Source organism: Lycium barbarum, chromosome 12 (assembly GCF_019175385.1).
Source record: "Lycium barbarum isolate Lr01 chromosome 12, ASM1917538v2, whole genome shotgun sequence".
NCBI lineage: Eukaryota > Viridiplantae > Streptophyta > Magnoliopsida > Solanales > Solanaceae > Lycium > Lycium barbarum.
Genome location: NC_083348.1, coordinates 103456401 through 103571458, shown reverse-complemented (window position 1 = coordinate 103571458; position 115058 = coordinate 103456401). Strand labels below are relative to the sequence as shown.

Below are 115058 nucleotides of genomic sequence, written 5' to 3'. Positions count from 1 at the left end.
CCTTATCCGGCATAGTTCTGTATAAATTAAGTTTATTTAGTATAACTTCATTTCTACGAAACTTATGTTAGACAAGACAGTTTCTATAAACTGATGCCAAACGAATTAAACTACGCAACTTATGCTGGATAACTTAATTTCTACTGAACTACGTCAGACAAGGCATAGTTTCTATGTTGAAATTTTTGTTTTTTCCGACTCTTTTGGGGATCGAACCTAGAATCTTTGATTTCGTAGACCAGCGAATAAGGATACTTTATCCCATAAATTTTCATTAAATGAGAAGCATGGGTAAAAATCAAAGACCACTCCGTATGAAGGAAGGGTAATCCGTGCAAAAAAAAAGACCTTTTGTGGGCTGAAATGGGTTGGACTGAAATGAGCACACACATTTTTTTTCCGCGGATTGCCCTTCATTTGGGGTGGTCTTTAATTTTTGCCCTTCAAATTTGTGGTTTTAAGTTTTGGCCTTCACCTAATACCCCAACGTTGTGGGTTCGAATCTCAGCTCAATAAAAAAAAATCGCAAGGCTGATATTTGGATTCTCAAGGCAGAATTTTGCTTCAAAATTTTGTAAAATTCTGTCCATACAAATTCTGCCTTGAGGCAGAATTTTGCAAATTTTGCTCATGTAAATTCTGTCTTAAGGACTCTACCTTACAAGTTTTTTAAATTTTTTAATTAAGCGGAGATTCGAATCCAAAATCAAGAAATTTTTAGCGAATGACAAAAATTAAAGACCACCAATTTGAAGGGGACAAAATTAAACACCATCCCCAACGAAGGGAAATCCTGCAAATTGCCCAGCTAATAAATGAACGGGTTAATAATCGGGTCATTGGCAGAAATGTCCCTAATTTGAGGTGGTCTTTAATTTTTGCCCTGCATATGCTTGTCTTTAATTTTTATCCTTCAACCTTTTAAGTCAAAAATAGTTGGACGAAAATACCCTGGGGTAAAAACACTATGGATCCAATGGCGGATCTACATATTAAATTTAGGTGCTTGAGCACCCATTGACCTGGACATGGATACGTAGAATATAGGTAGAAAATTTAGGAAAATGTATATAAAGAGTGAGCAAGCACCCAATAAATGAAATGTCTATCGGGTGCTTTGGTAAAGGAAGGATGCTGAAGGGTTTATGAATTTACGGAGACGAGGGTTGACTTCTCTCCCCAAGCAACGTAGAGTTTAATCAGTCAAACTAATCCTTCTTCCTTATATTATTATTATTATTATTATTATTATTATTATTATTATTATCAAGGTAAGGTACGCATGTTCTCTTTTGCCCAATTAGATCCTTCTCTTTTAATTCTTTCTGGTACAATTTTTTTCAGATTTTTGTCCCAATACTACTCCTAATTCTTTTCGGATTATTTTTTCGTTAGCTACTGTTTTACCTTCTTTATTTCTTTACTTTCCTTTTTACTTCATCTAATTCTTTATAGCAAAGAAAGAAATAAAAAATCTACTTAAAAAATGAAGGACTCCGAAGCAGGGGCGGAGGGAGAGTATTAATTACTAACTTTTGTTTAGATCCTGTACATGTATTAATTTTTTTAATTAAATATGTATAAATATTTAATTGTGAACCCATTAACTATGACGATTATGAGTTTGGCAGCAAGTTTAGACTCATAAACTCCAAATTCTAAACGATTATGAGTTTGACAGCATGTTCAGACTCATAAACTCTAAATTCTAGCTCCGCCTTCGCTCCGAAGTTTGACTACTTCTAAAGACGAACAGTTCTTTCAGAATCGTAAAACTTACCCAAAAAACATTTCTCGTGTGTTTTTCATCATAAATTCCCGTTATTCATAACATTAATAGTATGAGTTTTCACATTATCTTTTTTCACCTTTGTGTTCATGAAATAGTTGTACACTTATACTATAATCACTTTACGTCATAGAAAAGTTAAGCACCCACGAACCCAGAATCCCGGGTCCGCCACTGGATGGATCATGAAGCTTGAGCAACTATAGAAGGAGTAGGAATCCCGGGGAAGCGGAGAAAACTATAGAAGGTGGAAAATATGGGATGTGGGGTCCATGTTTGGTGACACGTGGAGATTCTTGGGAGCTTCGTGATAATCTTTGTGATTGATTCTCAGCCGTTAGATCGTATCGGTGGGGTCAATTATGATTATTTGACGGTGCCGGATGGGTTCTTAATTTAACTACTATGGAGGACTGGCAAGAGGGGAGCACGTACTAAATTGAAACTGAATGCGATACATTATTAGTGCTAGTATTTATTTTAATATTATTTCCTTTATTAGTATTAATTACTGTTGTTTACCCCGAATTTATGTAATCAATTGAATTTGTAAGTGAGGTATATGATATGTGGATAAACTTTAATCTATTTTTAGTTTTTTGTGGAATATATATATATATATATATATATATATATATATATATATATATATATATATATATATATATATATATATATATGAATTTGTGTGCAATGGTATGTCTATATGAATATATGCGTTAATAACTTGAATAAATACGTTGCTATGGATGATTAAGTTAATGGTAGTAGAAGAGTAAGCTAAAGACAACAATATTCCACTGGGCCAAGGATAGAAATGATATATATTTGTTGTTACAATGCTCTTAGATCTTAAAAGCTAACTATTAAAAGTAGGGAAATGTCCCTTATTTATAGTTTTGCCTTATGATCCTTGCATACAACACAAAACCCTTTTAGAATAAAGAAAACCCTAAAATGATAAGGTTGGGCCGTATGGTCTGACACCCGTACGGTTGTCGGTACAATGTGACAGAGCGATGTTGATGTGTGGCGATTTTGTAACTGATTACGCGTGCTCGATGATTAACTACGTTGCAAACTTGATAATGCAGGGCAATTTAGCAAGGGATACTTCACATTCTAGGCTTTAATATCTATTGCATGCGGTACAGTAAGATCAGCAATGATTTTTGCATTACCATTGATGGAAAGCTGGCCAACAATCCAAAGTGTGCTACATGGCATGTTGGCAGATGACAAAGTGATGGAAAAATTAGAAGACTTAAACTCCAAACTGGAGGCATTTATTATAGCAATGCCTGAAGTAGAGAGGGTGTATTTCCTTGAGAAAGAAAGGAGCAAGGAAGGCATCAGAATCCGATCAGTTTATTGCTTCACCAAGTCATTTGATTACCAGAGAAAACAAGTGTATCAGAGGGTATTTTCAGTCTAAAAGTTCACAAAAAGGTGCTTTATTCCTGCAGTAGAATATACCTATACGTACCAGAGACATATCTGACATATCCATGATTTTAACTCAATGAGTTTCCATCTGCTAAGTTCTTAACATTGAACTCGCTGTATTCTTTAAAATTATGGTTTCATAATCAATTGAACTGTTGAAATTTTGTTAATTTTTAATTTATATATATATATATATATATATATATATATATATATATTCCATGTAGAAGTACTAAATTCTATTGATCCCGCAGCACTAAGGCTACATCTGCCACTGATACATATTGTCTGTCTCTTTCTGCGAAATAATGTGGACCACGTTGATTGTATAGGAGTACTATGATTTTGCTTCGTGACCAGAAAATAGTGTGATTTTGTTTTCGGAAGTACATTAATGTCTTGTTTTAATTTGTTTTGGATCGTTTGTTTAAACATTGGAAGGACTCTCAGACTAAATATGTAGTCTCTACTGAAATAAATTGAGACGACAGAATGACTTATTCAAGTGACATCTAGCTGATAACAATTTGATATATGTCAAAAGGAAGTCAAAAAAGGTGTGAGAGCTGTGTCATCACGCTTCAGAGTTAAAACATTTTAATAGAAACATTAAACTTCCCATAGGGGTTTCTGGAAAAGTGTGATCAGCACGTTGGTTTCATCAAAACCAAAAGACAAACGTTACTTGTAAATGACAAGGATTTTCAGGTCGTTCCTAAAATTCTTTTGTATGTTCTCAATGGTACTAGTGAAACAGATGTGTGGGTGAAGCATAGAATTGAGCTACCATTGGAGTTAACAAAAACATCTTTATTTACCACCAATTCTAAGGGAGAGATTGTATCGATTTCAGATACTGAGACTTCACACGTTTTCTTATATGACATTGGAATCAAGAAATGGAGAAAAGTTGAGATACATAGAAACTATAAGCAAGAATGGCGCACGGATACGATTAGTGTTTTGCTAAATCTTGTGGAAAGTATTTGGCCCTTGAGATAACTTCGCGTAGGCCTCTTCATGGTTTAGAATGTATTGATTTCTAAACATAAAGCAGATGTATGATTTAATGTTATGTCTCATGTGTTTAAAACAATTTATTACTAAGCTTTTTACTCTACCAAGGAAATTATATAGCACAATCATACATACCTTCTTGGCAAACATATAAATAGCCTTCTTAGTAAACGTCAAATACCGTCAGAATTTATAACAATGATCCTCTGTATGCATGTTATATTATATGTTCTCTATAATAACATTTCATTATAGCAACCAAAAAACAACATTATGACTTTTGCAAGTGTATAAGTCGTATGACACTCTGTGTGTATATATATCGAGAGCAAGAGCGCAGACCACAAGAGATAAAATGCAATTTCAAATAATGGAATTATATATACAGCCTAAAACTGATACAAAGTCTAAAAGTACTATTTATGGGAAAAAATGCCACTTATGTAACTAATAACTCTATAAATATCCTAGATGTCTTAAAATCCCAAAGAAATTAGCTTGGTACACAGAATGAATTTTTTTTCCGGTTATTCATTTTTGGGATAGTTGTTTAGTAAATAACTCTTGCTTTTATTTTTCTTTTTTAGATCATTGTTTGAAAATTTCCTTTGAGCAAACAGAAAATCTTATGAAAAAATTAGACATCTAAAATTTGTAAGTTAAAATGTCAGATAACAGTCTATTATTCTGTATGTAAGGTTGAGTAAATTTGAATCTAACCTTATCTGGAAGGATAATTTTTCAAGGATTATACAACTTTTAAAATAGGAACAAACTCTAAATGATGGGCCTAAAAAGAGGTTAGTTGGTTAAATCCTTAAATCAGCCGGGGCAATTCGCAGAATTGCCCTTCTTTTGGGGTGGTCTTTAAATTTTGCCCTTCATATTTGAAATCTTTAAATTTTGCCATTCGCTAAATCCCATGGGTTTCAGGTTCGAACCCCACACAGTCAAAATTTTTTTAAAAAAATCGCAATACAAAGTTTAAATTTCGCTATGCCCCCATCGGCATACACTTGTGAAGGAATTAGCAAAGTTATGCCGGATCCGGCATACTTATGCCGGATCCGGCATACTTATGCCTTATGGCAGACTTGGCATAAGTATGCCGGTTCCGGCATAACTTTAATAATTCCTTCACAAGTGTATGCCGGATCCGGCATAAAAGTTTGCCCATTAAAAGTATGCCCCATCGGCATAAACTTGTTAAGGATTTACCAAACTTATGCCGATGGGGGCATACTTATGCCTTATGGGCAAACTTTGCCTTGAAGCATATATATGTATTTTTTCAAGCATATATACCAAAGTTACATGGAAAATTATTATGCTGCAACCAAATGTCCATCCCTTATACAAATTCACACTTTGGCTGGCAATACAAGGTAGATTAGCAACTGTTAATAGACTTCACAAATTTGGCATTCAAGTGCCACCTAATTGCATCTTCTGTGGGCAGACCCAAGAAACATTTTCCCATCTTTATTTTGAATGCTCCATCACAAAAGGGCTGTGGTACAGATTGTTGGTATGGCTGGGGTACACTAGAAGAATAGGGGGCTGGCAAGATGAAATCAAATGGATCTCACACATTGCTAGACACAAATCAGGCCACTGCTCCATTACTTGCTGCATTTTTGGTATGCTAGTGGCATTGGTTTGGAGAGAAAGGAACCTACTCAGATTTCAAAACACTCAGTTTCTTCCTGATAGACTCTGCAGAGAGATTGCACAACATATTCACATCCAAGGCAGGAACAACTTCAAATGGGAGCTCTTGCTGCTATGAATTGCTATCCCTAGCTAAGTGTAGTTGATTGAAACTGGCTGTTGTTTTTTTAATGTAATAGTTGCTCCTAGTTTGACTTATACAAGTTAGTGAGTAGGAATTTTACCATGTACAGTTGAAGGTCAGCTTCAACTTTGTGTTGTACAAGTTTTTTGGATGGAATAAAATAGACTTTCAACCAAAAAAAAAAAAAAAGTTTGCCTTATAAGGCAAAGTTTAAATTTTGTATGCCCCCTCCGGCAGACTTTTAGTTATGTTTAACTAAAAGTCTGCCGGAGGGGGCAGACTTTGCCTTGAGGGGCAGACTTTTAGTTATACCGGATCCGGCATAACTTTAACTTTCTCTTAAAGATTGTATGCTGGATCCGGCATACACTTCCCCAGTCCTGCCTTGCGAAATTATTTTTTTATTTTATGCCTGAGCGGGGGTTCGAACCCAGAACTTCATGTATTCGCTCATCTTTCCAAGCAAAGGGCAAAATTTAAAGACCACAACTATGAAGGGCAAAATTTAAAGACCACAAATTTGAGGGGCAAAATTTAAAGACCACCCCAAACGAAGGGCAATCCGTGCAAAAAAATGAATCAGCCGTTGTCACTAAGGCCCATTATGACACTTGCTAAAATGAAGGCCCATCATGATATTTGCTACCCATCAAGGCCCACTACGTGGACCGTCATGATTCACAAATCACAACAGCTTCATTCTCTTTTTTTCTCGTGTTGTTAAGAAAGACAATATAGCTTCAATCTCACCCTAATCTGCTCTAAAATCAGCTCTATTTCATCACATTTCTGCTTCAACATTCATGGTGCGTCCCTCTCTTCGATCTATATTTTTCTATATATATATATATTTTTTTGCCACCAAAATGGAAATGAAAATATATTGTGAAAAATGCATTTTAATGCGTTCTTGGTTTGTTATTTTTTTTTTTTGGTTCTCTTGAGGAGGAATTTTTATTGCGAATTTCAAAGATGGGATTTTTAAGGTTAGTGTTTAACTGATTTGGAATGGTAATTGTATTCATATAAAGAAGAATGAGGAGAACCCCTAATTGCCTTTGATCTTATTTGATGCTTGGATAAGTTATCAAGGAGAGCTGTTGCTTCATTGATCTGCTTTAAAAAAAAAAAAAAAAAACTGGGTTATTTTTATAGATTTGAGTATGCTATAGCTTATGAAAGTTCGTATTTTGAACCTAAATTCCTTATCAGAACTCTTAAATTCATGTACCTAGTGTCTTCTTTTCTTTGTTTGTCTCTGTGTGTGTGTTTTACTTTGTAGTTTAGAATGAGTTATTACATGTATATTGGTTAACAAGGAATTTATGGAGTCTGCCCCTATACTTGGAATTAAGCCCTTTCGAGAGATAAGCAACAATTTTCAGGGGAAAGAAAATAGTTTTACTCTATTACTTTGGTGGAAGGCTTGAAGCAACGGTAAAGTTGTCTCTCCGTGTGACCTATAGGTCACGGGTTCGAGCCGTGGAAGCAGCCACCAATGCTTGCATTAAGGTAGGCTGTCTGCATCACACCCCTTGGGGTGCGGCCCTGCCCTAGACCCTGCTAACCCGGGATGCTTTGTGCACCGGGCTGCCCTGCCCCTTTTTTTTTAGAGACGACTTTACGTTGCTCCAAGCCTCATGTAATTTTTTAGAGAGGTAGATGTAAATTAAATTAGTACCTAAACTATTAAAACAGTGTAGTGGAAGATGTCTTGCATCTGAGCCCCCCCCCCCCCCCCCCCCCCCCCCAATGGACACATACACATCAAAAGGGGAAAGTTCTTTTTGTTTCTTCCCTTTTTTAGCCGATTCCCTTAGCATCAGGTATTAACAATATACTTTCTGTATAATTTTGAGGTGTTACTCTCTTGATCTTATGTTTGCAATCTATTAACTCTGCTTCCGTGAGTTTAGCAAAGTGTACCCCCATACGAAGCCCGGGAAAAAAGGTGGGTTGTGGATGATCTCCTAGAATCATGATGTATATACCCATCACTTAGTGCAGTACGATTATTTCTTGGTAATTATGCTTGCTCAATCTCGCCTCTTATGAGAGTAAAATTACTGATGTAGTGACGTGTCTCATGTTCTTCTCACAGGCACCTATAAAGGGCCTTCTTTCTCTGCAAAGGACTGCATTAGCTCAGCGTTCTGGTGAAAGATGGGGCCTACATGGTAGGTTATTTAGCACTCAGGCTGCATCAACTGCTGGCACTCCCCAACCTACACCACCACCACCACCTCCTGAGAAGACACACTTTGGCGGCCTTAAAGATGAGGATCGTATTTTCACAAATCTCTACGGATTGCATGACCCTTACCTCAAAGGTGCCATGAAGCGAGGAGATTGGTACAGAACAAAAGATCTTGTCATCAAGGGTTCTGACTGGATTGTGAATGAAATGAAGAAATCTGGTCTTCGAGGACGTGGTGGTGCTGGTTTTCCATCTGGTCTCAAATGGTCCTTCATGCCAAAGACAACAGATGGCCGTCCTTCATATCTTGTTGTCAATGCTGATGAAAGTGAACCTGGAACCTGTAAAGACAGGGAAATCATGAGACATGACCCACACAAGTTGTTGGAAGGCTGTCTGATTGCTGGAGTGGGGATGAGGGCTAGAGCTGCTTATATTTATATCAGGGGAGAGTATGTGAATGAAAGGTTGAGCCTCGCGAAGGCTAGGAAAGAAGCCTACGAAGCTGGATTGTTGGGGAAAAATGCTTGTGGATCTGGTTATGATTTCGACGTATATATTCATTTTGGTGCTGGAGCCTATATTTGTGGTGAAGAGACAGCTCTTCTGGAGAGCCTTGAGGGCAAACAAGGCAAACCAAGACTGAAGCCTCCATTTCCAGCTAATGCGGGACTATATGGATGTCCAACAACTGTCACTAATGTTGAAACTGTAGCTGTTTCACCAACCATCTTAAGGCGTGGGCCGGAGTGGTTTTCTAGTTTTGGCCGGAAGAATAATGCAGGGACAAAGCTGTTTTGCATCTCAGGCCATGTAAACAGGCCCTGCACAGTCGAAGAGGAAATGAGCATTCCATTGAAGGAGCTGTTAGAGAGGCACTGTGGCGGCGTTCGTGGAGGATGGGACAATTTGCTTGCTGTAATACCAGGAGGTTCATCTGTTCCATTGCTTCCCAAGAACGTATGTGAGGATGTACTAATGGATTTTGATGCACTCAAAGCTGTGCAGTCAGGGTTGGGAACTGCTGCCGTAATTGTCATGGACAAGTCAACTGATATTGTAGATGCAATTGCAAGGCTCTCGTACTTCTATAAGCACGAGAGCTGTGGTCAATGCACACCATGTAGGGAAGGCACAGGGTGGCTTTGGATGATCATGGAAAGAATGAAGGTTGGCAATGCAAAGTTGGAAGAGATTGACATGCTCCAAGAGGTGACGAAACAGATTGAAGGGCATACCATTTGTGCCTTGGGTGACGCTGCTGCGTGGCCAGTGCAGGGTCTTATTAGGCACTTTAGACCAGAGCTAGAAAGGAGGATCAGGGAGCACGCAGATAGGGAGCTACAACAGGCTGCTGCTGCTTGAGTTTTTTAAAAGGTTGGTTCTTAAACCAGTGTTACATTTACATTATAGTGTTGATAATAACTATGGATTCTACACGTGATAAACATTCATCTAAAAAGATTTATTCTTTGCATGCTGTGAACTTTAATAAAGTGAGATTGAATTCCAAATTCAGTAAAATACTCTCCCTTTTTATCTAGGTCCCTTTTCTTGTTGGATTATCAAAAAACATAGTAAGATATACAACGTTCTCCAAGGTATTCCGCTCAGGAACTTTATCTCCTTTGCCCTTTTGTAGTACTTCTGACCTCTCCTTGACCATTGCAACTTCAATTATTTCTGTCATGACAATGAATTTCCAAAATTCCTACCCAACCTAGAGAGAGCAACTCTTCTTGGGACCAATATAAGAGAAACAAGCCAACAAAAAAAGGCAGGAACAGACAACAGTCATAACACTGGCGGCTTTAGTGGATTTTGCATGACAACCCTGTGCAAGCATGCATGGGGATGTGTTCTTTGATCACTGAAATTGAGAGACATATCTCTCCAAAAAATTAGAAACTAATGAAAAAGCGCCTGAAGGGTGTGACTAGTTATAAGCTGTTTGAATACATCAAAATGATCTAAACAGCACAACGATCTTCAACATTTCGCATGTTCCATCTTCGTGTATGAAGTTAGAGATATCTCGTCAATAGTCATCCTATTGTGTTGCTATACAGTTCCTGTAACCAGCTCCGCGTTTTGACAAATTTAAGCACTGATGTCTACTTTTGAAGCATTCACACTCTGATCATTGTTGAAAGAATACTATAATAGATTGGTTCGCCCCCACCTCCATCCCTCACCCCCACTGCCACACCCCTGCCTTTCCCATTTGTTATGTCTTTCAAATATTAATTTTCATACATCAGCGTCTGCAATAACTAAATTACTTGTACTTGTCGTGGCTATTGATAATCTTTTCATGTCTCTGTTTTTCAGCTTGCTGTTTGATACCATGGAATAAATTTTGATTAAGTACCAGAAGTATGAATGTGGGAGGGGAAAGCAGGACGCAAAGCTTCCCTATATCCAGCTGCTTTTTATTGTCAAGCTTGTGTAAACTATTGTTACATTGTTTGTACAATGGATAATATTTGTTTCGGACTGGTACATCTAATGTCATGATGTTTCCATACATTATAATTGCCATGACTTTGATAGGTGAAAGATGCGCAGTATTTGTTATGTTGCGTTGAATAAAAGCTACACTTTGGTAATTCCATGACCTCAAAGTTCCTTTGTTGCTCAAGGATATCATCTGCTCAGACGTTACACTATTATTCACACTTGGATGTCACATCTTTGAGAAATTTGATAGATCAAATACTGCAGGTGTTAGATCCGTTCCCTCGTTGTATATGAAGCCGACAGCTCTATTTTCTGTCATTCTGCGTGTGAGATTCAACTAAGAGAATTTGATCAACATTTTAAATATTTTATTTTTTGGATTTGATATGAAAGAGAATTCACGTTCTGTATTACTTTCTATTTGATTTTTTAATACGTAATGTTTACTAAAAAAGTAAATTACTCTAATTTTAACTTCAAAAGCAGATCACTGATAAATGATGCAACAATAGCATATCCAATGTAATTCCACAAGTGGGGTCTGGGGAGGGTAAGATGTCTACAGATGTTATCTCTATCTTTATAGGGTAGAGAGGTTATTTCCCATAGACTCTCGGCTCAAAAGAAATAGAGTCAAAGCAGGTGATACGAAAATAATAGTACTACGAAAAGGGGAGAGAAGATGGAAAGGCTAGCCCCTACGTCTTTCACACGCAGCGCAGGGGTAGAGGTTGTTTCCCGTAGACCCTCGGCTCAAAAGAAATAGAGTCAAAGCAGGTGATACCAAAATAATAGTACTATGAAAAGGGGAGGAGGATGGAAAGGCTAGCCCCTACCTCTCTCACACGTAGCGCAACGTAACTCAACTACCTACTAGCCTTCTATCCTAATCATCGACCTCCAAAGCTTTCTATCTAAGATCATGTCCTCTGTCAGCTGAAGTTGCGCCATGTCCTATCTAATCACCCCCCTCTTCCCCCCACCAAGTTCTTCTTCGGCTTACCTCTACCTTTCCTAATTCTTGCGACCGCCAATCTTTCACATCTTCACACCTCTTCTTCACATGCCTGAACCATCTTAGCCTCGCTTTCCTCATCTTGTCCGTCATGGAGGCCACTCCGACCTTGTCCCGTATATTTTTATTTCTAACCATATCTCTCCTAGTATGATCACACATCCATCTGAGCATCTGTAACTCCTCTACCTTCACCTTTTGAATGTGAACGTTCTTGACTAGCCAACATTTTGCCCCATACAACAATGCTGGTCTAACCACCACTTTGTAAAACTTACCTTTCAACCTAGGCGACACCTTCTTATCGCAAAGTACCTTAGAGGCGAGCCTCCCTTTCATCCACCCTGCTTGAATACGGTGTGCGACATCATCGTCAATCTCCCCGTCCCCCTTGTATAATGGACCCAAGGCACTCGAAACTTCCTCTTTTGTGCCTCGATCTTCACTTCCACATCTGTCTCTGGCATCATGTCACTGAACTAGTCATGTCTTTTGCGTCATGTCAAAAATGGATCACTGAAAAATGCAATGTCATAAATTTATACCAAGGGATATAAGTATAGGTTTCTTTTTAGGATGTATGCGTTTCAGTCAGTGTAAACTTATCTGCGAATAGTTTTGTTAATTCAGGTTAAACTTTATAAACTTGAACACGGAAGTATGAACCATGTTATAGAAGAAAGGACTATTCAATTTTAAAACCTCAAATTCAGGACCGAGAAAAAGAAAAACAAAAATCACTTGCCTGTCTCACTATCTGTATCCATTTTGCAGATCAACGTATAAAATACCCAAAAAAAAAAAATTACTCTGGCCTATACTTTAATCCGGAGATATTAAACAACTTAAGCAATCTATTTAGAGATTAAGTTTTTGGTGCATTTGAGTTGTTTACATACTCGTTTTGTTATGAAAATAACTAACCTAAAACCAGTATGTAATCAAAAGGAGCATGTGCAATGTGTGACATCTATGTCCTTAAATTACTAGGGATGAGACTACTATTTACATAAAATGTAGGTCAGCAACTAGAGATAATTGAGAACTGACAACACATCCGAAACCAAAAATGGAGCTTGTTCGGAAACAAGACAGCAGCCCCCACTTAACTAACATACGGCTACAGGTTTCCTCCCAGAATCTCTCCAGTTGAAGCACAATGACCGCTGCCACGAGACAAATACCACGTGGAACTTTTTCCAGTTACTGAAAGTCTGCAAGGAGAGAGGCTCGGTGGCAGTTGATTCCCTATCATTCGTATTGGAGAGTCGATGCACAATTTGGATTCCAACTCCACATTGGGAAAGCAATTGTCAAATGCATGCAGAGACAACCCATAGACCATCATTGGGGGAAAAAAAAGAGTTGCTAAAACGAGAACTCAAACAGTGTCGACTTCACTTGTACAAAGGTTGTAGCCTATGAAGTGACCTCCATTTCATGGTCGGATTGCAAACCACATTCAAGCCTGATTGCTGATATTAGCTCAGGAGATATTGCCAGCAGTTCCTTGTGCTCTCTGCTGTTTCTCGAATCTCTGGTGTTATTTCCATTAGAAGAAGCACGCTCTCCACCTGGACCCCAACCTCTATACAATATGACTTTGCTTGGTTCTTGAGAAACAAGTACACCACCTGTAGCTTGCTGCAGATGTAAGTGTCAAGATATAGAGTTTCAGTAAATGCGGTTGGTAATGAAACTAGCAACTAAAATAACCTAATACACAAACCTCCAGCTTAAAAACCACCTCCCTAACTGAAGTCCCTTTTGCCCTTCCTTTGACATTCACAATCGCAAGAGGATGCTTCTTGAAGTGTTCTTTGATATTTTTTGCAAGTCCAGTAACAATATTGCTCCTCCCTGATATACAGATGCATAGGAAGACAATGTTTAAGGTCAGGAGTCACCAAGACTGCTTATGCAAAAGTTTACTTTTTGTTTTCAAACTTGGCAACTATATACAACTGACTTAGAAGTGGCAAATAGGCGGGTCGGGTCAAATATGGGCGGGAGGTTGAAAACTGGTTAAATAAAAACGGATTCGCCCATATTTAACACAGATAAAGTATGAGTTAACTGACGGATAATATAGATATCCATATTATCCATGATTTCAGGAATACTCAGGTGAGAACACAAGCAAAAAGCCAAAACAGGTTTTTTTTCTTTTTTCTTTTTGACAAGGTAAAAGTAAAAGCCAAAATAGGCTTAGACTCCCAGAAAGCAAGAACTCCATCTGGATATCCATCTTTTTTTTTTTGAGGATCTGGATATCCATTTTTTAGTGGCTAATATCCATATTTGATCCATTTTTAAATGGTTAGTTATCCAACCCATATTTAATGAGTCGGATTGGATGGTTACTTGCTTTTTTAACCATTTTTCCAGCCCTAAACTGATTAACCACAGGAGGAGTACAGAGACAATTAAAGTAGTTCTCATTACCAACAGCAAGCACTGGTTGCTTCTTCATCTTGAGGGCTTGCTTTCTGAGGAGCAGCCTCTCCCTGTTGGAAAGATGTATTTTTCTGGAAGGCATCCCTTCGGACCTACTCTGGGTCGATCTAAGTTCTTGTTGAGGTTTCACAGAACCAACTTGAGACACCTCCTTTTTACTGTCAACTTCCCGAGGTTTGTTGAAACTTCTGGTCTCAGAAAAGTGGCTCTTAACTTCTCCCTATAGAATCCATGAGAAAAGCAGCCGAAAAAAATTACCATTAACCCCATGACGGAAAATTAATAAAGCACAATAGTTGTGAAGAGAAAACAACGTTTACCTTGGAAGACTTGGAAACAGATTCACCCACTGCACGAAATGTTTTTTTGTCCACATTCACATTGAACATACTTTTTGACTCTTTGGTTGATGAAATAGATTGATGCTGAGGTTGAATTGTATCACACATAGCCTCAGCCTCTCCCTCATATTGGAGAAAGGAATCACTTGGAATTTCTTGCTGAGAACTGTGGTCAGTGTCTAAGGAATCACTCGGTAATTCTTTCTGAGAACCGTGGTCGGTGTCGAAGGAATCCCTCGCTAATTCTTTCTGAGAACTGTGGTCGGTGTCCGAGGAGTCACTTGGTATTTCTTTTTGAGAATTGTGGTCAGTGTCTTCTGCAGCATCCCCAGATTCCTGAATATAAAAGCTAAATAAGCTTCTCTCTCTTTCAATATTCACTGCAAAAGAATAAAAGGTGCAAAAAAGGATACTATGGAGTACGGAGAATGCGAGAACCGCATGCAGATCAAACATTTAACACCTTGATTGGTATAAAGTATATTTGACATATTCCATAACCATCATAGCTCTTCTTTTCCACCTTGCTTAGTACTCTATGATATAGAAATCCATCCAAACAGTTTGACTCTAGAAGGAATGTTGTTTTATAACGATATTCAGTGTGTGGCTAGGTAGCAGGAACAACTAAAACAGATAAAAAGGTTTAGAACAGCAAATTTCTTAAAACTCAAATTTGGGTCATGTGGGCAGCTATTTTAACTATCATCGGTTATGACTAAAGAAGACAAGGACGCAGAGGATTCTACAACCAAGTTTTCATACATGGAGATAAGGATGCGGGCGGTTATATGTCCGCAAGCCGTCTTAACTACAGATTCCTCCATCTCTTAAACATAGGTATGAATAGCCTGTTTAGCCAAGCTTCAAAAATTAGCTTATTTGAGAAGTGCCTTTCAAAAATGTACTTGGTGAGAAGCAGTTTGTGTTTGGCTAATCAATTTAAAAAGCACTTTTGAGCAGCAATTAGTGTTTGGTCAAGCTTTTAAATGTACTTCTAAGTGTATTTTCTTAAAAGTGCTTTTCAAGAAAGTACTTTAGAGGAGAAACCTTCTTAAAAGCAACTTCTGCTTCTACTCAAAAGCACTTTTTCTTCCCCCACAAGCTTGGCCAAACACCTCAACTTTGAAATAGGGCACTTTTTGTTGGAAAAAAAGACACCTGTAGCCTTGGAGAAGCTTGGCCAAACAGGCTATAACTACAGATGTGGTCCTAAAAGATTTAGTGAAGCAGAAAGAAGATGCCTACAACTTGAACGCAAGTTGTTTGTAACTATGGGGTATCTGAAAGACTTTTGAAGGTGACACTTCTTGTGTCATGTGACCATTTACTGATTATTGTACCTTGTATTTGACTGATAAAGAATCTCACATGCAACAAGCATCAAAGATATGAGAAGCAAGTGGAAACGTTCCTTCAATAGTAGGTACAAAATATAGTAAATACTGTATCACAATGCATTAATTTTCACCTCAGAAGTGCAAGGACTGGCTAAACTAGACTGGTAATTATTTCTGGCTGCTGCATCAGATATTCCCGTCACTGGTACCTGCATATCAACTATATCCAGAGATCGACTCTGAATCATCTCCTCATTTTTGGCCTGAAATGAGGTAAATCATGCGGCATTTAGATATAATTTAGAAATGAGCTGGTAACTGGAACATAAAAATCAACGCAACTCTGATAAGGTAAGATAACACACCAACCGTGACTTCAAAGCCTCTATATTTTGTGTAAGCTTTAAGACATGTAATTTCAACGACTGCATCAGAAAACAAAGTAAAAGAAAGATAAGCAGTGGAAGAGTTTTGGCAGAAGCATTAGAGAGAAAGACAACTGAAAAGAAGAGGAGAAATGGAAATCTATAGAAATAAGAAACCTCACAAGGGTAGAGAAGCTTACAGTTACAAAATGGTTTACCAGCACCTCAACTCAAATGTGTTGCAGAAATACATTGATACTTTCTCGTTATTTCCCTTTTTAATTTTTCCATTGGTAGAAGTACAGTGATAATAATAAACTGAAAACATTTCTAGAAACAAGTGCCAACAAATTTAACTATTTGAGAGAACCAGAATCAGAAACTGACACATAAAACACACGACAGTTGCCTTTATAAAATAAAACCACGTCAAAGTACCAACACATATGTTTAATCCTTATGTTAAGTTACGTAGTCAATTGTCTGGATTGGTTAAGGGCTTCCAAAGTGATTTATAAGGGTCTTGGAATACTCCAAACCATGGCCATGAGATTTTGGGCTGAAAGCTCAAATTCTTTCTCATCGTACTAGAGCTAACCTTCGTAAGTCTATCATCGCACCCGAATCAGGTTACACGTGCAAGACGGTGTTGAGTTATATGGTTGTCGCGCTTGGGTGATGCAAGAATTTCCAATGGAGTTCATAAAAATCCTGGCTAGTCCACTCATAACAGTAAGGTTCTTTATTAGATATTGGATTATTTCACAGCTAAACTTACCATGAACCCCATGTTTATGCCTAGACGTCAAAAGACTCGACATACTTCCACGAATAAAAGTGGATCACATAAAATAACATGGTTGTTGATACCGAGTGACGAAATTGGCTATCCTTCAGACCACATGAGGAAGGGTCCTTTTGGAGATTTTTCTTTTTTGATAAAGTTGGTTTCTTTCCAAGCATTTTAATTTTGAAGGTGCGCGCAAGCTGGCCTGGACACCACGGTTATCAAAAAAAAATTGAAATTAGCTGGAATACTTTCATTCCAATTCTGCAACTTTTCTTAGTTTTAGTAGAAACTGAGACGTATAGCTGCAATAATATTTAAGAGGGTAAATCGGAACGTTAAATTTTGAATGGAAGGATAAAAAACTATAGTTGATAAAGGGTTAAAATCTACTTCAAATTTCGAAACCATGCCAAAGTCAATAACTAAAATAAACAGGGAGTATTATGTCTGGAATTTTCTAGATGGATTTACTGGCACCTTAACTACTAGAACATTACCTGACGTCGCTGAGCCTCTATAGAGCGCTTCATTGCTTCTCTTTTACTTAGAAGAGTCTGAGGCCTCAAAGAGGCAGGCCTTTCATAATTCTTTCCCCGGTACACGATGATCGCATAACCCTTATTAACTCGCTCAACAGCAACTAGTATTCCCCCACTCTCTGCCTCCAACATCCTAGCTATTTGGTGAACCTCTTCAATGTTTTTCCTCCCAGTTATCACCTTCACTAATTCCCTATACTTCCAATGAAGGTGCATGTTCTCGACCGTTCCATCAAAGACTCCCCGCCTACCTGAGCATGAGCAGAGAAATACATGAGTCAAAACTTCCATAGATACGTTGGCAAAAGAAATAGGCTTGCACTCACCAAGAAGTAAGAAAGGCTTCATTCTCAAGCCAATCTTCCGCAACATGTATCTTTCTTCTTCGGTGATTCCCTCTTTATCCATATCAGATTGCTGTGGCACCTCATCCTCCTCAAGCTCCACAAGGAGCTTCTCTGCCTCGGCTTTCTTTTCCAATGCCTGGCATGAAAATATAAAACATTCAAAAATAATATGCAAGAGAGTGGACAGATGCAACCATTATGAACACATACAGTGGTTAATTTATCTGCAGTTCTCTTGATAGCAGTTTCCATGAAAGTAAGTTTCTTTTTTTCTTGGACACCTTTCTGGTTATTTCTGTTTGCATGTCCATCATCAGAAACACTTCTTGGTGTGGATTGTTTCCCTTCCTTAGCATTTGCTACTGATGAATTAAAAGCACTCCTCTTTTCCTCTTCTACAACCTGCTTCCTCCGTTCTTCTATTGCTGAAGAGACTGCAGAGGGCAAGAAGTCCTTTCCTCGGTAGAAGACAATAAATTCTCTATCCCTAGAGAGCAAGGTTCCTCCGGTCAGCCACTGCAAAGTTTACTTTTATGTGAAACACAATAGGATAAGTTCTAAAAGAGCCCAGTGTTGCATAAAACAAAAGTATCTCATCAAAGGACTAAACTAATTTCACAAACCTCAAGCTCTTCCGCCATCAGTTCACTGTTAGTGTTCTGAACTCCTCTTTTAACGGCAACTTTTGCAATTTCACATTTCTCCCAAAGCTTCACAATTGCAGCAGCCAATCCTTGGAGTTTTCTGTTTCTGCCTGATAAACATACACAGGCAAGTATAAACAAATGTTTTCTAGTAAAATAACAGTTTTGCAATCAGATTGAACTTACCTAATGCAAAATGGCAAGGCAAAGGTCGACCAAGTCTCCTCAGTGTTGTCATTTCATCATTTGTCAATTTAGGTTTTACTCCATATGGAAGTAGACGGAAAGGTCTCTTGTACCCAGGGACTATAGCTGGCAGAAGATCTGCATCGATAGGCAATGGCTCACAACCCCACCAATCAATAAAGCGAGGGCCAAGTCCTTCCAGTAACTTGTCAGCCTCTTCAGTATGTTCTGCCTCTCCAGGCAATTCAAATCGGACTCTGTCTGGAGACCCTACACCTTGGATTACACGTGGAGGAGATTTTCTATCCGATGCATCAGATTTTATGGCATCCATGTCAGATGAGTTAGTCATATCCCCTTCCGTACCCATGAACAAGTCGGGACTAGCATCTTGCGCACTATTATCCTCAAAGCTATTTTCAGAGAAATAAGGATACTTGTAATCAGCTCCTCTATACAAAATTATATTACTTCCAGATCTCCAGATAACCAGACCTCCAGTTTTCTTCTGTGAATATTTAAAACAAGCCAAAAAACGATAAGAATTATGGCAGAGGTGTAATGCATATTAAAACAAACTTACAAGTTACAAATTATACGTATGAAAAGAAATTACGGTTAAACACCAAACCTTTTAAATTCTCAATAAGTAAACCCATGCCATAGATAACTTATTTGAGGCATCTAAAGGAAAAATAAATTTATATCCTCAGAAGTCAGAGTTAGTGATAGAAAAAAGTGCAAAGCTCAAGTCATTTTCTTTTTTTGATAAGGTAAATGTTTATATATAAAGGCACCGAGAAGGTACAAATACAGCAGACTAAGCTACTGCCAAAGCAGAAAAACAACTACATCTGTCCTATCTCTTCTAAGAGATCTAAATACTGATCCACGTTTTCCATAACACTCCTTTTACATTAAAAAAATAAATATAAAATCACAAGACATCTATTTTTTATCCTGGATGCATGCTGTTTTGTCCGTTCAAAGCAAATCCTGTTTCTCTCCAGCCATATTGTCCATAAATCACATAAAGCTCAAGTCTTTAATATAATAGTTAAAATGGTTTAATTTCCCCAATTTTTGACTAACATAAAAATTTCAAAATGGAGAAAATATGTCTCGAGTAAGCAATTATGGAGAACAGTCTTCTAGTATTCATTTTCTCTTGTTCACATTAACTCAATTATGGAGAACACTCTTCTAGCATTCATGTTCTCTTGTTCACATTAACTCAATTATGGAGAACATTCTTCTATTATTCATAGTTTTATTTTCTTACATCAATTCAAATCTAAACAGCAAAGTCTTGAAAAGTCTTAAATGAGTTCCAAGCTTTTTCCAATTAGTTTCAATTTGTGAAAACTTAAAACTATGACATTTGAGCAATTGGGGAGTAAGTATTATTAACCTCTAACAACTCATGAGTCCTCTTCATATTCAACCTACATATATCCTCACAAGTAATCTTAACGAGCTCGATTCGCCTCCATCTCTCATGAATTCCATTCACAATCCCCTCAGTAATCCCAGCTTTTCCAATCTTCAACTTTTTCCTTAACCCAATCCCAATTGTCCTCAATCTCCTCAATTCCTCACTTGACAAAGTCAGTTCAGCCAAACAAGGCGCTCTTTCTTTCTTCTTATCAACCTTATTCTTCAACCTCTCTTTCAAGAACTCATTTCTCAGTTCATGAAACTTCTGTATAGAGTTCCCTAAACCGGGTTGTGGTACCGGGTTTTCGGGTGTGCTCCAACTGGTGTCAAGGGTATGCCCGACCCGGTATTTGGGTAAATGGGTCGGTAAAGGAACAAAAATTTGACCCGGTGAGTTATAATTGGGATTGGGATTAAGGGTTTCTTGATTTTTGGGGTTTTCTTCAACAAAGCCAAGACTACGGAGTTTATCAGCAATTCTTTTAATGGCGGATTCAGGTAAAGCTTCAGTACTATTAGGTGACGTGGCGAAAATGGGTATTGAGGTACGGTGGAAAAAGGGCTTTGGTGAGGGGTTTATAAAGAGGGTTTTAGAAGGTTTTAAGGGATGGAAGTTGCAGAAAGGAAGCAACATTGGTGTTAGGGAAGATGATGATGGCAAAGTGATGCTATCCTTACATTGAGAATTTGAGATGATCAAATGAGTGGGAAGATTTTTTGACTGTTATCTTTTTAGCCCCTACTGGTTTAAAGATAAAAAAAGTTTACCCCCGAGTTGCAGAGAAGAGCGGTAGAGGAATAAAAAGGAAGCACCTAAACTTTAAAAGAAGGGAAAAGGACCCCTCTACTTTCATAAATTGGCTACTTTTATCTTCCGTTGCAAGTTGGGGCCAAATCTACCCCTCCCGTTATAAGTTGGAGCCAAATATACCCCTACCATTAGCAAAGTTTCAAAAATACCCTTTATTTCTAACATATTCCCACATAAGCAAGCCTATTCATTGGAATTAGGTGACATGACAGTCATATGCCATTTAACTTATCATATGCGATGCCTACGTGGCAAGCTTTTTAAAAACAATTTGGAAAATTAATTTTTCTAAAAACAAATCTGGAAAAAATGTTTTTTTTTTATTTTATAAAACCCGCTTCTTAAAAAAAATCTAGAAAATTGAATTTTTTTCCAGTTCTTTATTTAAAATTAATCCATATTTAAAAAAAAAAATTGAACACTTTTTAAAAAAAAAAAAATACTTTACAGTTTTCCAGATTTAAAAAAATCATTTTTCAGATTTTTTAATTAAGAAATTCAATTTTCGAGAATATATTTTTTAAAAACGGGTTTTGTAAAATCAAAAAAGTTTCAGATTTTTAATAAAAGCCTTTCAAGATTTGTTTTAAAAAAAAATAATTCTCAAAAATTGTTTTATAAAAAATAGCCACGTAGGGACCACATAGAATAAGTTAAATGTCATGTGGCGTCCATGTCATCCAATTTCAATGGCTAGGCTTGCTTATGTGGGAATATGTTAGAAATGAGGGGTATTTTTGAAACTTTGCTAACGGTAGGGGTATATTTGGCCTCAACTTGTAACGGGAGGGGTAGAGTTGTGGCCCCAACTTGTAACGAATGGTAAAAGTAGCCAATTTATGAAAGTAGAGGGGTATTTTTGACCCTTTTCCCTTAAAAGAATCATTAAAAGGATCATATTTGATGTGTTCGTAGGTAAATATTTATTGATGCCAACAAATTTCATTTATACACTCAAATTATGTTTTGTTCAAATTGAGAACATGAAGAGATGATAAAGTGTTTTTATTAAACACTTTTAATTCAAATTTGAAAACACTTTTACACGAGTATTCAAGTGTCCACTACCTAGATACGTTAACCACTTACAATATGTCACATTCTTTAGTTATACGAATTAGCCTGAACAAGCTGTAAAATCTCAAGTGTTCCAATTGAGAACAATGTATATTATTAAAGGAAATAACATATTTTATGTGGTTAACTTAACTACCTAATAGACGCTCGAGAATACGCATGAAAGTTTTTCAAAATTAGAATCGAAAATATCTAATAGGAAAACTTTATAAGTGTTTATGTGCTCAATTTCACCAACCCCTAATTTGAGTATCTAGATGAAATTTGCTAGCAAATTTATGGAGTTGTCTATGTATTAATCCTAGTATTAACAATCATAAGGTTCAACACAATTATATCATCCAAAAACTAACTGTAATCGACTAAACTAGACGTAAAAATACCTGAAGAATGAGTAGGCAATTTATTGCGACAAACCAAACTATAGGATAAATTATCCCGAAACGCGTGGTGCAACTAATGAACTAAACCACTTTCTCATATTAGGGGTGGCTTAGGCTAGTCACTTCATTACTTGTTAATGTGTTTGAACAATGATTTCGTCCACGCAACAATAAATTAAAGATTTAATTACCGTTAGAAATCAACTTTCTGTCTTCATCCATAGCTCTTTTATTGACCTCAAACAAAAATTATGCTTGGCAATTTCATAATCCAAATTTCAATGTCAAAATGATCTTTGGAGGCAAGTCACTACTAAGATTTCGTGGCCATCTGCTGCACTTCACAAGCTTACTGGCATATGCAAAAAATAAATATCTTTATTACCTTTCGTTTAAAGTAAATCTTTTTCATTAGCATAGTAACTTATTGGCCAAACCCATTGGGAGACACCTAAAGTTAACACGATCTTTCACGTACATACCTCAACTTAGGGTGTTCCTATTAAGCACTTAGACTACCAGAATTTTATTCCAATTACACACTTTTTGTACATTCAGTTAAATATGTAAGGTATGTGTAACACACTCGCTGATGACGTGTCAAAGTGACGAACTAAATGAAAACATGTGGCATATATACTCAAATAATTATTAAAAAAATTATTGTGAATAAAAAACCTATTTTTTTAATTTTAAAAAAGGGTAACATTTCAACAAAATAGAAAAGGAAAAAATTTGCAGCTATCCAATCGACTCCCGACCACCTCTTTCTTTTTCTTCTCCGACCATCTCCCCCATCTCCTCCTCAGTAATAATCTTATACACAAGATTATTTTGGATAACCCATGTCTTGCATCAAAATTAATTTAAAGAAATGCCCTGAAAAGGTTTGAACAGAAACAAAATAAGACATAGACCTACCAATTCCTTTCCTCTATGGAGAACAAGAAGCAATCGACAAAAATCCCCCCACCCTCATCGCGGCTTGCGTGTTCTATCGGCGCTGGCACAAACACGGCAGCTTTCTCGACCCCCGTATCGACATCTAAAAGATTCTCAAAATCTGGAAAGCCCCTAATTTCTTTTGCTTTGTGGTCTTTTCCACTCAGCTTACTCCAAATTCTTTGGACAGTCTCGATCCTTCCATTGGCCGGTGAAACTGTCCCATGTCCTTGCTTTACCTCTTTTGCTGATAGATTATTGATTTAATTTGCCACGCTAAAGAATGAGAGGAGAGGAAAAGATTGGATATACGGTGCTGTAGTTGCGGTGGCAGGGTGGTGATGTACGGTGGAGCAAGTTTGGAAGGAAAGAGGAGGAAAAAGAAGCAGTAAAACAAATCATTTGCAAAATTAGTCTTTCACGCGCCTGTCTTAGGTGATTCACTGTTCAATAGGAGCATCCCTAAATTAAGGAGTCTAAGTGAAAAATCGTGACCTTAGTTATCTCCCAATGAATTTGGCCTAACTTATTTGTCTTACTAGTACTAGTTATTACCCAGAGAAAGGCTCACACCATTTTCAGCCCTTGCATGTGGCTACATGCCCAGCATGCGAAAGTAAGCCAAAAATACAAAGTGTACCCATATTTCAGAAATACACGAGACAACAAACATCTCACCAAATTGAATCTAAACGGGCTCTCCTTCATAAGCAAAGTTGCACCAACTGTCATTTGTTTGCCTCAAGTTAAACACAAAGCATAACATACAAAACTCGAAAAGCATACTCCCAATTAGGATTAGAAATTGTTCACCTAACAATCCCCAAGCCGGATCAGGTCCCAGCTTTCCTACGGCCAACACGAGCAACAAAACCAGCCTTGATGGGAGCAACTGATCTTCCAGACCCGCACTGCAAGAAAATAAACAAGAACAATTTTGCATCATTCAAAATTTTCCTTTTACTCTTCTCAAATTAGAGAGGGGGGGGGGGGGGGGGGGAGCAAATATTCAAGCAATTTTGCAGAGTGAAAATAAGAAAATGGTCATTTTCCTCTTTTTTGAGGTAAAAAAAACAGGCATGCCATTCTTCACCTCTATTTTTTTTTTTTTTGAAAGAAGTAAAATCAACCATTCTTCACCTCTATTTCAGCTTAAAGAGATAGGAATACTGAAGCATTCTTCTCTTTTTGATTGGTTAAAGAGATGGGAATACTAAAGCATTCTTGAGGGTAAATTCTCAAAAGAATAAACAACTCATTCAAGAAAAGCAACCCAATATAAATTAAGATAAATGGAAGGCCTGAGATGTCATATTACTTGGGCATGATCTGACAATGTGAAACTTCACGCTGTCCCGGATGCCTAACCAGTAGTAGCCTATATTCTAGAGGCACCAGCACTTGTTCTACAAAAGCACAAAGAGGAAGCATGTATACACCCCCACCACATCCTGTATCCCATGGTTCCCAAAAGAAAAGAAAACCTCAAAATACCTAGACAATCATCTGTCACATAGTCTACTCTCTATTTGTCTGATGGAAGAAAAATTGGAGCACAAATTACAAAGATATGTTTCACAAATGTCAAGGTTGAATGCAGATAATAAATGGATATCACGTCTATTTTAGAAAATACCTTCTCGCATCTGAGGAAGAAGAGACGGTTCTCCTTTGAAAGGATAGTATCTGGACTTTTACAGCCATTGCAAATGACATACTCATCTGAAAGCAAAAGAAAGTTGCCGAGAGAAGGATGTTATATTGTAGGATGCAAATGCACATAACAAAGCCCTATTAATAAGAAAAAATAGGGACGAAAGTCATTTCTGAAATAACAGCAGCCTGCATACGGATCAGGAATTGGCACAGGGACTTACTGACATATCGCCGGAGGATTCCTTCAAAATTCTTAGGAGCAAATCTTCCCTTGATGACCAATCTTTGCTGCCCATCAAGTGATCCACTAGTCCCCATTTCAGCCAGCAAGAAAGTCATAACATGCTCTGGCTGCCGATGCATCCTAAATAGGAAACAATTACTCAAGCAGTGCAATGAGGGAGAACATACAGAAAGATAAACTGACCGGAACTCACAAGTTTCGGGACCAACTTCAATCAACAATCAGATTTTAAACCTTGATCAAGTTTGTAAAATAAAACTCCGCACCTAAACTCGATCAATTATAATAAACTAAGGACCCGTTTGTCCATGAGAATTATTCACTTTTTGGGAATAATTCTTCACTTTATTTCAAAATTAGTGTTTGGCCATGCCCACTTGTGGGATTACACTGCGTATGTTGTTGTAGTTGTTTGGCCATGAAAATTCAAATCCAACTTATTTCAATTTTGAAAAGCAACTTATAACCTGTTATCCAACTCCATCTTCATGATTCTAAATAAAGTGCTTTCGTTTCTCCTTTGCAAGAAGTATAACCAAACACAACTCCAACTTGATAACTTCCAAATAAAGTGAAAAATATTTGGACTCAATGGCCAAACGCCTACTAACTATATTCTTCAAACTCACTCCTCGATCTTCACACCAAATACAATTGCATCAAACAAATTGCAGATAGAGAGAGCTAGTTACTAGAGGTAGCCTACCCAAGGGCTATTTCAGCATAGCAAGATTTCCATCATGTAAAGTGTTTGATGTTTGAGCTAACTTGGCTATTTATGATACATGGAGTGGTTTTCCACAAAAACTGATAATTCCAGCGTGCACAAGATTCTATATGTGTTTGATGTTTGAGCCAACTTGCGTTATTAACTTATTATGATGCATGGAGTGGTTTTCCGCAAAAATTGATAACTTCAGACTGGAATTATTAGCTAGAAAGCCAAACAAATCTTGGGCATATTTCTATAGCGTCTCAAAGTGGTGTTCCAAGTTTTCAGGTTCCATTTTCTACAGATGAGAAGAAACTACACTACTACAGTACCACAACAACAACAACAAGAAGCCCAGTAGAATCCCACCATGTGGGGTCTGGGGAGGGTAGAGTGTACGCAGACCTAACCCCCACCTTAAAAGGTAGGGCGGCTGTTTCCGAAAGACCCTCGGCTCAAGAGAGGAAAACTACACTACTACAGTACTGGTCCAAAAACTAATCCACACTCTTAATTTATTCCCTATCTCAAGAACACAGCAGGCAGCAGGGTGTCAGAAATAGTGAAATCATTGTGGAAAATAAAGATGCAGGTTTCTACGCAAATTACATATTCTTAACTAGTTAAAACAATTAATGACAATTCTTAGCCATGTAAGGCAGCAATCCAATACAAGACTATTTATATGGTGAATATGATGGTCATTACTGATCAATATCAAAGTCTGTGATGAAATTGGCATGGTGCAAGGATTGTCTATAAGTTGTTGCTTACTAAAGCATGACGCATGTCGCCGAAACAAATAAAAAATGCACATCCATGATGCTAAACATAAACATTCAATCAAAAAGGACAAGTGGGCGACAGTAAATGATGCAATGGTTACAACGAAAGAGAACCAAGTGAAAACACAAAACTTACGTCTTGCAAAGATCCATGAAATTCACAAACACAGTTTTCTTTGTGCCTTCACGAAGAACCTGAGGCGGCCTCATAACTGTCCTTCGCCTATCTCCAGCAAGCTCAGGATTGTTCTCACGGAGAATGTTGAATACTCTGCCCAGAAGCTGCAGAATTGAAAGTGAATCAATTGCTATTAACAAAAAGCCTATAAGCAAACCATAGCGTGCATAAGGAAACAACAATCAGATCCATGCCGCTAGTTCCGTATAGCAAATCAAGCAGGCAATCTTTGCACAAAGAACTACAAACAACCCCTCTTTGGCAATATACTCCTAGTCTTAGCACAGATTCCTTGTATTAGAACTGTATACAAATGATACTGCCCTTAAACTTAGCTTGTCTTAGGATTATTGAGCTATCCATCAAAGTTTGCCAACTTTTTGAAACTTAGGGTTTACACTGTATACAAGGTTTATAATCGTAGGCCTGTACTAGTTCTGTGAGGTTGGCAGATATGCATTATTACTCAGTTCAAGTTCATGCCTGGAGTAACTACCAATTATCTGGGGCAATCTAGCGCATTGTGAAAGTCTCTGAGCAGGTATATGCAGAAAATACGAGCAATTAAGTTGATACCTCCTCATATTCATAATCTCGATCAGTTCCCTCCCAAGGAAAATGTTGTAGGACAATTTCTCCAGCTTCTTCATCATTTCCAGGGTGATCTAGAAGAAGAGAGCGGGTTATATCTCAAATATTACAACAATTAAACTCAACAAAGCTAAAAATCGAAGATCTCACCATCCACATCCTCGCCAATGCTTTCCTTTTCATCACTTAGGAGATCAGTGTGTGCCTGCACAATTTTAAAATATTTTGTGATAGGTCATGACAACGGATTTCAAGAAAATGCTCCTAATTTCTTCTATCACTGAATAATTTTTTTTTTGATTAAGCACCGGGTGTCCGGGTCTCTTTGAGCCCCGACTAATCCCGGGGGTGCACAGGCCCTCGGCAAGGAGTTTCCCGCAAGTGCACCACGGGTAATTCAGGGTTTTACCCCAGTCCGATGGCCCTCAGAAATTGTTTGCACCCAGTGGGTTTCGAACTTGAGACCTTGAAAGGGAGCACCCCAAGGCTCAAGCCAATTACCACCAGGCCAACCCCTGAGGGTTTCACTGAATAATTTCACAGGAACATTTTGAGGTCATAAGAATAAGCCGTTGACCATTTTTGTGGCACTTTAACCCCTTTGTGAAATCTAATAATAAAAAAAAAACTGGCCATGTTTTGGTGCTCGCAGAGTATCAAATATGGGTCTCTTGAGGTACATAAGGAATCAAAAATTGTATTTCCTTTCCTGCCTCTTCAAGCGTCCCTTAGTCATCTCTCCACTCCCACCCTCTCTTTTGTTCCCTCTCTGTGTAAACATATATGTTCTTATCATAAACTTCAGTCCTCCGGTTTCCTCTTCCAGGAGGGTTTGGTGCCAGAAAATAGATGAGGGTGCGGGTATTCACTAATACAACAACAACAACAACATACCCAGTGAATCCCACAACGTGGGGCTGGGGAGGGTAGAGTGTACGCAGACCTTACCCCCACCTTAGATAGGGACGGGTATTCACTAATAATTCAATCAAATTTTTTTCCATGTGGGATTGAACAAAACTTACCGGCTTCTTCTTCTTCTTTTTACCAGAAAACGTAGCCTCAAGGCCCTCAGAAACTGCAACGCAAAACAAGTGAGAGAGATCACATTCAAGGTTCAAATTTTCTTCAGTAGTTTTATCTTCGGAGGGTAAGTGCAGTGCAAGAGTATCTCTTTTTGGGGTTTTGGGAAGGGGGCAGCAGGTTGATTAGGCGACTATACACTACCACCTCTCTTGAGATTATGGAAAAAATTAGGTGAAACCAGGATATAAAATTAACTTACCAGATAAATTCTCAGTTTTTTCAGCCAAACTATCAACAGAATCATCTGCAGGATCTTGAATTACAACCTTCTTCTTCTTCTTCTTTTTTGTAGGATCAAAAGGTGCTATCTGCAAATGTGTAGAAAGAGAGGGAAAAGATAATGAAACCAATGTAGCAATCACACGCAAAATAGGCTCAGTATGATCTCAACAACATATAACTTTGAAAATGGATGCAAAACACTAGTGTTTCGTGTTGTATATTTGGATGTAACTGAAGAGGTAAACGAAGCTTTACTTCTGTATTTTAGTTTTTTAAACTGCTTTAATATACGTTATTTACGCCGAGGGTATTTCGGAAACAGCCTCGGTAGGGGTAAGGTCTGTGTACACTCTACCCTCCCCAGACCCCATCTGTGGGAATACACTTGGGTATGTTGTTGTTGAAGAGGTAAACGACCAAAATCTATCTATCAACAGTTTGATGACAACTCTGGCTAAAACCTAACGGGGAACCAAATGCTCCCTCTCCTGCCTATACATCCCTAGCAAAAGCATAACAGATTTGAAAATTCAACTCCTTGCTAATGGGGCCACAAGAGGAGCTCTGTAGAAGCACAATCTCTTGTGTTTTAGTTTTTTATATATTTTAGCAATTAGATCAACCAACACAACTTAGGTTACAATTGAATCCTATGGTGTTACTTGTTGTCCTGCATGACATGCACTGTTAACACTAAATTGTGTATTTAGTGATGCTATTAACGAAAATCCAAGCTATCCGAATTTCAAAAAGGAAGAAAGATCTATTTCTAAATGAATCAAGTATCCGTCATTGTTCTGATGCCAGTGAACTGCTAGTATTAAATTGCCTATCCGGTGTTTGATATTCACTCTGAACCCATCATCAAGAACCATTAGAACCTAATGACCAAGATTCCCTGTGCAGATCACATGATATGCTATTGTTCTCTGATACTGGATGAGCTCACTTGCACCTTTCATTTCCACCATTGCCCTCCAGCCTTTCTACCGCCTCTAAAACGAACTATGAATACAAAAGCTTTCTGCTACTTGTTACGTTCCACCGGCAAAGAGAGGAAAGAAGCCCCTCTCAGGAAGTATGCTTCTTTTTCTACTTTTATTTATATTCTCTTCAAGGTAATTGCAGTCAGTTTGCTCTGGATTGATATGCAAAGAGAACATGAGCTCCTATTTTAAAAAAAATAAAATTATTGATGTTATTGTAACTTCTCCTTACGCACATAGATTGTACTTTATCCTGACAACGAAAATTGCACATATAAAATTCTCAAGGATTTAAGTTACAAAATGCTGAGATTGTCAATATGCTTTAATCATCTGTAAAAGATCGCTTATCATCTTTTTCAGGTTACTAATCTGTGTCTATTCTAAACAGTTACTTATTGCTTGGCATTTAAAATTGTGTGAACAATCTTTGGATAAAATTAAACTCAATACTCAATTAGGGCTTCTTATTTAATGTGCCTTTTTGTTGGTTAAAAGGTATTCAAAGAGCCTTACATAGTTAACAATTCTACATAGTAGGAACCTAAACACAGGAATTACTATTCTCATAGTCGGACCACTTACAAACAAAGAGGAATTATCAAGAGATGATGCAACGAGATATAGCAAATACAGGAACTTGAAACTGAAATTACTCTAAAGAGGAAAAGCTGAACTTACATCAGAAACCAACTCATTTTGATTCTCTTCTTCAGCCATGACTGCACTAAGATCTAAACCAAATACGAATCAACAAATTAGTGAACATACATATATATATATATATAATTAGGAGTAATATCAGGCAGCTAAAACCTAAACCGAGTAAGGCAGGTGAAGCCCTTTAGGCTCCAAAAATATGAAGTCCTACTATATCATTACATAATGTTATATTTATATAAGTATTAATAAAAGATTTCAAGTTTTAACATCTTTTTAAAATTTATTAGAGGTAGGATTGAGTGAGTTAATACGACAAAAATATTTCTCTCATTACAACAACAACATACCAAGTGTAATCCCGCCAGGTGGGGTCTGGAGTGGGTAGAGTGTATAGATGAAGGTAAAAGTAGAATTGATGAGACAATAAATATATTATTTAATTTAATGAGAAATATATTTTTCATGTTTCTCGTGATTTTACTTTTTAATTTCAACTCAAATTCTTTAAAATAGCTATTCCTTTTTGTCACATTTGATTGATCCATACATTTGTTTCTCATCTTTTTTTAACTAAGAAACCCCTGAAGCAAGTGTTGACTATGGGTTCACTCCTTTACCATTTTCAGTTGTTCAATCATCTCTAGATGCTCAAAAATACATAAATACCTAATTTAAACTATCGCAATCCTCAAAAAATGGAGAAAATCATAACAATCGCTCCAGAAAATAGTAATGCGTATTAATTACTCACACATAAACCCTAAATCCTTCTAACTAGCTTTTGTAGATGCTTAAGAATACATAAAAACTAATTCAAACTATTGCAATCCTCGAAAAAATTGTAAAAACAACCCTTGTAAGTATAGGTCCAGAAATTTGCCTTGTTTCAGATAAATCCACACAACCTGAGAAAACGGAACATGAATTGGTGTGTATTACAAGTACATAAACACTTATTCAAAGAAAATAAGATCAGAAGCTAACCCTTCAATAGGATGATTCGTTTATCTTCGCCGATGAGAATATGCAATGTTTTTCTCTGTTGGCGAGAGTAACGTTTCTATTGCCCTTATAACTATTTTGGTTTTGGGCTACTTGCTTGGGCCGAAAGGCTGTTTGAGAGTTTGATGGAAGTTGGCCTTGATTTTTTGGCCCGATTAACAAATTTTGTAAAGTGAAATTTTCACAAATAGCTACCTTTTAGCTGCTTTTAACAAGTTATAACTACAAAACTATAACTACAAGTTTATTATTTACAATTCGTAGCTGGATTTTCCTATATTTAGGTCCTGGACGCGTCGCATAAATATAGCCAAAATACAGACTAAATACACGGAACTGTTGAGCAAATAATGCCTTTATTTAAGGAAAAAATCTTTTTCAAACTAAACAGAAATCTGTTTTTAATGTTCCATAAATCACGCAAATCTCATTCTCTTCCATATCTATTCACATATCTCATTCAACATCTAATCATTCACATAAATTTGAATTCAAAAACTCTCTTCATATTTTTCCCCAAAATATAACTAAAAAAAAATCTCTTTTTAATGTTCCATAAATCACGCAAAGCTTGATTTGTTCATCAACTGAATTGCATAGTGACAAGTTGAGATTGTCTCCTGATGCTATGACCATCGGTTTTGTGTTCATTATTAAAAATATTCAATGAAATTACTTTATTAAAAATCAAAATGTTCGTTACAAAAAATATTAGTTATTGAGTGAAATAAGCTGATATTAAATATTATTTAGTAACTTTAATAAGATGGGAAAACTTGAATCCATAAAAAAACTTTAATCCCTAAGGGTGGCTTTTGATTCACTGTATTATGATTGTATTTTTTAGTGTATTCTAATTGATCCGTAAGATTTTAATCGTAATGAATATATTTACAATATATTTCACTTGTATTTTGTATGTATTTTTAGAAGTATTAAAATTGTTCTTTAATTTTTGAAGTATATTGTACAGAAAAATGGATTCTATGGTTCAATAATGAATTCAAGTGTACCATGAATATATAGAGAAAATGCATAGAACTCTTCCTGGTTCATCAATAAAATATAGTGAAAACATGTAGGAAATACAAACTTGATATTGAAATGCACTTTGTAATTTTTTAGCAGTAACTATACAAGAAAAATATAAATGTAATAAAAACAGAATTCAAATCTACGATTATACTATACAACAAGCGGGATCATTACCAAAATACATAAAATTTCTTCTAAAATTTTCATAAAAATAATGTCGCAACAGTGATGTTATACATCAAAAAAAAGTTGGAGAAAAAAAAAAACAACTTAAAACATAAACTGTTCTGTCTACAAATCTACTCCTGAACATCTACTAAAATCACTGCATCATAATCAACGGTAGCCTTGACAGGTATTGGTGGTTGCTCGTTATCAATAACTGCATTCAGGGTTGCCTTGTCGATTTGCGTCGTATCTCATACGGAGAAACTTTACATCAATTTTAGCTGGAATGCGTCAAGATATACTGAAACTTTACATTAACAAAACATGAAAAAATAACAAATTAACCACTGTCACACCCCATTTTAACCCGAAAGTTTTTAGGGAGTATGACATATTGGGGATTCCTATTTATTTTGTCTTAAGGAATCGCCACCTAATTAATTTAACGGTGAATTAGGACACCTAGATGTTAACTAAGGTAAAGTTAAAACAAAACCTCCGTTAATAGTCTGCTCAACCAATGTGATTCCAGGTAAGAGCTCTATATTATCCTAAAGGGAAGGTGTTAGGCATCCTTTAGAATCCGTTAACTTACGGTTATCCGACCAAACTTAGGTTAATTAATTAGGGCTAAAGATGCAAATATAATATTTAAAATTAAATAAAATAGCTTATAAATATTGCTAAAGTTTTTTAAAGAAAATATAAATATTGCTTAAGATGAGATTTAGAGAAAATATAACGATTTGCATAAAGGAAGATTTTAAATGCCATTTCGAATAAAACTTATAAAAATTGCTAAAGCTTTAAATAATGGTGCTTTTTAAAATAAGATTTGCATAGAATATATAAATAGAAGAAAACGCGAGTTTGTGCAGTGTTTTAATAAATATTTGAAAATAACTCAAATAGTGAGATATTAATGATTCTTTTTTGCGATTTAAGAGTATAAAAAAAAATACCAAATAGCTAATGTGAATTTTAAATAAAAACTTATATTGTATCAATATGGTGATGTATAAATGCTTTATTTTCTTTAAATATGATGGAAAAGGGACATAAATTTCCTTCCTTTTCATTAGCTTTATTAATTATGCTTAGCTAAAATGATGTGTGACCGATTCCAAATTTGAAGAATTATTTATAAGAATAATACTTGAATTTATATTTACATATTAATGACGTTTTGAAATTTCTAGGATAGTAAGAATAAAATATGATTCTTTTAACTCGAAATATAAAATCATGCCATTTTGCAAATCAAAGAAATGAAACCAGAAAAGAAGAGAATAATCTTATGGGATTAATTGTTAGTCTTCCTTAAACTAACTACCCATTACTAGAACTAAATCCACTAATTTATTAAGATTCATCTAAGTTAATAAAATAAGATAAGGTTAGTTATACAAAGCAAATAAAAATATACATCAATAAATAAGATAGAGGGGAAGAGAATTGGATGGATCTAGCCCATTTTAGGGCCCAACTGCTGCGGACTGTTTTGCCATTGGGCTTTAGCCCAGAATTCTTTTCTTTTTGTGTATAGGCTGCGGATGGGGCTGGACACGAGAGGATTTCGTTGGGCTTTAGCCCAACACCGAATGCGGAAAGAGATGAATCCGAGGGACTCATATGCGATGGTCATGCAAAGAAAAAAAATGAAAGAAAGATTAGTATACGATCAATAAGTCTAAACGTAAAAATACAAATTCAAACAATTCCGTAGATTATATATATATTATGTATACTTAAGCATAATCCATGCCTACACAGATTAGCCACCACACATATATGAACAGGCGATACTCAAACATGGGTAGAATCAAATGATGTAGCATTCGTTGTTCTTGGGCGTGTATAGAATTTGGACATATGCAAAGGCTGGTATACACATAATATTCAGAACATACTTGGTATACTTGAAAGGTATAAACCAATGAATCCAAGAGAACCAAAAGATATTCCTAAATGAACAGTTTCAGGCTTACGTATACAGATTATCAGAAGGCCAAAGCATTTGTTATTCCCAAATGAAAACATGTTCAAGTCACTACCAAATTTCGTTCATTTAGGACTTCCAGCAAAATATTCAACCGCCTCAGTTGCATTCTTATCAGAGGGAAGACAAAGGAACTGAGAGTAGGTATGTGCATTATAATCACACAGAAGCATGAGTATTTAGTGTAGTCATATGAAACTACCTATGAACACAAATCTGCTAGTAAGATTAAATATCATCTGAAACTGAATTAAGGCACGAATAGGCAGATTCTGTTAACTACCAGCCTGGAAATTGAGCTATATTAAACATGAATGTCTAAGTATTTTAACTACTAAAATGAAATTAAGCCAACTGAAATAGGGATATGCCCAAAGGCTACTGAGCTAAGCTAAACTGAACATAAAACAAACTGAGCATTTAGATCATAACTATAAACCAAACAGGGACAGCGAGATCAAACAACAAAACAAAGCGAAGAGAACATCAGTACAACTAAGTACACTGATACCAGCCAAGCTTATATTCAGACTTAAGAAAATGTTCAGTTATGCACCATCTATGATGATAAAGAACAGCAGCAAATTTCAAACCTGTTGGCATATTTAAGCCATCATTTTAAGATACTGCAACAAACACTCAAAAGGGAATATGCCTCAGACAAACAAACAGATTTGCGTACTGGATTCCTATCTAACAGGGGTAAGATGATGACAGAAGCAAACAGGATTTTATCCATTCCCTCTGCTTTTCCAGAACAGGTTTTGGTATTTGAAACATGTTTCAACAGGACAGTCCATTTTAACAAACATTTCACTTAAGCCAGATCGAGATGACTTGTTAGGTAAACTTTAAACAACCTTTAGAGAAGATGCTATGCTTTAGTAATTTCATGCAATGTATTTGAGATAACCAGGCAAGTAATCACGCTGAACTTAGAGATACAGACAGCAACATGACATGATTTTAGTGAACACATTACAACGACCTAATGATTTCATGAAAACAACAAACTGCTCTAGTGAATATATTAACAGCTTCCTCAACAAAGCAGTAACAAAAAGGAACTGAAATGAATGCGACAGCCTGACCCCAACTCACTTGTTCACGACAAGTTAACATAGCAAGCAGCATATGAGGACATAAGATACAATGACAAATAAGGGAAATGTGAGTGTACATTTATCAGCAGACATAACAACAGATTTAAAGACTAATCCTGGACCATTTTTACCATAAGAACCAACCTCAACGAGCATTACCAGTATTAAAGAGGAAGCATATCACATATCACAGGCTTGTAGACACTCATACCAACATATTATCCCTTATAGAATTAAATCAGACATGTATTCCATATTAGACTCAAATCAGTTGAAAGCAAAACAGGAAACGTTCATTAAACGACCTTAGTAGAGACATATCAAACTCAATATAATACCATTAGACAGTCTTCTTATCAAATATAAATGAAAATCAAAGCAGATTTCTATTGCGAAAACTAATAACATGCTGAAACGATAATTAATTTACAAATTAATTTCACACAAATACATGTAGATCCGCGAACACCCTTAAAACTACTAAAAACTGAACAATAAGGAAGAGGTTTCACCTTCTTCGGGTGCAGCGAAGTGAGGCGAATCTTCGATCTACACTCGAACACTACTAAATCCGAGTTTGCAATGCTCGGATTCGCAGCAACACCAAGGTAAACGAAAACAAAATTGATGTAGTATTTTTTGATTCGACAATAAAACAAGATTGTAACTGCTAATAAAACTCGTATTTAAAGGGATTATAGGCGACTAAAAGACTCATATTTTAGAGATTTTCGGGATTTCAAAGCTTGTTTCAGAACTTTAATTTTTCGGGCATTTTTGCGACTCAAAAACCTGTCCTTATAGTGGATTTTCGGGGTTCAAGAACTCGTTTTTGTAAGGGGATTCTTGCGATTTCAGCCTCTCGTTTTTGCAAGGCAATTTTTGGGGGGTTCTCCAACCTCCCCTTAAACGATTCAACACGCGACCATTTATAGGGTTTTGGCTCTTTTGAGTTCAAGAAAAAAAAGGAGAATGGAGCGGGGGGACAAGATTAAATGGGGAACAGAGGGAAGTCGGAGTGGGGGTAGGCGGGACCGAAGATGACGATGAAAAGAAGCGGCGGTGGTGGGGACGATGATGAGAAAAGGAGCGGCGGTGGTGGGGGGGGTGAGAAAGATGATGATGAAGAAAAGCGGCGGTGGTGGGGGTAACGATGAGGAGATGAAGGAGAAAGAGAGAGGGAAAAGAGGATGAAGGAGAAAGAGAGAGAAGGGAGCGGGGAGGGGGTGAGTGGGGAAAGAAAACGAAAAGGGGGGGGGGGGGGTTTAGGTTTAGGAAGGGAATGGGCCGGATCGGGTCGGGTAAATAGTGGGCTGGACCGGGTATTGTGGTGTGGGCTGGTTGTGTAATTATTTGGGCTGGGGTAAATTAAAATGTGGGCTGGAATAAAAATGTGGAATGGTCTGAAAATTGTATTAATTGATTGGGCTACTACATTTAAATAAAAGACCTATTTAGATAACTTGTGTTAAAATATTACTTAATATACAATTATTAGTGCTCAGATAAAAAATGGCGTTGCAATGGCCGTGAAATAATTTTTTTTGAAAATCCACAGTAAAATAAATACTATTATTTAATTATGCAAAGAAAAATGCGATGCGTGTGCGTAAGCTGGTACAATGTCGAAAAAATGTAAAAAATTGTGAATTATAATAATAGTAATAAATAATAATTGTTGACACCTAATTTTGGCTCGACGTGCTTAAAATTAACGTTTTAGGGGGCCCTGATTCGTTAAAGAGCACGAAATGCATTTTTTACACATTTTACATTTTTTCAACAATTTATTGATGATTATCCTTATTTTAGAAATTTTCTCAATTTATTGTCATTTTTTTCAAGAATCATTATTTTTGCACAGGTATAGCGTAATATTACCATTTTCGTGAAATTAATAATTGTTTCTTAACTTTATAGCAATACATTTTTTATCCTATACATTACTATTTATATTTTATACTTACATTATCATTTATATATGTATTAATCAACTATATTTTAGTACAGCCCGACAATGCAGAGAAAATCAGAGTAATTAATTTTTAAACGCAGAGTAAAATTTGGTCAAGTCAAGATCTCATCACTTCTTTTATTTTTTTTATTTTAAAAAAATAGTTAATTGAGATGATGGGTTGGGGACAAAGGGGTATGGCTTCATTATTTTTGGGCATAAAAAAAGGGTGTTTGTTTATATTATAAGAAAAAGGGGGGGTTAATTTAATGATGGGATCCAACACATTGGACACACACACCACACTTAATTTTCAGATTTTTGGCTCTCTCTTCCAACAAAAGAAACCCTAAACATTTTCCCTCCTCTCATTTTTTTTTCCACAGCCGCTGCCGCCGCCTCCACGCCGGAGCTCCGAGCTCCGGCGACGCACCCCAAACAACCCCCGCATCTCCTTCTTCGTCTCTCTCTACTCCCTCCGCCACACCTCTCTCTTTCCACCGCCCAGCTCCAGCGAACCACCCCAGCGCCACCCACGAATTAAACTCCCAAGCGTCAACAACAACGACCAACCAACCTATGCACCATAAAACCATCTCGTCTCTTTCTCCTCCCTCCTCTTTACCCACAAAACACCACATCTCCACCAAACAACCACAACCACCGCACAGCCTCTTCACCTTCTTCTCCGGCGAGCTCTTCGTCGGAGCTATAGGAAAACGACGAAGCCACGCCGCCGCCACTGCGAATTGATCTTCCTCTGCCTTCCTTTGTTTGTCACGCGAGATCTGACCGGAGATTGATTTCTCCGATAACTCATTTTTTGTTCTTGGCTCTTGACATCTTCTTCTCTTATTTTTAGGAGTTAAACCCAGATCTGAAAAAAAAAAAAAAAAAAAAGGGAGCCGACTTGTTCCCATCGGCGGCTGACCATAGGACTTCGCCCCCCATTCTAGTGCCTTTGTCGCTACCTGGTTCCTCCATTTTAATACTACTATTGCTGCTTTGTTTCTCTATTTTATGTTACTGGACGTTTTCTTTGTTTAAGGCTAATGGATTTTTTTTTTCTTTTGCATCTTTTGTTGACTTCTCCTGCTAACTCCATCTTATCTAGTGAACTATCTTGTGTGATTTGATTTTCATGTCTTTGTTTTATTTTAATGCCATCTCCAGGAGGTTTGTATGCAATTTATTATTTTTAACCCAATCGGAGTTCATCACCGTGGGTAATGCCGCTACCATTTTATGCTCCGTCCTTCTCGTTGAATTGTGACTACGTTTTGTTACTAATTGCTATTGTTTGACTCTGTTCCTCACTGTTTTGGGCTGACTTATTACGGACTATTTATTTTTGCATTCTTTCACACAATAAATGTCGACTTTGTGCCCGGAAAATATTACTCCAAAGGCCAATGGTACTGTGATTAAACCTTTCTTGTTATGATTGCGCTTCCCGAAACGGATGACACTGTTACCCTTTATATCATTTTATTTAAAGTCATTTGGGAAAATACTACATCCGATGGCCGATGAAGAAATTTCCGTCGATTTCCAAGGCCTTCCATGTACAAAGACGGATTTTTATTTTAAGTTTATTCATTATTTTTTAATTCATCCGATAATTATTTATTCTCTTACTAATATTTTTTATTAAGTCTCATGCAGGTATCTGAAGTTATTTTTGGAAGATGACACTCAAAAGAAGTTCAAATAGCTTCTTAAATTCTTTGTTTATATTTTTTTTTTTACATTCTTAAATTATGCAAGCATAAAATATAGTGAAACTTTACCTTTTAGGGTGTAGGCTAGTGGTATTTATTTATGATCTGCTTAGGTGATTTAAATTTTATGTGTTTTAGATAAATTAATATTAGACAGTTATTATTTTTGTAGTTAATATTCTTATAGTTATCATGTTTCACTAGAGTTTTAATTTAGTAGCTTAGCACACTTAAGTAAATAAATAAGGTGATTTGCTTCAATATTTAGGTTTTAAAATGTACTCTCATAAGTTGCAGATAACCTTTTTAAATAATTGTTTATATCACATATGTTTAAATCTGTTTTATTTTTCATTCAAAAGCAAATCGTTCATTGTTAAGTAAATACCTTTATAATATATTCATTTAAAGCTAAAATTTTTAGTCACTGTAATTGCGCACTTTATTTACTTGTAAATTATCACGTAATACGTATTTTTATACATATGTAAATACTCATACCTTTTACTACATAAACATTCATGTTAGTTATTCTTAGTCTAAATTCTATTAATTTTTGTAAATAATAATCAAGCCTTTTACACATCCCTCGTATAGTTAAATTGGTCCAGTCGGGAACCACATTTGTGGATTCTGAAGGATGCCTAACACCTTCCCTTCGGAATAATTTGAACCCTTACCTAGAATTTCACTTATTTTCGTAGACCATGTTAAGCTGCATATATTAATAATTTATAGGTACCCTAGTATACCTTAAATGCTAGGTGGCGACTCTGTACATAATTAATTATTTCAGAGCTCCATAAGTTGTGCTTTGTTTAGCCTTTGGTAAAAATAGGGTGCAACAACAACAATAATAATAATAATAATAATAATAATAATAATAATAATCATAATCATAATAATAATAATAATAATAATAATAATAATAATTGATAGAATAATGCAATGGCGGCATAATATTTTTTTTTTAATTTTTTTCAAAAATATCAGAAGCGCAAATAGATATTTCGGAGGAGAGACGAGACAAAATTGGGTGTCAACAACCACAATAAATAACAACACATTCAAGATATACTAAAAATATACTATAAATATAATGCAAATATATCAATGTCAAATGTACAACAGTGTGTGACTGTGCTGTAAAAATACACTTCAAATACACTGAATATATACTACAAAATATACTTTGATAAAAAGTAAACACAAATTCAAAATCGCATAAATTTACAAGGAACAAATTAGGTAGAAAAAATATATAACACACAATTAAAAACACAAACTAATTGAAATAATAAAAAATACGACAAAAATATACTTAAAATGTACGCAAAATACAGATCTGGTGAATTGAAAAAACAGGAATAAACTGAAGTTCAAAACACAAACTGATTGAAATAATAAAAAATACGATAAAAATATACTTAAAATGTATGCAAAATATAGATCTGGTGAATTGAAAAAACGGGAATTAACTAAAGTTCATCGAAAAATACGATAAAAATATACTTAACCTTTTTCACTACCTGACCTGAAAACTGGAATCTCCAAAACAAACAAAGTTGGAAAAGCCCTGCAATTAAACTCCAATGCTTCTGATTTTTACCAATTAAACTCAATTTAAACAGTAACTCATCATCAAATTCAGTTATGGACTACAAATCTTATTGTGTATTTGAGTAAATACCAATTAGACCCAAATTAAGCAGCAACCCATAATACTCTAATATGCAATCAATCGATTTTGTAAGAAGAAATTTTCCAAATTAATAGCAATATAATCCTTCACATCATAGAGCCAATAGTACCCTAATATTTCAATATGAAATAGGATATGTAAGTAAATAATGAAGAAGAGAAAAAACGCCATACCAGAAAAGAATCGACAACACCAAAATTGGAAGGTCCGCAATGAGGGAGGCGAGTAGGGTTTATGCTGAGCAGAAGTAGATTAGGAGAGGGAGCGAAAAATTTTAGATTAAAAAGGAAAAGGGAGAAATTAATGAGCAGTTAATACAGAGTAAAAAAAAGGAAGTGAAAGAAATCAGAAACTGATTTGAAAAGCACAAAATTAGGGGAGATGGGAGTTAGAAACGTATATTTAGGAAAAGGGGAGAGAGAGAAAGTGTGCAGCTAAAAAATAGGGGAGTGGTAAGTTAATTGGTTGAAAAGTGGATAGCTATAAGTCGTAAAAATATAATATTATAGCTACTAAACTTAATTATTAAAAAGTATAGTTATGTTCCATAAATATGTAACATAGTAAGCTATGCCAAGTAAAATATAGTCTCCCTTTCAAAAAATTCGCTAGGCAAAGCTTTTGTTACCAATCGGACATTAGTTATGGACAACAGTTAATTTTGCTTATAAGGTAAAAGTTCAGGATATTTTAAGACAGTGAACCGGCTCAATTTTGACAACAAGTTATGCTTTATAAGCAAAATATAACTCATGCTTGAATGATAATAAAGATAAAGCTTTTGTTGTCCATCTTACATAAGTTTTGGACATAAATTAGTATTCAGGATATTTCAAGACATGAAACTTGCTTAATTGACCACAGGTTCTGCCTTATAGGCAAGAGTTAGAACTTATATGCCTGGTGGGCAACAAAAGTTCTTCGCATCAAATATTTTATAGTTAATGTCATCCTTAAAGATTTTATTAAGCGAAGACAAAAATTCAAAATTGGACACTTTTATTAGCTTTAGTACGAGTATGTTTTTTATAAGTTAAACTTAAATTTAGTATTGGAATAATAACATATTCTATGTTTCACATTTCTTAAATATTGAAATATTTTTGTAAAAACTAAGTTAATCAATGTGTTGGGCTCGTATATCTAGTTGGTGAGTATAAAAGAACGTTTACATGTTTATTTGCAGATTATCTTGTACCATTGTAACTAATTTTAGCTTAAACCTATAAATAATTTCTTTCCTGTATGGACATATACTGTATTGATAAAAAGACTTTGACAAAGAGAAGAAATAATCTAATGTTTTTTTTTTTTTGCCTCCGTTAAGAATTGACATGAGAGCTTAAGTAATAATGTCACATCACATATATGGACAAAGATGCTACAGTGGCAAGTTATTAGTAGGGCTCTAGGAGGCTGGGATTTTGAAGTTCAATGGGCTACTACTTTTGCAAAAGGGAAAGGTGCTACGGCTGAGATATATAGGATGGTCTTTGCAGCAAATGTTTATCAAATATGGATGGAAAGGAACAAAAGAGTATTCCAGGGGAGTAAAAACTCAGTAGGTTGCATAGTGAAGGACATAGTCAGAGAGGTGCATTTCAGAGGCTGCAGGAAGGTGAAGACTGCAAATTGGTTAACTAGGCATGATTTTTGCCCAGTATAGTTTCTTAAATTTGTCATGATAGGGATGCTACTTTGCTACATTTTTTGGTTTTGTTTGGCTGGTAGAGATTGTGGTTGTCTGAAGCACTGGGGCTCATTGTCCAGTGCTCAGATGTTTTTTTTTTTCTGTACTTCAAAGCTTACTTTGGTAATGAAAATCTTATTTACCCAAAAAGAAAAAAAATAACACCACATCTATATATCATGAAGCTGTCAAGATCTAATAATTCATATCAGGCAACTATGTAATAAAAGGACAATCAGTGGCCAAAAAGAAACATAAAAAGGTGATAAGTATGGTGATGCATGATGACATAAGGAAAGGGTAATTTCTTCCTTTGCAAATCCTATAATATTGCAACTCTGTCTCCAAAAGAACAAGGAGGTATTAGATGTTATAAAACAATACTTTAATAAATTGTGCAAATTTAACGAACACCGTTCTTCTAAAACAATATTTATAAAAGTTCTCTTCCCAGCCAATATCCGGAGACTTGTGGAATAGTTAAAAGGATGTTGCATCCCATTATTTGCAATCAACCTTCATTATTTTACAAATCAGAATCACAATTGAGTATTGAAGAAGCCACAAAATATGCCATCAAGCGCATGTGTGAATGAATGTTAATGAGCTTCACAAGTATCTCCTATTTACAGTTGAATTTCATTGATCACTGAAAGCAACGCGACACCATAAAACCCTTTTCACATCCCCTAAACCAGTCGTGTCTGCAGATTGTATACGTACAGGGCATTCATGCAATAGCCATGCGACTATCCCTGCTTATGGATTAAATAAGGAATGAAATCAACATTGAGACGAACGGTAATTTTTTTTTTCTTCATTTTATTCAATCCATTGAGAATCAAGAACATTTGACATTTTCTTTAGCAACTTTCCTACTGCTCTAATTCTCTAAAGTCTAAACTCACATTTTAGCCTGCAGATACAGATCCACAGTGAGAGGTTTGGGACCACCAAACCAATTGATCATAAATATATCTTCAATCTCTAATTTGAAGATCTGGAAATTGTGACCCTTGGGCCAACCTGCCATTGGTTCAAAATAGTAAGCATAGGACGAGGGTAATACTTTTAGAATGGCAGCTCAAGAAGATGACATTTACCTTTCATCTCAGGGTGTTTTGTGAATAAAGCAGTTTGAGCAAAGCTAATTTCCTTTGGATCTCCATTAAGCACTTTCAACTAAAACAGCACAAAGACAATGTCTGATAATGTTACCAAGAATGTGGATGATATTTCTACAGTTTAGGACAAAGAAACTACAAAAGAAAGAAGCAACTATTAGTTGTTTAGACAACAAAGCCATAAGTTTGCATATCAGCAGCTTGTTCATATGCTTACCAAGTGAATCCATCCACATCGTAATTGTTTCAATTAGCAGAACATAGAACGATAGCAACCATAGTGAAACACAGATTTTCCAATTATACATATTATGACATTTACAAGCATTGATTAGCAATTAGATCACATATTATAGTTTTTTAGTTCCCTTTTAGCAGTCTGTTTCAGAATTAAATGTGTGCAACAACGTGCAAATATTTTAAAAATCCCCAGCAAAGCATAATATTGAGTTTTCAGGAAGAGTCAAAATTAAACAAAAATGTCAAAAACATGGTAAAAGTTGCCACCGCATATTCAACCTAGCATAAGGTTCAGAGAAGAGCATCAATATGTTGTACCATCCACAAATGCACAAATTAATTTTTACTGCGAAAGGGCATAGCAACTAAGCGTGTGTTCGTTATGGAGAAAAACATTTTCCAGAATATGTTTCCAATTTTCCAAATTCAGTTGGCCAAAATTTCTGGAAAAAATTTTCTCTAGGAAAACAAGTTCTTAAAAATGAGGAAAATGACCTTCCTGGTGGAAATAGGAAAATCAAGTTCCACAAGTGGCACTCCACATTGATCGTGTCCACCCCACCCTCCAACAAACCTCATCTTCACCCCAATCACGTAACCAACATCCCCCCCACCCCCACCCCCCAAGTATTTGTCTAAATTATATACAACGCTTTTCGATAATATTTTTGCTTACGTAATGAACATAAGAAGTAAGTAAGAAACCCACTTATTTTCCCTGAAAGCACTTTCCGAGAAAAAAAAAATCATGGAAAACATTTTCCTTCATACCAAACACACCCTAAGTGCCCGTTTGGATGGGCTTATGACTTTTGACTTATAAGCTAAAAGCCATAAGTTAGGAATTCTGGCTTATGACTTTTGGCTTATTTTTGTTGTTTTGACTTAAAAACAGGTGCTTAAAAGCACTTTTTTATTTTACTCAAACACTACAAAAGTGCTTAAAAGCTATTTTGGCTTAAAAGCACTTAAAATAAGCCAATCCAAATAGGCTCTAAATGTAGAAAAAAAAGGGAACACGAAGGGGAAGCACTGAACTTTGGTGTGAAGAAAAATGGCCAGGAAGAGTGGAATTCAGAATACTCAACGAGCCGCTAAGAACTCTTGTTTAAAAGACAACTTCATCAAAAAAACAAAAAAACAAAAAAACTCTTGTTTAAAGGAGAAGAGTTATTAGTGCAACCACCTTTCCTGTTAGGGTAATTTTGGCACAAGATGGGTTCTCAGGATCTTTCTTGCCACAAGTTCCAATCGCGTACTCACTGATTGTAAATGATGATCTCTCATCTTTTAATGCATTTCTAGCAGTGGGATCAAGCGTTGTTAAGTAGAAGTACGGTATGCCACGGCCTTTGTCTGGTAACCCATCACTAAATGAGACAACATTCCTGCACAATAGAATATACTTCAAGAGACTCAAGACTACTAAAACAAGTTATGACTGGTGGAAGAACAGGATTGAATAGCATCAAATCCATAAAAGATCACATTTGACAAATCCTCCATCTCTAGTTCTAGTTTCTCAGGGTTCAAGAAACATAAAGTTCTATGCCGAGAGCTTCTTAAGATTTCAAAGCCTAAATCCCTTCAAAAATTGAAGAAAGAACTAATCCTCAATTAACATTATCACCATTCAACTTTTTTTATGTAGACATTTACTTTTCCCAGAGTGATTCTTGACTTGCGATCATGCAACTTTAGAACGCGATAAAAGAAATACTGTAAATTGTATGCTAAGAGTAATCATGAAACAAATACATTCCCAATACCAAATAACATGATGACAATCCTCTTGACCCCTCTCCCTATGAAGTAACATGGGGCATTGAATTAAAAGAGCCTTTTGAGGCTTTTATTTAAGAGTCAAAACTCGAATTTTTAAAATTGGGTAGGAGGGATTCTTTTCTTAAAGACATCTCCAATCCTACTTTTTTCCTTTTTTGTAGTGGTGTGGGAATTCTGAACATCAGGAAATACATGACTGCAGAAAAGCTTTTCAAAATAGTGTGTTTTTAGAATTTAAGACTATGAGATGAAATCGATATATCCATAAGCAGAACCTAGATGTGCAAATGCAAAAGAAATAGCTTCTGAAACAATGTCCAGAGATGTGGACTAACATACCCGAATGGAGCTCCTCCCATATCACTTGATATAGTACTGCAAAAGAAAGTTTACTATATCAGTTTCAGTTAAAATTACTTGGACTTTTACCAATCTGTTAGTATCATTTATTTTTTTCCATACACAACACCAGACTTTAAGCCAGTACTGTTAATCTGTTATAGCCAATAAGTTGACTTTAGCTGCCACAAATGACAGCGTAGACAACAATCCAGCTGTCATGCAGATTTAACATGTTAATCGACAAAGGGGTGTCGAAGTTCTAGCCCCTCAAAAGGAAACAAACTTCCCAAGAAAAATGTGGCTTTACACTTAAATACTCCCCCCATCCCAAAAACAGTTGTCATGTTCCGAGAGTCAATTTGACTAATTTCGAAGCTAAATTGAATTAGATTAACTCAACATTTAAAAGTTAAAAATTAGGCTCAAAAACTATATGAAAAGCTATACCTTATAAGTTGCAATTCTTCTCATATCAATATGGTGAAGTTAGTCAAAGTTTATTTAGTCTGAGTGTCGAGAAGTGAAATGCGACTAAGGATTTTAGGACAGAGGGAGTATCATTCAGTAATGACAAGATCTATCTAGGGTATGAACATTAATGAAGCTACATCTAACCAAAGCATAAACAAAATCAAGCAAATCAATCAACCAACAACACCTCGATCCCAAACTAGTTGGGGTTGACTAAAAATAACAAACCACAGTAAAAGATTCAATCTTTCAGACAGAATGATACCAATTCAAGAATCACACGCAAATAAATAGAAATACAAAAACTAGAGAAAAGAAGGCAAATTCATACTTGAGGACACCCCAAGAGTTCTGAGAAACAAGCCATCGAGCAAATACAGCAACATCATCCGGCTTGGGTCTGGACATCGACAGTGAAAGAGGGCGCCCCTGAACTGATTCTTGGAAAAAAACCAAGAAGAACACTAAAGGAAGTAAAATCGAAGCTGCCCTGTTGATATTCATTTTGTTTACTGTATTCTAAGTAAAGACTCTAAAGAAAATGTATTGCTGTTAATGGATGAGAGAGTGTGTCTGGTATTTATACTTGCCTTATGCCAAGTACAGATAAGGATTACACTAGATTATAAGGATTTTGCAATAATGACTGCTTACTGAAAAAGCCAAACGGAAAGTGCGGTTTTTTTCACAACTTTGAATCAGAACAGAGCAAGAAGTTCCCAAGAGGAACAACATAAACGTTGGGTACACGAGAAAAAGTACATATTAGAACAGGCTGCCGGCGTCATCGGCACGTAACTGTGAAGAATAACGTGAGTTTAAAAAGTATTCGTGGATTTAAAGTCCACTGAACTTTGTATTTTGAATCAAAATATAATAAAAGAGAAATTAAATTTATTTTTCAATTTTTTCCCATTTACTCAAGATAATAAATAGGCAAGAGTCTTATTAATTAGAGATAATTTAGTTAAAATACTTTTTTTTCAGAATCTAATATTGTTTTTATAGGAATAGTATTTTCTTAATGAGTGTGAAAAATACTAAGTCGCACTTATTTTGAACCGGAGAGGGTACTTATTTTATTTGATCATCCGTTTTAGTACAAATATCATTTTAAAAGATATTTTATTTGGTCATTTGCTATTATATTAGGTTTGATTAATTTAGATATACGCTAAAAAGTTCACTTTAAAGCATCTCATACCAAGTGTTATTTTTGAGAATATTTTATTTGACCATCTGTTACTTTGGTTGTTTCTCATGTGCTCTGAAGTTTTATTAATTTAGAAGATATACACTAAGAAACCCATTTTACAATTAAAGCATTTCACACCAAGTGCTATTTTTTTTAGAGTGTTATTTGATCATGTTAGTTTATTTATTTCGCATGTGCACTGAGGCTCGATTAATTTTTGAAACACGTTAAAAATTCATTTTGTACCATGTTGACACCCAATTTTGTCCCTCTCCTATTTCATTTACCCGGGTTTCTAAATTTACTGACGAACTAAATACTTTATTTTCACTACTATTATTTTCACTACTCTTATTTTTAAACATTACGAGCATTACTTTATCACAAATTTTAAATGTTCGTCATCGTTTCATTTTCGGGTTTGGAATCATTAAATTAATTACAAGACAACACTTTGCGAAATATTTACTTTTCTACATATTAATTATTTATTGTCTTTACATAATATATATTATACCAATTATTAAATTAGAAGCCCAAAAATAATTAAAATAGCGGACGAAGGACCAACATTTTTTAGCCAAATTAATGGCCCAAAATACAAATACAATATCATTTTCATACCCAAATAATTAGGCCACATCTTTAATACTCAGCCCACATTTTCAACCCACATTTAAATTAATAGGCCAGCCCAAACGGACCAGCCCAATCCTATTTTTTACCCGACTCGGCAGCCCACTACAATTAAAATCCCTAATCCTTCACTCCCTCTTTCTCCATTTTACCCTAACCCTTCAGCCGCCCCCTTCTTTCTCCTCCTTCTCTCTCTCTCACACACCCCCTCCACGCTCTCCATCTCCCCCCACGTTCCTCATCGCCATCTCTGCTCCCCACTCACCACTGTCCCCTACATTCTCCCTGCCATCTCCATCTATCTTTGTTCCCCACGCCGATAGCCTCTCTCATACGCTCCTCTTCATTCCCAACTCTATAAATAATGGAATTACTCAATTGAAAGGGGAAGATCGTTTTAGAAAAAAAGGAGGGATTTGACGAGCAAGAAAGAGGAGAAAACAGAAAAAACGAAGGATTTGAAACTCAAAATCCCCCCACAAAAAACATCAATTTTAACCAACAAAAAACAGTCAACAATTACTCTATTTTGCTTTCCTTGTTTTTGTTTTAAAACTCTAGTTATTTTTCTTATCAAGTTCGAGTTCGTCGCGTTCGAGTATAGATTCGAGACATCGATACCCGCTTCACTGCGCACAAAACAGGGCATCAGAATATTTTGGAAGATTACCCTTCCATGTTTAGCTGAATCTCCTGGAATGATTTTGGTGTATCTGTTTGACATTTATCGGTTCCTTGTATGATTGCCTATATGTAAACATGTCTTTAAAACATAATCAGCTTATCAAATTGTCCAATTTCAGTCTGTTTTTGTGGGATTATAGGTTGACTAGACTTTAATGAATGCTGTAATGACCTTTTTGTTGCCAAGACTTAAGCATTGATAGGGTGCCCTGGTCTTGAGCTTATCATAGCTGCAATTTCTGAGTTTGCCTCTTGTTTGTCACTTGTTTTTTTTAGCTCCACTGTGGCCTGTTAAGTGTCTAAGTCCAAGCATGACATTCATGTCCTATTTCTATAGATAATACTACTTGCTGCTTGCTGTTAATCTTGAGCTTGTTTGCTTCTTGAAACTGCCTACACTCTATGCAAAGTTTAAATGATTATCATACATGTCTCCCAAATCGCATGGAATCTGGTCTTATCACCTCCAAACTGTCTACTTTTGAGTAATGAAAAATCTGTGTGAGTTTGTGTCTTTTCTTGTTGTCTGTTTGGCCTAGCATGGCTCTGTATAAACATGTACCATCTGGTTCTCTTTCTGTTGGTTTAAACTGATTCTGAGTTTTTTTTTTTTTTTTTTTTTTTCAAAACCCACCTTATCTGTTTGCCTATAATAGATGTTATTATAGCATGGTGATATTGCTTACTTGTTGTGATCTTTAGAAATTTTGTTGGGTATTTATTGGAGTATGGGACTCTGGATTAATATAGTTGCGAAAACATGTTTTCTAAATGTGTGCTATACTAGTTGCTTCTATAGTTATTTATTTGAATCCAATATAAGTCTTACCTTGTCCATTCTCTTATGATTCTGTATGTTAAAGTGTTTTTACTCACTGTATAGCAGCAGTGTTTGATAGTATTGTGCAAAATGGAGAAAGATGTACACAATAGATAAGTGCAATAGGGTCTCATTGGTATAGGTTTAAACCTTCCCTGGTGTTAATCTTCTATACATCCTTATGAATGTGTATACATGAGATATACTCAAATATACACAGAATATTCACAATCTACTGATCCTCTTTTAGTTTATGTTCTACATGTTTAACTTTATTCGTTGAATAGATACTAATTCTTTTTTTTTCCATTTTTTTATGCATGACATCTCACATACGAGTTTGAAACGACTTGTTTTCTTCCGCATTTGGCGTTGGGCTAAAAGCCCAACATGAAATCTTCCTCCGGTGTCAGCTCTGTCCACTGCCCAAGTAGAAAACAAAATCTGGGCCAAAGCCTAATAAACCAAGACAGCCCACAGCAGCAAATATGAAGGAATTTACTGGGCATAAGCCCAGTAATGGAAACAGTTCATCACATTTGGGCCTTAATAAGTGGGCCAGATTCATTTTACTCTTTCCTCTCTTCCTTATTTTTATTGGTGTTGTGTATTTTTATTTGCTTTGTAGGACTAACATCTTATTTTATTTTATTAATGTAGATAATGGCTAGTATATTAATGAAGTTTAGTTTAATAGTGGGTAGTTAATTCAAAAAAAGAGAAAACTAATAATTAGCTTCACTAGTTTATGTCGAAATTATTTATTATCCCTAATATTTATCTTTTGGAATAATTGCTCTTCAAAGTACCATGACTATATATCTTGACTAAGAGAATCAAATTGCGCTTACTATTTTAGAAGTTTTAAAACACTCCAAATTTTATACTAACTTATCCTAAGAAAAATAAAAGGAAATAGGTTTCAGTGGATAACTTTTTACTTTAGTTCCTTCCAACACTTAATACACGATTGTTCGAAATAACCTTAGCACCATATATATATATTAAGTTGCTAGTCTTTATATGAAGCCTTTAATATTTATTCAACATTGATTTTACAATAACTCTTTGAAATTGCGAGTCGACATAGCTCACTTTTCTTCAAATACGTACAAACATTATCTTTTAGATCATTTTAACTAAACTCTTTTATGCACTTACTATTTTCTATAAGTGTTATTTTAAATAATGCTATTATACTTTTCGTCTTAAAACCTTAATCATATTTATAAGTTGTATTTCAAAACAGCATTAAAAGTACTCTTTTATACGAATTATTATTATTTTTTACAAGTTCCATTTTAAATAGCACTCTTACATATTTATTTATAACTTTAGTCATACTTATAAGACTACTTTATTTTTTCTATAATACTATATTTACACTTAGCCTAATTAAATTTTAGTCCGGTCGGTTAACCATTGTTAATGGGTCTTTAAGGGTGCTTAATACCTTCCCTTTAGACTAATTGAACCCTTACCTAGAATCTCAAGTTTCGCAGACCTTAAACAGAGTTAACTCTAAACATAACTTTAATAAACTTTAGGTGTCCTAATTCACCATAAATAATTAGGTGGCGACTCCTTAAAAACAACAAAAACAGGAATCTCCAATACGTCATACTTCTAACTTTAACTCTCCGCGGTTAAAAAAAGGGGTGTGACAGCTTGGCGACTCTGCTGGGGACTACTTAGGTTCTAACCATAACGGACTTAGTTTAAATAGGCTTTGTGTGTTTATTTGGAATCACTTTATTTATTTGTTAACTATTTTTACATGCTATTAATTGTTTGTTTGATATAAACTGTTTGTTTTGATATAAACTGTTTATGTGTTACTGCTTCGATAAATTGTCATTCCGTTCATATTTCCTCCACTTTTGGAAATCTCACACTATCACACGTACACGCGAGGTGTGCTTAGCGCACCCGCAAATTTCTTCGTAGAATCCAAATCTTAGGAGAGTTGGCGCGTGCGCGGGGGTGTCCGAATAACGGTGACCGCGTAGCCTTCTCACTCGAGTAGTCCACTCGGGAACCTTGCGTCTAGTAAACCCACTCCTAGTCAACCTAGGATAGGGCTAAACCAACACCTTTTATTAAGAGCATACATTTCATATCCTAGGAGGTTTAATATCCTTGGTGTATTAAGCCCATTAGATGACTTTGTCCAAACGTCCAAGCGGGTTCACGACCCCAAGTGACACCAATCATACTTTATATGCATGTTTGAAGGATAACTGTGCCTAAATATTGACTATTTGCTCTAATTAATTAAACTTTAAAAAGGAGGGGGTGACTGACATTTCTATGACAGGTATGCATCGGAATATAACAAATGACGAAGATCAAGGGTATCACAAATGGAGCTAGAAGTTAGACATAGAAATTTTATTTACTTTATTTAGATTAGGAAACACTTTATGTTGTATTCATTTGACATGTAATAAATATTACATTATCTTGTACTTTATTTTGGGAAATAGAATTCGTTTAATCAAAGCAACGGGATGACGTATTATGACACACTTTACCCTTCAAACAAACGTTAGGCCTACCTCTGGCACAAAGAGGTCACATGCATGTTAGGACACGTTGTTGCTTGATATGCTTGTTTGACAACTTGTTTGACTCTATTTGATGAATTATTTGCTACATGACTTACTTGACTTTACGTGATAATGACTTTACCTAGATATGTTCATGAGATTAACATCGTTTATACTGTATGTCTATTTTATTCCCAAAACAGAGAGTTGATTCGTGTTGACACTCGATGGCCGACCATCCTTACATCACGAGGTCAAAGACGTCATCATTACCTGAACGTAATTGGGTTGTCCAAGGAAATGAAATTACTATGTCTGATCCGGCCGCATCTGTTCCAACTGGTGTAGAAAACATCGTGATCGCTAGCGATCCGCCCGAGACTTCCGAACACGGAACTGCTATTCAACGGGATGAACATATCGCCCGCCTGACTCAAGAAATTGAGAATCTACGTGGAGAACTAAATCGGGTTAGGGACTTGACTAATTTATCCATCACACTCCAAAATTCACCTTCTGAACCTAGCAATACTGCACCAGAACCACCTCGTTTCCCATCACTCGAATCCCCAGTTCCTGAGCATTTTCCTCCCCAAAACAATGCACCTACTAACAACAACTTGCCTCCGATCACCCCCGCAAATCCACCAAATCCATCATCCGCCTATACTCCCCTGCAAAGTCAACCACCCACCTACACTAACTATACTCCTCCACAAAATCAACCACCCACCTACACTACCTACACTACTCCTAATCCACCACCCGTCAACCCACCAAGTCAATCGCTAGTACACACTCCCTATGTTCCTTTGCCCACCAACACTAATCCTCCACCTATAACTACTCCTCTAAACCCACCGAACCAACCACCTATAAACACCAATTACAACACACCGCCTCTTGTCCAAAACACCCCCATCATCCAAACTTATCCAACCCAGCATATGCACGGGGCACACTTTGTCACCCCAAATGCACAATGTGTTCCTCCGGTATATGCCACAGAAACACAAACCTTCACCAACCCAGTAACGGTCAGGTTCCAACCCGAGGTAGATCAATACGAAGAAATGGAAAGGGATGCAAAGGCAGGGGCAGATAACATACTACTAAAAGAGATCCACAGTCTCAAAGAAGCAATGAGGAACCTTCAAGTTGCTAGAGGAACTAAGAGTGTAGAATATGAGGATCTCTGTGTCCAACCTGACGTCGATTTACCCGTAGGCTACAAACCGCCAAAATTTGATACATTCAATGGAACAGGCGACCCTCATACACACTTAAGGGCTTATTGTGACAAACTGGTTGGAGTGGGCAGAGACCAGAGCATAAGGATGAAGCTCTTCATAAGAAGCTTATCTGGCGAAGCACTTACTTGGTATACACAACAGGATGTCCGTAAATGGCGTGGTTGGAGTGACATGGCGCAAGACTTTATGGACAGGTTCAGTTTTAACACCGATATCACACCAGATAGAGTTTACATGACTAAGTTAACCAGGAAGTCAACTGAGACGTTCCGCGAATATGCGTTACGTTGGAGGTCAGAAGCAGCCAGGGTTCAACCTCCGATGAATGATAGGGAAATGACTGCTACCTTCATTGAATGCCAGGCTGGCATATTTTACGAGAAAATGATAGGTATGATGGGACAAAAATTCACAGAAGTTGTTCGAATGGGAGAAGCCTTGGAAGAAGGAATCAAATCGGGGAAAATTCAGGATCTTATTGCTTTACAAGCAATGAACAAAGCTATACAATCTGGTTCTATCAACGGGATTAAAAAGAAGAAGGAAGATGTCGCTGCAGTCATGAACGCTCAAGGACATGAGCCGAGCCAAGCCATTCCATACTTTAACCACCCACAACAAACTTTCTACCCTTACCACTACCCTGAACCCTACCAAGCTCCACTACCTCCTTACCCCGTTTATAACACCCAAGCTAACTACTACCAACCCCGAGCACCTCCGCATCAAAACCCACGCCCGTATCAACCCAACCAAGCTCCAACTTACCAAAATCGACCACATACTATACCTAGAGCCCGTCCAAACCCTGACACCAAAAACACCCGTAATTACACTCAGATCGCTGAACCCTTGGCTCAACTATTCGAAAGAATGAAAGCAGCAGGCATAATACAACCGATTGAAGGGAAAATTCCCGAACCTATCCCAAAATGGTTTGATAGTTCCAAACGCTGTGCATACCACTCTGGAGTTGTTGGGCACGCCACTGAAGATTGCTATGGACTTAAAAACAAAATCGAAGACCTGATTAAGGAAGGAGTAATCCAGCTCGCTGAAGCTAAGCCCAATGTGGTCAACAATCCTTTGCCTGCTCACGGAGGTGCCAAGATTTGAAGGAGTCCAGTGCGGAAAGGGACATGTCATCAACTTTTGTCGTTCCCGTGAACAATCCCAAGACAAACACACATGAAGATTACTGCTACAACGACTCACAACATCGAGACACCTATCACACGAAGTGCCGAACCAGGGGAGACTCTGAAGAATTGGACTTGTACTCCGTCCCCGATCCATCGGGAGCCATGGTAGCATGAACATGTAGTGAACTTGTTTTCTTTTATTGATGCTTGAACCGTACCCAAGATTTTGTTTGTTTTGCTTCATCTCGTGGAAGCTTGAATTGCAAAAACTATGAATGCATTTCTGATTTTCCTTAATCATCTATTTTCTACTTTATTTATCAAAACTGTCAACTCTACGATTGCGACATAAAATGTACGAATAGACAACATACATCCCGAGAGAGTGACAAACAAACTAGGGGACAAGACAAGATTCCACTCAAAGGAATTGAAATAGCCGATAGGTGATAACATAAGCCTAAAAGCTAGCAATTCAAGAAGAAATCAAAGTACGACATTAGGTTAGACAACCTAGTTTGCAACCTTTCCTTTAGGTGCGAACTACGCTTGACCTGATTCCTCGGTGGATACGTAGGCAGCCCACATAGGGACTCGGTCATACTAGGTTAGAATTTTTCCCATTGGCATGCATACGAACTACGCTGACCTGATTCCTTTGGTGGGATACGTAGGCAGCCCACAAAGGGTTCGGTTGCTTTACAACAAAAAAAAAAAAAAAAAAAAAAAAAAAAAAAAAAAAAAACCAAAAATCTTATCCGTACGAACTACGCTGACCTGATTCCCATGGGGGATACGTAGGCAGCCCACATAAGGTTCGGTTACGCTATAACAGAAAATCCAAAGTCCTTACACAAAGAAAACCACACAGAGCTTGATTCCCTCAGCGGGATTCATAGACTATTAACATACAGATCCGTCACACCTAGATAAAATCCAACAAAACCTTTTACCACTTATATAGCAGAACTACGCCGACCTGATTCCCTTGGTGGGATACGTAGGCAATCCACATCGGGTTCGGTCCCTTTATTAGAAAACTCAGACCACTTTATGTATTTTACGAACTACGTTCTGACCTGATTCCTTGGCGGATACGTAGGCAACCTATATATGGTTCGGTCACACCACAACATAAATTTAGCACACCCTTCTGAACCCAAAACTGGGGCATATTTTGGAAAAGATATAGACGAAAGAACGGTTGGACATCGACAAGATTAAGGCTATCAGACAGGAAGTATTATAGACCAATTACTTTAGAAGCGTCACAATCTAAAGTTGGCAGAATATTTTACAACTTACATATGTATACGTTTACATATATATCTTTCCTTACATACATACATTTACATATTTCACAACCTATATACATATAGTCACATTTCCTTATACATATACCTACATATCTACCTTTCCAATCAAATACTTTCTTGCAATTGATTCACTACTGTTCACCTACCGAGGCTTGAACGGAGATCACAAGATCCAAACAAACAAGACGAATGGAGCGCCAACCACGTCAAGCTTCGAGTCAACACGAATCAACTTCCCCCCTCCCAAACTAAGAATTTTTCTTTGAGTGCAGGAATTAAAAGACCGCGAGATCAACAGTCAAATCTATCACGACCGAAAAGCATCATCTGGCCCAATATGGCCTCGCCTCAAAAGCCAAACAGTTAAAGACGAATCAAATCAGGATTACGCGTCATTGATTCAGCCTGTTGCGATAGCATCGACTTCATCAGCCAAACGGCTATGCTATCACTTTACTACATACTCTATTACCTTCTTTATCTGTTTTAACCATTTTGCCTGAACTTTACAGGAATCAACATTAAGTCTCCGAAGACAACCGGAGGGATTTATTATCAAATCTCCGAAGACAACCGGAGACATCACATGGCTATACGGCCTCATACGCACAAGCCGGACGGCTACACTATGACTTTACCCTCTATTTTATCATTTGTTCTACCAACTTTAACAACTTTACCCTGAACTTTACAGGAATTATCATTGAGTCCCCGAAGACAACCGGAGACACAACATCAAGTCCCCGAAGACAACCGGAGACATAGCATCAAGTCCCCGAAGACAACCGGGAGCATCATTCGGCTATACGGCCTCACATGCATAAGCCATACGGCTACATCTTGACTTTACTCTCTACTTTATCAACTTTAACAACTTTACCCTGAACTTTACAGGAATTATCATTGAGCCTCCGAAGACAACCGGAGACATCATCCACGTTACAACTTTATCCTGGACTTTACGGGAATCAGCATCAAATCTCTGAAGACAACCGGAGAGATATCATCAAGTCTTCGAAGACAACCGGAGACATCGCATGGCCACACGGCCTCATACGCATAAGCCAGACGGCTACACTTTGACTTTACTCTCTACTTTATCATTTACTTTACCAACTTTAACAACTTTACCCTGAACTTTACAGGAATTATCATTGAGCCTCCGAAGACAACCGGAGACATCGTTTGGCTATACAGCCTCATCAGCATATCATTGAGTCCCGACAACCATTGGAGACATCACCCGGCTGCACGGCCTCACGCGCATAAGCCAAACGGCTATACACCTATTTTACTCCTTACTTCGTTCCTTTATTTCATCATCTACCTTACCACTTTAATGAATTTACCTTAAAATTCGCAGATATCATTTATCATCAAGTCCCGGAAGACAGCCGGAGACCTTATCACTATCATCTGCAAATGCAACTAGAAATATTATCACATCCTCAGCATACGCATCACGCATTCATTCAAGTCGCTGAAGACAATCAGAGACAACATTAGCCACACGGATTCACTTTCATTCCCACACTCATATTTACTATCATTTTACACTCTTTACAATTTTACACTTTCAACTCTATTACTAATTTTGGACATGAATTTCAGTTTTGGCAGAAAACACAACCTGCAGGGACGCAACACAACGTGGAACTTTATCTTACGCAGTGAACTGGGGCAAACATGCTGAAGAGGAATACCAAACTCACAAGCAAAGGTCACGGATCTATTCTCGAACTCGATTCCGCCTATGTCCACAAACACGTGATACATAGGTTAATTTCTTTTTCACATCCTCCGCTAAAACTCTACTGAATCTACTCTTTTTACAATCTCATATTCCTTTCTACATCCCCAGTGTCTCCATAACTCAACACTGGGGCATCTTTGAAGAATTTACATAGTGCCTAGTAGAGTCCTACTTATGAGAATGTTGTGCACCACATTTATAATTAGGAGGCTATAAGCATATGTTCCATTCTCGTCACCTGTCTACAACCCCCGCAAGATTATGAACTCACAAAAACTTTCGAACTACACATGGCCTGATTCTCGTGCAGCCCGAGATATGTAGGCAACTCGAAACTGAGATTCGGCCATAATTTCCCATAATTCCTTCGGTCCTCATAATATTTCCCATCAATTTTCCTAAACCGTACTTTCTTACAAACCCATATTCGTCGGTCCAAACAAAATTGGCTACTACGTCAACTTCTTCGCCCGAAGATTCTTACATCATCTCCGGTCGAAGAGGGGCATCTGTTGACACCCAATTTTGTCCCTCTCCTATTTCATTTACCCGGGTTTCTAAATTTACTGACGAACTAAATACTTTATTTTCACTACTATTATTTTCACTACTCTTATTTTTAAACATTACGAGCATTACTTTATCACAAATTTTAAATGTTCGTCATCGTTTCATTTTCGGGTTTGGAATCATTAAATTAATTACAAGACAACACTTTGCGAAATATTTACTTTTCTACATATTAATTATTTATTGTCTTTACATAATATATATTATACCAATTATTAAATTAGAAGCCCAAAAATAATTAAAATAGCGGACGAAGGACCAACATTTTTTAGCCAAATTAATGGCCCAAAATACAAATACAATATCATTTTCATACCCAAATAATTAGGCCACATCTTTAATACTCAGCCCACATTTTCAACCCACATTTAAATTAATAGGCCAGCCCAAACGGACCAGCCCAATCCTATTTTTTACCCGACTCGGCAGCCCACTACAATTAAAATCCCTAATCCTTCACTCCCTCTTTCTCCATTTTACCCTAACCCTTCAGCCGCCCCCTTCTTTCTCCTCCTTCTCTCTCTCTCACACACCCCCTCCACGCTCTCCATCTCCCCCCACGTTCCTCATCGCCATCTCTGCTCCCCACTCACCACTGTCCCCTACATTCTCCCTGCCATCTCCATCTATCTTTGTTCCCCACGCCGATAGCCTCTCTCATACGCTCCTCTTCATTCCCAACTCTATAAATAATGGAATTACTCAATTGAAAGGGGAAGATCGTTTTAGAAAAAAAGGAGGGATTTGACGAGCAAGAAAGAGGAGAAAACAGAAAAAACGAAGGATTTGAAACTCAAAATCCCCCCACAAAAAACATCAATTTTAACCAACAAAAAACAGTCAACAATTACTCTATTTTGCTTTCCTTGTTTTTGTTTTAAAACTCTAGTTATTTTTCTTATCAAGTTCGAGTTCGTCGCGTTCGAGTATAGATTCGAGACATCGATACCCGCTTCACTGCGCACAAAACAGGGCATCAGAATATTTTGGAAGATTACCCTTCCATGTTTAGCTGAATCTCCTGGAATGATTTTGGTGTATCTGTTTGACATTTATCGGTTCCTTGTATGATTGCCTATATGTAAACATGTCTTTAAAACATAATCAGCTTATCAAATTGTCCAATTTCAGTCTGTTTTTGTGGGATTATAGGTTGACTAGACTTTAATGAATGCTGTAATGACCTTTTTGTTGCCAAGACTTAAGCATTGATAGGGTGCCCTGGTCTTGAGCTTATCATAGCTGCAATTTCTGAGTTTGCCTCTTGTTTGTCACTTGTTTTTTTTAGCTCCACTGTGGCCTGTTAAGTGTCTAAGTCCAAGCATGACATTCATGTCCTATTTCTATAGATAATACTACTTGCTGCTTGCTGTTAATCTTGAGCTTGTTTGCTTCTTGAAACTGCCTACACTCTATGCAAAGTTTAAATGATTATCATACATGTCTCCCAAATCGCATGGAATCTGGTCTTATCACCTCCAAACTGTCTACTTTTGAGTAATGAAAAATCTGTGTGAGTTTGTGTCTTTTCTTGTTGTCTGTTTGGCCTAGCATGGCTCTGTATAAACATGTACCATCTGGTTCTCTTTCTGTTGGTTTAAACTGATTCTGAGTTTTTTTTTTTTTTTTTTTTTTTCAAAACCCACCTTATCTGTTTGCCTATAATAGATGTTATTATAGCATGGTGATATTGCTTACTTGTTGTGATCTTTAGAAATTTTGTTGGGTATTTATTGGAGTATGGGACTCTGGATTAATATAGTTGCGAAAACATGTTTTCTAAATGTGTGCTATACTAGTTGCTTCTATAGTTATTTATTTGAATCCAATATAAGTCTTACCTTGTCCATTCTCTTATGATTCTGTATGTTAAAGTGTTTTTACTCACTGTATAGCAGCAGTGTTTGATAGTATTGTGCAAAATGGAGAAAGATGTACACAATAGATAAGTGCAATAGGGTCTCATTGGTATAGGTTTAAACCTTCCCTGGTGTTAATCTTCTATACATCCTTATGAATGTGTATACATGAGATATACTCAAATATACACAGAATATTCACAATCTACTGATCCTCTTTTAGTTTATGTTCTACATGTTTAACTTTATTCGTTGAATAGATACTAATTCTTTTTTTTTCCATTTTTTTATGCATGACATCTCACATACGAGTTTGAAACGACTTGTTTTCTTCCGCATTTGGCGTTGGGCTAAAAGCCCAACATGAAATCTTCCTCCGGTGTCAGCTCTGTCCACTGCCCAAGTAGAAAACAAAATCTGGGCCAAAGCCTAATAAACCAAGACAGCCCACAGCAGCAAATATGAAGGAATTTACTGGGCATAAGCCCAGTAATGGAAACAGTTCATCACATTTGGGCCTTAATAAGTGGGCCAGATTCATTTTACTCTTTCCTCTCTTCCTTATTTTTATTGGTGTTGTGTATTTTTATTTGCTTTGTAGGACTAACATCTTATTTTATTTTATTAATGTAGATAATGGCTAGTATATTAATGAAGTTTAGTTTAATAGTGGGTAGTTAATTCAAAAAAAGAGAAAACTAATAATTAGCTTCACTAGTTTATGTCGAAATTATTTATTATCCCTAATATTTATCTTTTGGAATAATTGCTCTTCAAAGTACCATGACTATATATCTTGACTAAGAGAATCAAATTGCGCTTACTATTTTAGAAGTTTTAAAACACTCCAAATTTTATACTAACTTATCCTAAGAAAAATAAAAGGAAATAGGTTTCAGTGGATAACTTTTTACTTTAGTTCCTTCCAACACTTAATACACGATTGTTCGAAATAACCTTAGCACCATATATATATATTAAGTTGCTAGTCTTTATATGAAGCCTTTAATATTTATTCAACATTGATTTTACAATAACTCTTTGAAATTGCGAGTCGACATAGCTCACTTTTCTTCAAATACGTACAAACATTATCTTTTAGATCATTTTAACTAAACTCTTTTATGCACTTACTATTTTCTATAAGTGTTATTTTAAATAATGCTATTATACTTTTCGTCTTAAAACCTTAATCATATTTATAAGTTGTATTTCAAAACAGCATTAAAAGTACTCTTTTATACGAATTATTATTATTTTTTACAAGTTCCATTTTAAATAGCACTCTTACATATTTATTTATAACTTTAGTCATACTTATAAGACTACTTTATTTTTTCTATAATACTATATTTACACTTAGCCTAATTAAATTTTAGTCCGGTCGGTTAACCATTGTTAATGGGTCTTTAAGGGTGCTTAATACCTTCCCTTTAGACTAATTGAACCCTTACCTAGAATCTCAAGTTTCGCAGACCTTAAACAGAGTTAACTCTAAACATAACTTTAATAAACTTTAGGTGTCCTAATTCACCATAAATAATTAGGTGGCGACTCCTTAAAAACAACAAAAACAGGAATCTCCAATACGTCATACTTCTAACTTTAACTCTCCGCGGTTAAAAAAAGGGGTGTGACATACCAAATGTCATTTTGAGATCTCTAATCAAGATGAAAGAGTATTTATTATTCCCATCATAATCTTTTGTGGTCTTTAATTTTTTTTTCCGTCAAATTCATTTTACAAAACTAATGATGTCAAGGAATCGGGTGGGAGCTTGGAGAGGGACCGCTCAGGGCTCGGCTACGAGCGACTTAAGGAGCCTGCTTTAGGGGTCGACTGACCCACCATCCCTTTTGATGCAATAATCAAAACGAAACTATAAGAAAATGGCAAGAAATTAAAGGAAAGATAATTTGACACAACTAAAGACCCAATTTAGCAACCAAAGTTCTTCCATTAACTAAGACTTCTAAATTAGGAACAATAGAAACACCAAACTCTTAGGATGACCAAGAGGGATTTAACACCCTAATAACCAATCCTCTCAACAATGTTCTCAATCAATAGCTTAAACAAGCTCTCAACTCTCGAGAGTTTTACAATAGCAATATCAATAATCAAAATAGTCTACCTAGGGAAATAAACCTACTCTTATTTATACTAGATAAAAAAGGAAGACAACTATGCTATTACAAATCTACCCTTAATGAAGTAAGGACCTTGTTTGGCTGTCTTCCTTGAACTTGAAATCTGAAAATGTTAACATTTAAGTAGTAGCCTCATTGCAAGCATAGCCATCTTCATTCCCTTTCTCCAATCCGTCTTCCCATGCAATCTTCCACACTTGGGATCTCCGAAATGGTGCCAAGGCATGCTCACGAGTGCTCATCTTCATGCATATTCCTTGTGATCAGTGGAGCTCCTCGCCTTGATTCCACGTAGGTGACCTTGGGATAACTAGGATTGCATCACATTTGTTAGAGTTTGCCCTAAATTTCCTATCTTATTTGAATTTTACCATGATTGTGTTTTACTTCAAAAAGAATTTCTTGATAGAAAATGTTTTCTTTGTAGAAAAGGACTCTACCATAATTATCCTTTTGTGTAGTCATTAACAGAATTTCATTTAGGAGGAGATTATTCTCGCATAGTTTTAATGTTTATTTTTTAATATTAGGTTTCTCAATATATAGGTCACTTGACCAAATCATATTATAATATTATGTTTTTTTTTAAGTATATTGTCGTTATTGTCTGATTTATCGTTGTTCGAGTTTTGCAACGATTATCTTCCACATTACGCCACGTTATTTTAATCCCAACACCCTTAGGCCTAATTGAGCCTGAATTTTTAAGTTTGTATTAAAATTTTGGAATTTAAACACATAACAATTAAATAATTTTAAAAAGAAAATCTCGGAGAGTAAAAGCCTTTAATTTTATTAAGATAATTTTAAGACTTATATTTTTAATACAATTGATAAATTGTAATTTGTATTTTGACTTTCAAATTTGACCTGCTTTATTATTGCTTTATATGAGCTGAGGGTCTATCGGAAACGACATCTCTATCTCCCAAGGTAGAGGTAAGGCCTGTAGATGCTCTACTCTTTCAAACCCCACTCGGTGGGACTAAACAGGATATGTTGATGTTGTAATTTTTGTTTTTACTTTTAAACTTGCACATTCATAGTACTACTTTTGCCATAAGTTCAGGTTTTTTCCTCATTTTCTTCTCGTATGCCAAAGTTTCATCTTTTCGTTCTAACCTAATTTCGAAATAAGACTATTGGTTTCAAAGATGTCTTCCTCTATAAAGTGGTTGTGGTCTTCGAGTTGCAACCTTTCTTGACCAAAGGTGCTAGCTTTCCGAAGCTATACTTGGAACTTGAATACTTGTAACATTTAGGATGATTCTAAAAAGAATCGGATATTAATCTCAGTTGTCCCTCAACCATTACAAAATGTTGAATCTTCCTTCTTCATCGTTGATTTCTTACAAACAAACATGAAGCTCGATAATTTGTGTAGTAGAACGTGTTGCGGCTAGTACTTTACTTCAAATATTAAAACGTTTTACATCAGCTGGTCTTTTAGAATATTAAGTTGAAGAAGAAGCAGGATAGGGATATTTAATGTAACACTATCTAGTAATCTTGATAAGAACTATACAAAGTTTGAGTTTGAAATTATGTTAGCCTAAGTAGTTTCGAAACTTGTTCGTTTCGATGGTTGGATGTCTAAAACTTCATAAACTGTTTGTGTAAATACTTCTACATCCGGAATTCCATCACAAGATTTAGTACAATTGCAATTTGAGAGGGGTGAAATAGGGAAAAATAGTTTTGAATTTTTCGTAGTATTAAAGAAAAAAAAAAACTAAAAATTCAACGAGAACTCTAAGAGAATAATTCAATCATCCTCTTCTAACATATCTTCATTACTAGTGCGGACGTTGTATGTTATTAATTTTAAGAAACCAAAGACTGCCCAACACTAAAGCACCGCTTAAACGCCACCTCAAAATATCACCAAGTTAGGCTGCATTTGTTTTCATTAAGATTAAGACGTCTAAATCTGAATACACATTTGAATATTAAGATGTTGTATTTAAATTCGAATACGGAATAATTAAGACCGTTTGTTTTTTAGTATCTGAATGTGCATACTTTTATTTTATTTTAAAATTACTCTCTCTGTCTTAATTTGTTTGATATTTTTCGCTTTTTGAGAGTCAAACAAGTTGTTCTTTGGCCGTAATAATTTGGAAAGTCTTTTAAATTATTGATTATGGTAACTTATAGTGGTTTTTTTTACATAGATTCCAAATATGTAAATTTTATTTCAAAACATTTAAATATTAAATGTCAAACAAATTGGGACGGAGGGAGTAATAAACATAATTTTAAAAAGGATACAATCTTTAATTGTGAAACACCAGTGAATTTCGACATTCTTGTAGCCAATCACTAGAAGAAAAATCATTGAAAACCTTTTTAGCCTCCAATTCTTAAATCGTATGTTTTCCTAATCCCTTAAATTTTCTCCAGCACCTGCTCCTATTGGCGGAACTAATCATTTATGTCGCCATAACTCCACAAAAAACCACCATTGTTTCCTTTGAATATGACCTCCTTCTTGGAAGATTTGCCTGTTTCTTCCCACAAAAGACCCGATTTTGAAACATGGGTGTTTGTATTCTCTATTTTTACATCTGTATTTGCTGGGAAGAAGGTAGCTTTTTATTCAAAAGACAAGAATGAAAATTTATGCATACCAAAACCGACACCGGTTCCATTGAAGTTGGTCAGTACCATTGCTTCCAATTGAACAAATTACCAATCAATAGAACAAAGATTTACAAATTTGGAGCAGTGTCACCGGGAGCAATATTCTTCACTTTACAAATCAAATTTGATGTAGTCTCTTCATTTCACATTTAGGATATAGAATTTCTACAACTAAACTTCGATGACATTCAGTGCTTCGAGATCTACCAATGGCACAAGATTAACTGGAAGTTACCAATATCATCCCCCAAGAAAATGAACTTATACCCACTGACTGCTAGTTCTTTCTGTTTTATCATTTCCTGTATGCTTGCTGACTTAATGGAAAATTTGAGTGATGAAGACCTGCTTATCCGAGAAAAATTATTTAAATTAGGAGTCTTGTTGAGAGCTTGTATATAAAGGTGATCAGATGTAGTAGACTAGAAATGTTTGCATTGTTTTTTGACCCCTGCTCTTCTCGTTTATCCATCCCGAGAAAAATTTAATTTCTTCTTCTCTTCAAAACATGGTTACATTCTTCTTCTCCTCTTCATTTTTGGTATGACATTCATGTGAATGTTGCTGGGGTCGAAGAGAGGTGTTGGTAGAAGATTGACGGTGGGTTGGGGTCTGGGAGTGGGGGCAGCGTGACGGTGGTGCTGGTGGTGTAAAGGATTTGGGGGGTGGGGGTAGCGTGAAGGTGGAAGGGAAGGGCGGCGTGGGGGGGGGGGGGGGGGGGGGGGGAGGTGTGGTGAAATGAAAAAGAAGAGGGAAAATTAGTTTTAAATTTTTTTAATTTTGTTAATAAAATAAAAAAAGCAAAATTGTGAAAGAATAAATAAAATAAATAAAAATTAGAGGATTTTTTGACGTGGCATTGACGTGGGGAGAGAGTGTGTACACTCTCCCCTAATGCAAATGGTCATATTGTATCAGGGAGCAAAAAATATCACTTTTAAATATATTAGGTGTGTAATAGGTCGCTCGTATAGTTTAAGTGTGATATCGACATTTTGAGTATAGTTTAGGAGTGTTTTGATGTATTTTGCCAAATTATATGTTGGAGAGTTGTTTTTCGGTGATATGGATTTGTAACGGTCATCACGATCCTCTGATGAAACAAAGAAGGAAAAATAAGGCACAATTTTTATTTTTATTTTTGAAAAAAAGAAAGAGAAAAAGTACTCTAGATACCCCTGCAACTTGAGCTTGTGTAACACAATTTGTTTTTCAGAGTGTAACAAACGACAACTTTGGAGTACACACATGTTACCAAATCTTTTCTCAGTCTTGAGAAACACAAATGTACACAATACTAGCAGTGACAAAATTAATCATAAGACATAATTTGCTCAATCCATTCAAGTTAAGGCGGATTAATTACTTGTTTTTATTGATTGAGTTCATTTTAACCCGTCTAATTTAGTTCATCTTATAGGTAGCCCAAATAAACCTATAAATAGTCTTGTCTACATATTTTATAAAAATATTTTTATTTGATAAAGTTATATATAATCACAACAAAGAGAATTTTATTATTATATATTTTACAAAATTATAAAAAAAAAACAAATAAAAAATTAAAACTTAATAAAAATTAAATTAATAGAATTATAAATTTAGTAAGAATTGAATGTGTTGAATTATATTCATTATTTAATTTATTTTATCACAATTTATTTCAATTTAAATAACTTTTAAACGGATTAATAACCCGTCAATTTAACATCCCCGAGCAATACTATTCACGCCAAAAAAATAAGAAAGAAAGGAAAGGAACGAAAGAAAACAAAGAGTTTGATGATTCTAGGAAAGTCAGGTGGAAAGCAAATTCAGACAAGTCCAACTAAAGCTGCGCAGACTAATTCCTAAATTGGCAGCCACACCCTTCCCTGATCAAAATTAAAGAACCTTCCCTACCCCTACCAACATATAATAACACACGCAGACGCAATATTTTCTTCAGATCTAAACAATAATAGACAAAGTCAACAACAATGGGATTATTCAATTACACCGTCGCCGGTGGTGGTTTCATACTGATAGGCGCGTGGGAATCACTCGCTTCCACCTCAACTGCCCTCAAAAACTCATCACAGCCGTCCACGTCACAAAACCCATCTACAGATAAACATACCCAAGGTTCTGTTTTTTCTTCATCAATCACCTTTGTATTAATCTTGATCCTTTCTTTCCTTTCCGTTCTTGATTCTTTATTATCCTTTTTCGATGCAATTAACTCTAAAGACAACGTTGGTTCTGTTCTTCAATTACAGGTTATAGCCATTTCTCTTTTATTCTTTCTTTATTCGGTTTTAGGCCTTATCACCCGTTTAAAAAAATCGTTTCTTTTACCTACTCCGATCCTTAATTTGGTTTGTCTTTTTGCTTTTGCTGAGGAATTTTTGTTGTTTTATCTTCAAAGAAAAGATCCAAGTGGAGTTGAGAATCGTTACTATGATCTATTACTTGTACCTATTACTATTTGTGCATTTTGTTCGTTTCTTGAATTGAAAAATCCCAAATCGAGTTATACTAGATTAGGACGTGGGATTGGGTTGATATTACAAGGAATGTGGATTTTACAAATGGGGTTTGCTTTTTTCTCTGATTTGGTTGCACAAGGATGTGCTTTACATGAAAAAAGTAGAGGAAATTATACGGTTAAGTGTAAAGGTCATCAAGAATATCATCGAGGCCGAGCTATTGCTACCCTTCAGTTCAATTGCCACCTTGCTCTTCTTGTAACTGTGATCTCTTTTGTGTACTCAATTGTGTGTAAAAAGAATGGTATTAGTCGCGAACATATGAGGTATAGACCTATTGGAGCGGAAATGCAACATTTGGAAATGGATAATCAAGCTCATTTTACGTTGGACTCTGATGAAGATGATAATGAGAATGGGATAAAAGAAGAGATGAATGTTGAAATGCAAAGGGCTATCGTGCCAGTTCCTGAATCAGAAACTAATGGCTATCATACCGGTCCTTGAGGTAATCCACGGTTAGAATTTTTTGTTACTAGGTATAAAGAGTCTTTGCAGAGGTAGTTATGCTTTAGAGGTTGTATAAAGGATTTGAGAAAGGAAAAAAAAAAAAGTTTCAGTCTTTTTTTGTTTGATGATTCTAGTTGAAATTGCAGTGTTGTGTTAGAAATTTATATTTTCCTTTGTTGTATGTCTGCGGATGACTTGCTCTTTGATACTAATGATGAATCAACTTTTCTTATGAAAAGAAGCTTTACTACATTTTCCATTTCATAGTTCATTCTCTATATTTGGACTTTTAAATTGTAAATCTTTCTTTGAAGATTTTAGAGTTCAGGCTGTTGAGTTTCATCTTTGCCTAGACTCTACACATTCCACTCATAAGTAAAGTTCTTAGAAGTTATGCACTTCCTAGTAGCGTATCTAATTGACCATGCTGTAGATAAGCTAGAGAGGATTTGGTTTAATGGACATGATATATCCATTGTATCTGGCGTTTCTGACAACTATGTTACTAAAAAATAAAGATACCTTGCGTAAAATGTATGCACAGTCATATATCTATTTAAAACATGGTCACAATACGAGTTAATGCTTGCATTAATGTTTTCCCGTGAACATCCTCTCTATGGTTTTTTCTAAAATTGCTTTTCAGAGATTTGAACATACCAGTTCTTGAAGAGTCTGGAAAAAGGAGAATGAGATCATTTGGTAATGATGCTTTGGGTTATATTTATAAAAAGGGAGGAAAAAAAAAAGAAAGAAAGAAAAGATAATGATGCTTTTGGTTACACTGCGATAGCTGCATGAATATAATGTGGTGATATTCAGGAGCGGACCCATGTATTAGTTTTTGGTGCTCGAGCACCATACCCTAGGTAGACAAAAAATATTGTATTCAGTATAAAATAATAAATAGCACCCAGGAAGCAATATTAGATCTTGGTGCTCTGGTTAAAATGTTGTAGGCTTTAGGCTAAGTCATGGAGGAATCGAGTTCGAATCCTACTCAAAGCAATATATTTTTTGTTGATTTTAAGGTGAGCACCCAGGATCGTTGAATCCTGGGTCCGCCACTGGTGATATTTTGATAAAGATCTCTTAAACTGCTAGTTTGAATGCCATACTTTCTGATCTGGGAATATCTTTATTTTCGTGATAAAACAGTTTATATTCTTTGACCTGACACATGAAACAGAGGTTATGACTAGGCTGCACATTAGTTCTGCTACACCAGCTGCACTACCTCTTAGTTAACCAGCTCATGGTGAACGCTTCACCAATTAGATATAGGTAAAAGGCAACATGAAGAATGAGACCCTATCACCATGCTCTGAATTACAAGAATTGGTTGAAATTCAACTTAATGTATTTTTTATGAACTATTGGCTTGATCTTGGTTTTTTTGATCAGGAGACCAAAGGTAACCTTCATCCTGTTACACATGTCATCTTATCACATTAATGGGTAGGCCGTTATTCTGTGACGGTTTTCCTCAAAAAGTATATCTGTATGATCATTAAGGAAAAGAAAGGTCAAATACTTTTAGAGGCTTTAGATGATTTTAGTACTCCAGTGCATCTGGGCAAGAGAGATTGGAGTTGCAGACTTTTACTTTTCATTCAGCGGTTTTACTTCGATGATGACCAAATACCTAAGAGAGCTTGATTATCCTAAAAACTTGCGCAAATCCAATTGATTTTCGAGAGTATTCAATGGGGTTATCTTACACTGTGGATGTGAATTCATCGACAAGTTAATATTTCTCGTTGTAGGGTGATGCTAACTACTGACACATTTCCAATCCTCATGTTCTTTAGATCTTTGATTGTTTGCATGACGTTTCTTCTAATACCAACTACCAATTTGTATCCGTTTTGTTCAGAGCACCTCAGTTAGACTTCAATGATAGCAATGGAGCTTTCCACATCTACTGAATTTGAACTTTACTACTAATCTATGCAAACTCTGGCTGCTACTAGGTAAAGAAACTTCTGTAAGCTTTTCAAATGTCACATGCTTATTCATTTGCTTATCGTTTGGTTTATTGTTGGCGTCAAGAGTTTCCTAGCGCATATAGTTAAGTTCAGTAAAGAACTAGATACTCATTCTTTCATAAATGATCTCTGCAAGATGTGTATTTTAATCTGAATATACTAGCAAAACATTTTGGTTTGCAGCATCTCCTAAACTTTGAAATGCTGGTCATTCAAGAATACAAATGACCAGCACCCAGCTTAAAGACGTTGATAACCCTGAAATATCGAGTATCGAATCTTAACTTTTGTAAATAGTTTCCCCGTATTTTGACGAAGTTTTCTGATGGTTTAGTTTGAATTATGCCCTCATTGACCTATCAACGAACTTATTTCCAATTCAATCCGCTGAGACATGGACTGGTCTAACTTAGAATATAGTCATAGTGGATTGATAAAGTGACAAATAAATTTGGACGAGGGAAGAAAATTTATCCTGTTTCTAACCGATTGTGATAAAAAAAATTGGAGGAGGAGCTCATCGCTAGTTTGTAAGGATATCCATGGCTCGTCATCTCTAAGATACCTCATTACAACCAATAAACATACATTTTGGAATGGATCAAAAGTAGAGGTTTTTTGTTCGTTTGTAAACTTAAAGCGGATGCAACAAACTAAATAGGAATTCAAAGTTTTATCTTCCTTATATACAGTGTTGACTATATACAAGTGCAGAACCTTCAATTTCTACTAGAAATGAATGTTCACTCACATCGCAAAATATAGCATTCGACAATAACAAGCAATCAGTCACTACAACACTCAGATAACTGTAACTGTCCTGCTCCTATAAAATCGACAGAAAATCATAAACATCAAGAAACTGGCAGCACTTGACAAGGCCAGAAACCAGTAGTAGTTATCTAAACGGGCCTTTCTCATGTCATCGGCGAACCAGTTCTGCTTTTCTCCTATTGAACTTGTCAAATGTTCAATCACGGTTATAAGGAATGAGCTGAAGAAACTACCACACCCGAATACACTAGTATAAAGGGCTATACCTAAAGTTCTCATATTTATTGGAACTTCAGAATAAAAGAACTCTTGCATACCAACAACTGTGAATATATCTGAAATTCCCAAGAGAATGTATTGAGGCAGCAACCAGAATATGCTCATTGGCACATCTTCTAAAGTTGAAGTCCCCATATTTCTGGCAATATCTAGTCTTTTTCTTTCGGTAACAGCTGCAATTATCATTGCTATTACTGAAAGGAACATACCTATTCCCATTCTCTGCATCACAGTGATACCTTTCTCATTGCGTGTCAAAACACGAATGAAGGGGATAAAGAACGTGTCGTACAGAGGCATGAGAAGGATTATAGATATGGTGATTGAACTTTGAAGAGCAGCTGGTGGAATTCGGAAGTTGCTTCCAATGTTTCTCTTCATTGTCATACCTTGTTTAGTGAAAAATGTTGCAGGTTGTTGAAAAATCACAGCAAACATCAGAAGCATAGTCCATACTGGCAGTAGAGGTAGTATTACTTTTAAAATTTTGACCACCCCATTCTCTGTTTTTTTATCGGCACCCTCGATGCTGCCTGAATCTTGTTGGCAGAGTGGTGTATTTTCAAGTCTATGAACAAAAAAATAAGCCATAATTAGCACTACTGGCCAAGAAATTTATTTGTTTTGCTTTTATTAAGTGATACACAATATCACAACGTCCAAAAAAAGCTAGACTGATTTAACATGTTATAGCAGGTCAGCTATCATTTTTACGAAATTACAGATACGTTAGAAGTGAATTGATTGTCTGAAATATTTTAAACTCTTCTACAAAAGCTTTAAAGAAACACTTACTCGATCTCAACAGCCTTTGACTTATTGGTATGTGGTACAGCGATCTCACCACAGGTCAATCTTGACGTAGCCGCTCTAATAGATTTAACTATATCACCCAGTGACTTGATATGAATAATTTCGCCATCGTTGTTGTGTGTATAAAATCGGTTTCCAAATCTGAAGACTATAACCGATACTATCATGGCAATAGAGGGAATGGCGAAACCTAATCCCCATCCTAATGTATCCTGTATGTATGACATGACAGAAACTCCAAGTAGACTGCCACAACAAATGCCAAAATACCACCACTGGAAAAATGTGCTCTTCTTCTTGGTGCTCTGGTCATTTTTTGTACATGGCAATTCCTCTTCGTCATCCAATTGGTCCGCTGCAAAAGCTTGTAAGGACGGGTTGTAACCCGCTTGGCCTAGTGAAATTAAATGCAGAGACCATTGTAAGGATGACGAGAAACCCGATTTGTCCGTAGAAGTCCATGGCCAGTGTAATGCTAATGATGTCAAAGCTAAAAGACCCTGATTGTTTAATTTTCAAAGAGAGTTATTGTCAGTATATCTCCTTTTCAATGAGGCAATACTATTAATCTGCTCTTCATATTAGTAACATATTTCGATTGAAACTTCTTTACTATTTGTTAATGTTATATGTATTTCCTTTTCAATGAGGCAATAAAAATGTACTATTTAGAAGACAAAACAACTCTTTCACGACAAACAACTGTTTATAACCGTAAGTATTCTCATAAACCAAAACAGAACAGTGGCAAATCTTTGTGCACTGAGCAGACATAACAAATGCGCCACAAAAGAAGCGACACCTAAAATCAGCAATAACGTAAGTAAAGTGAGTCGACAATGAAACAAACTGTTATACATACTTTAAATAGAAGTTGTTAAAGCTGCATTCATTACGTGCAAGATTTATGTTATATTTATGTTATAATGCAATGTTATTGCGCTCTACAGATTAAAAAAAAGGTGGGTAATGACTCAAGGTTCCACGTACATGGTCCACCGTGGCTGTTGCTAATGATCTCCGTGTAGATAATCCACCAACCAAACTCAAATATGTAAAAATCAGTATGTATCTTTTTTCCCTCCCCGATATTGGCAAAAAGTCATCTTTATTAGATCAAGAATTTTTTTCCCATTTTGATAAAAAATTAAATCTACTGTCTTTTTTAAATTGACATAGCCACTAGATCCTAATAAATGAATATACTACATTAGGAAATAGTCGGGATAACATTAAGGGCTCGTTTGATTTGCTAACAGAATCGCGGGATTATTATCTCACATTCTAATACCTAGATTTTGATATAAAATGTATACTGATATTAGCTAATACCCATAAACAAATATGGGATGAATATAATCTCAAATTTTATATCGAGATTAATATTCTTATCCCGATAACCAAAGGACCCGAGTACGATTTGTTCAAGAAATTCGTGCCTATGGGATTGTTTTGAATTTTTCAAAACTCCAGAGACATGCAAAAGAACTAAAAACTCTAATAAGCTTGCAACCTACGAACTGCCTTAGCAGCTATACTAAAATTAAGCTTCCTTCATGTGAAAAGGATTCAACAATTTGGACTTACACAAGATTTTGTTTCAACTCTATCTGCAGAGTATAATTTTCTAACCAGCACAAAGGATTCACTAAACCACCTCTGAGCAGTAGCTCCTCAAATTGTGTATAGAAAGTTAAAGAGATGAACTGAAAATTTGAAAAGGAACTTACGGCAAAATATAAAGAAGAAGAAGCCAACACAGTGGTGTAACGATCCAAATAAGAATCAGCTAGTGGAGCAACCAGCAGTGGCAGCATAGACGTAATACCAATCCAATTGTTAACCATCTTTGCCGCAGCTGAATTGCTCATTTTAACCACATCTGTTAAATATGTCACTAAGTTTGACGCCACTCCTTTGAATGCAAATCTCTCCATTCCCGCTATCACTGCCAAATTAAAATCATAATCCACACGTCCATGTAAATATTTTTATCTTTGGAGATTACAAAATACTTTAACTATGCCTCAGTTCTTCATTCAAGCTCAACTCATATATCATACTGAAGATTATTGAGTTAAAACTACCTAGGAATGAAGTACTGAATATAAAATCAAAGGGGTGGGGGGTAATTTACCTATGAGGAGAATACATGGTTTGTTGAGCTTTCTTCGACTTTGTCCTCCAGCCATGAAGGGAGATTCAGAAAGAAAGGTTTAGTGAAAATGAGAAATGTTGGAGAAGATAACAAGGCTCCTTAATTATATGTTGTTGCTGCTTTCATTTGCTCTCAGTATTTCAGTCACTACACAAAACAAACAAACGAATTAGTGTTAATATAAGGCCGTACTTTAAAGATCTTATATTTGGATTGGCTAGCTAGCTCCATCTCAACAATGCAATTAACAAATTATATAGTGATTTAAAGTAGCAAAAAGAAGTTGAGTCTTTTTCAGCAAGTAAGATAACTTTTAGTGAGACGTATAATGTAACACTGGACAATCACCAAAAGCACTCAAGAGATAAATGATATAGCATAAGAAACAAATGTTACTAAATGATTTCTTACTTTAGTCTTGGCAGACAATTTGTCGCACCTATGTCCATAAGAGGTGCGAATAAACAATTGTGAAAATATACAGTAATATACTCTGCACACAAACTGAGGTTAAGATGATAAGGTTATTGGCCCTCTATGTTTAATTAGAAATTTCAGGAGCTTTGAATTTGGAGTCATCTTTAATAAAAGAAATATTTTACCCTGAAGTAAACTTTTCGATACAAATTTGATTAATCAAACCCTAAAACAAATTAATATCAAATTAAATCAGCTAAACTATTTAAAGAAAATCAACTTTTCTGAAAGGCTTAAAAATGGAACACTAGACCATCACTAAAAGTTCCTTTAGGCAAAGTTAGTAATAAATGATTTGAAGTCTAAAAGGCTAATAATGCAGCATTCCACGTTTTCAGTTGGCAGTGTCGTCACGTCGGTTTAATCTTAGATATACTTTTATTATGTCTTCATGCAAAAAAGCTCTTAACAATTCTGATGACTCCAAAGCGTATGTTAGTTTCATTCATGATGTATTTGATGTTGCACTATAATGCTTACTATTGCTCGACATATGGCAGTTGCAACCACTTGGATTATCTCAGAACCTGCCAGGTTTTAGCTTCGGAAATATAATATTTTACCACTTCTGTCAATTGGATAAGCAGAGAAAATCATAACAGTTTCATTTCAAAAATTGGCAAAGCCCACTGCAATAATCAAATACTCCTAGTTTTATTATTTAGGTTAAACAGGAAAAGCGACTGCTATAACTTCGAGTTTAAGGAATTTGGCGTTTTGTTTCAAATACATTATGATTTTTCATCCTTGGAAGTTCTGTTTTCCTAAATTTAAAAAACAAGAAGAGCTTCTCTCTTGAAGAAAACGTTCAAAAAAAAAAGCTTGGCTCTTTGCAGAGAATTATTACTTACTGTAAAATCTTTCTAAAAAAATTCCAACAAACTTCCCCGGAAGGATTCATTTTTCATTCTTTGACACATGCATTAGGCATTGAACTAAATTTAACACAAATTAAAAAAAAGTTAGGCATTGAACTAAATACCTCGACCAATTTTTTTTGTGGATACATGCTACTTTAGTTTTTGCCACCATAGGTATCTTTGTCTACTAAAACTTGGACAAAAGAAGAAAAAAATTACCAAATATTTTTTATCTTTTTTAAAATTCAAACATGAAGATTCTCCCTAATTTCTGGACTATCAAGCCACATTCATGGGTGCGTTGAACTGAATACCACTACGCTTGCACTTACTGCAAATTCCATCTATTTGGTACGTGCACAATAATAAAGAACTTTCATAAATCTTTTCCTAGGTTTGATTAACTAATATTAACTTTCTTTAAGATTTGCAATATTACGCTTATCTTTTTGTTTTATTTTCTTATAATAATTATTTTAAGTTATTTATTACTAATAAGTATAATTTCAATCTTATCAATTTGATATACTTATCATTCTTAAACTCTTCAATTAACTACTAAAATTACATTGGAGTAAGAAGGCATAATATATTAGGAGTTCAATAAGAATCTTTGAGATGGATGGAGAATAGGGTCCCAGTTTATTTGGGAAGGAATAGGGAGGTTGTTTTTCAATCAGTATGCCAATGTATGCTGGCAATATGCAGGGAAAATTGCACGCACGCATACGAACTTTTTAAGAAAGGCATGAGCAGTTTGTCATAAAAGCAACCTCAGGGGCCTATATGGGCATTTATGTTGATGAGTACACTGACTATATTTCTATAGGAATGAGAACTAAATTTTTGTTGATAAAAGGGATTGCTCAGACGATAAGCATCATTCACCTTCAAGACAGCAAAATCAGGAAACTCCTAGAAGGAGGAGTAAAAAAAAAATGTTGGAAAAGAAGCAGTGACAAAGTTAAATTTTTTATTAATTAGATTCAAGAAATAATAAATAAACACGAAATTGGTGAGAGGATTTAAAAACTATGTATACTCTTGTACCCCTAGCTCCACCTAGCTAGGAAACAAAAAGAGCACGGGGGCTATCTAGTTTTTTCTTTCTTTCTATTCCAAAGGAATCTAATTAGTAAATTAAGAATGTGTGGGAAAAGGCATATTCAATAAGATTATGATTATCTTTCATTAAATCATAAATGATTTAGAACAATTAGTCATCAATGATAATAATTATGTCACAATCCCAAATAAGTGTAAGTTGCTCACGTTATCAGTTCCAATGATTCAAATATGTAAATTGAGCCCATTTTATGATAAATCCTCATAGTACAATTAAAAAAATTATGAATATAATATCGTAAATCAAAATAAAGTTAGTGTTAGGAAGTCATATTTAAGTGAAGCTCTACGAGTAGTCCCTTCTATAAAAGTTTCTTAATTAGGAAAACTACTACTCCTACTACTTTATAGCACCGTTACGCCCAAACTTTGATTTGTGTGCCATAGGTGCTGAAAGAGATACCAAAACCACGCAAGGCATCAAGTAGTAAAATGTGTAGCTTGTGAGTTGTGAATGTTCATTGGAAGGAACTGATTTCTAGCGCTTGTCAATCAAGTTAGTAACATCTAAACTCATGAATATTTAATTAACATTACAACTAAAAAATCAAGTCAAAATTACACAGTTAAGATTTATGTGATGACGGATTTGACCTTTAGATCCGTATTCATGTTAAATACCCGCATTCTTATCTTATGATCTGATAGTAAATCAAAATCTAAATATTAAAATTAGCTTAGATAAGGTCAACTAATGAATTCTTTTAAAATCATTCATAATGCTCCATTCAGACACATTTCCCATACTTATAATTAAGAATTAATGAGTTCAATAATAGTATTCCAGGTCACCCCATATTTTTATCCACATCGTCAGCTAATCTAAGTGATGCAAGATCCTTTTTGGAACAAAAGAGGAGAGTGTTGACATAAAGTTGCTACAATGACAACATGAAAACTAAAGGAAAAGGTTATCATCTCCAAGACAAAACACAACATATGAGTTTCAAGTCTTTGTTTTGCATGATCGAAAGGACAATAATGTTAGTGCTGGATGATCAAAGTAAATTGTTCCAATTGGCAGTGAGGTGGTGGTTTAGTGATATGGAATTCACTTCATCTCTCCTTTTGACTCCACCACTATTTCTTTGGCTCCTGGCATGGTGCAATTAGAAACTCCCTTAAGCTAGTTAACTTTAAGACCAAACGTTTATCTTCCGAAGATTCCCTACCTAGCAAATCAGTTGAAGCCTAACGTCTAGCCATCTGAATTGTCACGCCATTCAACGGCGTCGGCAAGATTATCACGATAAATACCTACCACACTGACTATTCACACAAATTATGTTAAATATTGTTAATTTATCATAATTAAAAGTGAATTTAATGATCTGAAATTGTATTTTTTTTTTCATTTTCATATTGAAAAATAATAAGTATGAGAGGTGTTAAAGCTTTTTATCATCGGCGACCACATTCGAGTCTGAACTCGAGCGAATTCAACTTAGCTTTGTTACTGTACTTAGATTTTAGCATCACAGAGAGATAACTTTACATTATCTAGAATTATCTAGGCACCCTCGAAGGAGGGGTCCTGTGAACTTCTTCTCATAGATCAAGCCACAGTACTAGTCCGACAACACAAAAGCAGAATTCTCTAAAAGCAAGGTCGCGAGTGGCCAAGAAGGCCCACTTGGAGACTTGGGTTCTCCACATAAAAAATGAAGGTTGTTGATTAACCATGATTAAGTCCTTAAAATCTATGTGCAAAGACATATTATTCATCTATTGGCTTAGTGTAAACAGAGACGAATTTAGGTATAATTTTTGGGTCACGTGAACACATGGTCACTCGACTAAACTCGATATATTATGTGTATAATTCTGAAAATATATCTAATATTAACTGAAGGAACACATGGCCAAATTAGGCTGAGGGGGGCACTGGTTAGGGTTGTGTTTATTCCCTGAAGTTCTCGGGATCGAACCCGAGCTCTTGCATGTTTTATGCTTTTTTTTTCACTAAAGCAACTTTTTAACTTTCCTTTTTATATTATTCTAAATCCTTTTTCTTCTATAATTCTAATTACCCAAAAGTAAAAAAAACATGTTTCTTTTTTTATATTACATCTAATGACCTTTTTCCCCCCTTTATTTCTAATTACCCAAGTCCCAAAAGACAAAAGAAATCAAAAAACCCTATAGGCGCTAAGCTTCAATGAACCAAAAGCAAAAGAAATCAAAAAATCCCGTAGCTGATGGTGAACCCATCCTCTTAAAACACTGGATTATCCTCTGGATATAAATATTGGGTGCGAGTAAGTTACGTTCGATTATCTCCAAGGAGTTCTATCATATGCTATATGCATGTAAGAAAATATTTTAACTTTATATGATTTTCTAAATCCCTTCCACCCATTTAGCTCCACCACTAATGCCAATGCCATATATTAAGCATTTCTACCCTTTAGCTCCGCCATTACGCCAGTGCCATATATGCATCTTTTTCACGATATATAGAGTTGTATTACTTTTTAGTATTTGTAAGTTGTAACCACATCGATCTCCCCATCACGAATCACTCCAAATTTAGAATATAGTGAAACACCAAATTGAACATCTTACGTTTCTTAAAAAGATGCGGATATAAAGAAGATGCACCAAAGTAAGAAAATGAATAAATTAATGGGTGGACCATCAATTATTTTATTTACTTTAATTAATATCAGTAACGAAGAATGGTAGTGATTGCTAAGTCAATACTCATTTATGTAAGCCATACGTACCTCCTTTAAACTGTGATCACGTAGAAAGGGGCATGTATGCTCGTCATATTTACTCAATTATGAATCTACGATTAAAAATAAGGAGGAGGAAATAATATCATTTTCTTTTATGAATTATATACGAAAAGGACCAAAATCATCCATAATGTTTGGGTTTGGATCAAAATCATACATATTCTTTCACATGGTGCACTAATAGTACATTATGTTTGAATAAGTGGTGCACTTTTAGTCACAATTCCAAATAAATTTAACGGAAAAGAACAAAAATGCCCCTGAACTTTTAGAAAAGGTATAAAAATACCCTTTATTCATCTATTTTGCTAAAACTACCCCTCAATTCAACTTTTTGAGAATTTATTCCGCTTGACTAACGGACAACACTAATTTAAAAAAAAAAAAAAAAATTGCAAATGACATTTTATTACTGAAAAATTGATTTATTCTTTTAAAAAGAAATCTGAAACCTTGGAATTTTTTTAAATTTGAAAAAAATTTTTTGAACGAGTAAAACCTTGACTAACGGACAACACTAATTTTTTTTCTTTTCAAAATGTGAAAAATTGGATTTTTATAAAAATCTGAAAAAATTAAATTTTTTATGGAAAAACTGTGTTTAAAAAAAAAACCAGAAAACTATCTTTTTTTTAAATCTAGAAGAAAATTATGGAGTATTAGTTTTGCACATTTTACTTAAAAAAACAATCAGTTTTTCAGATTTAAAAATTGAATTTTCTAAAAAAAAAATGGGGTTTCCACCCGTTATTTTTTTTTTTCCAAACTTAAAAAAATTCCACATGTTTTAATGAAAATCCAATTCTGTTTATATATATATATATATATATATATATATATATATATATATATATATATATATATATATAAAAGGCTTACTACATTTGTTTTTTTAAAGAAATGGATGTTGAAAAATTATTTTTCCTTATTCTACAAATAACGATTTTTCAGATTTCTTTTTAAAAGAATAAATCATTTTTTCAGTAATAAAATGTCATGTGCAATTTTTTTTTTTTTTTTTTTTAAATTAGTGTTGTCCGTTAGTCAAGGGGAATAAATTCTCAAAAAGTTGAATTGAGGGGTAGTTTTAGCAAAATAGATGAATAAAGGGTATTTTTATACCTTTTCTAAAAGTTCAGGGGCATTTTTGTTCTTTTCCGTTAAATTTATTTGGGATTGTGACTAAAAGTGCACCACTTATGCAAACATAATGTACTATTAGTGCACCATGTGAAAGAATATGTATGATTTTGATCCAAACTCAAACATTATGGATGATTTTGGTCCTTTTCTCAATTATATACCTCTGCAGAAAAATACGAATGACGAGCAAGAGTTTTAGCCGTTACCATTTGTTGCTTTTTGTTTTTCCAAGCAATTTTAAAGCTGAGTGAGATCATATTCATGGAACCCGTGATATGACGAAGAATGTGTAAGATTGAGATTGATTAAAAAAAAAAAAAAAAAAGTGATTTTGGGATCAAGTTACGTAAGAAGTTCTGTTAGCGCTTATTAAGGGGTTTTAGAATTGTTCTCACTCTTTTAATTCCAAAAAATTGCAGACCTTTCACTAGTATTTTTGGGAACTGCTCACTTTTAAAATCCTGAATGACCGCTCCACTTCCATCAACTCTGAGTAGATTGTAACAAGGGTAAAAAATATTCGTGTTTGCACCAAACTAATAAATGCAAATGCATGTAGACTTTTATCATTTAATCGGAGTTAATTAACAAACATCTTCATCTCATTAGATCATTTGACTATAATTAATATACATAATTTCGTGTAAATATTGGGTTCAAATGTATTGAGTCCCTTTGGGGACTATCTGATAAAATTGAAATATGATAAAAGCAGATGATAAAACAAAAAAACAGGGGACTTCTTCTAAAAGTATCAAAAGTTTTTCCTCCTTAAACTTCCCAATTTTGGAGGAGCTTTGGACCAGCTCACTCAGCCATGTAGTTTTGTTTTTTGACAAGAGTTTTTAAGTTTTATATATTGACGGTTTAAAAAGTACCTACATAATCATCACATTTTATTGTAATTGTAAGTAAATTTTTTATACGGTTTAATTTAAATTATACACACAATAGTGTAAAGATTTTTTACATTGTCAATAAATTTTAACTTGTAATAGCAGGTTAGTTATCATTTTTATCATATTATCAATTAATTACTTAATAAACGACTTAATTGTGTAAATGGTTACTTTTTACACAGTTAAATTGATTTTTTGCAACAAATGTTAATTGGTTGATAATAATGATAACTTAACTTGCAATCATTATTAAACTACATTAATAGGCCAGGAAAACTTTATATATTTTAATTGCCAGCTTAATATAGTGTACTTATTTTTAAAAGTAAATAGCATAACTAGATCCTCTTAGCAGTTCATGAATAACAGGGAAAAAGGAATTTATTTTTGAATTCCGTCTAATATAGAGGTGCGTATTTGACGAGAACTAATCTCAGAATTTAATGTCTTTATTTTTTAGCCCTTCTTCTGCGTACTCGTTTAATGATGCGCTAATATTTCAGTTCCCATTTATATACATGACATCAAATTTTATGAAAGGCTAGAACGTAATGAGAAACACAACATTTTCCAGCCCAGCATACGGCCAGTTGACTGCTTTATAAAACAAGTGTGTTTCGGAAAGACATCATTTGCACAATCTGTGAAGCATTGTCATCATTAGTAGCTTAATAACAAAAACATGTACCATATTCTAATAACAACCTCAACTTCTACACTATCAGAACCAAAAATTACCTAAGCGTTCTAATCCCGCGCGCCTACTTTAACATCTTCTTGATAGAGAACCATGTGCTTGGATTAGTGATATGGAATATATACTTTATCTCTTCTTTTGACTCTACTTTTTTATTTGGCTCTTTGGTTAGTGCTTGGAAACTCCCTTAAGGTAATTAACTCTAAGGCCAAAGTTCGTTTAATCTTACGAATATTCTCTACTACCCAATCACTTGATGCCTAACAACGTCAAAGTCATCTGAATTCTCACGCCAATGCCCATATATGCACTATTTCTACAAAGCCTCTTTATTGCTAGATAGAGTTGCGCAACTTTTTATTATGTACAAGTGCATCTCTCTATCTTGCATTAAACATATATATATATATATATATACTACTCAAAGAGGTCTAAATCTAACCTAGGTCTAAATTCAATCAAAAATATTAATGACTTAGTTTCATCGTTCAAAGTTTTGGTGGACAAAGTTAGTAAGTATTTATGCTGAGAAGATAGAAAGTACCCTATAGAATTAATCTATGTGCAAGTAAACTGGCCTGAATATCACGACTTTAAAAAGAATATAACTCCATCAATCGCAATAGTCAATAGAGGTGCTTTTAAAAAATGGAGCATGGTCCAAAATCAGAGTAATGAAAACCAAATTGAACATCGTACTTTTCCTAAAGAGGTGTGGATATAAAGCAGATGCACTAAAATAAAAATAAAAAATTTGAATCAATGGGTAGTAGTGCACTAATAGTTCTAAATTTGTACGGCTTAATAGTGCTGACTTAACATGTTGAAACCATAATTATGTAATGCTTACGCACCTGTTTTAAACTTTAATCACACAAAGAAGGCGGAAATGCGATGCGCCAATTAGATGCTCCAATTAAATGCTTGATCATCGGTAAATTAGTCGATGATTATAGATCTACAATTAAAATGAGACAAGAACAGAGATGTCAATGAAATTACTTTTCTTTACGAATGAAGAAAGTAGAGTTTCAGCCGTTACCATTTTAATTGTTCCTCGCGGGATTTGCTAAGCTGTTTAATTGAAGCTGTGTGACATCATAGTCATGGACACTGATATGCAGAGATAAATATGCAACTGAAAGAAGGCTGAGCTTCAGAGTGAGAAAAAAAAAAAAGATTGATTACGACTGGGATTAAAGTAAAACATTCTGTTACCGCTTTTTAAGGGTTTTTTTGGAATTCTTCAAACTTCTTTATAGTTCCCAGAAAACAGGGAGTACTTTTAAAATATCAAAAAATTTGCTCCTTAAAAAGTTAAAACTTGCCAATTTTTGAAGAGCATTGGACTCGTTCGCTCCACCATGGAAGTACCATTTTTAGAATAAGCATCATGAGGCCACTAATGCATTCGATAAAATTTATGCTCGGGAAAAAAAATCATTTTTTTTGTGATATTATTGGACGATGAGTTTATGATACATTAATAATTGTAATTTAAGACCACGTAATTTTCCTGATTCAAATGAGCAGCAAAACACGGTCATAAATTTGCCCAAAAATAGTAGACGTAGATGAATCTATAATGTCGACATCAACCTCATTAGAAATTATGAGAGAGAATGATCAAAATGGGGGGTTAATGTATGAGCTTAAGTTTCATTTAATCCTTCCAGTGAAAAATACGAAAAAGGGTTAAAAATGCCCTTAAACTATGCGAAATGAACAAAAATGCCCTATTCCTAGTTTGGTCCAAGAATACCCTTAAACTATACGAAATTAAACAAAAATGCCCCTATTAGTACTTAATTGAGTCAAAAATGCCATTTTCCTAATAAACATATTGTTTCTTTCTTTTTAAACACATTATTTTTATAAAAATATTATTTATAAAGAAACCTTTGCTTGTTTCTTTTCTTTTAAAATCTCTTTACCTAATAAAACAGTGGGAGACAATTATTTTTCTTCTTAATCTCATTTTAGCAATTACAGTAAAATTACTCCATGTACTTTCTTAACTGAAAATATCTATCATATATATATAAGATCATGGTGACCACATCATTAATTTTCATTTAGAAAACGATAAAATTCTTTTTCCTAATAAATAGAAAATATTTTAAGTTTTTTTTTTCCGAATTGAAGTAGGATAAGCATTTGTTGATGTAATCTTTGATTTTAAAGTTAAAATGAAAAAGGGTCAACAATAACTCTAGCGATGATATAGTAAAGATATTTTGTGATTTGAAGCAATGTAATAAATTTTCTTGTTTTATGGCATTATGATTGTTGTATTTAACTTTAAAACTGAGGATTATATCAGCAAATGTTTATCCTACTTCAGTTCAAAAAAGATTGAGAAATAAAAATATTTTCTATTTTATTAAGAAAAAGAATTTTATCGTTATATAGATGAAAATTAGTGATGGGGTTACTATGATCTTATATATATGATATATATTATTAGTTAACAAAGTAAATGAGGTATTTTATTTAATTGATAAAATGAGATTATGAAGAGAAAGAGTTATCTCCCACTTTTTTAATTACGTAAAGAGATTTTAAAAGAAAAGAAACAAGAAAAGGTTTCTTTAAAAATAATATTTTATAAAATAAAGTGTTTAAAAAGAAAAGAAACAATATGTTTACTAAGAAAAGGACATTTTTTTACTCAATTAAGTAATAATGGAGGCATTTTTGTTCAATTTCATATAATTTAAGGACATTCTTGGACCAAACTATAAACGGAGGACATTTTTGTTCATTTCGATAGTTTAAGGGCATTTTTAACCCTTTTCCGATAAAAATATAACGGAAATGGGCTTTAATCTAATTCAAAAGGTGATCAATTTGGTCATAAACCATATAAGTAAAGTCAATCATTATTTTTGTTGTCAAAATAATTGAGGCCATCGGTATGTGAACTTCACGTGAGCTATCAAGCTACACCATAAAGGTACCTTCTTGTATAGTTACGTTCAATCCGAATTCAGAACCAACATCAAAATTCCTAACTCTAACTTGAAAGAGCCATGAGAAAACTTTTGCAGGGATAGGGCTCGAATAAAATTGCAATTTATGGTAAATATATTTAATGAAATATTGATAGAAGCGTAGAATGTCTTTCATTGGGCATTTGGGCTTAGTGGGTATGGACAAAGATATCGAGGGATTCAATGTACTTTGACAACAAAAATAGCGATTGCTTTTATTACTTGTATGCTTATACATTAAGGACCAAATGGAACCAAAGCCCCTACATTAAAGACCATTTTGATCATTTTCTCGAAATTACGATATGCAACAATTCTAATATCCAGATCACTGCAGTATTCTTACTTTGAAAATAACAGAGCCAACGAACTAACAGATCATCTTAGCAACTGGACTATAGGGAGAGGACTAATTTTTAAATTCCGTCTAAATATAGAGATGCAAGGCTCAAGAACATTTTTTTTCGCGGATTGCCCTTCGTTTGGGGTGGTCTTTAAATTTTGCCCTTCATATTTGTGGTCTTTAAATTTTGCCCTTTGCTTGGAAAGATGGGCGAATACATGAAGTTCTGGGTTCGAACCCCCGCTCAGGCATAAAATAAAAAAATAATTTCGCAAGGCAGGACTGGGGGAGTGTATGCCGGATCCAGCATACAATCTTTAAGAAAAAGTTAAAGTTATGCCGGATCCGGCATAACTAAAAGTCTGCCCCTCAAGGCAAAGTCTGCCCTCTCCGGCAGACTTTTAGTTAAACATAACTAAAATTCTGCCGGAGGGGGCATACAAAATTTAAACTTTGCCTTATGAGGCAAACTTTTAGTTATGGCTTAAGGAAAACTTACGCCTTATGGGACATACTTTTAGTTATGTTTTATGGCACACTTTTAGTTAAGACATTACTAAAGGTTTACCTTGAAAAGTTAAAAAAAAATACATATATATGCTTCAAGGCAAAGTTTGCCCATAAGGCATAAGTATGCCCCCATCGACATAAGTTTGGTAATTCCTTAACAAGTTTATGCCGGGGCATACTTTTAATGGGCAAACTTTTATGCCGGATCCGGCATAAACTTGTGAAGGAATTATCAAAGTTATGTCGGAACCGGCATACTTATGCCAAGTCTGCCCATAAGGCATAAGTATGCCGGGTCCGGCATAACTTTGCTAATTCCTTCACAAATGTATGCCGATGGGGGCATAGCGAAATTTAAACTCTGCCTTGCAAATATTTTTTAAAATTTTAACTGTATGGGGGTTCGAACCTGAAACCCATGAGATTTAGCGAAGGGCAAAATTTAAAGAACACCCCAAAAGAAGTGCGAATTGCCCGCTCAAGAACATGTTTGCCTTTGCTAAATGGCTTATTAGACGGCCCATATTTGCTAAAGATTTATCATTTTTTTTTGTGTGAAATGTCCTTCAAAGGCACTGGTCTTTAATTTTCATCCCTCGAATTTGAAATCTTTAATTTTTGTCTTTTGCCTAAAACTTATGGGTTCGGGGTGCGATCCCCGCTCAGTTAAATATTATAAAATTTGTCTCTACCCTAAATAAGCCTAACTTTGCCCGAAAAGTTAGGCCTTAAGGAAGAGGTTTGCCTTAAGGCCTAATTTTGCTACAAACCTGTCTCGCGATTTTTTTTTTTTTTTTTGACTGAGCCGAGGATAGAGCACAAAACCTTGAGGTATTAGGCGACGAGCAAAAATTAAAGACCAGTGCCTTTGAAGGCCAATCGTGCAAATGACCCTTATAAGCGTGCTTGGAGAAAAATTCACAAGCACTTATTCCTGGGAATCGGAATATTAGCGCATCATATACATGAAATCAAGTTTATGAAAAGCTTCCTGGGAATCGGAATATTAGCGCATCATATACATGAAATCAAGTTTATGAAAAGCTCGAACGTAATGAGAACACACAATATTTCCAGCCCAGTATACAGCCAGTTACGTTGGACTAAACAAGTGTGTTTCAAAAAGACTCATTTGCACAATCTGTCAAGCAATGTCATCATTAGCTTAACAACAAAAACATGTACTATATTCTAATAACAAGCTCAACTACTACCCTATCTGATCCAAAAACTACCTAAACATTCTAATCCCGCGTAATTTAGCATCTTCTTGGAAGAGAACCATGTGCAATGCAGTTCTCTGTCATATAAGATGGGATATTCTGTTAACACCGGCAGTTTCAGTAAAATAAAGTTCTCTAGGTATTTTCTGAAGTAGCTGTCACAGCAGGAACAATTCCCAAGTCCTCAAGCCTCAACTGACAACGTCAAAAACCCTCTAGGCAAACCGCAACTGTGAGAAATTTCTACCTTCATCTCTCCAAATTACAGTAGATGTTAAAAGTTGTGATTTGGAAAAAGAGTTGCAGTTGTGGTCCCTGCACTAGCAAACCCTAATTCAGCTTCAGTTGGCAAAAAGATATACACAAGTGCTCTACCTTCACTAGTGGGGCCTTAGTTCCAACTTGTAAGCCTGTATCTCCATGGGTGAAATGAGGACATGCCCATCATGAGCTCCATCTCCAAAATGACCGCTATAACCAAGCATCTCTATGTCGTCATGCAAAAGATTTAAAGAAGTAGCCTTTGCATTCAACACAGCCAGACTCTTGAACATATCAAACAGATTAACGGGCACATCAGCTACACTTGAACATTCTGACCTGCCCTTTCGACAGTAAGACGAATCCCAGTGCCGTCTCTGAAAGACTAGGGCAAACCTAGGCTCTTGATCAAGTAGCTGTTGGGTATACTTGAGAGGGCGAGGAACCTTGAAGTTGACAATATGCAAGTCACATGGTAAAGAAGCTGCCAGGGGAGAAAAGGACCTAGGGGGTGGCTGCACAGAGATTTCCTCAGATTTCTTAGCAATGAATACATGAAGAGGATAGTTTAGATGGGCCCCAACCAAATGCGATAGAAGAGAAGGATTTCGTGGATGAGGACCTGTAGTGTGATTTGCAGCTGCTGTAACATTAGACTCCAAAAGCATATGGAAAACAACATTCATTGCACGGTTATCCATCACTCCTTGGCCTAAACCACGTCCATCATCCCTTACCAATCTCCTGTCAAGCATTATTTCTAACCATCCATCCTTGAGACTTGCAACACCCAAAGACTGCCTGGTGTGGACAGAGAAGCGGTCTCCATTTGGTCCTTGCAGAAATGCAAGGGAAGGTATTGGATAATAGTTGCCCTGCGTAGGGATCTTATCGTAGGTCTCTCTTCGGCTCATCTGGAATCCATTTAGATCAGAATAGAAAATCCTTTTGTTTTCAATATCAGTCTTGTACCTAATTATCAATTCCCTGTCATTTAGTTCATGACCAAGAAGCTCAACATGATACTCCTTCTCGATAATGAGTTCCTGTATGGTATTGTGACCATTATATATTCGGGTGCTATGGGAAATTGGAGACTTGTCCCATGCTGTCCTTGGGTAAGAATAGACCTCCTGTACCAAATGGCCCTCCGAGACAACCATTATCCCACCAGCTTGTACGATTGGCTCAGCCTCACCCTCCGGTCTGAACAGGTAGGCTCCACCTGTGCTAGAGTAAATATCAATTTCTTCATCAATAACATTTTGTCTACCATCACTATGGCTTACTTTCTGCAACAAGCCATACTTGGTACTAAAGGTGAGTGTCAGATGTTCATTCTGGATTGCTGCTTCATTGCCGTCCAACTTTGAGCACGAGTATGGTGCTGGGCAGGAGAAATTTCCTGAAGACACTAATATTCTAAGTTGTGCAGGTATGGCCTTCTCACATCCAGCAAACCCATTAGCAACATAATACGTTTGCAATCCCATGGGAGGTACTGAAGCTTTCCAATACACACGATGTCTTCTAGAAAAAGTTTTTTTCTTATCATATGACAACTCTGGAGATATCTGGCTTTTAATACATGTCCAGTTTGAGTCCAAGATTGTTACATCCGGCCTCTCAACAGTGACCATGACAACTTCATTTCTTGTCTGCTCTGATGGATTAAAAAGGACCACAGTCTGAACAGTTCCTTCACGAGCACTGATGGCTTTAACCACTGGTTGGGCATCATATTTAGATCTCGCTTGTGCTGGTTCAAACTGAGAAGGAGGTTGGTCATTTTTCTCATGGCGGATCCCTAGCAATACCTCAATAGCCTTAGACATAAAAATTTGGAGGTCTTGCAGAGCCAAGTGCATCCGTGTTCCATAGTCCTGCATCACATGGTCCTTGGCAGTACCAGTGACCCCATCATGATGCTGAAAAAGTGCCAGGTTCCTCCTCGCTGCAGTCAATTTGTAGGAAAATCCAGTAGGCAATTTTTCACACTGTGGTCTCTGGCAGTATCCTAATAGGAAAGCCATCAACATTTCTGCACTGCGAAGGTTGTGCTCCAAAACACGATCAACTGCCTTGAAGAAAGGCCTGGAGACATAATAGCCACTCCAGTAATCCTGTTGCCTGTCGGCATAAGTGAAGAAGTCACCTGACAGAGAAGGAAACCCCCCAATCTCACCAGATCCAATCTCATGTGGACGAGAATAGTTTAATCTGTCAGCCTCATCACGCAGCGTTCGGAAATAATCATCTAAAGTACCAAAATTTGCCTCTGCATTCAAGCTAGGGTTGGAATTGATATAATCAAACAGCGCTTGATAATTCCGAAACTGAGCTTCTGCTTCATCAACACTGACATATCGGAAATCATCACCTAGGGGAACGAGAAGTGTATTTGTTCGATATAGAGTTGATTTCTTTCTGTACTGATCCAATAGTTTAAGTGCTCTTTCCTTCACATTTTCCTGGGTGGTCTCCTCAGGATTTTCTCCCCAAGGACATCGTTCATAAGGAAACCCATACATTCGAGCAAAGTCAAACTGACAACAAATTGCAGGCTCAGGTCCACAAGTATGTGGAATATCATAGGAATAAAATGGCATCATATGGGCAAAAATATCAGTTCTTTCTTCAGCATCCCAGCTCTGTCGCCACACATATTCCAAATTCTGGTGTAAAGCCAGTTCCTTCTTCAACTCATAATGAGTTCTCTGTATTAGCATGTTCTCGAAACCCATACGCCGCAAAAGATATGCCATGGTTGGTGAATAACCGAAGGGATCAATGGACCAAGAATTTTTAGGAATTACGCCTATAGTCTCATTCAACCACATATTTCCTTCTGTAATCTGAGCATGAAAGCAAAAGTCGAGATCTAGATTAGTGAATACTGAAGAGTAGTACATAATGGAATGAGAAGCATATGAATATGAGACCAACATGAATTAAGAAGAAAACAGAAGAAGCACCAAAACATGCAAAACAAGGTAGAAAGACCACTTCATATCCAATTCAATAAAAAATTTAATCTAAATCAAGTTAGATTGGCAGATAAATTAGCATCAATCAAGCAACTAACTAGAGTCACCCAACAAATCTTTTCTTGACTGTTAGTCAAACGACCTAAAACCTACAAAAGACGAAACTATCATGACGCGAAATACCATATACACCTATATACCAAACAAATTAAGTTGACTGTAATAATTATACCCCATTGGCTAATAATCTCAAACAGTGAAATAGATTTAACAGGTTCCCATGCACAAGAAATTCCAGTTACAGCCAAATATTAATGATTCTAGAAGAAATTTCCTATAACATATTTATTAGAGAAAAGAACTGGATGAATTTTAAAAGTTTTTTTTTTTTTTTTTGAGAAAGAAGAGGGATGCAACACGAGGACTTCCCAGGGGGTCACCCATCCTAGTACTACTCTCATGAATTTTAAAAGTTTTAGTTGTGACTCTTTCATATATAAGAGGTATCATTTTGATAAATATAAAGGAAAATATACCCGTTCATATGCAATTGTAGCCTTTATGAGTGCCCGATATCTCATTAATTTTCTCAAAATGAGCTACTATCTATCACAGAGCTAAATTAACATGTTCACACTATTCCATTTAAGATAAGATACATCTAATGACTAATAATTAGAAGCTTTAAACAATTCCTGCTATTATTAATCATTGGAGAATTAATTGAAATCCCACAGCATAACGACAGATACCACTTACTCGACGTATCAAGTACTCCAGCAATCAACATCCACCAAAACACATTGAGAAAAAGTTCTAGAATTATACTTAAAGGACAAAATCACCATAGCACTTCCCTAAAATAAAGAAATCTCCATTTCTGATAGTTTTCTAAGCTCTCATAAATTACAAGTCACAAGCAAGAAGAACTTAGTTATATCCTATATTACAAACAAAGGAAGAAATAATCTCTATTTTTTCATTTATAGATACAAAATCCATACTACATGATAATTCAAATATGCATAGATGACTAAAGCAGTGAACGTTAAATGGAAAGCTTCTTGTTTACCTGTTCAATGATTGCGAAGTAATGTGAATTAGCCTGCAGGAAAAAAGAAAAAATTGAAAGGCCATTAGTCAACCATAATAACATAAAACTGCCAAAAGCTCCATTTCCTGAGGCAGTTTTCAGGATTATCCAGAACAAATTCGAAACCTTCAAAAGCCTGTTTCAAGTATCCAAATTTCTGTATTTGAGCAATTTTTTCTAGTAATTATGGCATTTCCATTTAATTATTTTATCCAATTTATGCACTGAAAAGCTATTTACCACTGCAATAATAGGAAGAATCATGACTTTTCAGAATAAGCTGTCAAATTAAAACCCTGCAAACTTGTTCTTTAATCCGCATACTCTATTGTTTCAACGCTATATAACATTCGTGGAGGTTTACCTCATCATTCATCACCCAACCACCTCCAACAATTTCTAGCTGCCCATTCTTCACTAGATTGGTAAACACCTCTTTCTTTTCTTCGGTTGCATCCCTCCACCATCTCTCCAGATAGGACATCTCTTCCCATATAAATTTCCTCCGGGAATCCTAAAAGGAACATAATTCAACAACCAAAAAGTTATTCAGAAATTTAACAGCCATAATAAGCAATGACAACAACAACCACTACTAAAACGCTGTTTAGTATTGTGTTGTATTTTATAATAGTATTGTTTTGATAAATACCACGTTTTGATAGGTCGTATCTTTTCCGTCCTTACATAATGTCACACATCAGCAATTTGAAAGATAAACTTACAAGAAAAGTAGGGTACGGGGTAGAGCTACTATAAAAAGGTAGGGTAAAGATAAAATAGGATTATTAGATAATAAAGGGCAGCCCGGTGCACTAAGCTCCCGCTATGCGCGGGGTCCGGGGAAGGGCCGGACCACAAGGATTATTAGATAATAAGTAAAGATAAAATGAGATTAAAAAGAAATAAGGTATCAACGCGATCGTTACACAAAATGAGACTTTTCACCATGACATAACGATGGATATGACAAATACGAAACAATAAAATTAAAGTAAAAGTTAAAACAAATATTGTATTTAAACTAACAACACAGTACAATACAATAGCTAACAACCCCAAACAAGCTGTAATATTTAAGGCCTGTTATATTAACTTATATATTCATTCTGCTCCATTTGACCCAGTTTCCTTCCAATAATCAATAAAGGGGTTCTCGAAAACTAGGATTGTGTAAAGTCATACCTAGATCAGCTCAAACTAAAAAATGCAGTTGAACCTTAGTACTAAAATTGACATTGAAAATTGAAATTACCATTGGAAGCGTTTCAACAAGAGCATCAAGGATATGTTTGGACTGCCTATCTTAATACTCCTCAACTGTAACCTATTTTACTTATTATCTAATAATCCTATCTTGTCCTTTACCCTATCTTTCTATATTAGCTCTGCCCTGCACCCTTCTTTTCTTGTAGGTTTATCCTTCGAATTGTTGATGTATGACAATATGTACAACAACATATCTATTATAATCCCACCAGGCGGGGTTTAGGGAGGGGAGAGTGTACGCAGACCTGACCTCTACCGAGGCTGTTTCAGATAGACCCCAGCGCAAAGAGAGATGAAAAAGCATCAGGAATAATAAACAGTAATAAACGGCAGTAGTAGCAGCAAGATAATAGGATAACATAGTTAAAAAAAACAATCAAATAGTACTAGAGATGTATGACAATATGCAACGAGGGGAAATGATACAATCTATCCAAACATCGTATTCATCAAAACAATACAGTACAACACAATACAATATAATATAATACATTATGAAATAATATGTAACAACCATCCAAACAGTGTGTAAACCTGACACAGAAATTACCTTTGGGAGTGTTTCAACAAGGGTATCAAGGATGTTTTTAGACTGCCTTTCATAATACTCTTCAACAGTAAGTTTCCAACCAGGATCATTATGTGAATGTGGTACAACAAATATCTTCAATTTCTCCGAATCCCATTCATTCCCTTTATAACTGACTTTCCAACCCTGTTTCCAAGCACCACCATCTTCATCCTTAAACTCAATCTTATCATACAAATCCTTAGTCGTAATATCAACAACCGCACCTGAAACGGCGTCGCTTCCGGGTGATTTACGGTAAGTGGGCTTTTTAAGTCGTGGGTATCGGGTCGGGGCGGCCCGGAATTGTGAAAGGGGTTTAGGAACACCGTAGCTGTAGATGATTAGAAGGAAAATGAAGAAAGTGAAGGAAAGACCAATTGTGAAGAAATTTGAGAGGAAAAAGTCACGAAGTGCGGTGCGTTTTCGGGATTTACGAGGTTGTCGGAGTTTGCTGGTGGGAAGGAGTGAATGGGCCCACCCAGCACCGCCGCTACGGCGGGAGGCGAAGGCCATGTGATCGGTGGCGGTGGAGGAATCAGATCTAATGAATTTGGGCGATCGGAGACTAGCTACAATAGTGAGTGTACGTACAGTGTGTATGATATTGAGAAGGAAGACTTGTGCTATTTTGTTTACACCTAAAGTAAAGCAGGAAAACTTTGATTAGTATTTTCTTAAATGACAACGATCGCACACCAATCCCAATTGAGCTAGTGCCCCTACATATGGGTCTTTGAGACAGACCCGAAGCCATCATTCAAAGTTTGTGAGTTTGAGATTTTAATTTTAGTTTGAGGTTCTAACTTTTTGAAGTTATTGATTTCGTAATTAATAATTTATGACAAAAAATTTAATATAAATATATGATTCGAATAAAAGTTATTGAGTTTGGCCGAAGGGCTAGCTCCGCCTTTGCTTTGAGGGTGTTTGGATTGACTTTTTAAAAGTAGATTATAAAGCTAAAAGTTAAATATCATAAGTTGAGGAATATCAATTTTTGACTTTTGTCTTATTTTTACACTTTTTAAGTAAGTGTTTAAAAGTATTTTTTTTATTTTATCCAAACACCTCAAAAAATAGAAAAGAGCTTAAACATCAATAAATACTTAAAATAAGTCATTCCAAACCCCTTTTTTATAGGTGGATTTGAATTGACTTTTGGTTAGTATTAATATTAAATTAATTTAGTCGATTTTTATTTAAATTATTACCATCAAACCAAATTAAATATAACATATATGCATCCGTTTGATTGTTGTTGATTTAGTTCGGTGTGGTTTGATTTTTCGATTTCAAGGAAATCTATTGTATTCACTCTTTCGTTTATTATAGTTCGCTATTATTCTTGTATTGTAGGACCTATAATTTTCATGAATTATAAAGAAAATGTCTCAACATCTCTTCATCAAAAAAACAAAATGTCTCAATATCTGTAAATTTTAATCAAGTGAATAAAATTTAGAGGAGACTAGGTGGAAAGTAGTAAGTCCAGTGTGATGAGAAGGAAGAGTTGCGCAATTATGTTTACACCTAATGTAGGAAAACTTTGGTTCAAATGACAACGATCACACACCAATCCTAGTTGAGCTAGTGGCCCTACCATTATTTGTATTGGAGATATTAACACTGTCAGTATTTATTACTAGTACTAATCAACAACAACAACAAGAACCCCGATATTTATTACTAGTACTAATCAACAACAACAACAAGAACCCCGATATAATCTCATCATGTGAGGTCTGGGGAGGGTAGAGTGTACGCAGACCTGTCTAACCATCACTTTGTAAAACTTGCCTTTAAGTTTTGGTGGCACTTTTTTATCACTAAGCACTCCGGAGGCGAGCCTCCATTTCATCCACTCTCCACCAATACGATGTGAAATATCATCGTCGATATCCCCATCTCCCTGTATAATGGACCCAAGATACTTGAAACTTCCTTTCTTTTGAATGACCTGGGTAGCAAGCCTCACTTCCTCGTCAGCCTCACACGGTAGGCCACTGAACCTGCACTCCAAGTATTCTGTCTTGGTCCTACTCAATTTAAACCCTTTAGACTCCAACGTCTGTCTCCAGCCCTCCAGCTTATCGTTAACTCCGTTGCGAGTCTCGTCAATTAGGACTATGTCATCCGCGAACAACATACACCAAGGCACCTCACCTTGTATTTGTCGCGTCAATTCATCCATCACCAAGGCGAATAGAAACGGGCTAAGAGCTGATCTCTGATGCAACCCCATCAGAACAGGGAAGTGCTCCGAGTCTCCTCCTACCGTCCTTACCCTGATCTTAGCTCCATCATACATGTCCTTTATCACTCTAATGTACACCATAGGCACACCACTAATACTAATCACATAGGCAATTCTTTTTACCTTGATTATACCACAATTGTAATTTATTAAGCTAGTGCCCCTAAGTCTATTTATACCACAATTGTAATTTATTAAGCTAGTGCCCCTAAGTCTATTTATACAATTGTTATATCAAATTCTATGTGCAAAAAGTCTCACAATTACTCTCTCCGTTCCATATTAGTTGTCCACTTTTCTTTTTTAAAAGTTAAACTATATAAAATTTGATCAATATTTTGGAATATATTTTTTTCATCATATTAATATGAGAAGTATTACAATTTGTAATATTTTTTGTGTAGTTTGTGAACATCTAAATTATAATTTTAAAATATTGAATTAATTAATCCAATGTGAATAATAATTTCGAAATTGGGTGGTCAGAGACTATCTGAACTGCTGAATCTAGAGTGATGAGAAGGAAGAGTTGCGCTATCTTTTGGACACCTAAAGGAGAAAACTTTGGCATTTCTCAAGTGACAACGATCACACAACAATCCTAATTGAGCTAGTGTCCCCAACCATTGCTAATATTTGTCATGGAGATAATAACACAACCTTTACAAATTCATATAGGCAATTTTTAACCTTGATTATTCAAATGCTTTTAAACAACAATTTCAAAATAAATATTTTATTATTTTATTATGTATTTGGTTGAACCTTTCTTTCCGAAATTAACAGTCTTAAGTAATTAAATTAATATCACACTCAATATGTATAACAATTTTTAAATTATTAAATATGCCATTTTCCAAATATCTTCTCCCAAAGTCTTTTTAAAAGCAAATTTAAAATTTAAAATCAAATTTGTTCTAATTTACTTAGTGTAAAATCAAACACATGATCTATGTTATATCTCATATATACTATTTATTATAAAATCAATCAAGCATATATTAATAAAAATACATGCACTAAATAATTTTATCATTACTTACATCTCATATTTTAATTTTATGGTAATAATATCGATGTAACTTATTTACCATCCAACGACCTCGAGGATAGTAAAGTTGAACGATTTATCCCAAACGAATAAAAAACGTTGGTTCATTCTTCTATTAATTATCATTTGCCGAAAACGAAGGTGAAATTGTAATTTTCTTATTTTATAGGCACTGCAACTCATCTTAATGCAATCAATCAAACATTAGATTAAAAAAAAAGTAGTAAATTTTATTTTGAGCACGTAATTTTCCTCCCACTCAATACCTTTCATGTTCTTGGACTACCAAAATAGAAGCAATGAACAGAGATCATTGCCTTGTACCACGAATGACTTGCACCGTTGATAGCTGAAGCATCCTCCTGGAAACGACTGGACCAGATGTCCAAGTCCTCAAGGTACTCGGCGGGGCGACCAAGCAAAAAGAATGTGAATGTCCACTGGAAATAGTTGGATCAGATGTCCAAGTCCTCAAGGTACTAGGAAGGCGAGCAAGAGAAACGAATGTGAATTTCCACATAGCATGTGCTGCTTCTTGTATGCTTTCATTCAATACACTAATCCCAAGCACACAAACATTCCTTCGTTGATCTGCTGCATGAGTCCTTTTGTCAGCATGCTCTAATCCAACATAATTCTCGCAAGCACCAAAAACGTCCCTTCATACTAGGAAAATGAAGCCATATCCTTGTCACGCCCCGAACCATGGCCTTGGCGTGACACGGCACTCGGTGCCTGACTGTCTATGACCGAGCGAACCCATGGCTGCTGAGTCTAATAGTTGTATCATGAAAGCATGCAAGATGTGAAATGAACGAAGAGAATATTCTAACTCCAATATAATAGAGGATGCAGAAATAAATGTTGTGAGGCAAAGCAACATAACTGACTAAAGACTCTGTCTATGAAACCTCTATGATCAAAATACTGTAACAATAATTAGGTCAGGACAAGACCCTGACATGCCTCAAATACTAATGAACTAACTAATACTCGAAAGCTGGAAATAGACGGGAAGCCCTGACTGAGAGGGACTCACCAACTAGCTGATGTACCCAAAGTGCTGGAAGCTAAGCGGCTGCTGTATCCTCCCGAAAGTCAGACTCTGCACCGTGAAGTGCAGGCCTATGCATAAGGACGTTAGTACATTTGAATTGTATGTTGACACCCAATTTTGTCCCTCTTTTTTTTAATTTACTCGGGTTTCTAAATTTTACTGACGAGCTAAATACTTTATTTTTTTTTCACAATATTTTATTGCTACTACTATTAATATCACTACTTTTATTTTCAACATTATGAGCATTACTTTATCACAAATTTTAAATGGTTCGCTATCGTTTCATTTTTTGGGTTTGGACTCGTTAAATTAATTACAAGACAACACTTTGTAAAATCTTTATTTTCCTACGTATTAATTATTAATTGTCTCCACATAGTATATATTGTACTAATTATTAAATTAGAAGCCCATAAGTTTAATTCGGCCAGCCCAACTCAAAATGAGCAGCCCATGTTTAATATTACCCGGTCCAGCCCAAACGAATTATTGACCCGGCCCAACCCCTTATTTTCTCCTTTACCCTAATCTTTCCCCCCTCTCTTTCTCTTTCTCTTCACCGCAGCCGCCTCCTTCTTTCCCTCTCTTCTTCTTCTTCCTCTCCACGCTCCTCTCTCTCTCCTCACGTTCTCCCCACCATGCCTCTGCCATCCTCTCTGTCTCCTCCATCCCATGTCCCCCATGCGTCTGTCCATCTTGTCCCCCACGCCTATTTCTCCCACGCTCCTCTTTCTCTTCCTTTCTTAAACCCTAATCACAATACTATAAATAATCCGAATTTGGGAGGAGATCGGGGGGATTTTTTTTTTTGGTTTTTGAATGGTTTATTTTTAGGAACAAGAAACCCGAATCAACAGAAAAGATTTAGAGCCAAAAATTCCCTACAAAACATAAATTTTAATCAACCAAGACATCGAACAATTGCTCCATTTTCCTTTCATTTTCTGTTCAAAACGTTAGTTACTTTAATCGATTTCGAGCTCGTCGTGTTCGAGTAGATTCGAGGCCTTAAAACCCCCTTCAATGCACCCACAAAAGGTCAGTGTATTCTTTTCTTTCAAAATCTGGAATTCCTGGTATAACCGTGTGTGTTGTTGTTTCAGTCGGTTTAATTTCATTTAGCAGTTTAGTGTCATTATGCATGTTCATGTTTAATGAGTCCAGGTTCGATTCAGTAATTAATAATGTTGTATGTCCGTGACTTAATTTGGTTTAGTCTCAGTTTGGTAATTAACAGCATCCATTTGTTTGTATCTTAACTGTAGTTTAGTTCAATTTCAGTTTTTGTTGGTTTTAAATGTTCGTACGAGATTACGTGGGGGCGATTATGATGATGGTGTTTTGACATAGTTACGTTTATTTGGACCTGTTTAGATGAGTTTAGTCATTGGCTGTTTGTCGTCTAAGGTGATTTTGGTGTTTGAAGTCAGTGTATTCTTCCATCAAACTCATGTTGATTCAATTCCTGCAATTTGATATCTGTATACATGTGTGATCATGGTTTTGTATTTACCCATCTGTTTAACTCATGCGTAGCTGACCATTAAGTATTAGCTTAGTGATTAGTGTGATTCTGCTGGTATTCGTGAGTCATGAATCCAGGTTTCTTTTTAGTAGTTTATGTATGTTTAATATTAATCAGATGTGGTCCGGCCAATTATTTGTAAGCGTAACATTTTGTCATATCAAGTTGTTAGATTAGATTGATAATTATGTATTAGGTGCTGTTTGGTTGGCTTAATCTGATGCCTAGTGCAACTTTATTGATTTCTGGCAGAACAATCTGTTAAAGGGCCCTTTATATATTTGCTCGATATGTCTCTCTACTTAATCTATAATGTAGTCATCTGTCATGTGCAATTTAGGACATTTACTGGCATTTAGTCTCATGTCAGCCAGTTTTACTTCATGTATAATGGATCCAAACTCAATAAACCTGCTTGTTTTTTTTTTTTTTTCTTTTCTTTGTTTTTATTTCCTTTGAAATCCTTGCATGTGTGCATGAATGTAGTTCATTGGAATGATTTTTGTTGAACAAAGTGGAAAAGACTAACAGTCAATTTTATGTGTTCTGGGGTTGTCAAATGTTCTGATTGTAAAAGATAATAAAGGGGACCAGAACCATTTCCTCATAATCTGGACTAAGTTCCTAAGAGTTTACTTGGAACATTTAACTTTCCTTTACATATATGTTTGATGTTGAAGTATGGACTATTCCAAAGCACTACAATTGTTGAAACATATGTGTCCTTTCCTGTTCTCTTCTCTGCATTATCTTCTGTCTCTTGAAGTGTATTCTTTGGATTTGTATGAATGCATGAAAATCCTGTGAGTTGATGGGAGTTTGATAAATGAACATGTAGAGACAGTTTCAATTTGAGGGTCACCTTTCTTTTAAAGGGAACATTGCATTCTTTTCCTCTCTATCTGTTGTTGAATCTGGGTACTGAACTTTTCTCCTTAGAACTCTTCTAATTCCTTGAAATAAGAAATGTTCTATGATACTGAACTTGATTTAAAATCGTGTATTCTTTTTCTTACATTTTTTACTATTGAAGCATGAGCTGTTCCTTGGACTCTGCTTCTGACATATCCTTATGTGTTTTCTTTTTCTTTCTCCTGCATTATCTGGTTTGTACTCCAGAATATATATACTTTAACCTACCTTGGACCTGTGTGAATGAAATGTCTGCCATCATGTGTTCCATTGCCTGGTCATATGTATTTGATGTAGATTACTATACTTGGTTGACATTCTAAAAAAAAGAACTATTACATGATAATTCAGTTGATTCATGCCATGATGAGTGATCATTCTGAATGTATGCTGGATTTCTATGTCTGATTATTGCGACACACAATGCACTGGTTTGGATACTTATTTAAATGAGACAGTAGAGTATACATTTCTCTTACCTTTACTGGGCAGTAACTTATTAGGTTAGTGTGTTTTGGTTCTGTTTGAGTACCATAAGTCATTGGAATTGATGATAAAATAGTTAATTGGTATGTTGGGATAATTGATAATCTGTTGTTGATTGATTCAAGCAGCCATATAAAACATGTGATATTCCCGCATCTGTTCAGCTTGATAGGTTAGGTATACTTGTATTGATTACGTATACGCATGTGTACGACGGGTATACTTTAGCCAATCCACCCTTATGAATGTGTACACCTAGGATATACCAAAATATACACAGTAGATGCATAATCTACTAATTTATTTTGAGTTATATTTTGCATGTTTAAACTTGTTTATTGATCGTATACTAATCTTTTTTTTCTCTTTCATTTTTATGCATGACTATCGCATACGATTCCCTCGGACTCGTCATCTCCCACATTCGGTGTTGGGCCATAGCCCAACGGGATCTTCTCCTTTCCTGTCCAGCCGCCCGCAACAAACAAAAAAAAGAAAGATCGACTTCCTGGGCCAAAGCCCAATAACCAAATAGGTCGTAACAGCAGCCTAGTCAATCAGTCTTAAATGGGTTGAGCCTATTCACATTACATCTACTCTTCTATTTTATTTTGTGTGCATTTAACGTGTATTGTATGACTAACATTTTGTACTTGTTGATTAAGATAAACTTTAGTAACAATAAGAGTTTTAGTTTAGTTATGGGTAGTTAATTCCACAAAAATTACATTCACTTCTAGTTATGTTCTAAACTACTTATATAGTATCTATAACATTTATTCAGAGTAATTTTTAAATAGCATGACTATATATTTGAGTTAAAAGAATCAACATTTACTCTTTTTATCTTAGAACACTTGAAATACACATTTGTTAAAACATTAATATTAATCTTATGATAACTTTACAAATACATTTTAATTTGCTTGTTAGCGTAATTCATATTCGGAATACATATGAACATCACTCATTTCATTTCTTTTGGTTCATTTATAATTAAACCTTTTTATTAAATCACTATTTTTCTACAAGTTACTTAAAAATAACATTTTTACCTCTATCTAAAACTTTAGTAATACTTATCAGATATTTTCTTAAATATTTTACAATACTGTATTTCACTTAGCCAAAATTAAATTTTAGTCCGGTCGGTTAACCATTGTTAATGGGTCTTAAAGGGTGCCTAATACCTTCCCTTTAGACTAATTGAACCCTTACCTAGAATCTTAAGTTTCGCGGACCTTAAACAGAGTTGACTTTAAAATAACTTTAATAAACTTTAGGTGTCTTAATTCACCATAAATAATTAGGTGGCGACTCCTTAATTTAACATAAACAAAAAAACAAAAACAGGAATCACCAATATGTTGTACTCCTACTCCAACCCGGTTAAAATGGGGTATGACATTGTACAAGTATGATAAGCAATTGAAGCAATGATAAGGGATACATGAACAATAAAGTATAATGAAACTGAATACTCATATCATGAGCTGATCTGTATATATAGAATCCACCTGTGCAAATATCATGTAACTATGGCCTCAGGCCCAATAAATAATGAGATGTCAAAGCTATGGCCTCAGGACCAAAATAATTACATAGGCATATGAATCATAACTATGGCCTTAGGCCCAATCAAATATGAAGCAACAGGTGTAAAACTGACTACTGGCTCTGTAACCTGACTGATGACTTAGACTACATTCTGAGACTCGTAGATTGAATTACAAGCCTTTTAGATTAAGCTAGGGTCCATAGCATGCATAACAAGTATGAATATAATCAGAAAACTGAGCTCTAACCTTAGGTTATGAAAATCAAGAACTAGAGCAAAATCATGAACTGGCTGGATTTCTAAAAATTATGATAATTGAGTTATGAGGATGATTAAACAATGTTCCTCGTGTAGATAGTATGCTTAACATACCTGGAATTGCTCTTGAATAAAAGACTTGAACTTTGAAGAAGATTTTCAAAATCTTGAATCTTGAACCTTGAGATGGAAAACCCTAGGTTAGGAATGATGATTTCTTGTTTAGATACAAGGATATATATTAGAATTGACTTGGAATGATTAGAATAGGCTTACCTTGGTGTTCTTGATGATGGGAGAGAGTAGGAGGTCGTTCTAGGGCTTGAAGGAATGAAAAATAATGATTTGAACTGATATGGACGAATATATACTGTTCTGGAAAATTAAATTTTACCCCCAATAAAATACTGGTCGTATTTTGAAAAACGGGCCGTATTTTGAAATACGGTCCGTATTCTATGTGGACTGTACTGCGGCTCTTCCGTAAAATGGCCATAATCTTTGCACAAATGTCTGTTTGACCCCTGTAATACACCGTTAGAAAGGTATTTCAAAGCTCTACAACTTTCATCAAGGAAGTTTTCTTAAATTCCAAATACGTTTTGAAATATGGGCCCTGTTTCAAAATACGGTCTGTATTTAACAATGTAACCTCCAAATGCCAAATTCCAGAATGCTCGGAAATCTTTGGTACCAGTTTACGACTTGAAATAAGGCCGTATACTAAAATATGGTCACTGTTCATGGGCGTAAACCCCTATCTTACAACTGAAGATGAAATTTCAAATTCCCACATTCTTTATCTGGTTTTCTAAGTCTAGGATCATGATCAAAGCTTAGGTTAAAGGTACGAGGTGTTACAACCCTTCCTCAGATAGATAATACCAACAAACGCTAACAAATTTCCCATTGAGAGTGGGATTTTCTTTCACCTCAATGGCAGCATATATGGCTGCTCATAATATTATTTAAAAAAAAATCATATAAAAAATAAGTAAGATAGCATTATCATTTAATAAAACACTGAATGCAAATCAAACATTAAGTCAAACGTAAAACCTAAAAAGGAAAAAAACACGAGAGATAATCAGATAACCCTAAGATTTCGCATAAAAAGAATAGTAAAATGCTAGTGTCACTTAGCTATTTTAAGGTTTTATTTAAAATATATGTATGCAGTGTTTGTTCTTCCAAATTCATGTTGTGTGTTATGCATTAATGAACATGTCATAGCCTAAATTGAGTTCAGAGAATAACCACATTTATGAGCGCTTCATCCCGGAGAATCACATGGAAGTTGTTGAGGATGAATACCATGGGGGCAACATTGATGGTGCAGCTGGCGACGACGTAGCAAATCTTGATGAGCTTGAAGGCCTGGGCATTGACTGGAATGACTTTAAAGGTCTTGCTGCCAACTTTGAAGACTTAGTTGTTGAGTTTGAAAACCAAGAGGATCTATTGAATTTCATAATGGACTTGGCTTTGACTGAATTGGGTCCGGAGAATAACCACCTTTATGAGCGCTTCATCCCGGAAAATCACATGGCAACGGTTGAGGATGAAGACGGTGGGAGCAGCCACTTCCACTGCCTTTTTTCCACCCTCATGGGTAGCTCAATGGTAAGAGCACTACAAATTATATTAAAGGACCCTAAAATTTTGTTATTATTGTATAACCAGTACATGTTTATAGTTTATAGTTTATAACTTTGTATGTAAAAAGTCAGTATCGCTGTCTTATTATTTAACTTGGGAAAGGCTCTTCAAATTGATAAAATATTAGCCATTTCTTGCAATTATTACAATACAATACCTTAGTTCTTGTTGTAAAAAATGTTATTGGTAGATATGAAGGTTTAAGTAGTTTAATTCAAAGTTATAAAATATCAGGAAATCTTTAATGTCATTTAAGTAAAAACTTATAAATTTGAAAATAAAACTTACTACATTCCTGATGTCCTGGTTATACAAGAAAATAATGAACTTTTCTAAACATTAATTGAAACTTTGTGATACATATAGTGATATTAGTGATTATAAGAATACTTTTGCTGAAAAATTAAAATTAATTGTAACTTGAAATATTTAATTTAAAGCTTGATAATATGGAAAGAAAATTTAGTGCATTATTACTTTGTCACTATACAAGAAAAAAATATTTATATCAAAAAAACTTGGAAATGGTAATAAATTTTATATAATATATAATTTTTCTAAGTATCATAAATAAAAGGCTTCATTTTTCTTAGATTTTTTAGTTTGAGTTGTTCAAATGTGTGAACAAATTAGGTTAAGTTTTAATATCTCATTATTTAGAATATATACTTACTCCGTTAGTTTTGATTTTTCCTTCATCGCGTACATTTGTTCTCCTCTTTTTAGTTTATGACGTTTTATATTCCGTTTTAAACTCAATTTTCTAAATCAATTTTTTCTTTGTCCATTAAAATAAATAATTGAATGACTTAATCACTAAAAATATAAATGTATAGCTTTGCATCTAAGAAAGTTAAAAGAGTGCATTTTGAAAAAAAGTATGAATTTATTTAAAAGATTTATGATACCTTGTAACACTATTTATAAGACTATTACTAATATTATTGTCAATCGCATTAAAAGCTCCCTCAATGATCTCCTTGGTCATATTCAATCCACTTTTTAAAAAGGTCATCGTGCTTGTGATAATGCTATTCTTGTCACGGAATGGTTAATAATATTAATAAGTTAAAGGGACCAAGGGTAAGTTCATCCTGAAAATTGATTTTGAAAAAGCTTTTGACAGTTTAGAATGGTCCTTCATTCACCTTGCCTTGAGAAATTTTAATTTTTCCCAAAAAATCCATACTTATTATGAACTGTGTATCCACTAGCAATATTAATATCCTCATAAATGATACAAAGACTAACTTTTTCTCTTCTTCCGGAGGTATTAGTCAAGGGGACTCATGTTCTCCCACCTCTTCATTATATGCATGGAAATGCTCTCTACTCATATTCAACACCAAGTTGACCTTTTCCAATGGGATCCTATTCAAATCTAGCCTAAAAGATCCGAATTTTCACACTTTTTCTTTGCAGATGACCTCACTTTAATGGCAGATGACTTCACTTTAACGGCAAAAGCAAATTCTAAGTCTATTCACACCATCCATGCAAATCTCTCCTTCTTTTGTCGACTTTCTGAATAAAGATCAGCCCCCAGAAATCTAAGGTTGTTTACTCCAAAAATTGTCAGGCAAACACTAAAGATCTTGTCTCCCAAATTTTACATATTCATCCCACAGATAATTTTAGTAAGTATTTAGGTTTTCCATTTTAAATCACAAACCAAAAGTCTCTGATTTTAAATACACTATCTATTCGATGAAACAGACTCACAAATTGGAATATTAAGTTCATAAGCCCTTCAGGTCGTATCACTCTTATAAAATCTACTCTTAATGTCATTCCCTCCTATGCTGTGTGATATTTTCTTCTTCCTCCAGCTGTCCTCCAGACCATAGATAAAATTCAAAGGAATTTTTTTAGGTAACAACCTCTCTTAAGAGGAAGCTGCACCTGCAAAAATGGAATATTCTTACCCTTCCTAATAATCAAGGGAGTTTGGGGGTCAGAAAAGCCAAACCCAAAAATATTGCCTGCAGACTTTTCTCAAACCCTAACTCTGTTTGAGCTTGTACCTTAATTAACACATATGTTGGTAAGCATACATCTTCCCAGAACTCATTCATTTGGAAAAACATTCTAACTGGAGGCAGTACTTGCTCTCAAGCCATTGCTTGATCTCCAGGTACTGGTAAAAATAGTCACATCTAAAAGGATAAATGGATCCCAATTTTACCCCCTTTGAGATCTATCATACAGGGCCCTCTTCATCAACATGAAGAAAATCTAAGACTTCACAATTTTTGGGATAATAATCGATGGATTTCGTCCCAACTAACTTTTATTATTCTTTCGGGATGTTATTCAAGCTGCTTCTATGCTCAACCCCCACATTGATCCTACTCACAAAGGTACCCCTTCACGAAGCCTAAATAGTAATGGCATCTTCTCTACTAAATTCATTTATTACTATCCTCAAATTGGATCCCTCATAGAATATAAGTTCAACTGGATGTGGTTTCTGAACACCTTGAATAAAATCAAATTCTTCCTCTGACTTTGTTCCCATAATAGACTGCCCTCAAATGCTTACTTGCACCATATGAACCACAACTTCAACCCTTGTTGCAATTTATGCAACTGCCTCGAGGAAACTATCCATCATATTTTTTTAGGATGTATTAGTGCTAAAAAAAATTGGATGAATTTTAGCATAAATGTTCAGAATCTTCCCTACAACCGGTCTCACTGGCTTAATTCTCAAGGACCTGCAGTTTCCCCTCCAAACGCATCACTTATCCTAGTTAGATTTTTAACCAATGACTCTCTGGCATATCTAGTTGACACCTAATAAAAACTCCTTTGAAAACAAGGTCAACTCATTCCCACCAAACTTATTTTTGCTAAACTTATGGAATATAAGTTTTGCACTAATCAACTGTCTAATACGTCAATGCATAGATCCATTAACATTAAACAGTGCAAACCACCTCAAGGTTACTTTAAACTCAATACTGATGAAGCTTTTCATAGTATCAAGAGTGGTGGTATAAGAGGAATAGTCTGAGACTTGTATAGTGATTGGATTGTGGGATTTATGGATGGCATGTATGCTCTTAACCATACCCACGCTGAACTCAAAGCTATTCATCAAGGACTGCTCCTTACATAATCTCGTAGCCTCTTTCCCATTGAAGTGGAAGATTCCACATAAGTACTTTAATTGTTGCAACAATCTCACCCTATTTATAACCCTCTTATTCATGTGTGTAGGTGTCTATTGAGGAAGTTGGGGAATCCAGTACTGCGACATGGCTTTCACTAGTGGAACAAAGCAACACACTTATTGGCAAAAAAGGAACTTGACAATTTTTTGAGAATCATCCACTAATATTAGCATCACCACAGAGCTTACTACCTACCCTGCAAGTGGATAGAGATAGAGTAGTATCTAGTAAAGTAGTAGCTCAATCTATATGTAATAATCGGGCTAATCTTGAAAACATAAATATGAGTAATCCCTAATAGAGAGGTAGCCCCCGAATGTCCAACTAATGTAACGCTCTAATAATGTTTCCTGTATCCAAAAAAAAAAAAAAGAACATGTCATAGCCTTGGGACGGAAGGAAAATCATCTTTTCCTTTTAGAAAAAAAAAAAAAAAATGTCATAGCCTTTGGATGGAAGAAAAATCATCATTTCCTTTTAGAATACTTTAACTTTCCTTTTTTGTTTGTGCAAAGACGGAGAATTAGATGAAGTGCCAAAAAAGCAGGAGTGAATATCTACACCTTTTTAAAATTATGGATATTTTTAATTACTGATAATAGGTGCAGACTTAGCAATGTAAACATGTATCTATATAGTTCGAGTTAATGTCAGTAAATATATTTATGCATACCTATTGATCCATGAAGGGTTGATCTTTTTTTTTTTTTTTTTTTTTAACCAAAAAACCATTCATCCGGGCTTTCACTTCCCGAGTGATGGGGGGTTTGGCAAGACCCCTACCGCGTCTATTGAATTCCAAAAATACAACAGTTACAGTTAAATAGAGGGGGACATAAGGCCTTACCTCCGTAATGTTTTTAGGACATGAGCAAACCTATCCTATGAAATTTGGTGATCTAACAGATCTTACAATGAAATCGTAATGCATTGAAACAGTGATTAGTTAATGCATTCTAAGGAATAACACTATCAAGGAGGATTAAATTGCCAAGTAGCATTCTTCTTAACTCTCCTCCTAAAAGAAGGGAAATCTAATTTATTCATCCTGAGGGGACCTCTAATAGCATTTGGCAGGTCACATTCTTGCAAAAAAATTATTGGAACCGATTTTGGGCAGCGTGTTTGGCTAGAGAGTCTGCAACTTCATTTGCTTCCCTATAACAGTGCTTGAAGGTGATGTTCCTCTGTAGAACTTTTGACTGTATATCTTCAATTATGCCCTGAAGCTTCCAAGGAGGTCTGATGATGCCATTGATCATTTGGACCACTATCATGGAGTCTAGTTCCACTTCTAAGGCTTCAAATTGATGGTTGACACACCAAGAAATGCCTATTAAAGCAGCCTTTGCTTCACTATAGTTGTTAGTGCAGAATTGAGTAGGATAGGAAAATGCCATAATCATATTTCCAATTCCATTTCTAACAATACCCCCAGCTCCAGCTTTGTTATGATTCTTCATGTAACTTCCATCCGTGTTGAGCTTCCAAGCGTTGCCTAATGGTTTGATCCATTTGATCATTTTGCTTGTGATCACTGCCTTGAAATTTTCTGCCATCAGACAAACTTTGCTCCAATTCCAGGTGTAGTCTATAAATTTGAATTTTTTCCGGAAGGCCACCTTGATCTGAAACAGAGATTGAAAACAAATATTAGAGGCAGTAATCTTTTTATTCTCAAACTTTCTGGTGCATCTTGCTTTCCAAATTTCCCAACAAACTATCACTGGGGTGATTAGTAAAAGAAATTTGTGAACAATGTTTCTAGGTTGTTGTCTCCACCACTGCCAAATGATTGCCTGAACAGTGTTTCCTGTAATATTCAGTCCTAGAGGGCTGGTGATCATGGTCCAAGTTTGCTTGGCCAATTCACTAGCTGCAAATACATGATCTCCTGTTTCAAGACAAGCTACCCTGCAACAACAACAACTAAGACCCTTGTTAATGTTAAATCTTGACAGAGACGCATCAAGAGGAAGATTATTCATGAGAAGCTTCCACATAAAGAAAGATATCTTGAAAGGAATTTCCTTGATCCAGATATAGTTATAAATGGGATCAGCCATGTTTTTGTTTCTAAGGAATTCAAAGGCTGTTGAACAGGTAAAAAAACCATTAGTGCTTAACTTCCAAATAGCTTTATCTTTCTGTCCTTCCTGACCTATTGGAATACTTTTGATTAAATTCAGAATATCCAAAGGTATGGAAGGATCATGATTATCTAGCCCCCATTGCTGATTCTGTATGAAATGTTTCACTTTAACATTGCCAGGTTTGAGGATTGGGTTAATCATCTGATAAAGGGACCCTTGCAGAGTCCAATTATCCCACCAGAAAAGTACATTACCAGAATTGATCTTCCAATTAATGTTGATGTCCATTTTGTCCCTAATATGTAGTAGATCTTTCCAAGCTGCAGAATCTTTAGAAGCTATGACCTTGGACATGGGGTTACTTCTTTGACAGTATTTGGCTAATAAGAACTGCGCCCACAAAGAAGGTTCTGTTCGCAACCTCCACCATCTTTTAACTGCAAAAGTATGACAGATATCCAATAGACTTCGGAAGCCAAGTCCACCCTCTTTAGTAGGAAAGCTCATGTTTTCCCATGAAGACCAGTGGTAACTATTTTTGCCATTTTTTTGTCCCCAAAAAAAATTAGCAAATTGCATTTCGATTTCATAAAGAGTAGTAACAGGAGGCATAAGAGCAGCAAAAACATGAAGAGCCTGAGATTGAAGAATGTGTTTAATGACCACAGCCTTACCTCCCGGTGATAAAAATCTGCCCTGCCATCCTGCAATCTTATTGAGAATCTTTTTGGAAATATTAGAGAAATAATAAATTCTTTTTCTACCACAGTATATGGGACAGCCTAGATAAATAAAGGGGAAAGTGGATTGCTTAAAACCAGTCCATCTTTTAATCCTTCTGTTATAAAGCCTGTCTGTTTTACTGTGAGTAAGAAAGAAAGTTTTGTCAGTGTTGATCTCTTGTCCGGAAGCCTTTTGATACAAATACAATTGTTTCATCATAAGCTTAATAGAGACTTTATCACCAGAAGTAAACAGAACAATATCATCTGCATAACTAAGATGATTAATTTGAGGACCCTTTTTATGCATTGAGAAACCAGAAAATCTATCATTATGAAAAAGATAGTTCAAGGCTCTAGAGAGAGTCTCAGCAGCAATAATAAAGAGAGCAGGGGATAAGGGGTCACCTTGTTTTAAACCTCGAGAGGATTTAAAGAAACCATATCTAGTACCATTAATGATCACTGAGTACCAGTTATTAGAAATCAATCTATAAACCAATTTGATAAACATCTCATCAAATCCCATCTTCCTAAGAACAGAGATCAAAAAATTCCAGGAAAGTTTATCATAGGCTTTAGACATATCAAGTTTGAAAACAACATTACAACTATTGGATTTGGACCTGATTCCATGAATTATCTCCTGTGTTAGCAGGATATTTTCAGTAATCTGCCTACCTTTAACAAAACCTGACTGGTTATCAGATATAATCTTAGGGAGAATGCTGTTGATTCTTAAAGCAAGGATTTTTGACAAAATTTTGTTTGAAAAGTTGCTTAGACTAATTGGTCTTAATTTTGAAAAACAATCAGGGGAAGTAACTTTGGGGATAAGTGTTAAACAGGAATGAGTATAAAACTTAGTGAGTTCAGCACCATGAAAGAAGGAAAGCACAAAAGATACTACCTCAACTTTGATAATGTTCCAACTATGTTGGAAGAAATGGCCGTTGTACCCGTCTGGTCCTGCACAACTGTTTGGATCCATAGAATCAATAGCCATTTTGATTTCCTCTGTAGTTGGAATCTTTGTCAGTAGAATGTTATCCTCATCATTGATCAGATTATCACAATGTCTAACAAAATCCAGGTTCTCCACCTTTGTATCTCCAGTGAACATGTGACTAAAATAATCAATAGCAGCCTTAGAGATGTTACTATTTCCTTCTACCCATTGACCATGCTGATCTTTAATCTTGTATATTTGAGCTTTCCTCCTTCTGTCCCTGATAGTACTATGAAAGTACTTAGTATTGGAGTCTCCATCCTCAGCCCATTTCAGTCTAGCTTTCTGTCTGAGGATGGAGTCTTCCATCTTCAACCATCTAATGTATTCAGCCTTGGATCTGTTGAGATACTCTCGATCACTATCAGAATCTGAAGCAAAATAAGCAGTTTCAGCAGCTGCTACATCTTTTTCCAGTTCTTTGGTTCTCTTGAACACATCTCCGATACATTCTCTAGACCATTTACTTAACTCCTTAGCTAGAATTTTGAACTTTTGATGTAACCTCCACATAGGATTACCATATACCTCTGTTTTCCAGACTGTTTTGACCAAGGAAAGATAATCTTCCTGGTCCGTCCAGAAATTGAGAAACTTAAAATATTTGGTAGCGTGTTGATCATTATCTGAGCAGCTAACCAAAAGTAAATTGTGATCCGATCCAGTCTTAGACAGATGTTCCACTGTAGTATTTGGAAATTTACTGGCCCATTCGTCATTCTGCATAAGCCTGTTCAGCCTCATATGAATTCTGTTAGCTCCCCCTCTCCCATTACACCAAGTGTGGACATTACCTACAAAACCAGAGTCTGTCATACCACAATCATCCATACCGTTAATAAAATCAAGACATGTACGTAATCTAAAAGGAACACCCCCTTTTTTCTCTTCGGCTTCCATAATTGAATTAAAATCCCCACCGATGATCCATGGACCATCAATCATGGAGTTTAAATCTCTTAGTTTCTGCCAAAGGTATCTTCTTTTGTTTGCTTTGGATCTAGCATAGACAGTGGTGATCCATACTGGATCAGTGCTTCCCTGCAAGTTAACTTTTAAAGTAATTTGTTGCCTACTTTTAGAAAGCACAGAACAAAAAATATCAGAATTCCAAAAAATTCCAAACTTTACTATGAGAATTGGAGATGGCATGGTCAAATCCAAGCCTTCTCCTAAACTTATCAATTTTGTTACTCTTTAAGAAAGGTTCCTGTAAAGCAACAAAATTAATTCTATACATTCTGACTAATTGAATTAGTCTTTCAAGAGCACCTTGGGAAGTGATCCCCCTAATATTCCATATTATGAACTTAATCATAAAGAAATTTTAGAGGGAGTGTTGACACCCAATTTTGTCACGCATCTCCTCCGAAATACCTATTTATACTTCTGGTATTTCGAGAAATTAAAACATATGCATTTAAGTTTTACTATAATTATTAGTCTTTTATTAACGCCCACGTTTTATTTATTCTTCTGCAGTTTATTATTATCATTATTATTATTATTATTGTTATTATTATTATTATTATTCTTAAATTATCATTTTTATTATTAATTGTCATTAATTATTATTTCTTGTTATTTCCATTATCATTATCATTATCATTATTATTATTAATTACTAATCATTATTATCAGCGTTATTTGTTATCAATTATTAATCATCATTATCATCGTTATTTTTTATTATTAATTATTATCATTATTTTATCAATAATTGTTATTTATTATTATTATTATTATCATAATTATTATTTCTTATTATTATTATCATTATTATTTTATTATTACCCCATTATTGTTATTATTATTAATTTATTATCATTTTTTAATTATCAATGTTTGTTATTTACCATTATTATTATATCTATTATCACCATTATCATCAACATTATCATTATTACCATTATCATTGTTATTTAGCAGTATTACTACCGCTATTTATTTGCTACTATTATTTAGTATTATTGAAACTTGCATTTCTCGACATTTCTACCAACTTCCTCACACACATCGCATTTATTTAGCACATTTAAATGATAGCGTTTGTTATTAAATATTATTGCACGGTCATTTGCAACATCATATAATTTTTTACCCGGGTCTTTTTATAATTACATATTTCTGTATTAGGTGATATTCTGGCACCCTTAATACATCGTTAATCAAAATGTGTCTCTTATTCAAATTTAGAAGCCAAACTATTTCTTGCACTCAGTCCGTATTTTGACTTACTGGACCCCAAATCAAAGTCCGATTAATTCCTAATATTTTTGGACTAGACCATATTTTTTATCTCAATTTTTAGATCAGTCCATATTTAGTTTACCAATCCATTCTTTTAAATACCCAGTCTAAAATTTGACTCGGTCCACAAATGGGCCGGGTCCAATTCATTTTTTTCAGCAAAATGAGGAAGGGTTTCCCCTTCATCTCCTCATTCTTTCCGCCTCCATCTCCCTTTCTCCCTTTTCTCCTTCTTTTTCGCCTTCTTCTTCTCACCATCGCCTCCTCTCCTCTCCTCTCCTCTCTCTTCTTCCACGCTCTCTCCCACTCACCCCTGTCCCCCGCGTTCTCTGTCACCCACTCACCCATGTTCCCCGCTTCCTCTCTCTCCTACGCCCCCTCTAAAACCCTATAAATGGGTGGCGAATTGATTCGGAAAAAGGAGGGAGAACAGCAACAAGAGAGGGAGAACAGCAACAAGAGAGGGAAACAACGGCAACGAGGGGAGAGAAAAGAAAAAAAAGGACAGCAACAAAAGGGGATTCAGGGTTTTGAGTAGGGAGACGAGATCAGAAAAGGGAGACAAAAAAAAAACAAACAAGAACAGATCGAAAAAAATAGGGGATTCTTCAGCTTGTAGAGGGACCGAGTCCTTGCTCTCCATTCTTAATTTATCATTCGACTCATCAAAAAGAATACGAAATTTCAGTCCCTTTGATAACCTTAACCCCTCTTGGAAAATCTATTCTCAATTACTGTATTTGGGAATACATATTCAATATATTAGGTGGCTTACTCTTTCAATTCTACTGCTGCTTTAAAATCGAGCGTAGATTCGCGACTTCGACATCCCAGTTCATTGCGCGCAAAACAGGTAAATTTCGATACATTTATCACTCGTAATCTTTAATTTCTGTTTGTTTAAGATTTTAGCTTATTCTGCTATATGCTTAGTGGTTATGAAGTTCTTTGTCGTCGCGTTATTTGTTTGATGTTTGGATGCTGTTAGGATAGAATAACAATCGCTAAAAGGAATTTAAAAGATGTACACTGTGGTTTGGATGCTCAGACCGAATTCACAGGACTTAGAACTTACTTAAAAGTCGAATATATATAGGATATACCGGGGATACCAAAGCAAGAAGAAGGTATACATTCAACATACACCTGATATACAAACCCTAATGTGTATATTTTGGGTATATTGTGTATACGATTGAAGCAGGTCGGCACTGCCTCTCTTTTACTCTATTTGTTCAAGTAATATACACCGATATGTATGTATCTGCTTGGGTTAGATACGATGAAATGGTTATATGTACTGAATTACTGGTATTCATATTTATGTTAACTCCTCTTCCTATTTCAGTCAGATTATCTGTCTTAGTTGCTAGTTTAGGCGTATTCATGCACGTTTTAATTCCTGTTTTACTATATCGATATGCTGGTTGTTGGTTTAGTTCATGTTTGGTGTAA

The 115058-nt window shown here is 35.5% G+C and overlaps 7 protein-coding genes across 10 annotated transcripts; 2 read left to right on the top strand and 5 right to left on the bottom strand.

Annotated features, from left to right (window-relative positions):
- Nucleotides 1-6706: 6706 nt before the first annotated feature.
- LOC132621178 (NADH dehydrogenase [ubiquinone] flavoprotein 1, mitochondrial) lies at nucleotides 6707-10853 on the top strand. Its single transcript, XM_060335348.1, has 3 exons — nucleotides 6707-6853; nucleotides 8149-9621; nucleotides 10576-10853. Exons 1-2 carry the CDS (start codon nucleotides 6851-6853, stop codon nucleotides 9607-9609), a joined length of 1464 nt encoding a protein of 487 aa, XP_060191331.1. The 5' UTR covers nucleotides 6707-6850; the 3' UTR covers nucleotides 9610-9621; nucleotides 10576-10853.
- Nucleotides 10854-12553: 1700 nt separating this feature from the next.
- Nucleotides 12554-20922, bottom strand: LOC132621301 (CRM-domain containing factor CFM2, chloroplastic). The gene is made up of 12 exons (XM_060335521.1): nucleotides 20140-20922; nucleotides 18729-19236; nucleotides 18522-18652; nucleotides 18109-18414; nucleotides 17878-18034; nucleotides 17510-17802; nucleotides 16223-16282; nucleotides 15989-16120; nucleotides 14497-14853; nucleotides 14165-14396; nucleotides 13449-13579; nucleotides 12554-13363 (listed from the first exon to the last, which is right to left on the bottom strand). The coding sequence occupies exons 1-12, from the start codon at nucleotides 20797-20799 to the stop codon at nucleotides 13139-13141; spliced, it is 3192 nt and encodes a 1063-aa protein (XP_060191504.1). The 5' UTR covers nucleotides 20800-20922; the 3' UTR covers nucleotides 12554-13138.
- Nucleotides 20923-24060: 3138 nt separating this feature from the next.
- Nucleotides 24061-31591, bottom strand: LOC132622035 (eukaryotic translation initiation factor 2 subunit beta-like). Of its 3 annotated transcripts, XM_060336546.1 has the most exons (11): nucleotides 31486-31541; nucleotides 31382-31406; nucleotides 30520-30572; nucleotides 28830-28938; nucleotides 28570-28622; nucleotides 27695-27749; nucleotides 27530-27618; nucleotides 26912-27057; nucleotides 25256-25398; nucleotides 25015-25100; nucleotides 24061-24289 (listed from the first exon to the last, which is right to left on the bottom strand). In XM_060336546.1, exons 3-11 carry the CDS (start codon nucleotides 30556-30558, stop codon nucleotides 24212-24214), a joined length of 798 nt encoding a protein of 265 aa, XP_060192529.1. In that variant the 5' UTR covers nucleotides 30559-30572; nucleotides 31382-31406; nucleotides 31486-31541; the 3' UTR covers nucleotides 24061-24211. The 3 variants fall into 3 exon arrangements, with proteins under 3 accessions (XP_060192529.1, XP_060192528.1, XP_060192530.1); XM_060336545.1 differs by lacking the exon at nucleotides 31382-31406 and having other exon boundaries at nucleotides 31486-31591; XM_060336547.1 differs by lacking the exon at nucleotides 31486-31541 and having other exon boundaries at nucleotides 31354-31406.
- An 11652-nt stretch (nucleotides 31592-43243) lies between these two features.
- Nucleotides 43244-47644, bottom strand: LOC132622265 (uncharacterized). The gene is made up of 6 exons (XM_060336842.1): nucleotides 47169-47644; nucleotides 46364-46399; nucleotides 45426-45627; nucleotides 43979-44057; nucleotides 43784-43901; nucleotides 43244-43630 (listed from the first exon to the last, which is right to left on the bottom strand). The coding sequence occupies exons 1-6, from the start codon at nucleotides 47339-47341 to the stop codon at nucleotides 43606-43608; spliced, it is 633 nt and encodes a 210-aa protein (XP_060192825.1). The 5' UTR covers nucleotides 47342-47644; the 3' UTR covers nucleotides 43244-43605.
- A 19499-nt stretch (nucleotides 47645-67143) lies between these two features.
- LOC132621362 (uncharacterized) lies at nucleotides 67144-68638 on the top strand. The gene has a single exon (XM_060335595.1). It carries the CDS (start codon nucleotides 67388-67390, stop codon nucleotides 68381-68383), a length of 996 nt encoding a protein of 331 aa, XP_060191578.1. The 5' UTR covers nucleotides 67144-67387; the 3' UTR covers nucleotides 68384-68638.
- Nucleotides 68639-71028: 2390 nt separating this feature from the next.
- Nucleotides 71029-83488, bottom strand: LOC132621361 (protein NRT1/ PTR FAMILY 5.8). Of its 2 annotated transcripts, XM_060335594.1 has the most exons (6): nucleotides 83383-83488; nucleotides 83195-83298; nucleotides 74378-74545; nucleotides 73971-74188; nucleotides 72223-72740; nucleotides 71029-71995 (listed from the first exon to the last, which is right to left on the bottom strand). In XM_060335594.1, the coding sequence occupies exons 3-6, from the start codon at nucleotides 74430-74432 to the stop codon at nucleotides 71176-71178; spliced, it is 1611 nt and encodes a 536-aa protein (XP_060191577.1). In that variant the 5' UTR covers nucleotides 74433-74545; nucleotides 83195-83298; nucleotides 83383-83488; the 3' UTR covers nucleotides 71029-71175. The 2 variants fall into 2 exon arrangements, with proteins under 2 accessions (XP_060191577.1, XP_060191576.1); XM_060335593.1 differs by lacking the exons at nucleotides 83195-83298; nucleotides 83383-83488 and adding an exon at nucleotides 74810-74962.
- A 3768-nt stretch (nucleotides 83489-87256) lies between these two features.
- On the bottom strand, nucleotides 87257-94256 carry LOC132623099 (alpha-mannosidase 2). The gene is made up of 4 exons (XM_060337807.1): nucleotides 93570-94256; nucleotides 92115-92264; nucleotides 91730-91762; nucleotides 87257-90525 (listed from the first exon to the last, which is right to left on the bottom strand). Exons 1-4 carry the CDS (start codon nucleotides 94101-94103, stop codon nucleotides 87790-87792), a joined length of 3453 nt encoding a protein of 1150 aa, XP_060193790.1. The 5' UTR covers nucleotides 94104-94256; the 3' UTR covers nucleotides 87257-87789.
- Between the last annotated feature and the right edge of the window lie 20802 nt (nucleotides 94257-115058).

Bases quoted from the DNA above. Each gene is read 5' to 3' on its own strand.
- LOC132623099 (XM_060337807.1), bottom strand. From the start codon at position 94,103: ATGGCCTTCGCCTCCCGCCGTAGCGGCGGTGCTGGGTGGGCCCATTCA. The intron at 91,763-92,114 runs GTAAACCTCCAC...TTTTTCCTGCAG, and splicing joins GTTGGGTGATGAATGATGAG to GCTAATTCACATTACTTCGC. The intron at 90,526-91,729 runs GTAAACAAGAAG...TTTCATGCTCAG, and splicing joins ACTTCGCAATCATTGAACAG to ATTACAGAAGGAAATATGTG.
- LOC132621301 (XM_060335521.1), bottom strand. From the start codon at position 20,799: ATGTTGCTTCCTTTCTGCAACTTCCATCCCTTAAAACCTTCTAAAACC. The intron at 16,283-17,509 runs GTAATGTTCTAG...TTTCTGATGCAG, and splicing joins TAGAGGCTCAGCGACGTCAG to TCGTTGAAATTACATGTCTT. The intron at 13,364-13,448 runs GTTTGTGTATTA...TTACATCTGCAG, and splicing joins AGGTGGTTTTTAAGCTGGAG to CAAGCTACAGGTGGTGTACT.
- LOC132621362 (XM_060335595.1), top strand. From the start codon at position 67,388: ATGGGATTATTCAATTACACCGTCGCCGGTGGTGGTTTCATACTGATA.
- LOC132622265 (XM_060336842.1), bottom strand. From the start codon at position 47,341: ATGAATATCAACAGGGCAGCTTCGATTTTACTTCCTTTAGTGTTCTTC. The intron at 46,400-47,168 runs GTATGAATTTGC...TTTCTTTTGCAG, and splicing joins AACTCTTGGGGTGTCCTCAA to TACTATATCAAGTGATATGG. The intron at 43,631-43,783 runs GTGAGTTTAGAC...ATCCATAAGCAG, and splicing joins CTGTATCTGCAGGCTAAAAT to GGATAGTCGCATGGCTATTG.
- LOC132622035 (XM_060336545.1), bottom strand. From the start codon at position 30,558: ATGGCTGAAGAAGAGAATCAAAATGAGTTGGTTTCTGAT. The intron at 28,939-30,519 runs GTAAGTTCAGCT...ACACATTTGCAG, and splicing joins AAAATGAGTTGGTTTCTGAT to ATAGCACCTTTTGATCCTAC. The intron at 24,290-25,014 runs GTATTTTCTAAA...ATTTTCTTGCAG, and splicing joins TCTTCCTCAGATGCGAGAAG to TGCGGGTCTGGAAGATCAGT.
- LOC132621361 (XM_060335594.1), bottom strand. From the start codon at position 74,432: ATGGCTGGAGGACAAAGTCGAAGAAAGCTCAACAAACCATGTATTCTC. The intron at 74,189-74,377 runs GTAAATTACCCC...TTAATTTGGCAG, and splicing joins ACCATGTATTCTCCTCATAG to TGATAGCGGGAATGGAGAGA. The intron at 71,996-72,222 runs GTAAGTGTTTCT...TTTTGTTCATAG, and splicing joins TCAAAGGCTGTTGAGATCGA to ACTTGAAAATACACCACTCT.